The 143640-nt window shown below is 45.6% G+C and overlaps 4 protein-coding genes across 9 annotated transcripts in view; all 4 read right to left on the bottom strand.

Annotated features, from left to right (window-relative positions):
* Positions 1-20805, bottom strand: part of zgc:114119 (Mediator of RNA polymerase II transcription subunit 30-like) — a 27863-nt gene extending 7058 nt beyond the window's left edge. The window contains exons 1-2 of the mRNA XM_068011473.1: positions 20673-20805; positions 9283-9512 (exon numbers count right to left, since the gene is read on the bottom strand). Of these exons, the coding sequence (XP_067867574.1) occupies positions 9283-9495 (213 nt within the window). The 5' untranslated portion in view covers positions 9496-9512; positions 20673-20805. The remainder of the gene's footprint in view (positions 1-9282; positions 9513-20672) is intronic.
* Positions 20806-24043: 3238 nt separating this feature from the next.
* On the bottom strand, positions 24044-49298 carry LOC137347223 (proton-coupled zinc antiporter SLC30A2-like). The gene is made up of 8 exons (XM_068011465.1): positions 48855-49298; positions 42934-43142; positions 42198-42344; positions 37321-37474; positions 34084-34291; positions 31503-31608; positions 30483-30617; positions 24044-24748 (listed from the first exon to the last, which is right to left on the bottom strand). The coding sequence occupies exons 1-8, from the start codon at positions 48923-48925 to the stop codon at positions 24603-24605; spliced, it is 1176 nt and encodes a 391-aa protein (XP_067867566.1). The 5' UTR covers positions 48926-49298; the 3' UTR covers positions 24044-24602.
* Positions 49299-57239: 7941 nt separating this feature from the next.
* Positions 57240-74354, bottom strand: LOC137347224 (E3 ubiquitin-protein ligase TRIM63-like). Of its 2 annotated transcripts, none has more exons than XM_068011466.1 (9): positions 74141-74354; positions 72854-73020; positions 68469-68637; positions 66654-66749; positions 65399-65632; positions 63830-63852; positions 61213-61337; positions 60084-60143; positions 57240-58592 (listed from the first exon to the last, which is right to left on the bottom strand). In XM_068011466.1, exons 1-9 carry the CDS (start codon positions 74297-74299, stop codon positions 58582-58584), a joined length of 1044 nt encoding a protein of 347 aa, XP_067867567.1. In that variant the 5' UTR covers positions 74300-74354; the 3' UTR covers positions 57240-58581. The 2 variants fall into 2 exon arrangements, with proteins under 2 accessions (XP_067867567.1, XP_067867568.1); XM_068011467.1 differs by having other exon boundaries at positions 68469-68634.
* Positions 74355-74521: 167 nt separating this feature from the next.
* LOC137347225 (dnaJ homolog subfamily C member 5-like) lies at positions 74522-131682 on the bottom strand. Of its 5 annotated transcripts, XR_010968909.1 has the most exons (7): positions 131547-131682; positions 122140-122255; positions 120706-120919; positions 118485-118614; positions 116894-116997; positions 82416-82503; positions 74522-74627 (listed from the first exon to the last, which is right to left on the bottom strand). XR_010968909.1 is itself a non-coding variant. In XM_068011469.1 (6 exons), exons 2-5 carry the CDS (start codon positions 122244-122246, stop codon positions 116900-116902), a joined length of 549 nt encoding a protein of 182 aa, XP_067867570.1. In that variant the 5' UTR covers positions 122247-122255; positions 131547-131682; the 3' UTR covers positions 82381-82503; positions 116894-116899. The 5 variants fall into 5 exon arrangements, 4 of the variants coding, with proteins under 4 accessions (XP_067867570.1, XP_067867572.1, XP_067867573.1 ...); XM_068011469.1 differs by lacking the exon at positions 74522-74627 and having other exon boundaries at positions 82381-82503; XM_068011471.1 differs by lacking the exons at positions 74522-74627; positions 82416-82503 and adding an exon at positions 103380-104202.
* Positions 131683-143640: the final 11958 nt, after the last annotated feature.

Genomic DNA, 143640 nt, shown 5'->3' with positions numbered 1-143640 from the left:
TCTCTTTACTCCTCCAAGTTTCTCCATAAAACCTACATCTTTGTCCAAGAGTTCGATCACCTGTCTTAATATCGCCTTGTGACTTTGTACCAAATTTGCTTGGTAACACTCCTGTGAAGCACCTTTGGAATGTTTTACTAAGTTAAAGGGACTGTATCAATGTAAATTGTACTATATAGCCATCCTGCTCACTTAATTCAGCTCCCAAGAGTTAGAGGTAAAGATAGATTTTACAATAAAAAAAGCAAACACTGTAGATGCTGGAAATCTAAAATAAAAACAAAAATGCTGCAGACTCACCAGAGGGAGGGAGAGAAATGAAAGGTCATAGACCTGAAACATTAACTGTGTTTCTCTCTCCACAGATGCTGCCCGACCTACTGAGCGTTTCCAGCATTTTCTCTTTATATTTTAAGCTAAATCTTCACATGGCCACACGAGGAAGTAAGGGTGCTGTCACAGCTGAGTGGCAACATTCGGTGCCAATCCAAAAAGATCCACATTACTGAGCTCCTCCCGCTCAGGGAATTTCCGTCCCTTTATCTTAAAGGCGGAATTAAACATCTTTTCCTGAACAATATTGGGATGAGGGACTTCAGTTACATGGAGAGACTGGAGAAACTGGGATAGTTAAATTTTTCTGCTCTAAGGAGAAGAGATTTGATAGAGATGTTCAAAATTAAGACGGGTTTTGATAGAGTAAGTAAAGGGAAACAGCTGAATGGTCGGGAACCAGAGGCCACAAGTTTGAGCTGATTTGCAAAGGAGCCAGATGCAAGATGAGAAGAAATTTTTTTATGCAGCAATTTTGATGCTCTGGAATGTACTACCTAAAAGGGAGATGGAAGCAGATTCAATTACTTTCAAAAAGGGAATTGGATATGTACTTGAAGGGGAAAGAGCAGGTGATAGTACATTCAAAAAGCTGGCACAGGCACAATGGGCCAAATGGCCTCCTGTGCTGTATCATTCTTTGATTTGAGTGACAATAAAATATACGAAACTCACGTGCTGCTCTTCAGTACAACTTTTCAAAACCTTTGTCTTACTTCCATTAACAAAGAAGCTCAAATTCAGAGTATGTGCTCATTACTCCTGCTGCCAACTAACAGATGATAAAACATTGTAACCCGAACAGCACAGTGGCGCAGTGGTTAGCACCGCAGCCTCACAGCGCCAGCGGACCCGGGTTCAATTCTGGGTACTGCCTGTGTGGAGTTTGCAAGTTCTCCCTGTGTCTACGTGGGTTTCCTCCGGGTGCTCCGGTTTCCTCCCACAGCCAAAGACTTGCAGGTTGATAGGTAAATTGGCCATTATAAATTGTCCCTAGTATAGGTAGGTGGTAGGGGAATATAGGGACAGGTGGGGATGTGGTAGGAATATGGGATTAGTGTAGGATTAGTATAAATGGGTGGTTGATGGTCGGCACAGACTCGGTGGGCCGAAGGGCCTGTTTCAGTGCTGTATCTCTAAATAAATAAATAACTGCACCCAACAGGTGGCTGCGATTGTTCAAAGAGCAACTGCATCCTCTGGTGGTTATGATCCTGTACTGCAACTCTTGAAAAAAAAAACACAATGACGTTTGGTCGATTGGAACATTCAGAAGCTTCTGCTGACGTCCTGTGGGGACACATCCCTTTATACCCCATTTCCCTTCTAATGGAGAATGCATGTTGCCTCTTCTCAGCAGCTCTTATTCTGTGTCTGCCTCGCATACCATGTTATCATGATTATCAATCCATCATGTGTGTACCCACACCCTACACTAAGACAGGTAATGTGGGGTAGTAGGGTTGCCAGGATTATCCTGGAGTCAGCAGGCAATAAAGATTAATCTCCTGGACAATTCCACGAGCAGCCCCGGAGAAAAATCATAGTGGCACTAAAGAGATTTTATTCATTTTCTTTGAATCTTCTTTGGCCTCCTTATCTCGAGAGACAATGGGTAAGCGCCTGGAGGTGGTCAGTGGTGTGTGGAGCAGCGCCTGGAGTGGCTATAAAGGCCAATTCTAGAGTGACAGGCTCTTCCACAGGTGCTGCAGAGAAATTTGTTTGTCGGGGCTGTTGCACAGTTGGCTCTCCCCTTGCGCTTCTGTCTTTTTTCCTGCCAACTGCTAAGTCTCTTCGACTCGCCACACTTTAGCCCCGCCTTTATGGCTGCCCGCCAGCTCTGGCGAACACTTGCAACTGACTCCCACGACTTGTGATCAATGTCACAGGACTTCATGTCATGTTTGCAGATGTCTTTAAAGCGGAGACATGGACGGCCGGTGGGTCTGATACCAATGGCGAGCTCGCTGTACAATGTGTCTTTGGGGATCCTGTCATCTTCCATGCGGTTCACATGGCCAAGCCATCTCAAGCGCCGCTGACTCAGTAGTGTGTATAAGCTGGGGATGTTGGCCGCCTCGAGGACTACTGTGTTGGAGATACGGTCCTGCCACCTGATGCCAAGTATTCTCCGGAGGCAGTGAAGATGGAATGAATTGAGAAGTCGCTCTTGGCTGACATACGTTGTCCAGGCCTCGCTGCCATAGAGCAAGGTACTGAGGACACAGGCTTGATACACTCGGACTTTTGTGTTCCGTGTCAGTGCGCCATTTTCCCACACTCTCTTGGCCAGTCTGGACATAGCAGTGGAAGCCTTTCCCATGCGCTTGTTGATTTCTGCATCTAGAGACAGGTTACTGGTGATAGTTGAGCCTAGGTAGGTGAACTCTTGAACCACTTCCAGAGCGTGGTCGCCAATATTGATGGATGGAGCATTTCTGACGTCCTGTCCCATGATGTTCGTTTTCTTGAGGCTGATGGTTAGGCCAAATTCATTGCAGGCAGCCGCAAACCTGTCGATGAGACTCTGCAGGCACTCTTCAGTGTGAGATGTTAAAGCAGCATCGTCAGCAAAGAGGAGTTCCCTGATGAGGACTTTCCATACTTTGGACTTCGCTCTTAGACGGGCAAAGTTGAACAACCTGCCCCCTGATCTTGTGTGGAGGAAAATTCCTTCTTCTGAAGACTTGAACGCATGTGAGAGCAGCAGGGAGAAGAAAATCCCAAAAAGTGTGGGTGCGAGAACACAGCCCTGTTTCACGCCACTCAGGATAGGAAAGGGGTCTGATGAGGTGCCGCTATGTTGAATTGTGCCTTCATTTTATTTGTACTTTCATTTATTAATTATAAACATAACTAAGATGGAAATAAAGGCTGTTTGACTGGGTGGGGCAGTTAATGGTAGGTGGTCATGTAATTAACCCTCCAGAAATACATCCAGAGTTGGCAGCCCGATCGTGTAGTGGATATATTATGGGACAAGTAATACAGAGAAGGCAAGTTAAAAGCCCACCATGACAATGTCAGAATTTGAATTCAGTTTTAAAAATCTATAAATAATAAGCTGGTACCAGTAAAAATCACCATGAAGCTTTCAAGTTGTTGTAAAAACCCACCTGGTTCACTAATGCCCTTTCGGGAAGGAAATCTGCTGTCCTTACCCAGTCTGGTCTGTGACCCCAGTCCTATACCAATATGTTTGATTCTTAACTATTCTCTGAAGTGGTGTAGCAAGCCTTTCAAGTTGTATCCAGGACAATTAGGATTGGGCAATATACACCAGCCTTGCCAGCTACACCCACATCTTGAGAATGAACATGAAAGAGTGTCAACAAGTGAAGCATCATCAATCTTTGATAGTTTTGGAATTTTTCTGGCAAACACAGAGATTAGATAAGGACATCAGCTTACCAATGCACCGAGAAACATCAGTAAAGGGTACGAGGGTGGTTGAATTCACTGGATCTTGATCATGGCTTCACAGATTAGAACATAAACCTTGGATTTAAATTTAAGTTAGGCATGTCTGCCTTGGTTCAGTGGTAGCATTTCACCTTGGAGTCAGAAAGCCATGGTTCAAGTCCCAATCCTGCTCCAGAGACTTTGAGGACAAAGTCTAGGCTGACACTCCAGTGCAGTCCTGAAGGAGTGCTGCACTGTCGGAGGAGCCATCTTTCAAATGAGACATTGAAGAGTTGCCCCCATCTTATCTCTCAATTGGACATAAAAGATCCCAGGGCACTATTTTGAAGAAAAACAGGGGGAGTTCAACCCATCTCCCGGCCAATATTTATCTCTCAACCAACATCACTGAAACATTATCTGGGCATTATCACATTGCTGTTTGTGTGATCTTGCTGTGCACAAATTGGCTGCCACATTTCCTACAACAGTGAGTGCTCTTGAAGTGTACTTCATTGGCTGTAAAGTGCTTTGAACAGCCCGAGTCATGAAAGGTGCTATATAAATGCAAGCTCTTTCCTTCCTGCAACCAAGTTGTTAAGGTGTCAGTCAGCATTGAGTCATTGGAGTCACAATAAAGAGAAACAGGATCAAAAATATCAAACCTTGGGCAGTGTTATTTACTGCCCCCTCCAGGAGGTTGAACACCACAAAAAAATGTCAGGGACCACAACATGAATGAGAAAGAAAAAACTTATTGCAACCTCGCCATCCTATTTGACTCCAAACTGAGACCCCGCTCCACATCCTTTCCATCACAAAGACCCCCTACTTTCACCTTCATAACATCACCCACCTCCACCCCCTGTCTCAGCCCAACTAGCACTGAAAACCCCTTTCATTCTTTTATTACCTTCATCCTCTACTACTCCAATGGATGGCCTCCCATCTTCCACCTTCCATAAACTTCAGCTCTGCTGCCCTGTATCCCTCTTGCTAACCTGCAATGGCTCTTGGATCCCCAGTGTCCTCAATTTATAATTCTCATCCTCAGATTCAAACAGACCCAGACAGGAGGAGAGGGAAAGCCCAGTGGTGGAGAGCTTTGGGAACTATAGGCTCAAAGTCTCCTCTTCCTCCCAAGCATGCTACACTTATCACGTCTCCAATTATTCATATACTACATCCTAAAATGTTACTTTCTGAAAGAAATCTAAATTTGAATGAATATTAACAGCTTTCATCATCTCCTTCGGGAGCCTGTTCCAAAGATTGACCACTTGCTCACTTAAATCTCAGATCCACACATTAGTTTTAAAATTTACCCCTTCAAGCACAGACCATGTCCTCTGGTTCTACTGTTCTGGACAAGGGGCTCGTCACGGTTGACACTATCTAGGACCTTTGTGGTTTGTATGGCCCAGTCGCGACACCATTATGAGAGCACGAATCTGCCCAAGTCATGTCAGGTGTTGACAGACTGGCTACATATTTCCTGTTTTTAAAAAAATCACAGGCAGGCACTCAGAAATCACGCTTGTGACTTTCAACAGGAAACACTGATGCAGCTCAAATCTCATATTGCAATAATAATGACACAGGTGTGTTAGCTGTGTCTCAGTGAGTAGCATTCTCGCCTCAGTCAGAAGGTTTGCAGTACAAGTCCTACTCCAAAGCTTTGAGCACATAATCTAGACTGACACTCCAAAACCAAGGGAGGGCTCCACTGTCAGAGGTGCTGTCTTTTGGAAAAGACATTAAACCAAGGTGCTTTTTAAAAAAAAATTATTTCATGTTATATGGGCATCACTAGCAAGGCAAGCATTTTCTGCCCATGCCTAATTGCCTCTAAGAAGGGGTGAGCCACCTTCTTGAATCACTGCAGTCTGTATGGCGTTGGTACTCAGGCGCTGTTAGGTAGGGAATTCTAGGATTTTGACCCAGTGACAATGAAGGAACAGCAATATATTTCCAAGTCAGGATGGTGTGCAATTTGGAGGTTAACCTTCCAGTGATGGTGCTCCCATGCACCTGCGGCCCCTGTCCTTCGAGGTGATAAAGGTCACAGGTTTGGGAGGTGCTGTGTGGAAGCCTTGGTGAGCAACTGTAGTGCATCTTGTAGATAGTACACACTGCAGCCACTGTGCGCCAGTGGTGGAGGGAGTGAATGTTTAAGGTGATGGATAGGGTGCCAGTCAAGCAGGCTGCTTTGTCCTGAATGGGGTCAAGCTTGTGTGTTGGAGCTGCACTCATCCAGGCAAATGGAGAGTATTTGGTCACAGTGGACAGACTTTGGGAGTCAGGAAGTAAGTTACTCGCTGCAGAATACCCAAACTCTGACCTGCCCTTGTAGCCACAGTATTTGTGTGGCTGAGCCAGTTAAGTTTCTTGTCAATGGTGACCACCAGGATGTTGCTGGTGGAAAGTTTGGCAATGGTTGAATGTCAATGGGATATCATTAGATCTCTGTTGTTGGAAATGGTCATTGCTTGGCAGTTAAGTGGTAAGTAGCACTCACATCTTCATTATCAGAGATGTGAATGGAACTGAACACTGTGACCATCCCCACTTCTAACCCTATGAAGCAGCTGATGATGGTTTGGGCCTGGGTCACTGCCCTGAGGTACTCCTGCAGTGACGTCCTGGGACTGAGTTAATTGGCCTTCAACAATCACAACCATCTTCCCTTGTTCAAGGTATGTCTCCAGCTAGTGGAGAGCTTTCCCCCTACCCCCTCTCTATTCCCATTGACTTCAATTTTTCTAGGGGTCCTTGTTGTCAAGGGAAGTCACTCTCACATCACCTCTGGTATTAACTCTTGTCCATCTTTGGACCAAGAATGTAATGAAGTATAGAGCGATGGCTCCTGGCGGAACACAAACTGAGCATTAGTGATCAGGTTTTTGCTGCAATGACAACTTTCTTCACTTTGCTGATGATTGAGAGTAGACGGATGGGGTAGTAGTTGGCCAGATCATATCGGTCTAACTTTTTGTGGACAGGACATACTTGGGCAGCTTTCCACATTGTCTGGTAGATGCCAACGTTGTAGCTGTACTGGAACAGTTTGGGAAGAGGCACGGCTAGTTCTGGAGCATAGGTCTTCAGCATGCAGCCGGAATATTGTCAGGGCCCATAGTCTTTGCTGTATTTAATGCACTCAGCCATTTCCTGATGTCACGTGGAGTTATTCGAATTGGCTGAAGGCTGGCTTCTATGATGGTGGGGTCCTCAGGAGGAGGCTGAAATGGATCATCCACTTGGCATTTTTGACTGAAGGTTGCGAACATTTCAGCTTCGTCTTTTGTACTCGTACTGGGCTCCCTCATCATTGAGGATGGTGATGTTCATGGAGCCTCCTTCTCCCATTAGTCATTTAATTGTCCACCACCATTCACAACTGGATGTTTAGTTTAGAGATACAGCACTGAAATGTGGATGGACTGCAGAGCTACGATCTGATCCATTGGTTGTGGGATTGCTTAAGCTCTGTCTATAGCATGCTGCTTCTGCTTTTTAGCATGCATGCAGTCCTGTGCTGCAGCTCCACCAAGTTGGCACTTGATTTTTAGGTACGCCTCATGCTAAAGGCCTGCTCAGGTCGGGAAAAAGAACCCAACTGAACCACAGCGGACCCGAGCCCGACCCGGCCAGAGTCCCTCCAATTTCACCCCCAGCCCGACCCGACCCAACCATCCCTTTACTTACCTTCCGACTGGGAAGTCACTCATTCACTGCGCAGACTCAGTTTCGTCCTGGACTCAGGTAAGTTTTTTATTTTTAATACTTACCGGCAGAGCACTTACCATGTGCGTCCAGCCTGAACTCAGCCCAAAAGTCGGACCCGGAAGAGGGGCCCGACCCGACCCAAACCCGGTACATGTCGTCAGGTCCCGTCGGGTTCAGGCCTTTACCTCATTCTGCACCGATCAAGCTGTTCTACACTCCTCATTGAGCCAGGTAATGGTAGAGTGAGGGATCTGCTGGGCCTTGAGGTTACAGATTGTGACTGAATACAATTCTGCTGCTGATGGTCCACTGCGCCTCATGGATGCCCAATTTGCACTGCTAAATCTGTTCTGATTCTATCCCATTTAGCATTGTGGTAGTGCCACTGGTGTTGGAGGCTGTTCTCAGGATTTCACTGCACAGTTCTTGTGAAGGGGTTCATTCCTACCAATACTGTCATAGACAGATGCATCTGTAACAGGGTAGATTGGAGAGGACGAGGTCAAGTAGGTTTTCCCATGTTGGTTCTCTCACCATCTGCCACAAGTGTAGTCTGGCAGCTATGTCCTTCAGGACTAAGTGAGCTCGGTCAGTAGTGGTGCTATCGAGCCACTCTTAGTGATGACATTGAAGTCCCCCACCGAGAGTACATTCTGTGCTCTTACTACCTTCAGTGCTTCATTCAATTGGTATTCAACATGGAGGATTACTGATTCATCAGCTAAGAGAGGCCAACAGGTGGTAATCAGCAGGAGGTTTCCTTGTCCATGTTTGACCTGATGCCATGAGACTTCATAGGGTCCTGAGTCAATGGTGAGAATTCCAGAGCAACTCCCTCCCAACTGTGCCACCACATCTGCTGGGTCTGTACTGCCAGTGGGACAGGATGTACCCAGGGAGGGTGATGGAGGAATCTGGAAGTTGGCTTAAAGGTATGATTCTTTGAGTATGACTGTGTCAAGCTGTTGCTTGACTAGTCTATGGGACAGCCCTCCTAACTTTGACACAAGTCCCCAGATATTAGCGAGAAGGACATTGCAAGGTTGTCTGGGTTGGGAGGTGCAATTGCTGTGTCAGGTCCCTAGCTCAATACCATGTGGTCCATCTGGTTTTATTCTTATTGTATGAAATGGCTGCACAAAACTACAACTGAGTGACTTGCTAAACCATTTCAGAGGGCAGTTATGGGCACCTGTCCTCTCAGGTGAATGTAAAAGAGCCCATGGCATTATTCAAAGAACATGGGAGTTTTCTCTGGTGTCTTTGCCAGTATTTATCGCTTAATCAACATCACTAATCAGATTATTTGGTCATTTATCTTGTAGCTTTTTATGGAAGGTTGCTGTGTGATTCTTACATTACAACAGTGACTACACTTCAAATGTACTTCATTGGCTGTAAAACACTTTGGGACGTCCTGAGGTTGTGAAAGGTGCTACACAAATGCAAGTCTTTTGAGCCCGAAACGTTAACTCTGCTTCTCTTTCCACAGATGCTGCCAGACCTGCTGAGTGATTCCAGCAATTCTTGTTTTTGTTTCAGATTTCCAGCATCCGCAGTATTTTGCTTTTATTATTATGCAAGTCTTTTGACCCTGGATCAGGTGGAAGTCTCATTAAAGTGTGCAAATCAGGCTCCCGTGACATCAATGGGGTCCTTTCCTGTACCCTGTATGGCTAACCCATTCTGTAACTTAGCTGGAAATTCTTGATGCAAATGCCTTATGCCTGAAATGGAAAAATTGTCCTATTGCTCACCACAACACGTCTCGTTTTAATGTGAATTAAATTGAGGAGGAGAGAGGGAGAAACCAGTCACCTGTGTCGCCCGGAGCATGTGGAAGATGTCCATCGTACGCGCCACAATGTCCTGAACAGTTTCCTGGCCGACCTTGCAGAGGGTGACGCATGTGATCTCGCGCAGGGCACTCTGTGGCTGCTGCGGGTTGACTGGCGCAGCAGGGTGGACGGGTGTGGCAGGTTGTGAGTGCAGGCCAGGGATCCTTGGCCCAGCCCCTGGAAGTGCCGTCATGACCTGTCGAGGCAAACCTGCAAATAACAAGGAGAGACAAATAAGCAAATGGGTACTTGGAGTTTAGAAGGTTAAGGGATGATCTGATCAGGATATTTAAAATGATTCAATTGGTTGATTCCATCTGATCATGGAATTCTAGAAACAAGGGGCATGATGTTAAAATTTGAGCTAGGCCATTCAACAATAACATTCATTTATACACCACTTCAAGCATGGTTATCAAACAAGGTTTGACCCTGAGCCATATATGGAGATAACAGGACAGGTGACCTAAAGCTTGATCAAGGAGGTAGAAGGAGCATCTAAAGAGCGAGAGAGAGAGAGAGAGGGAGGGAGGTTTCGGGAGGGAATTCCAGACCTTAGGGCTTAGACAGCTGAAGCCAATGACGGAACAATGAAACTTGGGAATGCACAAAAGGTCAGAACTGAAGAAGCATAGACACTGCAGTGAGTTTTAGGGCTGGAGGTGGTTATGGAGTGAAATTGGAAGTGATACCAATATTTTTTCTCACAACAAGTAGTAGAATTCTGAAATTTTGTCCCTCATAAAGCTGTGGATCAATTGGAACTTGCATGAAGTCTGTAGATACTTGTTGGGTAGAGGTGTCAAGAGATATGGAGTGAAGGAGGATAAATAAAGTTGAGACACAGATCAGCTTTGATCTATCTCAATGATGGAACTCCTACCCCTATGCAATATCTGGTACCTTGTGCCAGCAGTCTGTGAGAAGACTGCACCCATCCAAACAGAGAAGTCAATCATGGTGGATAAAGAAATGGGGATTAAATTGCAGGCCGGGAGAGAATAAGAGGGTAAAAAGAAATTTGAACTCAAAAGTGTCATAAAGAGTCTGTAATAATAATATAATAATTTAAAAAACAGATCCCATTTTACAGACAGCCAAGGCTCAGTTGGTAGTACCCGAATCAAAAGGTTCAAAATCCATTACAAAGACTGGAGCACAGAAACCTAGGCTGGCAATCCAATGCATTAGTAGGGAATACTTCCCTGTCGGAGGTGCTATTCAGTCAAGACGTTAAACCAATGTCCCATCTGCCATCTCAGGTGGACATAGAAGATCCCCTGGCACTACTACAAAGAGGAGTGGGGGGGGGGGGGGGGGGGGGGTTATCCCTAGTGTCCTGGCCAATATTTATCCCTGAGCTAACTGCATTAAATAAGAGATTATCTGGTCATTATCGCATTGCTGTCTTGGATTTTGCTGTGCACAAAATGGCTTCCGTGTTTCCTACATTACAGCAGTGACTACACGTCAAAACTACTTCATTGGCTGTAAAGTGCTTTGGGGTGTCCTGGAGTCATGAAAGGTGCTGTATAAATGTAATTTTTTTTGGATTCAGAATTAACATTTTAGTTAAATCAGCAAAAGCCTGCCCGCACACACATCAAACCTTTAGACCTTTGTGGTTTGTACAGCGCTATTGACTATTTTGTTTCCACAATTGAAACTTCAGCTCACCCAAAATTCTACTGCCCATATCCTAACTTGCACCAAGTCCTCTTCATGCATCACTCATGCTCACTTACGCGGGATCCCAGTCCAGCAACACCTCGATTTTAAAAATTCTCATCCTTGTATTCAAAACCCTCCATGGCTTCAGCCCTCAATTATCTCTGGAGCCTCCAGCCCTACAACCCTCCGAGTTCTCTATGCTCCTCCAATTTTGGCATCTCGTGCATCCCCCGCTTCCTTCATGCCACCATTGGCACCTTCAGTCACATTGGCCACAAGCTCTAGAATTTCCTCCATAAACCTCTTCATCTCTCTACCCTCCTTAAAACCTCTTAAAGCCTCTTTGTCCAAGCTTTTAGTCACCCCTATCTCTATCTTTGGCCCAGTATCTATTTCTCTCTAATTAATGGTGCTGTGTTCCTTGGGATGTCTTGCTATGCCAAAGATCCTAAATGTAAAGTGCGGTTGTTAAATTACAAGTCATGGAATCAGCAAATGGTGTATCAGAATGGGAATATGCTGTTTATAGTGGCATGGAGCCAATAAAATCTTAAACTGTTAACATACACAAGACAATAATCTGTAGAGTCCTTTTTCCTTTATGGGTTACTCAGATGGAGTTTCTGCTTTTTTCCCCTTTATTCTGCTGAATAAAGATGACTTCTTTACTGATTTTACTTATTTTCTTTAGAAAAAATCATTTTTGGGATGTGAGTGTCACTGGCAAGGCCAGAATTTACTAAGCATCCCTAGTTGCCTTATTAACCTGCGTTGCTACTTTTAGTGATGTGAATCTGTAAGCCCAGATCCTTCTGTTCCTCTACCCCATGTATACACTTAATTTCCAAGGAGCATGGGACTCATTATTCGTATATATTACCTCACACTTATCTATATAGAAGTTAAATTGCCATTTACACACCCAAGCTGCAATTTATTAATGTCTTTTTGTATTTTGTCACAGTCCTCCTCTGTATTTATTACACCCTCCAATTTGATGTCATCCGCAAATTTTGGGATGCCCAATAAAAGTCAGCTCATCTCAGTCTTTAAACTTTCAAACAACTCCCAAGCACCCACAGCTACAGGAATTGAGTTCCAAATTTCACTATAGCTTGTGTGAAGAGGTCCTTCCTGATTTCACTGCTAAATGGCCTGGCTCTAATTTTAAAGTGATGCCTCCTTGTTCTGGATTCCCCCTCAATCTTCTAAACTCAAGAGAACACAAGCCATGACAGCAACCTGTCCTCACATTTTAACCCTTTCAAACCAGAGCTCAAGATGATCAGCTTCAACAACTCCAGCTTGAGGGCAGAATACATAGCAGGTAACTTTTGCTAGAAACTGATGACAGGCAAGGAAGGGATCCGGCTGTCCGGAAAAGGGAGGAGGGGGAAGAAAGGAAAACAGGAAGGAAGGAAAAGGAGGAAGGTAGAATGGAAGAAGCCTTATATATCTTTTAAAGCCACAAAAAATGTATTTAGTGTTCAAAAGCATCAGTAAAATAATTCAATTTTTCTGCCTTCTCGCTCAAGGTTTGATACAGCTTTTGAAAAGGTCCCGTATAGCAGGCTGGTCAAAAAACTAAAAGCCCTTGGTATCCAAGGAAAAGTGGCAAATTGGATCCAAAATTGGCTTAGTGGCAGGAAGCAAAGGGTTGTTGGGGGTTTTTGCAACTGGAAGGCTGTTACCAGTGGAGTTCCGCAGGTCTCAGTACTTGATCCCTTGCTTTTTGTAGTTTATATTAATAATTTAGACTCAAATGTAGGGGGTGTAAAAAAAAGTTTGCAGATGATACAAAAATTGGTCATGTGGTTATTAGTGAGGAGGAAACCTTTAGACTGCAGGAAGATATAGATGGTCTGGCCAGTTGGGCGGAAAATGGAATTCAATCTGGAGAGGTGTGAGGTAATGCATTTTGGAAGGTCCTACAAGGCAAGGGAATATACAATAAATGGGAGGATACAGAGTAGTGTGAAGGAACAGAGGGACATTGGATTGTATGTCCATAGATCCTTAAAGGTAGGACAGCTCAATAAGGTGGTTAAGAAGGCATATGGCATGCTTTCCTTTCTTAGCCGAGACACAGACTACAAGATCAGGGAGGTTATGCTTGAACTGTATACAAAACTAGTTAGACCACAGCTCGAGTACTGCATACAATTTTGGGCACATTACAGGAAAAATGTGATTGCACTGGAGACTATGCAGAGGATGTTACAAGGATGTTGCCAGGACAGGAAAATTTTAGCTAAGAGAAATGATTGGATAGGCTAGGGTTGTTTTCTTTGGAACAGGAGGCTTAATTGAGGTGTATGACATTTTGAGGGGCCTATTTACCTTTTCAGGGGGGGTCATAGATTTAAAATAATGGGTAGATAGATTTAAAATAAATGGGATTAGAGGGGAGATGAGGAAACATGCTTGCACCCAGAGGGGAGTAGGGACCTGGAACTCTGCCTGAAAGGATGATAGAGACAGAAACTCTTACCACATTTAAAATGTACTTGGATGCCTATTCAAGAGCCATGACCTGTAGGGCTACAGACCTAGTGAAGATGAGTCTCGGCTGGGTAACTATTGGTCAACTGAAACGAATTCGATGGTCCGAATGGCCTCCTTCTGTGTCATAAATTTTCTATGGTACCACTGACCGAAGTCAGGTCAGCAGGTGTTATCACAACACACTTGTGTATTTAAAAGCAAAATACTGCAGGTGCTGGAAATCTGAAATAAAAACAGAAAGGGCTGGAAATACTCTGCAGGTCTGGCAGCATCTATGAGGAGAGAAGCAGTTAATGTTTCAGGTCAGTGCCCTTTCATCAGAACTGACCTGAAACGTTAACTCTGCTTCTCTCACTACAGATGCTGTCATACTTGAGTATTTACCCTCATACTGGGGGGGGGGCATTTTTTAAAAAATCTTTCCTTGTTGGGGTCCTTTTTAAATTGCAAACACTCAATAGGAGACCGTGCAGCCTCACCTTCCCCCAGGCAACGGCCCCCGCCATACAGCCAGCTATGGAGAGGAAACAATTCAGAATAGGATTTAAAGTGAATCATGGATTTGCGTTAAGAGAAACCCAACCCGACTTTTAAATTAATCCAAATTAAATATTTTATATGAACATGTATTGATAGATATATAGGGAGGAAAGGATGGAATCTTCTCAAGACATGGAGAATTGGAAAAGGCAGCGGGCTGCCTCTTTTTAACAGGAGGGAGACTATGTGTCGAGGGAGAACAGGAAGGTGGCTGTGGAAGGAAGGGGGGGGACACGACGTGGGGGAAGGAAGGGGGACAGGGGAGAAGGGGGGACAGGGGAGGTGGGGGGGGGGGGGAAGGAGGTGGGGGGGGGGGAAGGAGGTGGGGGGGGGGGAAGGAGGTGGGGGGGGGGGAAGGAGGTGGGGGGGGGGGAAGGAGGTGGGGGGGGGGGAAGGAGGTGGGGGGGGGGAAGGAGGTGGGGGGGGGGGGAAGGAGGGGAGGAGACGGGGGGGAGGAGACGGGGGGAGGAGACGGGGGGGAGGAGAGGGGGGGAGGAGAGGGGGGTGGAGGTGGGGAGGAGAGGGGGGTGGAGGTGGGGAGGAGAGGGGGGTGGAGGTGGAGAGGAGAGGGGGGTGGAGGTGGAGAGGAGAGGGGGGTGGAGGTGGAGAGGAGAGGGGGGTGGAGGTGGAGAGGAGAGGGGGGTGGAGGTGGAGAGGAGAGGGGGGTGGAGGTGGAGAGGAGAGGGGGGTGGAGGTGGAGAGGAGAGGGGGGTGGAGGTGGAGAGGAGAGGGGGGTGGAGGTGGAGAGGAGAGGGGGGTGGAGGTGGAGAGGAGAGGGGGGTGGAGGTGGAGAGGAGAGGGGGGTGGAGGTGGAGAGGAGAGGGGGGTGGAGGTGGAGAGGAGAGGGGGGTGGAGGTGGAGAGGAGAGGGGGGTGGAGGTGGAGAGGAGAGGGGGGTGGAGGTGGAGAGGAGAGGGGGGTGGAGGTGGAGAGGAGAGGGGGGTGGAGGTGGAGAGGAGAGGGAGGTGGAGGTGGAGAGGAGAGGGAGGTGGAGGTGGAGAGGAGAGGGAGGTGGAGGTGGAGAGGAGAGGGAGGTGGAGGTGGAGAGGAGAGGGAGGTGGAGAGGAGAGGGAGGTGGAGGTGGAGAGGAGAGGGAGGTGGAGGTGGAGAGGAGAGGGAGGTGGAGGTGGAGAGGAGAGGGAGGTGGAGGTGGAGAGGAGAGGGAGGTGGAGGTGGAGGTGGAGGTGGAGAGGAGAGTGGAGGTGGAGGTGGAGAGAGAGGGAGGTGGAGGTGGAGAGGAGAGGGGAGGTGGAGGTGGAGAGGAGAGGGAGGTGGAGGTGGAGAGGAGAGGGAGGTGGAGGTGGAGAGGAGAGGGAGGTGGAGGTGGAGAGGAGAGGGAGGTGGAGGTGGAGAGGAGAGGGAGGTGGAGGTGGAGAGGAGAGGGAGGTGGAGGTGGAGAGGAGAGGGAGGTGGAGGTGGAGAGGAGAGGGAGGTGGAGGTGGAGAGGAGAGGGAGGTGGAGGTGGAGAGGAGAGGGAGGTGGAGGTGGAGAGGAGAGGGAGGTGGAGGTGGAGAGGAGAGGGAGGTGGAGGTGGAGAGGAGAGGGAGGTGGAGGTGGAGAGGAGAGGGAGGTGGAGGTGGAGAGGAGAGGGAGGTGGAGGTGGAGAGGAGAGGGAGGTGGAGGTGGAGAGGAGAGGGAGGTGGAGGTGGAGAGGAGAGGGAGGTGGAGGTGGAGAGGAGAGGGAGGTGGAGGTGGAGAGGAGAGGGAGGTGGAGGTGGAGAGGAGAGGGAGGTGGAGGTGGAGAGGAGAGGGAGGTGGAGGTGGAGAGGAGAGGGAGGTGGAGGTGGAGAGGAGAGGGAGGTGGAGGTGGAGAGGAGAGGGAGGTGGAGGTGGAGAGGAGAGGGAGGTGGAGGTGGAGAGGAGAGGGAGGTGGAGGTGGAGAGGAGAGGGAGGTGGAGGTGGAGAGGAGAGGGAGGTGGAGGTGGAGAGGAGAGGGAGGTGGAGGTGGAGAGGAGAGGGAGGTGGAGGTGGAGAGGAGAGGGAGGTGGAGGTGGAGAGGAGAGGGAGGTGGAGGTGGAGGTGGAGGTGGAGAGGGAGGTGGAGGTGGAGGTGGAGAGGAGAGGGAGGTGGAGGTGGAGAGGAGAGGGAGGTGGAGGTGGAGAGGAGAGGGAGGTGGAGGTGGAGAGGAGAGGGAGGTGGAGGTGGAGAGGAGAGGGAGGTGGAGGTGGAGAGGAGAGGGAGGTGGAGGTGGAGAGGAGAGGGAGGTGGAGGTGGAGAGGAGAGGGAGGTGGAGGTGGAGAGGAGAGGGAGGTGGAGGTGGAGAGGAGAGGGAGGTGGAGGTGGAGAGGAGAGGGAGGTGGAGGTGGAGAGGAGAGGGAGGTGGAGGTGGAGAGGAGAGGGAGGTGGAGGTGGAGAGGAGAGGGAGGTGGAGGTGGAGAGGAGAGGGAGGTGGAGGTGGAGAGGAGAGGGAGGTGGAGGTGGAGAGGAGAGGGAGGTGGAGGTGGAGAGGAGAGGGAGGTGGAGGTGGAGAGGAGAGGGAGGTGGAGGTGGAGAGGAGAGGGAGGTGGAGGTGGAGAGGAGAGGGAGGTGGAGGTGGAGAGGAGAGGGAGGTGGAGGTGGAGAGGAGAGGGAGGTGGAGGTGGAGAGGAGAGGGAGGTGGAGGTGGAGAGGAGAGGGAGGTGGAGGTGGAGAGGAGAGGGAGGTGGAGGTGGAGAGGAGAGGGAGGTGGAGGTGGAGAGGAGAGGGAGGTGGAGGTGGAGAGGAGAGGGAGGTGGAGGTGGAGAGGAGAGGGAGGTGGAGGTGGAGAGGAGAGGGAGGTGGAGGTGGAGAGGAGAGGGAGGTGGAGGTGGAGAGGAGAGGGAGGTGGAGGTGGAGAGGAGAGGGAGGTGGAGGTGGAGAGGAGAGGGAGGTGGAGGTGGAGAGGAGAGGGAGGTGGAGGTGGAGAGGAGAGGGAGGTGGAGGTGGAGAGGAGAGGGAGGTGGAGGTGGAGAGGAGAGGGAGGTGGAGGTGGAGAGGAGAGGGAGGTGGAGGTGGAGAGGAGAGGGAGGTGGAGGTGGAGAGGAGAGGGAGGTGGAGGTGGAGAGGAGAGGGAGGTGGAGGTGGAGAGGAGAGGGAGGTGGAGGTGGAGAGGAGAGGGAGGTGGAGGTGGAGAGGAGAGGGAGGTGGAGGTGGAGGTGGAGAGGGAGGTGGAGGTGGAGAGGAGAGGGAGGTGGAGGTGGAGAGGAGAGGGAGGTGGAGGTGGAGAGAAGAGGGAGGTGGAGGTGGAGAGAAGAGGGAGGTGGAGGTGGAGAGAAGAGGGAGGTGGAGGTGGAGAGAAGAGGGAGGTGGAGGTGGAGAGAAGAGGGAGGTGGAGGTGGAGAGAAGAGGGAGGTGGAGGTGGAGAGAAGAGGGAGGTGGAGGTGGAGAGAAGAGGGAGGTGGAGGTGGAGAGAAGAGGGAGGTGGAGGTGGAGAGAAGAGGGAGGTGGAGGTGGAGAGAAGAGGGAGGTGGAGGTGGAGAGAAGAGGGAGGTGGAGGTGGAGAGAAGAGGGAGGTGGAGGTGGAGAGAAGAGGGAGGTGGAGGTGGAGAGAAGAGGGAGGTGGAGGTGGAGAGAAGAGGGAGGTGGAGGTGGAGAGAGAGGGAGGTGGAGGTGGAGAGAAGAGGGAGGTGGAGGTGGAGAGAAGAGGGAGGTGGAGGTGGAGAGAAGAGGGAGGTGGAGGTGGAGAGAAGAGGGAGGTGGAGGTGGAGAGAAGAGGGAGGTGGAGGTGGAGAGAAGAGGGAGGTGGAGGTGGAGAGAAGAGGGAGGTGGAGGTGGAGAGAAGAGGGAGGTGGAGGTGGAGAGAAGAGGGAGGTGGAGGTGGAGAGAAGAGGGAGGTGGAGGTGGAGAGAAGAGGGAGGTGGAGGTGGAGAGAAGAGGGAGGTGGAGGTGGAGAGAAGAGGGAGGTGGAGGTGGAGAGAAGAGGGAGGTGGAGGTGGAGAGAAGAGGGAGGTGGAGGTGGAGAGAAGAGGGAGGTGGAGGTGGAGAGAAGAGGGAGGTGGAGGTGGAGAGAAGAGGGAGGTGGAGGTGGAGAGAAGAGGGAGGTGGAGGTGGAGAGAAGAGGGAGGTGGAGGTGGAGAGAAGAGGGAGGTGGAGGTGGAGAGAAGAGGGAGGTGGAGGTGGAGAGAAGAGGGAGGTGGAGGTGGAGAGAAGAGGGAGGTGGAGGTGGAGAGAAGAGGGAGGTGGAGGTGGAGAGAAGAGGGAGGTGGAGGTGGAGAGAAGAGGGAGGTGGAGGTGGAGAGAAGAGGGAGGTGGAGGTGGAGAGAAGAGGGAGGTGGAGGTGGAGAGAAGAGGGAGGTGGAGGTGGAGGGAAGAGGGAGGTGGAGGTGGAGGGAAGAGGGAGGTGGAGGTGGAGGGAAGAGGGAGGTGGAGGTGGAGGGAAGAGGGAGGTGGAGGTGGAGGGAAGAGGGAGGTGGAGGTGGAGGGAAGAGGGAGGTGGAGGTGGAGGGAAGAGGGAGGTGGAGGTGGAGGGAAGAGGGAGGTGGAGGTGGAGGGAAGAGGGAGGTGGAGGTGGAGGGAAGAGGGAGGTGGAGGTGGAGGGAAGAGGGAGGTGGAGGTGGAGGGAGGTGGAGGTGGAGGGAGGTGGAGGTGGAGGTGGAGGGAGGTGGAGGTGGAGGGAGGTGGAGGTGGAGGGAGGTGGAGGTGGAGGTGGAGGGAAGAGGGAGGTAAAGGTGGAGGTGGAGGAAGAGGGAGGTGGAGGTGGAGGGAAGAGGGAGGTGGAGGTGGAGGGAAGAGGGAGGTGGAGGTGGAGGGAAGAGGGAGGTGGAGGTGGAGGGAAGAGGGAGGTGGAGGTGGAGGGAAGAGGGAGGTGGAGGTGGAGGGAAGAGGGAGGTGGAGGTGGAGGGAAGAGGGAGGTGGAGGTGGAGGGAAGAGGGAGGTGGAGGTGGAGGGAAGAGGGAGGTGGAGGTGGAGGGAAGAGGGAGGTGGAGGTGGAGGGAAGAGGGAGGTGGAGGTGGAGGGAAGAGGGAGGTGGAGGTGGAGGGAAGAGGGAGGTGGAGGTGGAGGGAAGAGGGAGGTGGAGGTGGAGGGAAGAGGGAGGTGGAGGTGGAGGGAAGAGGGAGGTGGAGGTGGAGGGAAGAGGGAAGAGGGGAAGAGGGAAGAGGGAGGTGGAGGGAAGAGGGGAGGTGGAGGTGGAGAGAAGAGGGAGGTGGAGGTGGAGAGAAGAGGGAGGTGGAGGTGGAGAGAAGAGGGAGGTGGAGGTGGAGAGAAGAGGGAGGTGGAGGTGGAGAGAAGAGGGAGGTGGAGGTGGAGAGAAGAGGGAGGTGGAGGTGGAGAGAAGAGGGAGGTGGAGGTGGAGAGAAGAGGGAGGTGGAGGTGGAGAGAAGAGGGAGGTGGAGGTGGAGAGAAGAGGGAGGTGGAGGTGGAGAGAAGAGGGAGGTGGAGGTGGAGAGAAGAGGGAGGTGGAGGTGGAGAGAAGAGGGAGGTGGAGGTGGAGAGAAGAGGGAGGTGGAGGTGGAGAGAAGAGGGAGGTGGAGGTGGAGAGAAGAGGGAGGTGGAGGTGGAGAGAAGAGGGAGGTGGAGGTGGAGAGAAGAGGGAGGTGGAGGTGGAGAGAAGAGGGAGGTGGAGGTGGAGAGAAGAGGGAGGTGGAGGTGGAGAGAAGAGGGAGGTGGAGGTGGAGAGAAGAGGGAGGTGGAGGTGGAGAGAAGAGGGAGGTGGAGGTGGAGGTGAAGAGGGAGGTGGAGGTGGAGGTGAAGAGGGAGGTGGAGGTGGAGGTGGAGGTGGAGAGAGAGGTGGAGGTGGAGGTGGAGAGAAGAGGGAGGTGGAGGTGGAGAGAAGAGGGAGGTGGAGGTGGAGAGAAGAGGGAGGTGGAGGTGGAGAGAAGAGGGAGGTGGAGGTGGAGAGAAGAGGGACGCCGTGGAGGTGGAGAGAAGAGGGAGGTGGAGGTGGAGAGAAGAGGGAGGTGGAGGTGGAGAGAAGAGGGAGGTGGAGGTGGAGAGAAGAGGGAGGTGGAGGTGGAGAGAAGAGGGAGGTGGAGGTGGAGAGAAGAGGGAGGTGGAGGTGGAGAGAAGAGGGAGGTGGAGGTGGAGAGAAGAGGGAGGTGGAGGTGGAGAGAAGAGGGAGGTGGAGGTGGAGAGAAGAGGGAGGTGGAGGTGGAGAGAAGAGGGAGGTGGAGGTGGAGAGAAGAGGGAGGTGGAGGTGGAGAGAAGAGGGAGGTGGAGGTGGAGAGAAGAGGGAGGTGGAGGAGGTGGAGAGAAGAGGGAGGTGGAGGTGGAGAGAAGAGGGAGGTGGAGGTGGAGAGAAGAGGGAGGTGGAGGTGGAGAGAAGAGGGAGGTGGAGGTGGAGAGAAGACCAGGTCAATTTCACGGCAGCTTGGGTGTCTCACTTGTCAGTTTCAGCCGCCTGGAGACATTGTAACAAACATTCTGAACACCAGTGAAATCAACATTCCGGGACAATGTTGCAACGTTCTAAACGCGCTGCTACAATGTATCGCAGCACGTCCGACATTCCAAAAACATCTCTCACCCTCCCCTTCTCAAACAATAACACTCACAATGTGTGTACCTTCCATCTTTTTAATTCTGAATTAAAATTAGATTCAAGAAACGATCGACTGCACGACTCGATAATGTTACCACAAACAAAACAGAACTGAATCTTTCGTCCGCAAAAAGATAACGTTTGTTAATATAAAATCCGTACACGGATTAGGAAAGAATTGTGCTGCCTTTCCAAAACCCGAAACAAAAAACCTTTTACCTCTTTAAACTTCAAATCCAAATCCGCCAGGTTTTGCCCTCCGAGTTCGCCCTCGAACCTTTCTTATGTAAAATAGAAACTTTCAATATTATAACAGGAAGCGGTCTTGTTTTTCCAGGAGCAAATCAGAGATGGAGGGTAAATGACTTCACTTCCGTACTGCTTACCGTACTTAGTGATTGAGTTTTTGGTTTTGCGGGGGTCGTTGCGAATTCATTTGAAAGAATTACGGTCTGCCTCTTAATGAGACACCAGGTTACCCCGTGTCACTCAAACAAAAAGTAACCCCTATTCAAAAGGGGCAGAACTAATAGAAACCTAAACCATAAACAAAGAAAACTTATGAAATGAAACAATATTGTCACCCGTGTCCAAAATGCCCTCGGGGCCTACCAGTCAAGAAAAGCTTCAAAGCACCATATACAGATGTCAGATACCAGGCACCCGAAGCAGGTCTTCTTCTCCCAGCTCTGTCAGGGCAGATGCACCAGAGGAGGCCAAAAGTAGTACTTCAAGGATGTGCTGAAGGCCAACATGAAGAAATGCAATAAAAGCAAAATACTGAGGATGCTGGAAATCTGAAATAAAAACTGGAAGTGCTGGAAATACTCAGCAGGTCTGGCAGCATTTGTGGGGAGAGAAGCAAAGTTAATGGAAACGTTAATTCTGCTTCTCTCTCCACAGATGCTGCCAAACCTGCTGAGTTAAAGTTTAGCTCGGGTATAAAATTAAAACCCGACCTGAGCCCTTAAATTTTTTTCGCACCTTCATCCGTTCCGGCAGCAGGCTATTCCTGCAGCTGGAGTTGTGGGGAAGCCTGATCCCGTGACTTCCCGGAAGCAGCGTCCAGCCCGACCAGACCCGAGCCCAAATGCTAGACTCAGAATTTCGACCCAACCCGACCCTGACACATATAGTCAGGTTCAGGTCAGGTAGCTATGCCTTATGCTGAGTATTTCCAGCACTTCCTGTTTATATTATACAAGAAATGCAACATCAACTCCTGGGAGACCATCGCCCTGGATTGAACCAGATGGAGGTAGAGTCTGTGGGAAGAATCCCAGCATTTTGAGACCAAATGACACCAAAGTCAAGAGGAAAAGCAAGAATGGCGGAAAGAACAAGTTATGGCCCAAATTAATAACTATAAAGTCTCATGGAAGACAATCATCCTCGCCTGCGAGGGATAGCTAATGGCCAATACACATCATATTCTCCTCCACCCAGGCACAGATAAGTCTGGAGAAGTGAGGCAAGCAGAGTGACCACCCCCTCCCCATGGGCCATGTCCAACCTGCACGGGAACAGTGTCATGAGGAAATCTGCTGACACACCCTCTGCACAGAGTGGCCAACAATCAGGAACGTGGACTGAAATGGAGCCAAAAATTGAGGAGCAGCCCCTTTAAATAACAGAAGAGCTGCAACCTCTCACATGCCATGCAGATGTGAAACAGACTCCTACATGCCACACAAGTTACAGGCAGCCTGGGAGTCCATGAAGTGACTTTAAAACCTCTTGGGTGGGACCATTTCATGCAACACTCCCCACTCCAGATCCCCAAAGGTGCAGGGCAAGACTCCTGCATAGAGAGTCACCAATCATTCCCCACCAGATGGCGTGATGGTCCAGGTGGAAGACAAAGCAAGGGAATGTACTTGTCGTGTATTTAAGAGCAGCCTGTACAGGAAACTCCTTTGTAGAGTGAAATAGCATGGAGGCAATTTCTGAGACATGGCTCAAGGTAGAGTGGTTACTGGAAAACATTACTCTATAACTTGCTCAGATTATGTCAACAGTAGCATTCCTACTGCAGGTCAAATCACCACTGCACGGACGGTAGAACATTTAAGGAAACTGACAAAAAAAAAAGGGAAAACAAGATGAAAAAAAAGTTCTGAAATGCATTGTCTGAAAGAGCAGTGGAAGCAAATACAATGATAACTTTCCCTGGAGAATTGGATATACACTCAGAAGGGAAAATAATTTCAGGGAGCATGGGTAAAGGCATAGAAGTGGGATTAATTGGATAGCTCTGTCAAAGAGCCAGGACAGGCATGATGAGTTGAATGGCCTCCTTCTGCACTGTATGATTCTATAATTCTAGCCTGGGATCTGCATATTCTGTATGGCTCAGTACAATACTGAGTAAGACATTTACCAGAGTCCACTGGGGCAATGTTGATACTTTCGAAACATTTACTTTTGGAAAAGGTTTGCAGTAACCATCATATAATTTAAGTGAAAATATTTTCCTTACACTACAACTAAAGAATTACGATAAAATGTTAAGACCTGTATGGATTTAGCTTCTCCCCATATCAAAATGTCTCAGAAGAAACTTGACATTGTGGATTACTTTTTACAGGCAAGTGCAGCAGCCATTTTGTTCCAGCAAGGTCTGACAAACCGCAATGGGACATGACTAGACAGTAACAAGTCACCTGATTCCACACCTGCCTCAGCTCAACTGCTGCTGAAACCCTCATCCCTGCCTTTATTACCTCCAGAATAGACTATCCCAATGCACTCTTGGCCAGCATCCCACTCTGCACCCTCTGCAAACTTCAGCTTTTCTGAAACTGCTGCTCATATTCTAGCTCAAACCAAGTCATGTTCACCCATCACCTGTGCTCCCTGACCTACATTGCCTCATTCCGGCAACACCTTGGTTTTAAAATGCTTATCCTTGTGTTCATATCCTTCCAATGCCTTACCTGTCTCTGTCTCTAACCCTACAGCCCTGTAATCCTCAGATGTCTGCATTCCAATTCTGGCTCTTGAGCATTCCCAAATTTTTTAAAACTCAGTCCACCATTGGCCTCTCTCCCCTCTTTGAAGCTGCTCCTCAAAACCTACTCTTGGGCCACAACTTTTGGTCACCTGTCTCAATGTTAAACGTTGTTATAGAAAAATCACTCCTCAGACCAGAAAAGTAACTGTTCAACATCTCGCCTGCAGATTGTGTCAAAGTACAAGAGATTTGAAAGTTGTCTTCAGCTCTTGGAGCAGGATTCAAGGTCTGTCTCCTAATTGTGAAGCAACAATAGTCATTAACCAGATTTATAGAATGATGCAGCACAGAAGGTGGCTATTCCACCCATCATGCCTGTGCTGGCTCTTTGAAAGAGCTACCCAATTAGTCCCATTCTCCTGCTCTTTCTAGATAGCCCTGCAAAGTTTTCCCTTTCAAAGTATTTATCTGCTTCTTTTTGAAACAAGTCATTGAATCTACTTCCACCACCCTTTTAGGTGGCACATTGCAGTCCATATCTCACTGTAAACAAATTTCATGTTGCCTCAGGCTCAATTTAAGTTAAAAGAACCAATCTGACACACTTTTGAGATTACAAATTTCAAGAAGTGTTTATTTTGATTCAGCAAAAATTTACATTAAGAACCCTTGCATTAATATGCAAGGCCTGGACACAGGCCATCAATTCCAATAACACTGAATGATAAGTATATTAAAAAAAGTAAGTCTCCCATCACCAGGGTTTAGTTACATTGATGGAAAACACAAGAGGACAGATGTCAAGTCTAAAACACACATTACATCCACGAACATGGGTCTTAACAAAAAAGCTTTATTCTCTCTCCATCCCTCTCCCTAAAGACACAGACATATCAGTTGAATGCCCAAATGATAGTTATGTTCAAACATCATTTTGAAGTCTCATTTATGACTGTGCTCAATGTGGATGCATAAAAGGGCCTGACCTTTGATCTTCCAATGTACAAAAAAAAAGGTCACTGCAATTCACGCTCACCTATAATGCTTGGGCTATGGGTCAGTCAGCCAGCAGTAAGATCACTCCGCACATCATCTTGCCCCTCGCACTCATCTCATTCAGATGTGATTCCCTGAGTCATGGTCATAAGTGATGTCTCTCTGACACACACTATAGAAACTCAATGCATTGGTGAGAACTAGTCTCTGGGCTCCTGGCATTCCCTGCAATTGACCATATCATCAGAGTAATTTTCTATTTGGATAGTGATGGAGTAGAAGTCAAACTTGTTCTGGAGCATCTGGTTAGCTTCAGCCAATATAATGTGTGCATCTGCACCTTCATCTGCAAGAAACACAGCCATTAGATTACACAAATCACAAAAGCGAGCAGCCAGGTACAAGAAAACATTCAAAAGGTTAATGGAATGTTGCCCTTTATCTCAAGTGGGTGCTAAAATACAAAGAGGTGACAGTTTTTTAAAAAGCTCTGGTTAGAACACATCAAGTGTACTGCGTTTAGTTCTGAGCACCAGACCTCAGGATGGATATACTGGCCTTGGGAGGGGGTGCAATACAGATTCACCAGAATGATAGCAGGGATAAAAGGTTAAATTATGAGGCCACATTGCATAGACTAGGTTTGTATTCCCTCAAGTATAAAAGATTAAGAGATGATCTAAAAGAGGTGTTTAAGGCAGTGAAAAAGGAACTGATAGGGTAGATAGAGAGAAACTATTTCCTCTGGTGGGGGGCTGGGAGGAAGGACAAAACAAGGGGCCATAAGCTTAAAGTTAGAACTAGGCTGCTCAGGGCGATGTTAGGAAGCACTTCACACAAAAGGTAGCAGAAATCTGGAACTCCCCCAAAAAGCAGCCAAGGCTGGGATCAAGTGAAAATTTCAAAACTGAGATTAGGCAAGGGTATTAAAGTGTTACGGAATCAAGGCAGAATGGGATTAAGATACAGATCAGCCATGATCTAACTGAATGGCAAAACAGGCGAGAGAGGGGCTGAAAGTTCTCCTCCTGTTCCCATGTTCCTACATCACAACCCCATATTAGGAATAAACAATCAGTATAAACTGACTCAGAGTTGGGGGTCTCAATCATCTCATTGTGTTGCTTCATTAGGACCACTCATAGTACACAGCTCAAGATGACTTTTGTCAAGATTCTTCAGCATGTAGCCATGTTTCACAATTTTAGTCCCCTTCCTCCTCAGGTCAGTAGGTGCTGGGATATGGTTTGAAGATGCGAGGCATGTGCCAAATATTGGCATATAGCCAAGGTAAAACAGAAACTGGGCAAATGAGAGCAACACTCCCTCTCCATGGCAGGTAAAACCTGGTCATCAGATGTTTTGTGCATGCTGCAGGTCTGGCCCACACCCTGCTCTAGTCACCCAAACCATCTTCCACTTCATCTGGAGATCGAAGATGAACCATGTCCACAGGAACACAATGTACAAATCTCTAGATAAGGGTGGGGAATGGGGAAGGAAAGTGCATAACAAACCTCAGCTACATCCTGATGGCCACATCAGACTGTGCATAGACCCTCAATATGCAAACACCAAGTGCCACTAAGTGCTGAGGTTCTATCTTTCCCCAGTATTGCAAAGGATGGCTCTGGCCATGTTGCTGTGGAACACTCCATTCAGTTGGGAGAATTTGTGCAGAAAAAGCCTTCGGTCGCAAGTCCATCAGGCAGCGGTCTGCACGCAATGTCCTCAAGACCCTGCGGGAAAGGTAGATGGTGGATCCTGCCGGATGATTCCCTGAGCAGACTGTCAAAATCATTTGGCAGAATGCCTCAGTTCCAGAACTTTCAAGCAAGCACCACGATGTAGTTTGGCTGGTGGTGAGGAGGGCCCTCTCCGACAGATCCTTCATGTGCACCTGGAGTCTCAGCACCACCGCACACTGTCCTAGAGGCAGCTGCAGTGGGGAACAGACCATCACACAACTCCTTCTGGAGCTTATCTTACAAAAAAAGTCTGGAAAGAGATGCAATGGTTTTTGGTCAAGGTTCAGCCTGAGCAGCTCTGTACTGCAGGACTCCGGGCTCTAGATAGGCTAGCAAAATGGGCAGAGGTGGCAGATGGAATTTAATACAGACAAGTGTGAGGTGATGCATTTTGGCAGAAGGAATAGGGAGCAGCAATATAGACTTAATGGCACAGTTCTAAACAGTATGCAGTAACACAGAGGGACCTGGGGGTGCATGTGCACCAATCTTTGAAGGTGGTAGGATATAGAGAGTGGTTAGTAAAGCATATGGGATCTTGGACTTCATAAAGAGGCATTGAGTACAAAAGCAGAGAAGTTATGCTGAACCTTTATAAAGCTTTGGTTAGGTCCCAACTGGAGAATTGCATCCAGTTCTGGTCACTGCACTTTAGGAAGGATGTGAGGGTCCTTGAGAGGTGCAGAGGAGATTTACCAGTATGATTCCAGGGATAGGTTCTTTTAGTTATAAGATTAAGTTGCAAAAACTGGCATTGTTCTCCTTAGAACATAGGAGATTGAGGGGAGATTTAATAAAAATGTACAAAACTATGACAGGCTTAGATAAGTTAGACAAGGAAAATCTATTCATTAATGGTACAAGGACTAGGGGACACAGATTGAAGGTTTTGGACAAGCGATGCAGGGCAAATAAGAGGAAGAACTTTTTGTTTTCCGCAACAAGTGATAATGACCTGAAACTTGCTGCCCACGAGTGGTGGAAGACAATTAATGACTTCAAAAGGAAATTGGATGGTCACTTGAAGGGATTAGACTTGCAGTGCTACAGGGATAGAGCAGGGGAGTGGAACCAACTGCATAGCTCCACAGAGAGGCGGCATGGACTCGATGGGCTAAACGGCCTCCTTCTGTGCCATAAATGACAGACTCTACAGGCTGTTCTCAGGGATGCACATTGGGACATCAACTTCTGCTGGAAGACCATCAATTCAGTGAAAGATGCTCTTTGGTTTGCCCAAAACATGTTGGGCTCCAGCACAAAGTTGTCCACGAATGAATGAGTATTAGACTGACACATTCCAAAGTCCAGGATCACGTGCTGAGGGCCGCACTAAAGCTTAGGGCTATCGCCACAAAGGCTCAATAGGGAAAGGCCACAGTCCAAGGTCCTCCTGCCATAATACACTGAGGGCTGGAACCCATGTAAAACCCCTTGGGCTGTATGTACCAGAGAATGTTTGACATAAAATGTAAATGTATATTGTAAATATGACCCATAATTGCAAGTGTAGTCGAGGCACCTTGTACTGTATTGGAAGAAACTGATCTGACATTTATGTAATGTCAAATTTAACACATTTTATGGATAAAGTATATTGTTTGAAAAAAAACAAACGTCTCCTTACTAAAAGGCAGGTCTGAGAGATACTCTCCCTGCAACAGCCTATTAAAATATTGGTGTCTTATTGACTCTAGCAATGATATACCCGTGGTTGAATTATTGTAAGATAACACCTTTAATCAGTAAGGCTCAATTCAACAAATAGACCACCTAACTGCCCTACCTAAGACTCTGTATGTGTCTCCTTCCATTTATAAAATGACAGGCCCACAATTTAAACAGAGATGATTTTTTCTAACCAAGACTAGAGCATCATGGTGGTGCTGGGGAGGAGAAAGCCTGCTTTAGATGCTCAGCAGCCCCATCAGCTGGTGCTATGCTGTTCAGCGGTTGTTTGTGGCCTGTGCACAACCAAAGTTGTCACATTCGAATCATAGTAAACCATCAGCTTCATTAACACTGCCCTGACCACGGTCATATAAAACTGAAAGGAATGAGAGAGAGAAAAATCAGTACACTTTCCCCTGCATACTAATGTACAGGACAGGAAGGAAAAACTGGCTTATTGATATCTAGATACTGGACCTCACTACTACAGGGGCAGGGGTAAGATTACCAACCCTCCAGGATTGCTCTGGAGACTCCGGGAATTTAAAGGATTAATCTCCAGGACAATATTGCGAGCAACTTTGGAGAAAAATCATCGGGGCAGTAAAAAGTGTTTTTTTTTAAAAAAGAAAAAGTAGGGATCAAAGAACTTATTAAAATATCAGGCATGGGGAAAAAGGCTGTTTGATTACCTGATTGACAGTCAAGAATCGTCCAATGAAGAGTCTGTTCACTTTCTAATTGGTCGTGGGAAGGCAGGGTGCTAGAAGGCTGGGCATCAGGTGACCAATGGCGAGGGTGTGGGGGCAGGGTGGTTGAAGACAGGAGGTTATGTGAGAAAACTTCCAGGAATATATCCAGAGTTGAGTAATATGAACATATGAATTAAGAACAGGAATAGGCCATTCGGCCCCTCGAGCCTGCTCTACCATAAGATCATAGCTGATCTGATTGTGGCCTCAACTCTACTTTCTTGACTACCTGCTATAACCTTTAACTCCCTTGTCAATCAAGACTCTATCTAATCCAGCCATCTGGTCTTAAACCAGTGAGGGAGGCTGCTGATAAATGCACTTTTAAAACCATCTGGTAAACAAATTTGCATTTATATAGCACCTTGCGCAATTTCAGGGCATCCCAAAGTGCTTTATAGCAAGTGAAGTATAATTACAGTTATGTAGGCAAATATGATGGTCATTAGGGACATCCTGAAGACCAGACATGGAGTTCTTCACATTACTTTTTTAAAAAATGGTCAGAGCTGGAAATTTCCTCTGATTTAAATGGTATTGTGACTTTACCGCAAGTATGAAAGAAACTATGTGCGTGGTGCATAAATAGGGTTTCTGCCAAAGTTATGCCAGTAGAACCGCTGAAAGGAAATTCCCAGCCCTGGAGTATTTTATAATATGGACTGGATTGAACAGATACTGTTGTTGATGGGAGTATGATGTGGTCAAAGTTTCACTTTGGGCTTTCCTTTCCCCTTTTAATAGAGGTACAAAAAGAAAAAAAAAAAGTACATTTATATAGCACTTTTCACAATCTCAGGATGTCCCAGAGTGCTTTACATTTTTTTTTTTTTTTGAGTTGTAGTCACTTTTGTAATGCAGGAAATGCGGCAACCAGTTTGCACAAAGCAAGCTGCCACAAACAGCAATTTGACAATGACCAGATAATCTGTTTTAGTGACATCGGTTGAGGGATAAATATTGGCCGAGGGCACCAGGGAAAATTCCCCTGCTCTTCTGATAGCACTATGGAATCTTTTACATCCACCTGATGGCATCTCAGTTTATCATATCCAACAGTACAGCACTCACGCAGGTGGATAAGGTAGTCAAGAAGGCATACGGCATGCTTGCCTTCATCGGTCGGGGCATAGAGTATAAAAATTGGCAAGTCATGTTGCAGCTGTACAGAACCTTAGTTAGGCCACACTTAGAATATTGTGTGCAATTCTAGTCGCCACACTACCAGAAGGACGTGGAGGCTTTGGAGAGGGTACAGAGGAGGTTTACCAGGACGTTGCCTGGTCTGGAGGGCATTAGCTATGAGGAGAGGTTGGAAAAACTCGCATTTTTTTCACTGGAACGACGGAGGTGGAGGGGCGACATGATAGAGGTTTACAAAGTTATGAGCGGCGTGGACAGAGTGGATGGTCAGAAGCTTTTTCCCAGGGTGGAAGAGTCAGTTACTAGGGGACATAGGTTTAAGGTGCGAGGGGCAAAGTTTAGAGGGGATGTGCGAGGCAAGGTTTTTACACAGAGGATGGTGAGTGCCTGGAACTTGCTGCCAGGGGCGGTGGTGGAAGCAGATACGATCGCGACGTTTAAGAGACATCTTGACAAATGTATGAATAAGAAGGGAATAGAGGGATATGGGCCCCAGAAGTGCAGAAGGTGTTAGTTTCGGCAGGCATCAAGATCGGCGCAGGCTTGGAGGGCCGAATGGCCTGTTCCTGTGCTGTACTGTTCTTTCTTCTTTTTCTTCTTCTTCACAGAGTACTGCATTGGGACCGTCAGCTTGAATGATCAATTCCCTGGAGTTGAACCCACAACCTTCTGATTCAGAGGAGAATGGGATACCACTGAAACATGGCCGACAGCTGAACAAACTTACAGCAATCTCTGCCAACGAGAGAAATACACTAATACTTACTGATGGCGATGTGGACAGACAACACTGGCTGGTTCACGGTCAGTGCCCAAATGTGGAGGCTGTGCATTGCTTTCACCCCATCAATTGACAGGAGCATCTCTTTAACCTGATTAAAATCCATTCCTTTTGGAGTTCCTGGGTCAAAATACAGAGCTGAGCTTCAGTGGGAATAATGTGTGTAAGTGAACATGCATCATAGTTCCTTCAGTGCCTCACTGTTTACCCTGATCTCAAAATAAAAAACGTCCACATCTCCTGATTTCTTGTAGCTGTCTTGGTTCCTTTAGTCATGTTAAAAAGTTCTTAGAATATTTTCATTCACTGCATGGCCCAAATTCTGCCAAGACTCAAACCCTGATCTCTTATCTGAAGAGGCTGTAAAACTTCTCCCACACTCCTGGGCAGGATACAAGAAAAAAATCTTCCCACAGGAGATCCTTGGACTCCAGCATCCCTCTCACTTACCCCCACCCTCTTCAAAATCAAATGCTCCGATTGTCCAATGTTCTCTCTAACTTCTGTTTGCAGGGCATGGCCAGCTTGTTTCACTGCGCTGTCCCTTTAAGGTTGATGGACAACTGCACGTGCATGCATCTCAACAGGAATATTGCTTGGGCGTGACCTGTTCCCGATTGCTGCATGGCCACGCATTCGTGCAGCTTAGAGGGAACAATGCTATGATCCTGCCACTGCTATAAATAACTCCTTGTTGCTTTTCCACCTGCCTGCAACTTTATTGTGTTGAACTCAGACACTTACAATGTCACAAGGAGGCCATTTGTCCCACTGAATCGATGCTGTGACTCATCTACAAGAACAAGATTTCCTCTTCGCCATCACCTCAAACTTGTAAGCCCACTTACCCCTCAGCCTTCATAATCCATAGGCTTTAAAAAGCCAAGGATGGTTGGTCCCAATTTACCTCATCTTCTCCACTACTCTCTTCACCCTTTGTGGTACCCTACACCTTGATTTAAGATTTCCCTACAGCAGATAAAAATGTCAAATCTCTGCACTTGCCTTCCATTAGTACGCAGAGAACGTCTCTTAGGATGGCAATGGTGGTCCCCAGAACCAGCATAGAGAAGAGGAAGGTGCAGATTGGATCCACAAATTTATATTCAGGCTAAACACAAATCAAAAGAAAATGATTCAAATGCAGTGAGCAAGTATTCAAATCCCCCCCCCCCCCCCCCAACACAGTAGGAGATTAAAAAGGAAAGAAAAATTAAAAAGAAAAGAAAGGCCAGTTGTATGTTCAGTTGCCTCTAACCCCTTGGCTCCTGGGAATATTCAGTCCAGGCAGACAGTTGGAAATTTAAGCATGAAAAAATAACTTTTGAATGCAATAATATCAAAGCAAAATACAGCGGATGCTGGAAATCTGAAGTAAAAACAAGAAATGCTGGAAATACTCAGCAGGTCTGGCAGCATCTGTGGAGAGAGAAGCAGAGTTAACGTTTCAGGTCAGTGACCAGTGACCCTTCTTCAGAATTGGCAAATATTCGAAATGTAAAAGGTTATAAGCAAGTAAAGCGGGGGTGGGGCAAGAGATAACAAAGGAGAAGGTGTAGATAGGACAAGGTCACAGAATAGCTGACCAGAAGGTCATCGAGCAAAGGCAAACAAAATGTTAATGGTGCGTTGAAAGACAAAGCATTAGTACAGATATAGAGTGTTAACAGATGGAAAATTGAACAGCCGCAAGTACAAACATGAAAAAAAAAAACTATGGGTAAGCAAATTGAACAAACTATGAAATAAAACAAAACAAAAAGTATATAAAAAGAAAAAATAACGAAAAATAAAAAGTAAAATGGGGGGCCCGTCACGCTCTGAAATTATTGAACTTAATGTCCAGTCCGGCAGGCTGTAGTGTGCCTAATCAGTAAATGAGATGCTGTTCCTTGAGCTTGGGTTGATGTTCACGGGAACACTGCAGCAATCCCAGGACAGAGATGACAGCAGGGGGGAAGCGTTGAAATGGCAAGCAACTGGAAGCTCGGGGTCATGCTTTCAGACTGAGCGGAGGTGTTCCGCAAAGCGGTCACGCGGTCTGTTTTTGGTCTCCCCAATGTCGAGGAGACCACATTGTGAGCAGCGAATACAGTATACTACATTGAAAGAAGTACAAGTAAATCACTGCTTCACCTGAAAGGAGTGTTTGGGGCCTTGGATATTGAGGAGCGAGAGGAGGTAAATGGGCAGGTTTACACCTCCTGCGATTGCAGAGGAAGGTGCCAAGGTGGTGGGGGTAATGGAGGAGTGGACCAGAGGGTGTCACGGAGGGAACGATCCCTTCGGGACGCTGACAGGGGAAGAGAGGGGAAGATGCATTTGGTAGTGGCATCACACTGGATGTGGCGGAAATGGCGGAGGATGATCCTTTGGATGTGGAGGCTGATGGGGTGGAAAGTGAGGACAAGGGGAACCTTGTTGCAGTTCTGGGAGGGCGGGGAAGGGGCGAGGGTAAAGGTGCAGGAAATGGGCCGGACACGGTTGAGGTCCCCGTCAACCACAGTGGGGGAGAATCCTCAGTTGAGGAAAAAGGAAGACATATCAAAAGCGCTGTCATGGTAGGTTGCATCGTCAGAGCAGAGACAGAGACACTGGGAGAATGGAATGGAGTCCTTACAGTAGGCAGGGTGTGAAGAAGTGTAGTCCAGGTAGCTGTGGAAGTCGGTGGGCTTATAAATGGATATTAGTAGACAGCCTATCCCCAGAGATGGAGACAGAGAAGTCGAGAAAGGGAAGGAAAGTGTCGGAGATGGACCATGTAAAGGTGAGAGAAGGGCAGAAATTAGAAGCAAAGTTGATAAAGTTTTCCAGTTTGAATGCAAATTCATTTTAATGCAGTACACACCAAATACTTTTGCCATAACATTGGTCTAAGCACCAAGCCTTGGAATTCTCAACAACCTGGGGTTACCATTGATCTGAAACATAACTGGACCAGCTATATAAATACTATGGCTACAAGAGCAGGTCAGAGGCTGGGAATTCTTTGGCAACTCATCTCCTAACCACCCCCCCCCCAAAGCCTCACGATCATCTACAAGGCACAAGTCAGGAGCGTGATGGAATACTAACCACTTGCCTGGATGAGTGTAGAGTCATACCACTCAGGAAGCTCCACACCATCCAGGGCAAAGAAACCCACTTGATTGGTACCCCATCCACCTTAAAACATTTACTCCCTCCACCACAGGGGCACAGTGGCAGCAGTGTGTACTATATACAAGATGCACCATAGCAACTCACCAAGTCTTCTTCGACAGCACCTTCCAAACTCTACCACCGAGAAGGACAAGACAGCAAATGCATGGGAACATGACCACCTGCCCCACCCACCACCACCACCCACCACCCCCAACACCCCATTTTCTTTGAACACATTTGTTTTTGTTATAAAAATATTGAAGATGGATGGAAAGAAAAGTGTTTTTGTCTAGGCTGAGCAATTGAGGGGGCAGGAAGTGTTACAAAACCTCCAGGAATACATCCAACCAAAGTTGGCAGCCCTACCCCAAACTCACCCTCCCCTTTGCAAAGTTACCAGTAGTCCCTTTAAGAGCACATCACTGAAGTGCTGTCCCCATACCTTAAAATAGATGATATAAGCAGCAATTAGGACGCCAAAGCTTTGCAACAGGTCTCCTATGACATGGATGAAGGCGACTCGTACGCTTGGGTTCACATAGCCATCAGACCTTGACCCGTGGAGGTTGGACTCAATGTCATGTGATCTGACCTTTTCTGTACTGCCATGGCTATGGCTGTGGCCAGGCTGATGAAGAATGATGCCCATCCTGTGGGGCAGGTGGTGAATAAGAACAGGTAGAGAAAGAAATTAGAATGGATTGTATGGCAAAGTCTTAAGCTTTCAATATGCACATTAAAAATGTCAGCTATTAGGGTTCATTTCTGGCCAAGTCTATGTCTGCACTGCCAATGTTTCACTGAACTCCACAGACAGGGAGGGCTCAGGGTATGTTTATGTTCTAACTTTACTGATCTCTAACTGGGAGTGTAACAAAGGTACTATAGTTGGCCTCAGTGCCACTGGAATATGGAAGAGAAGAATTTTTTTTTAAAAATCAGGTGGAGTTTCCAATCCTGACCGTCATCCAGTGATCCTAGTGACAGCAGCTACAAAGCAGGTATACAATTTTTAAAAAAAAAATTCAATCAGATGTGGGTGTTGCCAGCAAGACCAGAATTTATTACCTTTCCGTAATTCCCCTAAGGAAGTTGGCGGCGAGCTGCCTTCTTGAACCATTGCAGTCTATCTGGTGAAGGTAGTCCCACATCCGCAGTCCTGTTAGAGAGTTCCCAGGGTTCTGACCCAGTGACAAGGAGGAAACAAAACGGAGATAGATTTCCAAGTCAGGATGGTGTGACTTGGAGGGGAACTTGTAGGTGGTGCTGTTCCCATGCACCTGCTGTCCTTGTCCTTTTGGGCAGTAGAGATCACAGGTTTGGGACATTCTGTTGAACAAGCCTTGTCGAGTTGCTGCAGTGCATTTGTAGATGGTACACACTGCATCCATGGTGTGCCAGTGGTGGAAGGAGTGAATGGTTAAAAAGTGGTGGATTGGGCAAGACCAGGCTTAGCTGTGATGCCCCACCCTCATCAAGTAACAGTCCCCCACTACACTGCCAATGCCTTGTACATGAAGGATAGCCACTTTGGAGAAGTGGTAGAGGGCTGGCAGTATTCACAGAAATGTTCACTAGCAACAGCCAGCATATTGAGGGGAATGGACAGGAGCAAACTGGAGGGGGAGAATGGATTGATGACAGTCATTCCTTACAACACCAAATCTGTTAAATGTGCTCTCATTTCACAATTTTACTTATGGCCAACAGAAGAGTTGGGATAAATGGGTCATTTTCAGGTTGTCAAACTAACTTAGTGGGGTGCCACAGGGATCAGTGCTGGGGCCACAACTATTTACAATCTATATTAATTACTTAGATGAAGGGGGCAAGTTTACTGTAGCCAAATTTGTTTACGATACAAAGATAGGTGGGAAAGCAAGTTATGAGGGCACAAAGTTTGGAAAGGGATATAGATATTAACTAAGTGGACAAAAATATGGTGGATGGAGTATAAAGTGGGAAAATGTGAGGTTATCCACTTTGGCAGGAAGAATAGAAAAGCAGCACATTATTTAAATGGAAAGACTGCAGAATGCTGCAGTACGGAGGGATCTGGCTGTCCTCAGACATGAAACACAAAAAGTTAGTATGCAGGTACAGCAAATAATTAGGAAGGCAAATGGAATGTTGACTTGCAATAAGGGGGATGGTGTAGAAAAGTAGGGAAGTCTTGCTACAATTGTACAGGGCATTGGTGAGACCACACCTAGGAATACTGCGTACAGTTTTGGTCTCCTTACTTAAAAGGAGGGATATACTTGCATTGGAGGCACTTTAGAGAAGGTTCATTAGGTTGATTCCTGGGATGAAGGGTTCGTCCAATGAGGAAAGGTTGAGCCTATACTTAGAAGCCTGTACTTCTATGAGTTTAGAAGAATGAAGGGTGATCTTATTGAAACATAAGATTCTGAGGCGGCTTGGCAGGGTTGAGAGGATGTTTTCTCTCTTGGGAGAAATCTAGAATTAGGGGGCATACTTTCAGAATAAGGGATGAGAAGGTATTTCTTCTGAGGGTCATGAATCTTTGGAATTATCTACCCCAGAGAGCTGTAGAGACAGGATCGTTGAATATATTAAAGACTGAGACAGATTCTTGAACTATAGGGGAGTCAAGGGTTGTGGAGAACAGGCAGGAAAGTGAAGTTGAGGCCAAGATCAGATCGGCCATGATATTGAATGGTGGAGCAGACTCGAGGTGCTGTATGGCCTACCCCTGCTCCTATTTCTATGTTACTCCCCCATTCCCTTCCTTCATCCCTCAGGTCAAGGATTTTCTTTAAATGGAGAAGACAAGACCACAGGTCTGTTAAAAGGTCTCTGTGATTTGACCAGTTACCAAGAAGCATGTTAATAGTTTCCCTATCTGCCCCTTTTCCCCTCCCTCCTTTTGATTGGAGCTGCCACATAACAATGCAATGGAGATCAGGAACTCAATGGGATAGTGGAGGGTGGGAGAGGGTGAAATAAAACCCAAATCATATGGTGCTCCCAATATTAAGCAGCCATTCATGTCAGTAGCTTTAAAAAGGATGTTTGGCTGGGGAGTTAGGGTACTGAAGAACTTTAGAGTACAGCCCGTCATGTCTGGGTTTGTGTCAACTTATTGAGAGAGATTGATCGCTACGATTAGTCAACAACTCTATTTACATTTTGTCACGTGACTCCCAGAATGGTAGGTGAATTCAAAGGAACTGGGAATTGCTAGACATAAAAGATTCAATGTTCCCATGGCTATTAATTCACATCACTGAGATTACTGCTAATAAGATGGTCATATGGTCACAAATGCTGGTCTGTGCCTATAGCTGATCTCAACTTCAGTGACAATAGGGTTGAAGAAATTGCTCAACACCCCTAGACTCAGACAGGAGGCAAAATTAACAGCCAGGATTCTTGCTCCTAATCCCTATCCAGTAACTCCTAGTGGAAAGCACAAATCTGGTTTGGCAGATAAAGACCAGATTGGGCTAGGCAATGATGCCTCCATGAAGAAGGAGCAGCCAGAGAATATTGACTAGGTTGACAGGAAGAATGGTCACTTGAGCAAGTTACTAAATGGTGCCTGGTGTTCAGTGAAACCGTACGGCAGCAAGGGTTAGCACCCTCATGACAAGACCAGGAAAATCCTCAAATTAAAAAGTAACAAAATGCTACTTACACACAAGCGGATACTCACACGATATTGACAGCAACAGCACATCCAGAGGTGATCAGCATGATACCACCATTAATTTCATACTGTCTAGAAACGAGTCGCTCAGCTGCCAGATACACAAGCACACCAGTCATCACCCAGATGGACAGCACAGAGATCAGGGTTCCTAGAATCTCTTCAGGACAACAGAGGAAGAGGAGGAGTTCATTTGTATAAAATAATTGGGGAGAATTTAAAAAAAACTACACAGGTAAATCTCAAATTTACAATACCATTAAATAGCTATTCCTCTCCCTGCTTACATGAATCCAAGATGCGGATATCTCCAATTTGACTAAATCTATGCTGTAATTATTGTTACAATGAAACAGTTCTGATAATAGGTCACAGACCTGAAACGTTAACTGTTTCTGTCTCCACAGATGCTGCCTGACTGGAGTATTTTAATTCTTATTTCACATTTACAGCATCCACAGTATTTTGCTTTTGTATTTCAATGCTGTAACTTGACTGAATTCAACATACCAGCATGCCTCGAGAAGCTGAGGATCGTGTTGCTGGACAAACCTCTGCAAAATGAGATTGCTGCAGTTTGAATCTATTCTTACGGATCTAAACACAATTGAGCGATCTAGATTTGCTAGCTGTGGCAAGCTATAAAGTCAAGCTTATGAGAACTACACAATGGTTTCAGACTAGAAAACCACGAGGCTACAGTTGGGACATTTGCATCTCAGATAAGGGACTATACTTGGAGAAATTCTGCAAGACAAACCTTTAAGCCTTTACAAAATTAGGAACTTCTGCAACCCCTGCAGAGATGGCATCGAGGCCCACTGGCTACAAATAAGGAGAAGAAATACCAATGAAGAACAATCGTTAAGGAAGTCTGAGACATGTATTGGGAGGCCAGCCAAGTTTTCATGTATAAAATTAGCAGTCAGAGGGCACTCGTGGCTGCTGCAGTGAGTCTGACAACTTGATCAGTTGCACAGAAAGAAGGACCTACTAGTCACCGCCACACTGATCACTTGCTGGTGCTGATAAGTATGTACGCTGATGTTTGTTTGCAATAGTTACTGATTTTAAGTAAAGAAACAAACAGTTACCCTGAAATTTTTGTCCGGAGTTGTTTGTTCCACCATGGGTCTGAACTCTTAAGTACTTGTTAGACAGAGGTAAAAGTAGTTATGAGTCTTACAATAAAAAAAAAGAGAAGCTGGAGGGTAACCAGGTAGAAATCTTTGAGATATTGAAAGGGTTTGATAGAAAAGATATTTCCACTTTTGGGGGAGACCAAAACTAAATCAGCTAGAAATACAAGATTGTCACATTGAATCCAATAGGAAATTCAGGAGAAATATCTTTACCCCAAAAGAGTTATTATAATGTGGAGCTTACTACCACAAGGAGTAACTGAGGCAAGTAGCACATATGTATTTAAGGGGAAGCTAGTTAAGTACATGAGAGAAAAAAAAATAGAAAGTTATGCTAAGAGAGGTGGGAGGAGGCTCATGTGGAGCATAAACATGGACCAATTGGCCTCTCTGTGCTGTACATTCTATGTAGGCCCTCCTGTACCTCATTAAGTGTCCATTCCTCAGATGTGAGCCTGGAGAGTAGGCTTTTAAATAGCGGAGTGTCTCCTGACAAGGCACAGCGATTGCTGACATTAGGGCATCTGAATATTTGGCATCTTGCCAGTATGAATCCGTGCACGTGCACGGCGACGTCAAATATAACGACGTCAGAGTGCTGCCTCGCCTCTCAATGGCCTCTGCATGCCGCCCACCCGCAACCCTCCCCCCCACCACCCCACCACCCCAAAATAGTACCCCACTCCCTCCCGCAATTGCCGCTTCTCTTCCCTGCTCCAGTCTGCTCACTGCTTGCTTCTTGCCTCAACTTCCCCCTCCACCCCACCACTCTCACCCTGCTCAGCACCCTGAATGTGGCAGCGATCATGGGATGAAGCTGGGTACTGTGGGGGGCGGGGAGAGGGAAATGGAGGCTGTGATGGCAGCCATTGAGGGGCAAGAATTGGGGGGGGGGGGGGGGGGGGGGTTCAATTCGTTAGCCATTCTTGTGTGTCAAATTGAGCAGCACCATTTTAATTTCTGGCAGTTGCCTGAGCCGTTGCAGACAGTGAAGTTTCAGTTGATGAGGCTGCATTTGTGCAGGCGCCAGTACTGCACCACTTAGTGGTTGTGTGTCAAATGTAACCTTTAAACAATGGAATAGTAACACAAGGAGCAGGAGGAGGCCATTCAACCTATTATGCCAGCTACAACATTCAATTAAATCAAAAGGAGTTTGCGGTGCAGATCGACCATTTTCCCCACTTTGCACCATATCCCTCGACACCCAACATAAATCCATCTTCCCCAAACATCCACGTCCTTTCCAACAGAAACCATTAGATAGCGATTAGAAGAAAATCTGACCATCTTCACCATGCCCCACTCTTGAGGGTGTCCCAATCCAAACACTGAAGCAAGTCACAGGCTAACTGCTGACAGATGGAAAAGCTTAGCGCATTTAATAACCAAGGCATCAGCTAAGCTGAAGGTCTTGGATATTCCTGCGAGAGATAACAATCCTGAATGTAACTGTACTTGGGACACAATAGCTAGTCACCATCCCCTCAGCATTTCCAAATGCAGGTTGGGTAAACATGCAATTTGGATTCAGTCCCTTCTCCCATTAAGCAACTACTTATTTCTAGGAAAAAAGTGTCAGTGCATACAAGAAGTGCAAAATGATCAATTATGGACAAAGATTGAAGACTTATATAAAACGATTATCTTGTTTTTAAAAACAAAAACAGGTCCATTTTTAAAAAGTGAACAATGTGCCAAAATGGTCACTGAAGGAAAAGGACTTGGCCTTTGTATATGCAAACTGTGACGGGGACAAAAGGAAAATCTTCAAAGCCAAGAAGTATCAATTGCACCCATCCTACATCCCTCCTGAAATATTCCCAATGTGAAGCAGCCACATCCTATTCCATTGACTATCACAACAGGGAAGAAAATGCCTGTTTTTCCAGCAGAGGTATGATGTAACACATCTTTACCTTAAAAAGCAGCTGAGAGAGAAACACTCAAAGCAGCACCCAAGAAGCTTGTTCCCAGCAAAGCAGACAGGGCATGCTCTGCTGTAGAATTCTACACCTACACTTTATAAAAGTAGTGAACTCGAAGTGATCCATTGTCTTCAACTGAACTTTCAACCAAGAGAGAAATCTACAAACACCTCAGGCCTGCAACTAATGAGAGAGAATGAATGAGTGGATGTGGTTGCAACAATTTCAGGTTAAGGCATATTGATCACTAAATTATTGATTTTCTGTTTTAAACCTAAAAAAAAAAAATCTAAAATCACTGTCAGTTTACGTGACAAATAAAACTCGAATAACGAAACACTTGCTGCGGTCAGGTGGGAGTTGAACAGTGGGAACCATCCAAACCTCATGAACTGCTGTAACAAAGGGGAAATATCAAAACAGCGTGGAGCGCCAAACCACAGCGCTATAGGGAGCTGGGATGCAAGTCCATAACAAGGCTATGGTGGGGTTATTTTGGGGAGAGGACAAATGGAATCCACGGTCCTCCCCACAAGAGAGAGGCAAAAGGATCTGTAACAACATAGGCAAAGTGAGCTCTGCTCCCAGACTGCAAACTAAAAAACAGACACGTGCAACTGTGCTGTATAACTCTATGACTCTAACGGGACTTATCTGGAGGCACTAAAACCATAATAGTGTCCCCTGCCTATACAAGTAGGACTTAATACACTCAGGAGCAAAATTGGTCTTTAAAACAAAAAGTGACTTCTGACAATGCAGCGACCCGCCAACATCAGAGTGCTCCAAGATGCGCACATGTGCAAATGGTCTCCTGCTCTCAGTGAGATACTGCGCATGTGCAACCTATGTCCTGCCAGGACTAATTGGTGCATGCATGGAAAAACATCATTGCGCAACACCATAGTCATCAAGCAGCTGAATGAGGCACTTTGAGGCTGGAGCTCGATCCCCACCAGCTACTCTCTCCCGCCTCACTGCTGCTCTCGGCCACTCGCTTCAGGCCTTGACATTTACGCCCCCTCCTTCTCCTCCTCTCACTCCAGACCTCGCCCCTGCTCCCCCACTCCCCTCGGCCAATTGTTCCCCACTCCTGGCACCACCCCCGCTGCTTTCCTCCTCTCAGCCACTCGCTCCTACATCACTCTGTCATGCCTCACGGCCAGTGACATTTCAATGGAAGAGGCTGCATTTGCATATGCGCTAGTACTATGCCACCTAGTGGTTGCGTTGTCAACAAATGCAGCCCTTAGGATTCACAAACACTTCCCCACCATTCATTCATGCTAAGGTCAAGCTGTTAACCATTAACAGCTTCTCTAGATTCATCTCATTTCTTTACTAGTCCCATCATCATCCCTTTGGTCATTTAATCTGTCCTGCCTTCCATCCTATAGCTGACATTTCTTTTTGTTCTTTCCTGTTCTCTTACCTGCCACCCTTTCCCCACCTTCGTACTTATTTCAGGCTTGTTACATCTCTAACAACCTCCAGTTCTGACAGAAGGTCATCAACCTGAAACATTAACCGTTTCTCCCTTTCTTTCCACAGATGCCATCTGATCTGTTGAGTTTCGAGCATTTTCTGCTTTTATTTCAAACTTCCAACATACAAAATATTTTGCCTTTGAATTAATAACCACAGGCCATATTGTCCCAGAGTAATCACAACCATTTTTGAAAGAAAAAGCAGAGGTTGGAATGCGTTACAAGTTGATTGACTCAGATGAACTCAAACAAAAGGAATATACAACCAGTCACATTGATGACATGGCTCTCACCACACCTAGATACAATGCCAGATCTGGTCTCACCTGAACGATACCAGCCAAAGTTCATGGTTTTAGTTGCAGGCCGAGAAGAAATCCACAGCGAGAACAAGCTGACGAGCATGGTGGCAAAATCCGTTAAGAGGTGAGCAGCATCAGTCATGATAGCCAGACTCTGAGCCAAATATCCCCCTGAATGAGGAAGATGAACGGTTGGCAAGGATCAGAACATGGGATTTCAATATTTAGAGTCATAGAGAGATACAGCACTGAAATAGGCCCTTCGGCCCACCGAGTCTCACAGTTCTAGTGACCCAGGTTCGGTTCTGGGTAGTGCCTGTGCAGAGTTTGCAAGTTCTCCCTGTGACCGCGTGGGTTGATAGGTAAATTGGCCATTGTAAAAAATTGCCCCTAGTGTAGGTAGGTGGTAGGAGAATTGAGGGAAGGTGGGGATGTGAGAGGGAAAAATGGGATTAATGTAGGATTAGTATAAATGGGTGGTTGATGGTCAGCACAGACTCGGTGGGCTGAAGGTCCTGTTTCGGTGTTGTATCTCTCTATGACTATTTGTGCTATTTATTAATTTCTCAACCAACAGCACTATAATAGATCTGGTCATTATTGCGTTGCTGTTTGAGAGCTTGCTATGCACAAATTGTCTGCCACATTTTCTGCAACAGTGACTATACATCAAAATAGTATTTAATTAGCTATTAAGTACTTTGGCACATCCAGAGGTTGCAAATTGTGCTATATAATCACAAGTCATTTCCTTCCTTACCTATCACTTCCCCAATTATAAAGACCAAGCAGACAGCAGAAGCGAGATACAGCCGCCGACGGGCATTCTTTTTATCCACTTCCTTATGGTCTCCAGATGATTGGCTGGAATGACAGTGATGAGGCTCCAGCTGACCCGGGACAGGGTCCACACGGTTCTGACTGCCATACAACTCATTTGAAAAGGTTTCAATGTGCTCCAGGGAAGAGCTATAAAGAAAAAAAAAAAAGATTTTTTAAAGTATAATTAGACACAGAAACAGGCAGCAGGTCATCCAACCCATCAAATCCATCCAGCCATTATGCTGTACTTTTTAAACCCAATTCCCTGCTCTTTCTCCATATCCTGCAACACCCTTACTTCCAAATAAGGGTCCATCTCTCAAATACTCCAATTGATCTTGCAAATATGGTCCTCTGGACCAACGTGTTCCAGATTTTTCAAATTCACTCTTCCTTTTGAAAGGGGTCCATTAGTGTCCAGAAGCCTCAGGCTATAGGTCACTTTAAGGGTGGAAATCAGGCTCCAATGCCAAATGAGCCCGATTGCCATTATAGGACAGAATTGGTTGCATTAGTTTAGAGCTTGTGCATTACTCACCCTGGCCAGTTCTAAGGGCAATGAGAAGGCAAATGTCCAAATTATTTTTTGCAGCAACCTGCCTTGCTGATTCTGCCCCCCCCCCCACTCCCTACCCCAATCTCCCATTAGCCCAATCACAAGGCCTTGATCTTATGAGCTGCATTGGGAACGTCCCACAGTTTCCCAGCCAGATGTAAATTATCAGGACCTCTGGCTGCCCGTTCTCGCCATACAATCAGCACGCTCTGCGGGTTGATTGGAAGACGGTCATAATTTACCCCATTGGTTCACTTCAGGGTGTTGAGATCATATCTAACTCATTCGAGACCACAACACTCTTGAGCTGTGGCTGAATGTGTAGCACTCTCACCAGAGTCAGAAGGTTGTAGGTCAAACCTCACTCAAGACTCGAGCACTCAATCCAGTACATTGTCAGAGGTGTCGTCCTTCAGATGAGAGGTTAAACCAAGGTCCAGCCTGCCCTCTTGGACGGACTTCAAAAGATCCCATTGCACTAATTTGAAGCACAGCAGAGAAGTTCACCCTGTTGTCCGAGGCAATGTTGATCTTACAATCAATGCCACTAAAACAGATTATCTCTTCATTATCGCATTGCTGTTGGTGGGATCTTGCTGAGTGTAGATTGTTGTGATGCAAGAAACATGACAGCCAGTAACCACACTTCAAAATTACTTCATTGGCTGTAAATCACTTTGGGATGCCAGGATGTCATGCAAGGTGCGAAATAAATATGCAGATCTTTTCATTCTTTTACCTCCCGCCTATCCAGCTACAAGTTTTTTAAATTAATTATCGCCTGAACTCTGCTTCCTGATTTAGTTTGCTTCCTCTCCCATGGAGGGGAATGGCAGGGTTGCTTCAACCTTGAGAGTGCACCTACTGTGCTATGTGGGAGCTCTAGGATGCTTCCTGTATCCTGGAGAACCACTTATGCAGGAAGTGTTATCAATTGAAGCAGCTTGAGTTCTGTGTTTTGGAACATGAGTGGCAGCTGGCAGCACTGAAGTGCATTGATGATGAGAGCTACACGGATAGCACATTTACAGATGTGGTCACCCCACAGCTTAAGAGTATGCAGGGAGAGAGGGAATGGGTGACCACCAGACAGTCAAAAAGAATCAGGCAGGTAGCACAGGAGACCCCAAGTGCATCTCACTCTCCAACAGGTATTCGGTTCTGAATACTGAGGAACGTGATGCTTCATCTGGGGAGCACAGCCAGAGCCAAGTCCATGGCACCGTGGGTGGCTCAGCTGCACGGTGTTGGGTTTTTTTTTTTATAAATGGGGAAGACTGGAAGAGCCATAGTGATAGGGGATTCGATAGTCGGGGGAACAGACAGGCTTTTCTGTGGCCGCAGACGTGAATCCATGGTGCATTGTCTCCCTGGTGTCAGGGTCAAGGATGTCACTGAGCGGCTGCAAAGCATCCTGAAGGGGGAGGGTGAACAGCCAGCAGTTGTGGTCCACATCGGAACCAACGATATAGGTAAAAAGAGGGATGTGGTCTTGCAGTGAGAATTTAGGGACCTAGGTAAGAAATTAGCAAGCAGGACCTCAAAAGTAGTAATCTCCAGATTACTCCCAGTGCCACGCGCAAGTGAGTATAGAAATAGAAGGATAAGACAGATGAATGCGTGGCTGGAAAGATGGTGCAGGAGGGAGGGCTTCAGATTCCTGGGACATTGGGACCAGCTCTGGGGGAGATGGGACCTGTACAGGCCAGACGGGTTGCGCCAGAACAGAGCCGGGACTGAGTTCCATGTGGGAAATTTTGCTTGCGCTGTTGGGGAGGGTTTAAAATTAGTTTGGCAGGGGGATGGGGACCTGAGGGTAGACTCAGCTGGGACAAAAATCAGAAGTTAAAATAGAAGGCAGAAAATTAATGGACGAGTCTGGAAGACAGAGGAAATGAGGGTTAGAAAAAAAAAAGTTTGGCAGTGCTCAAGGGTATTCATTTCAATGAAAGGAGTATAGCAAATAAAGCAGATGAGCTGAGGGCACAGATAGACACATGGCAGTATGATATAGCTATTACAGAAACATGGCTTAAGGAGGGACAGGAATGGTAGCTCAACGTTCCTGGTTACAGGGTTTTCAGACACGATAGGGAGGGGGATAAGAAAGGAGGGGGAATGGCAATTTTGGTCAAGGAAACTATTACAGCTGTGAGGACGGATGATATGTTGGAAGGTTCATCAAATGAAGCCATATGGATTGAGCTAAGGAACAAAAGGAGCAATCACATTACTGGGAGTGTACTATAGACCCCCAAACAAACAGTCAGAGGGAGATAGAAGAGCAGGTATGTGGGAAAATCTGAGAAGTGCAAGAAAAGGGCAGTAATAGCAGGGGATTTTAATTACCCCAATATTAACTGGGATAGTTCTAGTGTGAAAGGAATTGAGGGAGCAGAATTCGAGGTGTATTCAGGGGAACTTTTATCCCGTGTGTAGCAAGTCCAACAAGACAGGGTGCAGTTTTAGACTTAGTTTTAGGAAATGAAGATGGGCAGGTGGAAGGAGTGGCAGTAAGAGCGCATTTTGCTGGTAGTGATCATAATTCAGTCAGTTTTAACATAATTATGGAAAAGGACAGAGATAGGAGTTAGAGTTCTCAATTGGGGCAAGGCCAATTTTACTAAACTGAGGAGTGATTTAGCGAAAGCAGACTGGAAACAGCTACTTGAAGGTAAATCAGTGTCAGAACAGTGGGAGGCAAAGGGGAGATTCAAGGGGTTCAGGGTAAACAAGTTCCCACAAAGAAAAAGGGCGAGGCAGCCAAATCTAGAGCCCCATGGATGTCAAGGAGCCTACAGGGTAAGATAAGACAGAAAATAAAAGCTTATGTTCGACACTGAGAACTCAATACTACAGAAAGCCGAGAGGAGTATAGAAAGTGGAGGGGTGAAATCAAAAAGGAAATTAGGAAAGCAAAGAGGGGCATGAAAGAATATTGGCAAGCAAAATCAAGGTGAACCCAAAGATGTTTATCAATACACTAAGAGTAAGAGGATAACTAAGGAGAGAGTAGGGCCCATAAAAGATCAAAAAGGTAATCTGTGCAGGAGCTGAAGATATTGGTATGGTTCTTAATGAATACTTCGCGTCTGTCTTCACAAAAAAAGAGGGGGGTGATGCAGATATTGTAGTTAAGGAGGAGGAGTGTGAAGTATTGATGTGATAAACATAGGGAGAGAGAGGAAGTACTAATGGGATTAGCATCCTGGAAAGTTGATAAATCACCAGGGCCAAATGAAATGTATCCTTGGCTGTTAAAAGCAGCAAGAAAGGAAATAGCAGAGGGTCTGACCATCATTTTCCAGTCCTCACTGGATACATGTGTGGTGCCGGAGGATTAGAGAATTGGTAATGTTGTACCTCTGTTTAAAAAGGGAGCGATGGATTGACCAAATAATTACGGGCGAGTCAGTCTAACCACAGTAGTGAGCAAATTATTGGAATCTATTCTGAGAGACAGGATAAACTGTCACTTAGAAAGGCACAGGTTAATCAAGGATAGTCAGCATGGATTTGTTAAGGGAAGATCTTGTTTGACCAACTTGTTCAAATTTTTTGAAGTAGAAACAAGGTAGATAGATGAGGGCAGTGCAGTTGATGTGGTCTACATGGATTTCAGCAAGGCCTTTGACAAGGTCGCACATGGCAGACAGGTTAAAAAATAAAATCCCATGGGATCCAGGGAAATGCTACAAGGTGGATACAAAACTGGCTCAGTGGCAGGAAACAAAGGGTAATTATTGATGGCTGTTTTAGTAACTGGAGGGCTGTTTCTAGTGGCATTCCATAGGGTTCAGTACTGAGTCCCCTGCTTCTTGTGGTGTACATTAAAAATTTGAACGTAAACTTAGGGGGCATGATCAAGAAGTTTGCGGACGACACAAAGATTGGCTGTGTGGTAGATAGCAAGGAGGATAGCTGCAGGAAGATATTGATGGTCTGGTCAGATGGGCAAAAAAGTGGCAAATGGAATTCAACTTGGAGAAGTGTGAGGTGATGCATTTGGGGACGTCAAACAAGGCAAAGGAATACACAATTAATGGGAAAATACTGAGAAGTGTAGAGGAAGTAAGGGACCTTGGAGTGAACGTCCACAGATCCCTGAAGGTAGCAGGGCAGGTTGATAAAGGTGGTTAAGAAGGCATATGGAATCCTTTCCTTTATTAGCCGAGGTATAGAATACAAGAGCCGGGAGGTTATGCTGGAACGGTATAACTTATTGGTTAGGCCACAATTTGAGTACTGTGTGCAGTTCTGGTCACCTCATTACAGAAAGGATGTAATTGCATGAGAGAGGGTACTGAGGAGATTTACGAGGATGCTAACAGGACTGGAAAAATGCAGTTAAGAGGAAAGATTGGATAGGCTGGGGTTGTTCTCCTTGGAACAGAGAAGGCTGAGGGTAGATCTGATTGAAATGTACAAAATTTTGAGGTGCCTGGATAGAGTGGAGGTGAAGGGCCTATTCACGCTAGCAGAGAGCTCAGTGACAGGGGGGCATAGATTTAAAGTGATTGGTAGAAAAGTTAGAGGGGAGATGAGGAAAACCTTTTCACCCAGAGGGAGGTGATGGTCTGGAACTCACTGCCTGAAAGGATAGTTGAGACAGAGACCCTCAACTTATTCAAAAGGAGTCTGGATATGCACTTCAAGTGCTGTAAGCTGCAAGGCTATGAACCAAATGCTGGAAAGTGGAATTAAAATAGGCAGATCTTTTTTCAGCCGGCACAGACATGATGGGCCAAGTGGTCTCTTTCTATGCCTTAAATTTATGATTTTTTTTTTTGCTGATTTCTTCCTTTCCCCTCAAACCACCCCTACAAGGCACCCATTTTTCTTGGGTTTGGTTCTTCAAGTGTCACTATGTTCTTCAAGTGTCACTATATGTGCTTCACCCAAACCACCATTCTTCAGTGATATGAAACTATATGACTGCAAGAGGCATCACATATGATTTTGTACCTGCCCAACAGCTGTTTACAGATACACACACTTTCAATATGGATATCTCGAGATCAATCTTCTCTAACTTAACAACGCCAAGATCAATTGTAACGTCCCTACACAGCCCTGGACCATTACTGAGCAGACCAGGGTTTGAATCTCGGGCAATCCGGGTTAGATTCGATCACGCACCAAGCAGTGAAAAAGGGTCAGAGTAAACTTTTCAGAAAGACATTAAAGGGATGTTGTGGAAAGTCATTTTGAAGGGTTGCCGGAGGGGAGGGCTCGGTTGTTGCAGTTTGGGAAAGGAAGGGGGAAAAGGTGCTTCAGAATACCTCCCGTCCATCAGCACTCACCTGGCGGAGGGGCACCTTCCGGGGTGTATCGACTCCTTCACAATGGGCAAAGTCTCTTCCTTTTCACCCATTTTTCAATTTAAAATTCTTCAGTAGGAGACGTCTTGAGGGTGGGGAAATCCTGAATCCAACTCGCAACAGCTCCCAAAACCAGAAATCTTCTCTTGAAGGAGTTACAAAGTTCGCACGGAGAAGAAAAAATAATCAGGAGACAAGGACGCGTGATCTGGGTTGTTTAGGAGCGTGTGGAAGAGTTAAACTCAATTTTCTTCACTTCGCGTGCAATAGAAACCCATTCGCAGACTATTTTGAAACAATTTAAACCGAAAGTAGGGGGCGGGGTGTTTAAATACCACAATTAGTCTGGAGACTGAGATCATGCGAATAGTCGGGTTCCAACATAGTAGGTGTGAAATTTGCATTGAAACTAACACGCCTGCTCTGAACTCTGTCAGATTGGGGAGTGCTGGGAAAAGGGCAGGAAATTAATTAATGCTGCTTCTTTTGCATTGAATCACCAAGTGTTTGTGTGGATGCAGGAGACAGAGTTTTGGATGAGCTTATATTTGTTAAGGGTGGAAGGCACGCCAAGAGAGCATTGTATTCGTCTTATATTAGTCAAGTGTAGTGGAGAGAGAAGCAGAGTTAACGTTTCAGGTCTGTGACCTTTCATCAGAACGGGTTAACTCTACTTCTGTCTCCACAGATGCTGCCAGACCTGCTGAGTACGAAGAACAATACTGCACAGGAACAGGCCATTCGGCCCTCCAAGCCTGCGCCGATCTTGATGCCTGTCTAAACTAAAACCTTCTGCACTTCCGGGGACCGTATCCCTCTATTCCCATCCTATTCATGTATTTGTCAAGATGCCTCTTAAACGTCGCTATCGTACCTGCTTCCACCACCTCCCCCGGCAGCAAGTTCCAGGCACACACCACCCTCTGTGTAAAGAACTTGCCTCGCACATCCCCTCTAAACTTTGCCCCTCTCACCTTAAACCTATGTCCCCTAGTAACTGACTCTTCCACCCTGGGAAAAAGCTTCTGACTATCCACTCTCTCCATGCCACTCATAACTTTGTAAACCTCCACCTCTGTCGTTCCAGTGAAAACAATCCGAATTTATCCAACCTCTCCTCATAGCTAATGCCCTCCAGAGCAGTCAACATCCTGGTAAACCTCTTCTGTACCCTCTCCAAAGCCTCCACGTCCTTCTGGTAGTGTGGCGACCAGAATTGCACGCAATATTCTAAGTGTGGCCTAACTAAAGTTCTGTACAGCTACAGCATGACTTGCCAATTTTTATACTCTATGCCCCGACTGATGAAGGCAAGCATGCCGTATGCCTTCTTGACTACCTTATCCACCTGCGTTGCCACTTTCAGTGACCTGTGGATCTGTACGCCCAGATCTCTCTGCTTGTCAATACTCCTAAGGGTTCTGCCATTTACTGTATACTTCCCACCTGTATTAGGTCATCCAAAATGCATTACCTCACATTTGTCCGGATTAAACTCCATCTGCCATCTCTCCGCCCAAGTCTCCAACTGATCTATATCCTGCTGTATCCTCTGACAACCCTCATCACTATCCACAACTCCACCAACCTTTGTGTCGTCCGCAAACTTACTAATCAGACCAACTACATTTTCCTCCAAATCATTTATATATACTACAAAGAGCAAAGGTCACAGCACTGATCCCTGCGGAACACCACTAGTCACATCCCTCCATTCAGAAAAGCACCCTTCCACTGCTACCCTCTGTCTTCTATGACCGAGCCAGTTCTGTATCAATCTTGCCAGCTTGCCTCTGATCCCGTGTGACTTCACCTTTTGTATCAGTCTGCCATGAGGGACCTTGTCAAAGGCTTTACTGAAGTCCATATAGACAACATCCACTGCCCTTCCTTCATCAATCATCTTCGTCACTTCCTCAAAAAACTTAATCAAGTTAGTGAGACACGACCTTCCCTTCACAAAACCATGCTGCCTCTCGCTAATAAGTTCATTTGTTTCCAAATGGGAGTAAATCCTGTCCAGAAGAATCCTCTCTAATAATTTCCCGACCACTGACGTAAGGCTTATCCTTGCTACCCTTCTTAAACAAAGGAACAACATTGGCTATTCTCCAGTCCTCTGGGACCTCACCTGTAGCCAATGAGGATACAAAGATTTCTGTCAAGGCCCCAGCAATTTCTTCCCTTGCCTCCCTCAGTATTCTGGGGTAGATCCCATCAGGCCCTGGGGACTTATCTACCTTAATGCTTTGCAAGACGCCCAACACCTCCTCCTTTTTGATAACGACATGACCCAGACTATCTACACTCCCTTCCCTAGACTCATCATCCATCAAGTCCTTCTCTTTGGTGAATACTGATGCAAAGTACTCATTTAGTACCTCGCCCATTTCCTCTGGCTCCACGCATAGATTCCCTCCTCTGTCCTTGAGTGGGCCAACCCTTTCCCTGGTTACCCTCTTGCTCTTTATATACGTATAAAAAGCCTTGGGATTCTCCTTAATCCTGTTTGCCAATGACTTTTCATGAACCCTTTTAGCCCTCCTGACTCCTTGCTTAAGTTCCTTCCTACTGTCTTTATATTCCTCAAGGGCTTCGTCTGTTCCCAGCCTTCCAGCCCTGACGAATGCTTCCTTTTTCTTTTTGACTAGGCTCACAATATCCCTCGTTATCCAAGGTTCCCGAAACTTGCCAAACTTATCCTTCTTCCTCACAGGAACATGCTGGTCCTGGATTCGAATCAATTGATGTTTGAAAGACTCCCACATGTCAGATGTTGATTTACCCCCAATCTAAATTCTTCAGTTCCTGCCTAGTATTGTTATAATTAGCCTTCCCCCAATTTAGCACCTTCACCCGAGGACTACTCTTTTCCTTATCCACAAGTACCTTAAAACTTATGGAATTATGGTCACTGTTCCCGAAATGCTCCCCCACTGAAACCTCGACCACCTGGCCGGGCTCATTCCCCAATACCAGGTCCAGTATGGCCCCATCCCTAGTTGGACTATCTACATATTGTTTCAAGAAGCCTTCCTGGATGCTCCTTACAAATTCTGCCCCATCCAAGCCCCTAGCACTAAGTGAGTCCCAGTCAATACAGGGGAAGTTAAAATCACCCACCACTACAACCCTGTTACCTTTACATCTTTCCATAATCTGTCTACATATCTGCTTCTCTACCTCCCGCTGGCTGTTGGGAGGCCTGTAGTAAACCCCCAACATCGTGACTGCACCCTTCCTATTCCTGAGCTCCACCCACATTGCCTCGCTTCCGAGGTGTCCTCCCGCAGTACAGCTGTGATATTCTCCTTCACTAGTAATGCAACTCCCCCTTTACATCCCCCTCTATCCTGAAGCTTCTAAATCCCGGAACATTTAGCTGCCAATCCTGTCCTTCCCTCAACCAAGTCTCTGTAATCGCAACAACATCATAGTTCCAAGTACTAATCCAAGCTCTAAGTTCGTCTGCCTTACCTGTTTCTCGCATTGAAACAAATGCACTTCAGACCACCAGTCCAGCTGTGCTCAGCAACATCTCCCTGCCTGCTCTTCCTCTTAGTCTTACTGGCCTTATTTACTATCTCCCCCTCAGTTATTTCACCTGCTGTCCTACTGCTCTGGTTCCCACCCCCCTGCCACACTAGTTTAAACCCTCCCGAGTGACGCTAGCAAACCTTGCAGCCAGGGTATTTGTGCCCCTCCAGTTTAGATGCAATCCCGTCCTTCTTGTACAGGTCCCACCTGTCCCTGAAGAGATCCCAATGATCCAGATATCTGAAACCCTCCCTCCTACACCAGCTGTTCAGCTACGTGTTTAGCTGCACTATCTTCCTATTTCTAGCCTCACTGGCACGTGGCACAGGGAGTAATCCTGAGATTACAACCCTAGAGGTCCTGTCTTTTAACTTTCTACCTAACTCCCTAAACTCCCCCTGCAGCACCTCGTCACTCTTCCTGCCTATGTCGTTGGTACCGATGTGTAGCACCCTCTGACTGTTCACCTTCCCCCTTCAGAATGCCCCCTGTCCGTTCAGAGGCATCCTTGGCCCTGGCACCAGGGAGGCAACATACCATCCTGGAGTCTCTTTCACGTCCACAGAAGCGCCTATCTGTGCCCCTGACTATAGAGTCCCCTATAACTATTGCTCTTCCGCTGCTTTGTCCCTCCCTGCTGAACAACAGTGTCAGCCGTGGTGCCACTGCTGTGGCTGCTGCTGTTGTTTTCCCCTGATAGGCCATCCCCGCCAACAGTATCCAAAACGGTATACTTGTTAGAGAGGGGGATAGCCACAGGGGATTCCTGCACTGACTGCCTGCCCCTTCTAGCGGTCACCCATCTATCTGCCTGCACCATGGGTGTAACTACATCTCTAAAACTCCTGTCTATGACGCTTTCTGCCACCTGCATGCTCCTAAGTGCATCCAGTTGCTGCTCCAACTGATCCATGCGGTCTGTGAGGAGCTGCAACTGGGTACACTTCCTGCAGATGTAGTCGTCCGGAACGCTGGAAGCGTCACGGACCTCCCACATCTCACAGGTGAAGCACTTTACCCCTCCAACTGACATTTCTAGTACTAATTAATAAATTAATTTAAAATAAATAAATACTTATTAAATCCTTACTAAATTATGTTACAATTAACTATATGGTCCCTAGTGCTAGATTTCTACTATAAATATTAAATGTTAACTAAATACAGTAATCTCCTCACTCTGGTTTAGTTACTCTACTTATTAATTAATTAGGGTGTTAATCAATTTTTATCAATGTTTTATTTTCAAATTCAGTCCAGATTCCCTACCAGCCAATCAGGTCACAGCTTTCCTGTGACGTCACTTTTTCAGTCTTTTTTTAGTTTTTTTACCAGAGGTAAGTTTTTTATACTTACGGAACTCTGCTCTCCGAGTCTTCTCCCTGGATGTAGGCCGCGAATCCCCGAGGTAAGTTTTTTATACTTACCGGTCCAGAACTCCGCCCGCCGAGTCTTCTCCCTGGATGAAGTATTTCCAGCACTTTCTGTTTTTATTTCAGATTTCCAGCATCCGCAGTATTTAGCTTTTATTTCAACGAAAGACATGTTTGCTGGTTTCAGTAGTGAACTGAGGCAGGAATGCGTAGAATTTGCAGCACAGTAACAAGACATTTGGCCCAACTGGTTTTGCCAGTATTTATATCTACATGCGCCTCTTCCAACCTACCTCACCCAACCCTATCAGCATATTGTTCTATTTCTTTCTCCCTCATGTACTCATCTAGTTTCCCCTTAAATGTGTCTATGCTGTTCGTCTCAACAATCAGCTGGATTTTATCTGGGCAACAGGAGTCTTGACCTCCAGCAAAAGCGCCAGCAAGTGTTGCCCGCTGGATCAAGTGCCAATTCGGCACTTTACTGGACAGCAGCGGGCCTTCCACAGGCTCAAGGACCCTGGTGATGGAAGTCCCACCCTCTGAGAGCTGCTGGCCAATTAGAGGTTGGCAGCTTTTTAACTGAGCAACGCCACTGCTGCTGATGGAGGGCCTAGGTGCAGCACTGGACCCAGGCCACAGGTAGGTCAGGGTGGGAGAAGTCTTGGGGGGTCAGGGTCACAGGGGAGGGTGGTGTAGGGAGGTTGGCAGCAAGGGCAGGGGGTGGCTGTCAGTGGGTCCGCCCCCCTTCCCAATGCCAGGTCCCTCATTCAGGCATTAAGTGCCTTTTAACCAACTACTTGCTCACTTAAGGGCCTCAATTGGCAGCAGTATGGAAAGGCCGTTCAAAGGCCTTCCCATCCTGGACTTAATTTCGGCAGAGGCGGGAAGGTGGCAGGGTCTGACAAAATAATTTTTTTCTTTCCATTTGCTTTATTTGAATTGTTAAGTTAATGAAGTAATAAAGGAATACTGGTGAAATTTGAATTCAATTAATAAATCTGGGATTAAAAACTAGTCTAATGGTGACCATGAAACCATTGTCGATTGTTGTAAAAATCCATCTAGTTCACTAATGTCCTTCAGGGAAGGAAATCTGCTGTTCTTTACCTGGTCTATGTGTGACTCCAGACCCACAGCAATGTGGTTGATTCTTAAATGCCCTCTGAAATGGCCTAGCAAGCCACTCAGTTGCATCAAACCGCTACAGAGTCTAAGAAAAGGAATAAAACTAGATGGACCACGTGGCATCGTCCTAGGCACTGGAAACGACAACAGCAAACACAGCCCTGTCGACCCTGCAAAGTCCACCTTACTATCATCTGGGGGCTTGTGTCAAAGTTGGGAGAGCTGTCCCACAGACTAGTTAAGCAACAGCCTGACATAGTCATACTCACAAAATCATACCATGCAGAAAATGTTCCAGACACCACCATCACCATCCCTGGGTATGTCCTGTCCCAAAGGCAGGACAGACCCACCAAAGGTGGCAGCACAGTGGTATACAGTCGGGAGGGAGTTGCCTTGGGAATCCTCAACATTGACTCCGGACTCCATAAAGTCTCATGGTGTCAGGTCAAACATGGGCAAGAAAACCTCCTGCTGCTTATCACCTACTGGCCACCACCACCCCCCCACACCCCCCCCCCCCCCCACCCCCTCTGCTGATGAATCAGTGCTTTGCCATGTTGAACATCAATTGGAAGAAGCACTGAAGGTATCAAAGACACAAAATGCACTCTAGGTGGGGGACTTCAATGTCCATCACCAAGAGTGGCTTGGTAGCACCACTACTGATCAAGCTGGCCGAGTCCTAAAGGATATAGCTGCTAGACTGGGTCTGCAGCAGGTGGTGAGGGATCCAACAAGAGGACAAAACCTACTTGACCTCATCCTCACCAATCTACCTGTCGCAAATGCATCTGTCCATAACAGTATTGGTAGGTGTGATCATTCCACAGGCCTTGTGGAAATCTTCACATTGAGGATACCCTCCATCATGTTGTGTTGCACCATTACGATGCTAAATGGGATAGATTTCAAACAGATCTAGCAACTCAAAACTGAGCATCCATGAGGCGCTGTAGGCCATCAGCAGCAGCAGAAATGTATTCAAGCACAATCTGTAATCTCATAGCCCAGTATATCCCCTACTCTACCATCAAAATCAAGCTGGGGGACCAACCCTGGTTCAATGAAGAGTGCAGGAGGGTATGCCAGGAGCAGCACCAGGCATACCTAAAAATGAGGTGAAGCTACAACACAGGACTACTTGTATGCCAAACAACATAAGCAGCATGCTATAGACAGGGCTAAGTGATTCCACAACCAATGGATCAGATCTAAGCTCTGCACCTCTGCCACATCCAGTCATGAATGGTGGTGGACAATTAAACAACTAACAGGAGGAGGGGGCTCCACAAGTATCCCCATCCTCAATGATGGGGGTGCCCAGCACATCAGTGCAAAAGACAAGGCTGAAGCATTTGCATCCATCTTCAGCCAGATGTGCCGAGTGGATGATCTATCTCAGCCTCCTCCTGAGGTCTCCAGCATCACAGGTGCCAGTCTTCAGCCAATCCGATTCACTCCATGTGATATCAAGAAATGGCTGAAGGCACTGGATACTGCAAAGGCCTGACAACATTGTGGCAATAATGCTGAAGACTTGTGCTCCAGAACTAGCCATGCCCCTAATCAAGCTGTTCCAGTACAGCTACAACACTGGCATCTACCCGTCAATGTGGAAAATTGCAAAGGTATGTCCTGTGTACAAAAAACAGGGCAAATTCAACCCAGCCAATTACCACCATATTTGTCTACTCTCAATCATCAGCAAAGTGATGGAAGGGATCATTGGCAGTGCTATCAAGCAGCACTTGCTCAGCAATAACCTGCTCACTGATGCTCAGTTTGGGTTTCGCCTGGACCACTCAGCTCCAGACCTCATTACAGCCTTGGTTCAAACATAGACAAAAGAGCTGAACTCCAGAGGTGAGGTGAGAGTGACTGCCCTTGACATCAAGGCAGCATTTGACCGAGTGTGGCATCAAGGAGCCCTAGCAAAACTGGAGAGATTGAGTGGCATTGCAGGAACATAAATCTCATAATTAAAAAGGATATCTACACTAAGAACCATCCCCATATCGTCAGGAAAGTAGGTGTTGATGTGAGGACAGGGTGGACTGCAATAAACCTCTTCACCCAGCAACATCACCACAGTCTGATAGTCTGACTTCACTCATGAAGAATGACTATTTGGATTGTGGCCGGTGTCTGCGGATTTCTACCTCATCACAAGTCATCTTTGTTAGAAGAGGGGAGAGGATTGGATAAGGAAAATAACTCTTGCTTACAAAGAAACCCCCAACCCCAAGAAATTCAAGTAAACTGGAGAAGGTCATATATAGATAAGTTTATTTATGCTTAATAATTTCAAACAACATACAGGCATGAAAATGAAGTAACTATCATAATGAAGCTTAGTGAGTCATTTAAAATTGAAGTCTCAGGATTCATCTACAACTAAAAACCTCCTCTTTTTTCAGATCCTGACTGACCTGTTTTGTACTTGCAGCATTTTCTGTTTTTATTTCAGGTTTTGAGTGTTCTGTCATTTTACTTTGAGAATGATCTTCCAATAATTTAAAATGTCCTTGTTTTCTCATGCTACACCTGCCACCTATAATGCATTAAGCTTCCACTAAATGTTATTTAGGTCAGTGGTTCTCAAACTGGAGTTCATGGACCCCAGGGAATCGGTAGAGACTTTCCAGGGGGTCCTTATTCGGGGGCCTGGAATGATGGTCATTCTGAGCTTTATTAACGATGTATGGCAGCTCGGCCTTTAAACAAATGTGGACTAAAGCCACGGTCCCGGTTACTGGTTGTGTTCCACTGACACAAATGCTGCACATCAGGCAACATGTCAGCGATAGTTCAGCACAGACAGGCCAATAAACAGCAGAGCGGGAAGAACAAAGTCCAGAAACACTCAGCGGTTGTGCAGTGAGAAAGCAGGCGGTGGAGGGTAACACTTGAAACGGTGCCAGTGTTCTCAACAACAGCCAGGGAACCGAATCAATCTCGGCAGAGCAATGACATGTTGTGCGGTGAATTATTCGCCACGCATGTTTCTGAACCTGTAGGGTTACCTTCCAGTTGAATGGAAGATAAACATTTTCACATTAGTGTTCACTATATCAGACAGACCTGGCAAAATTTCAGGATACTGATGAACTTTATTTTCAGAAAATTAAATGCTTAAGGAGTTTATAGTGTTATAATTTAGATGGGGGGGGGCAGTCTGTGATTACTAAACCATTTGAAAAGGGGTCCTTCAACCATAAAAGATTGAGAACGAATGACTTAGGGAAGCTTTTGGTATAAGCACTGTACCCATTGCTGTCTGGGGTCCATCACAATGTAGCAATGCTCAAACTAAAAAGCTAATGGAATAGCAGACATACTGCAAAATGTGGACTTAGGCTGCATTGGCTGCTAAATCTCAAATTGTTTTAAAAAAATACAATGAATTATTGTTCCATTGTATTATATACAAAAATAATATATAAAATGTACAAATCCATTCATTTTGCACCATATAAAAACATTTTTTTGTTTTTTTCCAACCATTTTATGAACAAAAAGAAATTTGTTGAACAACTTTTCCTTCCTCCTCAGTTGTCTGTGATATGGCGGCAGGACACTCCCAAGTGTTCACAAGAGGTGTTCCACATTGGAGGCCACTGAAGTCTTCAAACAAGATATCGAAGGTTTGTCACATCCTGATGGCAACATCACTGCTGGCCTGTTGTGGGGGGTGGGGGTGGGGGGGGGGGGGGGGGAACATGAAACAAACACCATTAGTTTGCTGATCCCTTGCTTGCATTTCCACAGCCCCTCTAGTGTTCCTCACTCCTGTCCTGAATGGCCCAACCCTTGCTGGGGTTAGGGTTGCTAACCCAGGCTGGACGTATTCCTGGAGGTTTCGTCAGATGCTCGCTTGCTCGTTCACTACCACACACTCACTCGCTATCACTTGCTTGCGCGGGGTGGGGGGGCACTGACAAACCCACCCACCTTCCCGCCCCTACCCAACCCAAACCACCATATTTTTCCAATCTCTGTGGATCGATGGCCAGCTGAGATGCACCCCTAGTGCCATGGCTGATAAAAGCAAAGCAAAAAAAGAATCTTCTCCTGAAACTGTAAAGCCCACTGTGTTCAGTGATGGAGGTTCTCACTGGTTTGTGCCAGTACTTAAGCCAGTGTGCACCCTGCAGATTTTCCCAGCCGGTAGTTTATAATGTGACCAGCTAAACTGGCGTTACTACCAAAACGAATGTTCCAATGTGATCTGGGCGTCTGTCACACCCCGTTATCAGTGTCATAGAGCTGTTATTTTTGTACAAGAGAGCTGCAAAATTCTTTGACAGGGCCATTTGTCAATTGAGACATAAAACATATCTGCAGCTTTCAGATGCATAACCACAGCCAATAATGGATGGACTATAAAATATGGGGCCAGGGCAAAGTCAACCAGTCAATAATTTTAGCTAAAGGATTTGCAAATCAAAATGGGATTTTGACGAGAGTTAGCAAAGTGAACATAGACCAGCTTGTATCATGGAAAAATAACAAGAACTCCTCTGTTAACCCAACATTGTCAGATATGCAATTGAGCCACATATACCAGGGAGGTCCCTCTGCTCTGTCCTGAGATAGCTGATGTCAGGCTGAGCAACAGCAGGGAGCCTTCTTTTGCACTCAACAGGCCTGTACTAAGGAGGAGGGGATGGGGGGGTGGTCAGGGTTGCCATCAAGGCTCACCCGCGAAGAATAGCCGCTGTCTCCATCACTCGTGCTGGGCACTGCCTGCGACTGAACCAGACTGTTTGCAACCTCAGAGGGTTGTAGGGCTGGAGGTGGTTACAGAGATAGAGAGGGTGTGAGGTCATGGAGGGATCTGAACACAAGTTTGAGAATTTTAAAATCGAGGTGTTTCCGGACCGGGAGTTCGTAAAGGTTAGTGAGCACATGGGTGATGGGTCAACAGCATTTGGTGTGCGAGTTAGGATGGAGGCAGTGGAGGTTTGGATGAGTTCCAGTTTATGGCGGTACAAGGCAGTACAACTAAACAGCCACCTATTGTATATCGTTGTACTAATGATCTCATTTAATCCCACTAGATTCAATACCTCTAACCTTTTTGTAAGCTGCCTGTCAGATGTGTTAAGGTGCATTTAAGTGAGAGGCAGCCTAACTCTGATCTGAGTAGAACGTTCTGTTTTTTTCTCACCGTAAGCTTGATCTTCCTCATCCTCTTCTTCAGTCTCCACATCTTCTATCTCTTCTTCATCTGGAGAGAGAACATGTAGATCTGTCATTTAACTTTCCAACTGCAGTAATTTCCAGACTGGTGTTTTGCACTATTTATTTTGAACTATTATTGCTGTAAGATGAACACTATTAAACTCTGATAGTTGATGGGCAGTTTCTGGTAGATTTGGCGCAATTCTAGAATAGGAGGTTTGCGCAGTATCCGCCAACTCCACCCACCCCCCCACAGCATTTCCTAACTTATATCTTGATTGAAAATAAAACCAGGTAGATACTGAAATAGTTGTTGGCAAGTACCCCTGATCTCAGTTGGTAAATGCACATGGAAAGTGGGAGCGATTCTAATTGGATAGCTCTTTCAAAGAGAAGGCACAGGCATGATGGGATGAATAGCCTCCTTTTGTGTTGTATCACCATGATTCTAAGGAAAATACTTTAACTTATCTAGCATCATATCACATCTCTCAAATGTCTGAATCAATTATTTTCTTACTTGTACCTTACGCAGATAAAGTAGGCACGGAACAATGGGCCAAATGGCCTCTTCTTTACTGTATCATTCTATGAGGTCCCAGCTCAATCTCAGGTCTGTGCTGAGTTAGCTGATCTCAGCCAAGGACAGCAGTAGAAGTGCAATGATTAATCTCAGTACCCCTGGGCTATTGAGGGGGGAAATCAGACTGGATTCCCAACCGCCAGTTGCTATTCAGTGACAACTGGTGAAAAGTTCTGTCCCAAAGACATATCAGAAGATGACCTAATTGGCCTTAGCTGTCAGGACCTGCCCACATTCAAATAACCTGCCAACATTCACTGTCTAGTTGTATTAAGGGCTACGGAACCAAGGCAAGTTCAGATACAGATCAGCCATGATCAAATTGAATGGCAGAACAGGCTAGAGGGGCTGAATGGCCTCCCACTGTTCTGTGTTCCTTCCTATGGAATTTTATTGAAACTCCATCCTTGGGCCCACTCTGAATAGCATTGAATTATGGGATGCCTTGGGTCCCCAGGTGAAAGGTCAATGTGCTGACCCACTCTTCTAAGTCAAAATAGTTTCTTTTTGCCAAACAGCAATATCCTCGTACCTATTCCAAATGTGATGTTTTTCAGGGTTTCCTCTGCCAGTTCCAGATTCACTGAAAACTGATCCATATTCTCAAACCCATCTTCGTATTTCGGTATGTGAGAAGTTCTAGAGGCGTCAATGATTCTGAAATTTGAATTAAAGAACATAATTTAGGTATGCTTGGACATAAAGGGAATCAAGGGATAGGGAAAATGGAGTTCAGATCGAGGATCAGCCATGATCTTATTGAATGATGGAGCAGGCTCATGGGGCCGTATGGCCTACCCCTGATCCTCTTTCTTATATTCTTAAATGTTGAGCTATAATCAAACTGAACAATTCCTTTATCATTCCTGCATTTCATTTACATGAAATAACTAATTGGTAATTGGAAAAAGAGCCAGGGAGAGGAAATAAGGAGACTTTTTTTATTAGCTGTGAGTTGTTGTGATCAGGGATGCCTGGAAGGATGGTAGAAGCGGATTCAATAGTAACTTTTGGATAAACATTTTGAAAAGGAAAAAAAATGCACTGTTATGGGAAAAGAGTGGTAAAAGTGGGACTAATTGGATAGCTCTTTCAAAGAGACAGCCACAGCCACAATGGGGCAGCTTTTCTGTACTGTATCATTCTATGAAGTTGCATTTATACAGAGCCTTGTCATATACACAGGATGTCCCAAAGGTAAATGACCAGATACTCTGTTTTTGGTGGTGTTGGTTGAGAGAGGAATGTTGACCAGGACTCCAGGAGAGCCAACCTTGCACTTAGTTATTTAGGTATTCAATTAATTTTTATTGTTTATATATTGTATGAGGTTAGAGGTTAAGTATTGACAGTTCAGCTATTGAAGCAGTGCAGATCTCTCTTCATACTGTTCCAATTGTGAAGAGCACCCCTTAGTACACAGTGGTGGTATTTTCATTTCTTACATCCTCTACCTGAATAGCTAGCTGTGCTGAATGAAACTGCTTGGGGCCGTTTGGAATCATGCAGAACAGTACTATTCCAGGTTCAATACCTGAACTGACCTCAGCCAGGGCAGTGGGTAAGAATGTGATGCTGGGTCTCACCACCCTGGACCAGGGAGAGGAAAAGAGGCACCAGGATGCCAAGTTTTAATCTCTTGTTAGCTTGAACTAGTGATAGCGCACTTGCACCCCCTACCCCAAGTCATAAGGTTGTGAGTTCAAATCCCACTCCAGGATTTGAGCATGTAATCTAGGAAGAGACATTGCCGGAGGTACCATCCATTGAATGAGATGTGGAATCAATGACCCATCTATTTGTTCAGTAAGTAATAAAAGATCCCAGGGCACTGATTGAAGAAGAGTTCTTCCCGTGCCTCGCAATCAAAACCAACAAAAGCAGATTATCTGGTCATTTATTTAATTGTTGTTTGTGGGATCTTGCTGTGCACACATTGGCTGCCACGTTTCCTTACAAAATATCAATGAACACACTTCAAAAAAAAGCTAATTGGTTGTGAAGCACTTTGGGACACACTGAAAGTGTGAAAGATATCAATATAAGGGGCTGGATTTTGAGCCCCCACCAGGGTCGTGATTAGAGGCGGGCAGCAGCTAGACATAGCCCCACCATCCAGCATGCCAGTTCTCTGGCTCCATCCCACCTCTGGGCCACTTTTGCGGACGCAGGATGGGGTGGGGGAGGGGCGGCAGGGCTATCCACCTGCGCGCGGCTGGGATTTGCTAGTCGGCCTCCAGCTTCCCGCAGGTGGCAGGGGCCAGGTTAAGTATCTGAAGACAGCACCCCCAACAGCAGGCCAGAGACTACCGCTCCAGGCAAGCCTAAAGGCCCACGCCCCTGCCTGCCTGGATGCAGGAGCAGCCACAGGCCGCCCAGTGGAGGGGATCCACCCACCAAAACCCAGCACCCACAGAGGTAGCTTGGCTTCAAGATCCATTTTTTTTAAATTTAAGGTTAAAAAAGTTGGAGAGAGGGTGCCTCCATCTTGAAGCATCCTTACTCACCGTCTATTGCAGCCTGCTTCTGCTTTCAAGCTGGAAGGCCTCTGATTGGCCCTCCAGCTTAGAGAGCCTGCCCGCTGTCATTAATTAGACAGCAAGCCTATCTCCTGACCGATTAACGGGACACCTCCTGTGAAAATCATAACAAATGACTGTTTCCCCCTGGGGACAGGTTCAGGACCTGGAAAAAGTCCCGACCTCTGTTTCCCGCACCCGTAGGGAAAATCCTGGCCACTATCTTTCTTTTCATTGCTCATTGACTCCTGTTGGAAAGCAAATGCTGGTGAGGACAGGATTGGTTTCAGTTGTGATGCCCTCCATGGTCAATCAGCTGTCTGATGTTCACTGATTTGACTCATCAAAGAATGGACATTTGGACGTGGTATCAGAGAGCAACCAGCACCCTTAAACCATGCCCCAGAAAAAGTCTTGAGGAAAGGAGGGAGGGAAGCATGGCAATGCCCAGTTGATCTACTTATTGATTAAGTTCGATGCTTTCACTTAGAAAATGTACAACTTAAACAAAGCTGTTACTGGTGTGAACAAGGCAATTCAGGATTGAGTTAAATGCACAGGATAATTGACATTTTTAAAAAAATAGGCCATAATGAGATACAAGCTCATTCACACTCAAATAACACTTACTTTTGCAGAAGTTTCTTTGCATTCTGTGGAAAGGAATAGAATATTGATTACATATTTGAATATTTTATCATTTAATGTATTGAAAATCTTTTTCAATAAGCAATTAATATAACAGTGCATTTACAACAAAGTGCGGGAGAATATTATCTGGTATGCGGTGAGTTGTGTTCGCTCTCTCTGTCCTGTTGTATGGAAGATAGGATGACATTTATATGTTTAACTAAAGTTTCTTGAAGAGACAATTAGCAGCATCAGGAGGAGTGAGAAGATATTAAGCACAACAAGCTCGCCGAGAGCTTTAGTGGGTGAATCTGCATCGAGTTGGTTGCTCTTGGTCTGGACGGCAGTTGTGAACTAGAATTAGCCTCAGCTCTCCAGGGTTAAGGAATGGGATGTTTTGCTCATCTCTCTGGAGTGGGATTCGGAGGCGAGAGTGCTACCCCCCTGAACCACGCTAAAAGCATGTAATGAACTGCATGGACTGTTGGCAGAGAATCCATTTCTATATTAGCTGGCGCAAGACAATCTGACATAGAAGTGGAAGGCATTTACTGACTGTCCAGGCTGTTCAAGGCGGGGTCATGGGCTATATAGATAGAAGTTGGGTGTGTGGGCTGCAAGGCTGGCACCTCCTTCTGGAATGTGCCTTTGCAAAGCAGGTGTGGAAAGAGACGCAGTGGTTTTTGTCGAGGTTCATCCCGAGCATTTCTTGTGCTCCATGGTCTGTTCCCAGGGACATATACCGCGATAAACATCAACTGCTGCTGGAGGACCATCAACTCGGTGAAAGATGCTCTTTGGTCTGCCCGAAACTTGCTGGTCTTCCAGTGCAAAGAATTTTCCACGACCGAGTGTTGCAGACTGGCACATTCGTGAGATAAGCAGGGTGCCAGTACTAAATCTGTTACTGTTTATCCAGAGTGTGTTAGTGGGGTACAACACAAGGACCACGTGCTGAGGGACTAAAGCTTGGGCCAGATGCCGCAAAGGCTCAATGGGGAAAGGCCACGGTGTAAGGTCCTCCCGCCATAGTGAATCGAGGGGCTGGAACCAGTGTTAAACCCCTGGGGCTGTATGCACCAAAATATGGTTTTGCTGTGTAATGCAAATGTACATTGCGTGTAAAATGGAATGGAAGGGTTGTGAGGAAATTCACGTTCTGTAATGAAGGAAACTGATTTCTTTTGCACATTCTGGAATGTGAACTTGGAACTGTTTTGAACTGTTTTGTAATGTATTTTTTTACAGATTTTTATGAATAAAGTATATTTTTGGGAAAAAAAGCAAGGCTGGCATTGGGTGCAATGCTGTGCAGTTGGGTAGATGCTCCAGTGCAGCTGAGAGATGCTGCAGCTCTGGGTGACATCTGAGGCACAGCGTGATCCAGAAGAGGAGGACTGTTCGTGAGATAAGCAGGGTGCCAGTACTAAATCTGTTACTGTTTATCCAGAGTGTGTTAGTGGGGTACAACACAAGTATATCCATATATGGCACTGTGTGTTACTGGGTATAAGATTATGTTAATAGGTCTGTTCAGGGAAGGGAATACACAGTACAAGTGTCTCTTACAACGAGGAAGGCAGCAATTCCAGGTTCCTCCAAGAATTGAATGGCATTTTCCACCAGCTTAGAAGACACCTCTGTATATTCTCTGTGTTGCCTGATCAGATCCTTGATGAATGCCACTTTCCCTTCCTGTTCTGTTGTAATTGATTGCAGCATATCATCTTTTCTCTGTTCCAGAATGGTGTATAACCTGTCAAACTGTTCCATGAGCAAGTGTTTCTGGTGTCTGCTGTTCTCCTGAGGAAATAGAAAACTTCGTCACACAGTAGAAAGAAGATGCTGTCCAACAGAGCACACCAGTTTCCCTTAGATGTTAACATTAACCTTATCTTTCACCCAATGGACAGCCAGCTCTGGTTAGATTGTGTATAGATTGGGTATGCCTTGTTGAATCCACTGATTGGTCAGTTGCTAATGAGGAAGCAGAGACTCTGGATTTTCACCAGAAGTGAGAAGTTAAAAGAAACCTTTTCATGCAGATGATTGCTTCATCACAAGTGTCGCTCTCAATGACAAAGACAAAGAATCGATTCACGAAGAGCCTGTAACCGCCACCTTCCTCATTGGGAGAGACACTTGTGAAATGCTTCACCATTACCAAGTGTCAAACAACTTGTTATTGTCTGTACTTTTAACTTTTAGTCGTGTACCTAACCAAGTCTTATCCAGATTTTTTTCTTTTTGAATGAACGAATGTCTCAGCATTGGTTGCTTTGGCTGGGATTCAGTTCCTGATATTCACTCTCCTTTGTCTCCTTTTGAGGCATGTTCATTTTATACTCACAGTCAACAACATCATTTATATAATGCCTTTAACAAAGTAAACCATTGCAAGGTGCTTCACAGCAGCATTATTTGACAAAAGTTGACACCGTTCCACAAAATCTAAGGAGATATTAGGACAGGTGACCAAATGCTTGGTTTTGAGGGCAGGTTTTAAGAAGCGTCTTAAAGGCGGAGAGATTTATGGAGGGAATTTCACAGTTTAGAGTCCTAGCCTGTTTAACTCTGTTATTGAGTCAGCATTCTAAAAGAGTTCTGAAAGAAAATTGGATTACACACTGAATGCACATTCCTGATCCCTGGGACTTTTTTAAACTGGGTTATTTTACATGAGCTATTTTAGAACAGATGTAAGGAATTCCACTGAATGTCACTGGTGTTGATGAGATTAGCTGTTGCCACGGAAGTGAGGAAAGAATGCAGGTGTCTATTTAAGGGACCCACTGCTCAGAATTCTTTGTCGGTTATACCATACCTCGATGCTTTTGCATGTCTCTTCCAACTGGTCCACAATGACCTGGGCCCTGTCATTGCCAGCCACAAGCATGGCAATCCCATCAGTCAGTTCTGTCTGTGGAAACAGAGCAAAAAGCATATGTGTTAGAAAGACTGACTTTAAAAAAGCATCACACCCTCATTCTGCAACAGGATGCGTAAGGTTTGATTCAAAAAATCACAATTCTATTCTGCGATCTTTTCTGCAATTGTTAAAAGTTGGTTATAAGATCAGGCTATGCTGCATTTTAATACCACAGCTAGGCCAGTCACACCACATGTGAATTGGTTTCAGCTCCGCATTGAAACAAATTGTATAGTGTAACACAGATTTGAAACCATCTCAGTTGGCTTTAAGCATCCAAAAGTGGTACATTATATAATCTTAGAAGTTCCTTTTTGAAAATGTTGCCATCATCAGAGAGCTGGCTCTTTAAAATATATTACATTGATATTAAAAATTTAGTGTACTGTATTGATCTGGAACAGAGTGTCGCAATGTGCAGCATCACATCAATCTACTTTCCAAACTGCATCTGACAATAAAACAGTTCTGATGCTCCCACAGTGCCTGGGTGGGAACATGCATGGGAACACCACCACCTGCCAGTTCCCCGCCAAGGCACACACCATCCTGACTTGGAGCTATGTTGCTGTTTCTTCACTGTCGCTGGGTCAAAATCCTGGAGCTCCCTTTCTAAAAGCACTGAGGGTGTACCTACCCCACATGGACTGCAGCGGTTCAAGAAGGCAGCTCACCACCGCCTTCTCAAAGGCAATTAGGGATGGGCAATAAATGCTGGCCTAGCCAGTGATGCCCACATCCCATGAATGAATTTTTAAAAAGTGCACTGCTTGGTGCACACAGGCCAGGATGTCCCCAAGTTCCACCGGTGGCCTATGTTGAATTCGCTCAGCCACTTGGAGGTGGTACATTTGGTTTCACTGTCCCTGGGTTGAGGAGAAGGAAAATCAGACAGCGTCCCTGCTCCTAGACATTATCCATTGAGCCTAGCTGGAAACTGGGTATGTATGGACTAGTTCAGGTGCTGCAGTAATGACGCTCAAGGTCAAAAAACCTACCATTTGGTGCCAATCTGACATGGGAAGCATACTAATTTGGATGAGCTATTAGATGGTATCATGCATCCATACCCCAGCTAGGGATACCACCTTCCAGAGGGGAATGAGTTACACAACTCAAGGAGACCTGAGCACATTTTAAAAAGCACAATGCAACTTCAATTTCTCCGAGTAAGCAGGCAGACAAGCTGAAATAATGGACACCACAGTTCAGAAGAATTCCCTCCTCCTTCCCACTGCCCCCAGGCCAGCTGTCACACTGCAACACTCCTGCACTAAAATTAGCCAGAACCTCAAGAGGGTTGATGCACAAGGTTATTTAAACCTGCGTTGCCCAGGCATTTTTGAACTGCTTTACTCTTGTTGATCACATCGAATTTATGGCACAGAAACAGGCCATTTGACTCAAATGCTCCACGCAAGCCTACTCCCACTCTTTACTTCATCTCCCCCTAACAATATATCCTCTATTCCTTTCTCTCTCATGTAATTCTATATCCTTTGTGTTATATGGGGACCAGAACTGTGCACAGTACTCTTAAATGTGGTCTAACCAAAGTTCTATGCAAGTTTAAAGTAATTTCTCTGCTTTCGAACTCTGTTCCTTTAGAAATGAACCCCAGTGCTTTGCTTGTACTGTTTAATGGCTTTGTTAACCTGCATTGCTACTTCCAATGATTTTAAATAAACAATTTTGCCCACCCAATCCTACCTTTTGCTGTTGAAATACATTCTGTAGAGGGGCCACCTCGCAGTCCTTGTGAGCTCCAAACACCTTGCACATTGAGCAGGTGGGAACTTGGCAAGAGATGCAGTAAATGTTGATTTTTTCATCCTCATGCTCATCACACATGGGCTGGTTACCTTTCTTCAAAGGTCTGCTGAATATCAATGGAGTATATGTATTTTCATCAGTATGTCATCGATTGTAAAGAAGCAATACTTGAACAGCATGAATTACATCGAATTTTCACCACAGAAACAGGCTATTTGACCATCTGGTCTATGCCGCTGTTTATGCTCCACACGAGCCTCCACTCACCCTTCTCCGGCTCTCCCTATCACCATAACCTTCTATTCCTTTCTCCCTCATGGGCTTATCTAGCTTCCCTTAAATGCATCTAAACAGGAAATGGTGGTAACACACAGTGGAACTGTAGGCACTACTCAAAAGAGAAAAGACAAGCGTCTAAACCCAAAAATGTCCTTTTTCTTTCAGATGCTGATGAACCAGTTGTGCATTTCCAGAATTTTACATTTGGATTTCAGATTTCTAGCACTCGGTTATTTGCTTTCAATCTCTCCAGAGTGATTGTGCCTGTTTCTTTGTCCATGTGAACTGCAGCGAAACAGGTCACTGACAGCACCCCAAACACTGAAGCCTGCATCTGCATTGTGACTTTGGTGTATTAAAACATCACAGGGGAACAGATTGAGCGATGCCAGGAGAACTGGAAACGTGGTTCAAAAGGATATGTTTTTGAGGAGGTGAGGGTGCAAGTGGTGAGGGGAAGTGCAGTAGGGTGGGAGCTCCAAGAGGGTAGGATCCAGATGGCTGAAAGCTTGTGCAGCAAGTGAGAAGTACAGGATGAGGAAGAGTGGGAGTGGGAGTGTGATGGGGAGGGGGCAGTGGAGAGAATGAATGGCAGGCCAAGGTTGGTGGGCAGCAGGCTTGGACATAAGACTGGAAGGGGTTGCAGAGATTTTTTTATTTGTTCCCAGGATGTGGGCGTCGCTGGCAAGATCACCATTTATTGTCCATCCCCTTTTGGCCGTGAGAAGGTGGTAGTGACCCTTCATCTTTAACCTCTGTAAGTCTGTGTGGTGAAGGCGCTCTCAGAGTGCTGTTAGATAGGGAGTTCCAGGAATTTGACCCACCAACGATGAAGGAATGGTGATACATGTCCAAGTCTGGATGGCATGTGGCTCAGAGGGGAACTCGCAGGTGATGGTGTTCCTGCATGGCTGTTGCCCTTGTCCTTCTAGGTGATGGAGTTGTTGGGATGGAAAATCCACCCTCATAGTGCCAGTTCATCCTTATCACTGGTGATGAGGGCGGCACAGTGGCGCAGTGGTTAGCATCACAGCTCCAGGGACCCGGGTTCAATTCTGGGTACTGCCTGTGTGGAGTTTGCAAGTTCTCCCTGTGTCTGCGTGGGTTTCCACCGGGTGCTCCGGTTTCCTCCCACATGCCAAAGACTTGCAGGTTAATAGGTAAATTGGCCATTATATAAATTGCCCCTAGTATAGGTAGGTGGTAGGGAAATGTGGGGATGTGGTAGGAATATGGAATTAGTGTAGGATTAGTATAAATGGGTGGTTGATTGTCGGCACAGACTCGGTGGGCCGAAGGGCCTGTTTCAGTGCTGTATCTCTAACTAACTAACTAAGACCATCCCCATTGAATGGCATTTTGGAAACTGACATGGTTCTTTGAGATGATTTATTCCTTCTGCAACTGCATCTCAGATACAATCATTGTTGATAAAGTTTAATGTCCCTCAATATAACAATTTTTATAATGCTGTTTTATATTAACATATTATGGCCTTTGTATGTGGATAAATAATTAATTTCTTATCTAATGTCTGGCAGTAATAAATGTGGTCAGCATTTCTTAAAGGCACAGCTCAGCAACCTTCATTGGACTTGGTTAGCTACTGGCTGACTATTTTTAAACATTTAGAAACAGTTGGGCTAAATAAAGTTTGGGTTGTCGTTGCCGCTTGAAACCCTGACCAGATGACCTTGTGGACATAAATGCAGTGGGCAATGATAATAACTTAGCATGTTACCAGTGAGTGAAAAACAATCCCGAAGATGATATTTAATCTGATTTTAATCTAAAATATGCACCATGTGGGTCAAGGTACTGCTTTGTGTGGCATTATACCAGACTGATCTAGATTTGATCCCGGGTTGGTGCTGAATCTGCTGATCACAGTTAGGGGTACTACATTTGGTTTTGGTACCTGTACTTAGTGAGGGCGATAACTGTTAGGTTTCCTGCTTTTGACTGCAGTTCAGTGAGTCTTGCTTGAAATTGGACTTTGGGTGGAGGCCAAAAGAAAGAACTTGCATTTATATAGCTCCTTTCATGACATCAAGACATCCCAAAGCACTTTAGTCAATCAAGTATTTTCAAAGTACAGTCACTGTTGTAGGAAAGACAGCCGACAATTTACACACAGCAAAGTCCCACAAACAGTTTTTGAGATAATCGGATTTTGATGATGTTATTTAAGGGGCACAAATTGACCAGCACACCTACAAGAACTCCCCTGCTCTTCTTTGAAATAGTGCCATGGGATCTTTTATATTCAGCTGAGAGGGTGGACACGGAACCAGTTTAACATTTCATCTGAAAGCAGCATCTACTCACTGGGAGTATAAGCCAAGATCATGTGCTCAAGTCTCTGGAACAGGACTTAAACCCACAGCTTTCTGACTCAGAGGTGGGAAAGTTACAAGCTGAGCCAAGCAAGAACTAGAAGTATTTATATCTTTTGTCAAGTTCATGCTCAAATGCTTCTCCTTATTTTCTGTACTATGGAGAAATATATTTCCTTCTTTCCTCCAGTCGAATATGAGATTGAAAGAAAGAAACTAATTTTATTTATATAGCATCTTATCCCACCTTCAGGCATTGCCCCTAGTTACTTTTGAAGAGTAGCCAATCTCGTTCCAGGGACCAATTAATGTATCAAATCCTTTCTGCACCCAAGAAATATTTCATCTTTGAAGATAACATATGTTAGCTGCAAAATTATTTTATACTAATCTGTACTCAAAAATATTATAAAATGAAGAAAGGCTTAAAGGTTCTTTAATTGATATCAGTATCTATAACATATCGAATCTTACATCTGCTACACTTCCTGTGAACATTTTACAATTTTATATTCACATTTATAATACCTAGTATGATTTATAATACCTATTTCAACTTGTCATACTGTAATTACACTATCCTACCAGTGAAGACATTATTGCATCACCACAAATGGGAGGGTATTGTTACATAGAATTACATAGAATTAACAGCATAGAAACAGGCCATTTGGTCCAGTGGGTTTACAGTATTTACTCCCACCCTACTTTATCCTTACCAGAGCAACAGATCCTTCTATTCCTTTCTCCCTCATGTTTAAACCTCAGTCTTTGGCCTCCTTATCTCGAGAGACAATGGGTAAGCGCCTGGAGGTGGTCAGTGGTGTGTGGAGCAGCGCCTGGAGTGGCTATAAAGGCCAATTCTAGAGTGACAGGCTCTTCCACAGGTGCTGCAGAAAAATTTGATTGTCGGGGCTGTTACATAGTTGGCTCTCCCCTTGCGCCTCTGTCTTTTTTCCTGCCAACTGCTAAGTCTCTTCGACTCGCCACACTTTAGCCCCGCCTTTATGGCTGTCTGCCAGCTCTGGCGAACGCTGGCAACTGACTCCCACGACTTGTGATCAATGTCACAGGATTTCATGTTTAAACCTAGCTTCCTCTTAAAAACACCTATGCTAGTCACCTCAACCATTCCATGTGCTATCAAATCTCACATTCTAACACTGAGTCGGCATATCTCCTGAATTCCTGACTGGATTTATTAGTGACTATCTTATATTTATAGCCCCTAGTTTTGGATTCCCCCCACAAGTGGAAACATCTTCTCTACATCTGCCCGATCAAACTTCTTCATAATTTTTAGTGTGAGGTCCTAACATGGGCAATTTCCATTATAAATATGGATGTACAAGTTTACAACAGAAATGCAAAAATAAAGACAGAATATATAACTTTAAAATGGCGACTAAATTACATCTGTGTCCCCTGGTCCAATTGCCCCTGCCTCATCCCTGCTTCACCTAAAGGTGACATGAGGTTCTGACTCCCCATGTGTAACATGACAGAATGCAGTGAATCCCAGCAAACACCTCCAGGAGGCACCATTGCAACCACTGCATCTCTTGTGACAAGCACTTGGCCCTTCACCCTCCCCAACAAAGGTGGTTCTACCCTCTCTCCCCCACCAGTCACCATCCATCTCTTCCCAGCCCCGGTCCCTCAAAACACAAGCTTGATGCAGAAGGGGAAGGGGTTATCCATGCTAACCTGATGCCCTCCTCCTTGTAGATATCAATGATGTTTTCTACCAGTAGGTTCCTCTGCAGCCCATATACCCCATGACGATCCAGGATAACTTCGTGTCGGCAAGATGGGCACCTGAATCTGCCTCCAGAAATCATGGTACCTCGACCCTGCCAATATGGATTAGCAGCCTAAAAAAACCACACACACACATATGTAGATATGTCTACAAAATATTCAGAACAAGCATGCACACCAGCACGGCACCAAAACAGTAATTAAACCATATTCATCATTTTTAAAAAAATAAAAAACTTTCAAATATGTCACTTTTTAAAATTATGTTTTCAAAAGTTTTCAACAAATTATCTAGTTAAAAGTTTATTACATTTTACACTAAAAAGGTCTCTCCATGTCTTAATGGGCTTTCCTACATGACAACAGTGACTACACTTCAAAAATGTATTTCATTGGCAATAAAGCTCTTTGGGACATTCTGAGGTCGTGAAAGGTGTTATAGAAATACAAGTCTGTCTTTATTCCAATCTTGCTATCTGTCAGTCTTAAACTGGTATGGCGTTGAGGCCACAAGATCCAGGTCAATCTCAAGTTTATGTTAAATTTAGCTGGTCTCAATTGAGGCTTCACTTGAAGTGCGACAACTGGTTTCAGTGGCCTTGGGCTAAAGAAGGTGGAGAGAAAAAATAGCCATGGCTCCTGTTGGAAATTGCACGTGTGGGGGCATCAGCTCACAGCAGGACCAGGCTCGGCTACCAGACTGTCAAGTGTTGAACGGTCTGCTGACATTCACCGTCAAGGCTGACATATGAGTGAGGTATTGGGGAGGGCCAGAATGACAAAAGTGACATCAACTTGCATTTATATAGCACCCTTAGCATGGTAAAAATGTCCCAAGGCAAACAAGATTTGACACCAAAATAAAAGCAAAATACTGCGGATGTTGGAAATCTGAAATAAAAACAAGAAATGCTGGAACCACTCAGCAGGTCTGGCAGCATCTGTGAAAAGAGAAGCAGAGTTAACGTTTCTCTGCTTCTCTTTTCACAGATGCTGCAAGATTTGACACCAAGCCATGTATGGAGATATTAGGACCGATGACCAAAAGTCGACATCTGTGGGCCACCAAAACCCAGCAAGGGGGTCTGGGTTTTCCAAAGAAAATTTGAAAGGAAGATTAGTTTTGCTTTTCAGCAGTTACTGTCTCAGGAAGTTTTGAACACTGAAAAGACCAGAATTAAAATGAACCCCAGTTTGCTGAATTTTGAATTGACCTAGCTTACAAACACTGACCTGGAACACATCATTGGCACATTTTCTGCACAGATTGTGTTGGCAAGGCAGGATCACAACTGGCTTTTCAAACATTTCAAGACAGATTGGGCAGATTAGTTGCTTCTCCAGAGTCTCCATCGTGCTGGATTCTCGAATTATACTCGGCTGGAAATCCATCTCCACATATAGCGTACGCCACCTAAAACCTGCTGAGTTGCTTTGTCTTTTTCTTCTCCCTGTCACTCTTGTCCTTTCGGTCAAATGCCTTGTTAGTATCCAATGCTCCTTTTCAGAAGAGATTCAGTAAAGTAGGGCTCAGGCGTTGTGATAAGATTACTCCTCGTTCCTTTTCTGTCTGAGCTGGGACAGCTCATGTCCTTTTTATAAAGAGTTCCAGCGTCACATGATAGCTGGGGTAGGGGCAGTGGGGGATGGGGAACATAGTCCTCAACATAACTTTTCCCATATTAGAAACTTGCAATGTGAGACTGAGAACAAGCAGGACCTGGAGATGCAATCACATGTGACACTCAGCAAAACAACTTTCAAAGAAAGAATAAATCAAAATAAAGTTGCTAAACATTTTACATAACTACAAACAGACTAAGGTGAGTTGAGAACAGGTTGTCCAAGACATCCATCAAAAATAATGTTGTTTTCATAGAGAACCGAGGGGATTTTGAGAGCACTTTTTACAGGGGCTGAGGTTAATCATGAACACTGAGCATGAGGGAGAAGAACCTCAAGTTAGGATAGGAGTTAGTTTTCAGGAGACTTTTGAAAACAGGAAGGGAAGTGGTGAAAAAACACAGTTTTTTTTGTGGGGGGGGGGTGAAATCCCAGAACTTGGGAATGTGGTGGTGAAAGAGTGGATTGAAGGGATCAGGAGCAATGAGTGAAATGAAGGAGCAGACGGTCTGCAGGGCTGGGTGCTTTGTTATTTTAAAGCTCCTGATTGGCGTGTCCAGGACTATTTAAGTGCGGTTGACATTAAAGAAAACATAAATCCCGTCCCCTTACCCATTGCAAAGAATCTGCAGCTGTTGCACGTGAAATAGTCAATTAATGCTGGCCTTGCCAGCGACACTCACATTCCAAGATCAAATAAAAATAATTGTAAACGTAAGCCCTGGAATTTTCTCCACATTTTCACCCAGAGACACCCAAAATCTGGGGCAAGCCAATCATGTGGCTTAAAAGTTGGGTGTAAGTGAGTTACGAGCATAATCACAATACGCCCCAATTCTCCTCAATCTTTACATCCGTCTATCAAACCATCTGTCCAAATAAATTTCCGCCACAACACAGGCCACACCCCTGACTCTCAGTCGTGAGTATTCTTCAATTGAGCTTGTTCAGGGGTCTCACCACCTCATATCCAGATTTTCAGGTGCAGAAGGAGAGAGAGATTTTTTTTCTGGTCTTTTAATTGCAATTTTCTGAGCAGTTTTAAAAATGTATCCTCACTGGGACCTGCTCTGAATTAACTGTTTTGTTGAATGGATTTTTATGGTAAGTCACATTAAAAATGAAAAAGCTTCCCAACTGCAGGGTCATAAACATATTAGGCCTTGTGTGCATGAATGGCAGTTAAAAGAGATCAAACTTGTAATTGTAAGACTCAAAGAAGCAATATAAGGTGTGAGTTTGGCTTTTTTCTTGGCCCACTGATTTTCACCTATTTTAAGTTCGGGCCGATTCTAATGAGATTGGGTGGATCGTTAGGCGTAACTTGACATTTGGCAAAATGGGCATAACTTCAGATGCAACTTCTGGGTTGGTCCCAAGGTAAAACTCGAGGGCGTAATATTTAAGCTGTCATTGTGAACTAATGAGCCTCAACGTTACTTACAAACAGCGAGCCAATAGTGTTGGGGGTCATGTGAAGTTATAGAATATGCTGTTTTATAATGGCAGAATGGACAGTGTATTATTCTCATGCAAATGTGGATCTGCATGTTATCTGTCCCTTTAAGGTTACACAGTCTAATTGATCACGTTTTGAGGTCAATTTGATGTCCCATCTGCTCAGGCATATGCTGAGGTAAATTGTAGAATAATGATTGTTGCTTGGCAGTGAGTGGATCAATTTTCCATCTTATATTTTATTCTCATTTTTAAGAATGTTCAGTCTCTACTAACAAAGTTTCATAAGGTCATGTTAGGCCCCCACCTATCAAAAATGAGGCACATTAACGTTTGTCATGAACATTGATGTTAAACTGTTACTGGAGTGAAGAAAGGACTTGTTAAACATATCAGGTATGGCTGGAAAAAACATTTGCCTATTAACAGATCGTGTTTTGAAGGACAAAGCAAGCATTCCCTGACAGATTTAACCCACAATGGACTTTTGATCGAAAATATAAGCAAAATATTGCAGACGCTGGAAATCTGAAATAAAAACAAAAAATGCTGGAAAGACTCAGCAGGTCTGGCAGCATCTGTGGAGAGAGAAGCAGAGTTAACGGTTCAGGTCAGTGACCTTTCATCAGAACTGGCAAAGGTTAGAAATGCAATAGGTTTTAAGCAAATAAAACAGGGGTGGGGCAAAAGATAACAAAAGAGGTGTTGATAGGACAGAGGGTCACAGAGAATAACTGACCAGAAGGTCATGGAGCAAAGGCAAAGGGTGTGTTAATGGTGTGGTGAAAGACAAAGCGTTAGTGCAGAGAGGGTGTTAAATGACCAAATAATGAACAGCCCTGGCCAAAAGCAGAAACATGAAAAAAACAGTGGGCAGGCACATGGTAAAAAAATGAATGATGAAACAAACTAAAATAAAATAAGAAATAAAAAAAAAACTAAAAATAAAAAAGGGAGGGGGGGTCAGTCATGCTCTGAAATGATTGAACTCAATGTTCAGTCCGGTAGGCTGTAGTGTGCCTAATCAGTAAATGAGATGCTGTTCCTCGAGCTTGCGTTGATGTTCACTGGAACATTGCAGCAATCCCAGGACTGAGATGTGAGCACGAGAGCTGGGGGGGTGAGTTGAAATGGCAAGCAACCGGAAGCTCGGAGTCATGTTTTCGGACTGAATGAAGGTGTTCCGCAAAGCGGTCACCCAATCTGCGTTTGGTCTCCCCGATGTAGAGGAGACCGCATTGTGAGCAGTGAATACAGTATACTAAATTGAAAGAAGTACAAGTAAATCGCTGCTACACCTGAAAGCAGTGTTTGGGCCTTGGATAGTGAGGAGAGAGGAGGTAAAAGGGCAGGTATTACACCTCCTGCGATTGCATGGGAAGGTGCCGTGGGAAGGGGACGAGGTGTTGGGGTAATGGAGGAGTGGACCAGGATGTCATGGAGGGAATGATGCCTTTGGAATGCTGACAGGGAAGGGGAGGGGAAGATGCGTTTGGTGGTGGCATCACGCTGGACGTGGCGGAAATGGCAGAGGATGATCCTTTGAATGTGGAGACTGGTGGGGTGGAAAGTGATCTCCTTCCTCAGCAACTGTCCCTGGCTCTGACTTATTCCACATGGATTCCAACTGAAGTTTCATCCTTCATGTTTTGAATTCACCCAGGATTACAGGTATCTCCAAAAAATACAACGTTCCTCAAACTGCTGTTCTTCGCCGGATCCTGAGATTCACACTCAGTGCCATGTGCCGCCACATGTACACACTGGACCTCTCTCTCCAGAAGCACCACCTCACCTTGTCTCTAAGTGATCTACTCCGCAGTTTCATTTCATCCTTCGTCTTATCCGACGCATTAACAAAACCTTTTTTCTTCCTTTCAGGTGTTATGGAATGCAAGCTCCAGCAGCTGATGTGGACTAATGCCCCTCCAGATCCTTCTTCCCCTTCACTTCCCTCCTACCCCTTCCCTTCTGATCTGACCCCTTGCCGTGTATTCACTATACCCTCTGACCTTCCCCTCTCTGATGCTGAACGTTCTGTACTCAGCAAAGATTCAGTTTTATCCCCTTACGCCCCCACCTCAATGAACTTCGCGCTCGGCATGACATTGAGCTCTTCTTCTATCGCCTTCGCCTCCCGGCTCACTTCTTTGACCAGGGGTCATCCTGCCGACCAGCCAACCCATTCACCTGCCTCCAACATTCTCCCTCCACCTGGACCCCTCCCTCTGGCCTCTTGCTCTTTTCATTGAAAACTGTCGGCGAGACATTGGCTATGTCAATTTCTCTGCTCCCCTCACTCACTCTAACCTGTCTCCCTCTGAACTTGCTGCACTCCATTCTCTCAGGTCTAACCCCGACATTGTGATCAAACCTGCAGACAAGGGTGATGCTGTTGTTGTCTGGCGTACCGACCTCTACCTTGCAGAAGCTGAGCACCAACTCTCAGACACTTCTTCCTACCTCCCCCTGGACCATGACCCCACCACCGAACATCAATCTACTGTCCACAGAACTGTCACTGACCTCATCTCCTCCAGAGATCTTCCCTGTACAGCTTCCAATCTCATAGTCCCGCAACCTGTTCCTGCCCCACTGAACTTATTTCTTCCTGCCTCGACGCTATCTTTTCTCCCCTGGTCCAGTCTCTTTCCACCTACATCCATGACTGTTCTGACAATCTACGTCATTTTGACAATTTCCAGTTTCCTGGCTCTAACCACCTCCTCTTCACTATGGGCGTCCAAACTCTCTACATCTCCATCCCCCACCAGGATGGTTTGAGGGCTCTCCGCTTCTTCCTTGAACAGAGGCCCAACCAGTCCCCATCCACCACCACCTTCCTCCTCCTGGCTGAACTTGTTCTCACATTGAACAACGTCTCTTTCAACTCCACTCACTTCCTTCAAGTAAAAGGTGTTGCTATGGGTACCCTCATGGGTCCTCGTTATGCCTGTCTTTTTGTGGGATATGTCAAACATTCCTGGTTCCAGTCCTACGCAGGCCCCCTCCCAAACTCTTTCTCCAGTACATTGATGACTGTATCAGTGCTGTTTCCTGCTCCCGCCCGAACTGGAAAACTTAGCAACTTTGCTTCCAATTTCCACCCTTCTCTCACCTTTATATGGTCCATCTCTGACACTTCCCTTCCTTTCCTCAACTTCTCTGTCTCCATCTCTGGGGATAAGCTGCCTACTAATATTCATTATAAGCCCACCGACTCCCACAGCTACCTCGACTACATGTCTTCACACCCTGCCTCATGTAAGGACTCCATTCCATTCTCCAAGTTCCTCCGTCTCCGACGCATCTGCTCTGATGATGCAACCTTCCACAACAGCACTTCTGATATATCTTCCTTTTTCCTCAACCAAGGATTCCCCCTACTGTGGTTGACAGGGCCCTCAACCGTGTCCAGCCTATCTCCCGCACCCCAACCCTCACCCCTTCCTCTCCCTCCCAGAACCGTGACAGGGTTCCCCTTGTCCTCACTTTCCACCCCAACAGCCTCCACATCCAAAGGATCATCCTCCGCCATTTCCGCCACGTCCAGCGTGATGCCACCACCAAATGCATCTTCCCCTCCCCTCCCCTGTCAGCATTCCAAAGGGATCATTCCCTCCACGACACCCTGGTCCACTCCTCCATTACCCCCGACACCTCGGCCCTTTCCCATGGCACCTTCCCATGCAATTGCAGGAGGTGTAATACCTGCCCTTTTACCTCCTGTCTCCTCACTATCCAAGGCCCAAACACTCCTTTCAGGTGAAGCAGTGATTTACTTGTACTTCTTTCAATTTAGTATACAGTATTCGCTGCTCACAATGCGGTCTCCTGTACACTGGGGAGACCAAATGCAGATTGGGTGACCGCTTTGCGGAACACCTTCACTCAGTCCAAAAACATGACCCCGCGCTTCCGGTTGCTCATCATTTCAACACCCCCCCCCCCCCCCCCCGCTCTCATGCCCACAGCTCTGTCCTGGGATTGCTGCAATGTTTCAGTAAACATCAACGCAAACTTGAGGAACAGCATCTCATTTACCAATTAGGCACACTACAGCCGACCGAACTGAACATTGAGTTCAATCATTTCAGAGCATGACTGACCCCCCGCCCCCCTTTTTTAGTTTTATTTTTTATTTTTATTTCATTTTAGTTTGTTTCTTCATTCAATTTTTTTAACCATGTGCCTGCCCACTGTTTTTTTTCATGTTTCTGCTTTTGGCCAGGGCTGTTCATTATTCTGTCATTTAACACACTCTCTGCACTAACGCTTTGTCTTTCACCACACCATTAACACACCCTTTGCGTTTGCTCCATGACCTTCTGGTCAGTTATTCTCTGTGACCCTCTGTCCTATCAACACCTTCTCTTTTGTTATCTTTTGCCCCACCCAGCTTTACTTGCTTAAAACTTATGACATTTCTAACCTTTGCCAGTTCTGATGAAAGATCACTGACCTGAAACGTTAACTCTGCTTCTCTCTCCACAGATGCTGCCTGGCCTGCGGAGTATTTCCAGCACTTTTTGTAGTTATGGACATTTGATCACCAGACGTTGAAGGTGGGGGAGCTCACATTCCAGATTGACTACTAAGCTGGCCGAATACACAAACGGACATGGTCAAACCAGCTAGTCACATGACTAACCTGATGGGCAACCTGAGTTTTTTGAATCTGTACAAACAGTTTGGGCAGGAGGTCTGTTTGCTCCTGGACAGAGAAGATCTCTCCTGTCTGCTCCCATCTCTTTCTCACAAGCCTCTGAATCCACTGAAGACACACGAACCCCAAGAGAGAAAAGTCTCCTACAGCAAACAAGGTTTAAGAAGAATACTGGGCCCCAATGAAAAGCAAGATTTACCTACAAACAAGGACTCTAGTGAGCTCGAAGACCTGTAACTAAAATTCTTGAGATATTGCATCAAACTTTTTCCACTTTATTTCTTCTACTCTTTTCTGTCTCTATTTGCATGTGTGTATCACGTATGCATGCTACCGTAGGCATGTCCTGTATCAGTAGGCGTCAAATGAATTAGCGTTTAAGTTTAAGAAATTTCAACTTTTCTTCTTTAAACCTGAGAAAGCCTGTTTGTGCTGGTTTCTTTGCCTTATAATTGGAAAGTGGTGAACAAGTATTCACCAAGGTGAAGCTAAAAACACAGTGTGTTTAAAATTAAACCCTGTTACAGTAAGACCAGGTGAAGGCTGAAAGGGTACCCTTGACCTCTTTCTCACCTGGTTGTAACAACACTTTAAGTGTAACTTCTGATGCTTGATGTATGACCAGCTCAAGACTTATGTCTGTGGATTAGTCAGTCTCTATATAGTAGAGTTGTTAGCCATAACTCAGTGGGTAGCATTCTTGCCTTTGAGTAAGAAGGTTATGGGATCATAGTCCCATTCTAGAGACTTGAGCACATGATCCAGGCTGACATTTCAGTCCAGTACTGGGGGAGTGCTGCACTGTCAGTGGTGCTGTCTTCAGATGAGACAATAAACTAAGGTTCAGTGTGCCCTGTCAGATGGACTTAAAAGATCCCATGACACTATTCGAAGAAAAGAAGGGGTGTATTCTTATTTCCTTATTTATGTATTCATCCCTTAAACAATGTCACTAAAAACAGGTTATTTTTTAAAAATCTCATTAACCTCTGCAAAGGCATGCTGTGAGCAAACTGGCTGTTGCAATACCTACATCATAACAGTGACTACACTTCAGAAGTGCTTAATTGGCTGTAAAGCACTTTGAGATGCCCTGAGATTGTGAAAGGTGCTATAGAAATGCAAGTTCTTTCTTTTTCTTTCCCATGCTTAGTCAGAGGAAATAGTGGCCTGGATACTCCAAAATCAGGCAGTATAGCGACAAAAGAGGAGGGACAATAGGGCGTGGAGACTGACTGTCAGACTCCCTGCTCTCGAAGTAGGCACTCAAAATATTACAGCCTCCACCAGCAGGGAATTTGTCTGTCCAACCTTAAGCCAAGTTTAAATGATGGTGGGGGTGTGGGAGCAGAAACCTACCAATTTCCTTGTCTATTCACTAAAGTACCTCTGTTCCCAGGCAACATCATTGGAGGGGTGTTGGTGGTATGTAACGGGGCAGCGGCTGGAGTGAGAGTTTCTAGTAGTTGCTACCACCCCCTCTCTGCCTCCCATACCTGGAATGATGGCACGTTGTTGTTATTTTATTGATGTTGCTAGAAATGGAAACACAGGAAGTCTTCTTGCAGCATTGAGAGGTGCAGTAGCCTGGTGGTTCTGGTACTGGCTCTAACAAAGCAGAGGTCCTGAGTTCAAAAGTCCACCATAGCATGTTGTGAAATTTATTTTAATAAATCCAGTCATTTGTGGGTTAGCATCAGAAACAATTTTGTTAAAAATCCAACTGGTTCACTAATGTTCTTCAGGGAAAGGAACTCCTACCTCATCAGGTCTACTTGTAATTCCAATCCCACACTATGTAGTTGATTCTTAGTGCTCATTAGGTAAACTTGCTGGCGTCATTCATTTCCTGAGGATAAATCAAAAATAAGGTCATTAACACATGGGAAGCAGAGGAAATCTTTGTCCAATGTTGAGGGATCTTGGTAGCAAATGGAGGGCAGTTGTTTGGTGCCCTATCAGCAACAGTAAAGAGAAATCTGACAGCACCAAAAATGCAAAATAGACATCATGCAAATTCCAACAGATCTGCGTCACTCTGTTGAAGCAGTAATGCAGTCTGCCACAAGGTGGCAAAACACTGTTGTTCCACTTCCTTGCTGATGTCGGCTGTTTGCTTTTGTTAATGTTGGCATAGCTACCGTATATTTTTATTGTTTTCAAATCCTGCCATGGTCTTGCCTTTTCCTATCTCCATAACCTCCTCCAGCCCTACAACCCTTCAAGATCTCAGCGCTCCTCCAATTCTTCCCTCTTGTGCATCCTTGATTTCCATCGCCCCACCATTGGTGGACTTGCCTTCACTTGCCAAGGCACTAAGCTCTGGTGGTCCCTCTCTAAACTTCTCTGCCTCTCTACCTGTCTCTCCTCATTAAGACACTTCTTAAAAGCAACCTCCTCACTTGTCCTAATATTTCCTTATCAGAGTTGGTGTCAAATTTTGTGTGATAATGCTCCTGTGAAGCACCTTAGGATATTTTACACTAATGGGGCTATATAAATCTGAGTTGTTATTATTAAATATGTTTTGTCATTTATACCCTAAGCCATGGATGTCTACCTTCTAAAGTCAAGGAGATTACATGTGGGCATGTGATATATCCAATAAAATCATGTACAATGACAAGAGTTTCTGTCTGGCCCCAGGCTCACTATAGTTTTGAAAATATTGGGCATGTAAAGGAAAACTCAGCTTCATAGGGTGTTCTTTGGCACTATCTGCCAGGAAAGTATCCCAGCTTTAATTACAAAAATATGACCATCAATCAATCCAGGTACAATGGGGCAATGCAAATGAGTAAATTCCTCTAGAAATTTTCAGATGCTGACTCTAAAATAGTATCAAAGATTGAGAAGGTCACGAATCTGACAAAATGCTGTCAATCCTTAAGCTTTTGTCATTTGACTGGCTGGTATTTTTGGAACACTCTTTGTACATTTGTCATTCTCCACATAGTAAAATACAGAAAAACTTGCATTCATACACCTACATTGCAGTTGACATCAATTCATTGAGCACAGATGATCCCAATCAACACAATTCAGTTCCACACAGGGTGGTGCAAATATCAATTGATCCATGTGGGGATCTCACTTAATGACCACTGTGTCAGTGATGAAAGCTGCCTCAGACTTTCCGTCTACTTGTTTCTGGACTCTGAGCTTGTGCAGGACCAGCTGTGACTTTGCTATAGTAATATTTCCTGGAAGGAACAACAACACAGTGTAAGAATATGGGCTCTTGAGCATATTTTGAGGAATTAGGCATTGCAAGAGTTCAGTGATCCTAAACTTTTATCTAAAAAGCTTCTTTCTGCAAAAAGCACATTGCCTTGGATTTTTTGCAGAGGCAAGGTTCTGGGTGCGTCAGAGGTGGCATTGGCATAGTAAAAACACTAGAAAAGAGAAAAGGGAACTCAGAGTTGTCTTAAATTTATTTCTTATCACTTCTGTTTGAAGAAGGCACCAAGAATTTTTAATATTTCCTGAAATATAATCAAGCATAAATCCTTTTAACTAATTTGCAGCATTAGGCTTTGCTACAGTTAGAACTCTTGTTATCATCAAGGTCCCTGACTGCGTCATCACCATGGAAGCAGAAACAAAAAACAGGAACACTTGTGCTAAGGTTGAAAAGTTAATAAGGGAGTCTCAAGACCTCTGCCTGGAGGCAGAAATTACATGTTGCTGAACTCTGAGCTTGTCCAGGACGAGCTGTGACTTTGCTCTTGCAATATTTCCAGGAAGGAATAACGATGGCAGTCAACAAGTGATCACATGACTTTGCATGTGCAACAATGGCAACCGTTTATGTAACTGTTGATGAAAAACGACACCTTCAGTGTGCTGGCAGATCTTATCAGATGACATCCACATGAGGAATAGTAGATGAAAAGGGGATGCTAAGGGCTATGCTTGTCAACTAAGAGCTGTTGAAATGTCAGTGCTGACAAATCTTTGATTCACAGTATGCTCCTCCTCACCAAACACAATGGCCAGAGCTTACTGGGGCAGGGTATCACATAGCATGTCCAATAGCTTTTCCCTCCCCATTCAGCATGAACGTTTTTGCATCATAACTTGCTGGAAGTGTGAGTTGACAGTGTAGTGAGGACAATGGAGTATCTGGGACCTCAGTGAATTATGGGACCAACATTAAACAATGAGATTTAAGGATTATGAAGAAACAGAGGGAAAAAGCACTAGGGTGAATTAGAGTCAAATCAGGTATAGAAAGAGTAATAAAGAGAAAAAAGAAAGATTGGATTAAGACAGAGAAAGAAAGAAAAGAAATAGAAAGGAAAGGTAAGAAAAAATATAAACATTGAAAATGTAACCTATTTTAAATCTCTAAGAAGGATTTGCTACTTGTAGGAATTAAACTCCACAGTTCAAATTGTTCCCTTTCTGGGCAGAAAGGTTGATTGGCATTGCAGGAACAGAAGACTCATCATTAACAAGGTGCTTAAGCTGTGAAGTGTTAGACCTAACTCTCTGTGGCAAGTTTAATGGTTAATCAATGTGAAAATTTCCTGACACTCAGAAAGGTTAAGGACGAGCTCCCATTTTTGCAAGGCTAAAGGCAGAGTGGTACAAATCGTCCAGCAACTTGTGGCAATTCACAACTCATGGCCTATCCCTTCTTTGCCTGAATTCACTAGCTGACTTGTGCATTAATAACAGTGAGCATTCTGAACTCACTGTTACTTTGGCTACACACTTTTCTACAATTGGAGGTACAATGGTTAGGATTTATACAAGATTCCACGTTCGCAGCAGGGTGCTCCATTTACAAGGCATGTAGGTTGGAGATAAAGCAACAATACTGTAACCCCAATTGTTCAATCCATGCTGTCTGTGATACAGCTGAAAGTGTGGGGTGTGGAATTATCCAGTGGCGGTAGGAAGTGTCAATTCATCACGCTCCAAGTATCATGAGTGTGGAGCAGGCTTGATAGACCAGTTTTCATCATGCTAACCTGCCCTGTTCCCATATCCCTGCAAACTCCTTTTCATTCATCTGCCTGTCCAATTGAACTCCCTCTCACCTTACTATCAGTGGAAGCCCAAGGATCAGGGGCGGCACAGTGGCGCAGTGGTTAGCACCGCAGCCTCACAGCTCCAGCGACCTGGGTTCAATTCTGGGTACTGCCTGTGTGGAGTTTGCAAGTTCTCCCTGTGTCTGCGTGGGTTTTCTCCGGGTGCTCCGGTTTCCTCCCACAGCCAAAAGACTTGCAGGTTGGTAGGTAAATTGGCCATTATAAATTGCTCCTAGTATAGGTAGCTGGTAGGGAACTTTAGGGACATGTGGGGATGTGGTAGGAATATGGGATTAGTGTATTATTAGTATAAATGGGTGGTTGATGGTCGGCACAGACTTGGTGGGCCGAAGGGCCTGTTTCAGTGCTGTATCTCTAAACTAAACTAAACATCAAGAGTCATTGATCCTGGCATAAGGAACAGCATCCTTGGGAGTGAGGTACACACAAAAGTCTGGAGATGGCATGACAAGTTGACAAGGCTGTTTTAAAAAAAATGGGATCTTTGGCTTTATTAATAGAGATATAGAGTGCAAAAGCAAGGAAGTTATGTTAAATCTTTATGAATCACTGCTTAGGCCTCAGCTGAAGTATTACATCCAATTCTGAGCATCATACTTTAGCAAGGATGTCAAGGCCTTGGAGAGGGTGCAGAAATTTACTGGGATGATTCCAGGGATGAGGGTAGTGGAAGCAGATTCAATAGTAACTTTCTAAAGAGAATTGGATGAATACTTGAAAAATAAAAAAATTTAGGGTTGTGGGGAAAGAGAAGGGGAGTGAGACAAATAGGATAGCTTTTTCAAAGAGCTGGTACTGGCCCAATGGGCTGTGTGTCCTCTTTCTGTGCTATGTCATTCTATGATTCCTCTGCCCAGAACCGTATCAGGGAGCTGTTCCTGATTATAAGCATTCCTGCAAATGCCTGCAATGCTGAAGGTGCATCTCGGGTGTCGCCATAGGTTGGCGGTGGTGGATGAGTGTGGGGGCTGCATTCAGGCAGGGGGTATGATGGAGAGCAGACACCAGCAGCGGCACAGAATGAAAGCCTCAAGGCCCCAGGAGTCAAAGTTTCTTCGAGGATCCAAGCCAAGACCTGGGCTGGTTCTGGCCGTTACACGACTCCATGCCCAATATACCAACCACCTGGCAGATCCCAGACTGGGGCCAATTCCTTTCTAGCCACTCTTCCTCTGGCGTGAGGTTCTGGGCAGGGGAATTTTGGCCCTTAAGCTGGGATCAAATGACCCATAGATGTTTGAGCTTGTACAATCTTCCTGTGTGGTACCAGAACATTAGAACATCAGTAACAGGAGAAGGCCATTCAGTCCCTCGAACCTACTTTGCATTTAACTAGATCATGGCTAATCTGCACCTCAGCTCCATTTATTCACCTTTGCTCCAGACTCTTTGATACCTTGCCAAATAAAAATCTATCAATTTGAGTCTTGAAAGCTCCGATTGTCCCCAAGAATCCACAGCCTTTTGGGAGAGAGAGTTTCCATGACTCTGCCCCTGCCTCAGTTCATCTGCTGCTGAAACCCTCATCCATGCCTTTTATAATCTCTAGACTTGACTATTTGAACACACTTCTGGACGGCCTGCCAGGTTCTACCATCCATAAACTTAAGGTCATCCAAAACTCTACTGCCTGTGTCCTTACTCACACCAGGTATTGTTCACCCAGCATTAATATCCTTCAGCAAATACCCAAATTTCACCCTGCCCCCCGCCCCACTATCCCTCCCCACACCCCCCCCCCCACACAAAAAAGGAGGAAAAGATATTCATGGGTTGAACAAGGTGCCCTTGCATTATGTTTGATTGTCAGGGATCTAATTTTAATCCCATTACCTCACTTAGAGTGTATGGGAAACAAAATTTAAACCTGTGTTGTGACTTACTGTGAATCACTGAAGGGAGGCACGTTGCTCATTGAGGTTAATGTCAGATGGTTAAAGAGCAGAGATAACAGGGCAATGGTTATTATTAGACATTCCGAAGGGTACTCAGCTTGATTCAGAGTCTGGAGCGGCAGTTAATTTTACAGCAACTTGTCAAGTGTGTCAGTTTGTCAATCGAGACATCAGACAAAGTGAATTCTGGTTGTTCGGGGTGGGGGGGGGGGGTGGCGTTGAGGGGAAACATTGGCAGATTACCATCCTTTGAGGCACCCCCCACCCCCCCCCCAACCTTGCCTTGTGGGGCCATTTATTTTCTGAGCACTGCGTGACTATATTTCTCTCTCTTTTCCCCTACCTTCTGAAGGCTCCAACACTCATTGAGATACCATCTTGTGTTGTCATCCCTCCTCTGGTGTCTCAGCCATCATGGCATTTCATTAAGGGCAAGCCTAGAGGGTGAATGTTAGCAGGCTATTCGACATGGAGTGGTGGAAGGGAGGCTTCACAACTGAACTGAATCCTGTTCTCAATCAAATCCAGAAGTTGCACTTTGAGTGGGGCATCACTGGATAATTGTCAGAGACCAGGTACTACCCCTCACTTTATAGTCCTGGTGCACTGAGCCCAATTGTAGCATCCCAACTTTGGCAGTGTACAAATTATATATTTACAAATCTGGACATGGGAATTTTTGATGGGAATATGAATGAGAGTAATGTGAACAATGGGCAAAAGTGGTAAATGGGCGATATCGATTCAGCTGCCCATTATACATCTCTTAATCATTTCCATTGACTTCAATGGTAATCAATATCCAGAGAGAGGTAGCAAATTCCTTTTTACCTCCAGTCTCTAAGAAGTCTCTGCCTCATGAGTGACTTTCTGTTGTCTTTTGTGTTTCTGGGAGTTCTGGAAACTCAGTAAAGTTTCCACTGATCGACTGCGAATTCAAAATCTAAACAGACCTGTTGTTAAACTCCTTGTTGAAAGATCTGTGTGACGCCTACTGCAGCTGAAGTACCATGAACGTCTATCCATTACAGACTGTTCATCAAACTCGCCTGGAGACTTTGAGTGACATCTGGCTATTCGACTCTGGGACACCTCACCAAATTGGGAACGTAACCCACCAAGACTTACAACCCAGTTGTTTTTTTATTCCTAAGAAACAGTTCTAATTTAAAACATCATTTTAGAACTGGTTAACCATTGGTTTCTGCTTGTACGTGTGTGTGCATGAGGGTTAGGAGGAATAAGAAGTTATAACATATTTTCAGACATAGATTTATCTCAGTATTGTTTAAGATTTAGTTTATTAATAAATAATTAATTTGTTGTTGTTTAAAGATACCTACTTTGGTGTGTTTTATTCTGCGGGGTTAATAAAGTGTTTAATTTGACTAATTTCCAGTAGGTGGGAAACTTTAATAATATGCTGTAACCTGTGGAGTAATGGGACTGAATTGACAGTGCATTACTCCCACCTCAGTCATAACATGTTCTTTCTGTCTGCAAAGAACAGGGCCCTGTGTATTAATATATGTAGCTTCCAGTATGCGCAAATGCGCCACACTGCGAGCCCAACTGACAATCTTAAATTGGTTGTCAGCATAATTCTTAGCACACTGAGGATTATTTAGTAAATGTTGTCCAATCGCAGAATCACATCTAATGTTGGACACTGTGTTTTGAGTTTTGCATGCACAGGCTGGTTGGGTACGGCCTGTGTCTTGCCCGTTGTGAACAGTGCAAGGGACATGTTGTTTGATACGATCCACTGGGGGGGCGGGGGTGGGGTCCCTTGGTCAAAGGTACTCAGTACCTGGTCGAGGGACCCAGCATCAGGAAGGGGGTGGGGCCGCTGTGAGCCAACCCTTGCCCTTGCTGCCGACCTCTCTACCGGCACCTCCCCCGTGACCCCCCCACGCCACAAAACCCCACTGCCATCACTTACCTCTGGCGTGTGTCGCTCTGTGATCCTGGGCCTCCGGTGGGTGCCGTTCCGGCAGCAGCCACTGCCTTCCTGGCCTCAGATTAGCTGGTAACTCTCGGCAGTCAGGACCTCCTGCTACAGGGTCCTGATGCCAGGAAAGGCTTGCCGGTGGACTCTCAAGTGCCTGATTGGCTCATCATACGGCATGCCTTCATAGGAGGCAACGTGGGTCTCTCGCGGTTCTCCAGCCAGCAGCTGAGACCCCCATCACTTCCATAAAATTCCCCCCATGATGTCAGCTGTGGCCCAGTAGGTAGCACTCTTGCCTCTGAGTCTGAAGTTGTGGGTTCAAGTCCCACTCCAGAGACTTGAGCATCTAATGTAGACTGACACTCCAGTGCAGTACTGAGGGAGTACTATAATGTCAGAGATACTATCTTTCAGAGGAGACATTAAATTGAGGCTCCTTCTGCCCTCTATTTATCACTCAATCAATGTCACTAAAATAGATTATCTGGTCATTTATCTCCTTGCCGTTTGTGGGAGCTTGCTGCGCGCAAATTGGCTGCCAAATTTCCTACATTACAACAGTGATTACTGTTTGAATGTACTTCATTGGCTGTAAAGCACTTTGGGGTGTCCTGAATGGTGTCATATAAATGGGAGTCTTTCTTTTATTGAAGGTTATGATAAGGTAAAGAATAATGGATTGTTTCCACTGTTGGGGTGCAAGACAAGATGCATTAATTTAAAATAATTATGAAAAAATTAATTCGGCAGACAGAAAAATATTCCTTTACACAGCGACCAGTAAGAATGTGAAATTCTGTGCCACAGACTGTTGTTGAGTCAGAGTCTTAAATTTTTTTAAAAGTTGTATTAAATAATTGCTTGAAAGAAGCTATGGGAAGTGAGCAGGAGCATGTGATTAGACAGGGTGTGATTTAAAGATATTAAAGATAAAGATATCAGAGGCTGGGAATTCTGCAGCGAGTAATTCACCTCCTAACTCCCCAAAGCCCGTCCACGATCTACAAGGCACGTCAGGAGTGTGACGAAATACTCTCCACTTGCCTGGATGAGTGCAGCACCAACAACACTCAAGAAGCTCGACGCCATCCAGGACAAAGCAGCCCACTTGATTGGCACCCCATCTACAAACATTCACTCCCTCCACCACCGACGCACAGTGGCAGCAGTGTGTACCGTCTACAAGATGCACTGCAGCAACTCACAAAGCCTCCTTCAACAGCACCTTCCAAACCACAACCTCTACTACCTAGAAGGACAAGGGCAGCAAACACATGGGAAGACCATCACCTGCAAGTTCCCTCCAAGTCACACGCCATCCTGAGTTGGAACTATATCGCCGTTCCTTCCTTCCTAACAGCACTGTGGGTGTACCTGCACCCCATGGACTGCTGTAGTTCAAAAAAGTGGCTCACCACCACCTTCTCAAGGGCAATTAGAGATGGGCAACAAATGCTGGCCTTGCCAGTGATGCTCACATCTCATGAATGAATAAGAAAAAAGGATATGCAAATGAGCAGCAGAGTGAACAAAGAACAAAGAAAATTACAGCACAGGAACAGGCCCTTCGGCCCTCCAAGCCTGCGCCGATCCAGATCCTCTACCTAAACATGTCGCCTATTTTCTAAGGGTCTGTATCTCTTTGCTTCCTGCCCATTCATGTATCCGTCTAGATACATCTTAAAAGACGCTATCGTGTTCGCATCTACCACCTCCGCTGGCAACGCGTTCCAGGCACCCACCACCCTCTGCGTAAAGAACTTTCCACGCATATCCCCCCTAAACTTTTCCCCTCTCACTTTGAACTCGTGAACTAGTGGGATTAGACTGGAAGGTATATTAAAGATGCTAGTGACCTCCTCAAAATATTCAACTAAATTCATCCAATATGACCTACCCTTCACAAATCCATGCTGACTCTCTTTGATCAGCTCATACTTGTCCAATGCTCAGTCACTCTTGGCAGGATTTTCCTGCAGGCTGCAGTACCCTGACGTTGGGACCAAATAGGAGTCCACACTTGCTGACAGCGAGACCAGTTCAGCAATCCTTCAGGAGCCGCATCCTAATTGGCCACCTCTGTACTTGCTGACCTGTTAAGGACAGCGGGCGGGTTCCTGAAAATGCCGGCCGAATCACAGGGCCAGCAGCTTTGGTGCCAAGGCAGCCCCATCGGGAGAGGTGGGCGCTGCTGAGGCAGGTTGTGAACCGTGAGGGCGCCTCAACATGGAGGTATCCTGACTGGCCTGCACAGCAGTGCAGAAATGAAAAAGATCGAGGCCGGCAGATTCATCAGGATGGAGGGGTATCTCCTCTACTGCATTGGGATCAGCTGCAGTTGCGGCCTTTCGTGCTGGAGGCCCCATCGATGGGGCATGAAGCCTCTGGCTCTGATGGCGCCCCCCCACAGCCTGCCGCAGGGAGGCTGCCACCATTCAGCTGGTGGCCTCTGCAGGCAACGGGGAGCTGCTCCGCCAGCAACAAAATGCTGGGGAGGCTGCAAAAATCGCCCCTAATTGGGGTCTCAGTCACCTTAATTGCCTGCCCGCCTCTGTGGTGCAGACAACCAATCCTCTTCCTAGCACACCCCGTGAATCATTGGCAGGAATACGTGAGGGAGCTGTTCTAATGCAGCGCCCCACTATTTTCCCAGATCCCCGCCTCCAATCGGTCTCCACGGGGCTGGGAAAATCAGGTCCTCTGTCTCTGAACCACATTCCAGTCTCCACAATGAACTGTTACGACGATTTTTTTTTTGTATAAAAACTTAGGATTCTGTATTTTTAAAAACTGAAAAAGGATTTCAGTGGACGTTGAGAAATCTGGAAATAGCTGAGCTTTTTGGATGTTTTGAAAGGAAGTTCAACAAAAGCTGAACTGATAAGCAAGGACTAGAATGCTGGTAATTTCAAGGAAACCAGCAGGGGGTTGACCTCAGAGCTACCCTATGTTATGACAAGAGAGAATTTATGACTGGGCATGTGACCTGTTTCAGGAAGGTTTTGGTTTCAGTTTTGAACTTTAAAAAAGCCAGTGAGTTTGGACAAAAAGCAAGCATTTGAAATTTGATTTTGACCTGTCTGGAGATTAGAAGAAGACCCAGAAAAAGTATTACCTCTCTGTAAAGGAATTTTGCATCAAACCCTGTATTTTAGATGTGGCAGATTCCTATTACCTCCTGTTTCTAAAGAATCCCTGCATCAAGTGTGGTTCCTAATGCCTCCTGGGTTTACAAAATCTTGAATATTGAAAGAAAACCTTTACTGCAATCCTGCTGCTGTAAGACCTAAGAAGATCCTTGTTGCTGCACACTTAATGGCTTCACATAAGGTCTTACTTCTACTGTTGAAGTTCTTGGAGCACCTATCCATCACAGACTGTTCATCAACCTCACCTGGAAAGACTTGGAGTGGCATCCAACTATTCAACTTTGGGACACCTCACCAAACCAAAGAACTTCCTTCCAGATCATGACAGACTAAGTTCTTTATTATTCCTTCATTCCTATGAAACAGCTGTAATTAAAATCCCTTTTCTTCCCAGTTAACCGGTTTTTGGATGTATGTGCGTGTGCATGAGGGCTCGGGAAAATAAGGGGCTTTAATATCTCAATTCGTATATAGATTTACATCATTATTGGCTACGTCTTGGTTTTATAATAAACAGTTATTTTTTGTTGTTGATTAAAGAAAGCTGGTTGTTGTGCTTTATTCAGGGACAATCAAGTATCTAATTGGCTGTTTTGATAAGTGGGAAAAATTTATTGATATGGTGTGACCTGTGGAGAAGTGGGACTGAATTAACAGTGCACTCCTCCCACCTTGGTCTTAACAGAACATGAAACTAATAGGCCTGTGGTTACCTGGTTTTTCTCTCCCGTCCATCTTAAAGAATACAGTCACATCTGCAATTTTCTAATCCAAAGGCACAATTCCTGAATCTAGAGAGTTTTTGAAAATTATACCTAATGCATCTACAAGCCTTACTCTTTTTTGTAACCCATGCTGTATCTGTTCTGGGAATGTTTGATGGGACAGTGTAGAGGAAGCTTTACTCTGTATCTAACTGGTGTTGTTCCATGACTCAGCATTGACATTCTTGACATAACCTCAAAGATGTGAAACAAAATTAAATCAAAAAAGTTCCATGAATACAAAGCATGGTCTCATGTGGAATTGATATGGGGAAGTCTCTCAATGGTCTCAATGTCCCTGAGTAACAAGGGAAAAAGTAAGCCAATGCTCTTGCTGCTTTCCAGTGACCCTTGTTGGGATGTGCATGCAGACAGGATAAGGCTGGGCTATGATGTCCCCCCTGGTGGAACAGTCAGAAATAAAGAATGGCCAAATAGATTAGATAGGTGCCCTGGCACGGAGTCCTAGCAAGTCAGTGCCTCCAGATGAGGGGAGAAAATATACCCATGTAAGTTTGACAGACGCTAAGAATACAAGGTAACAGGTAAGTCTGCAAAGAGTGAATGCTGCATTACCAGTGAGAGTACATCATAGCCCAGCCTGATGTCTGTGTGTGTGCAAAGAGGTGGGGGAGGGGGGGTATTTCAGGGTTGTGTGAGAGAAGGATATGTGTGTGATGTGGGTTTGTTTATCTGTATATTGGTGGGTGGATGTGTGAGAAAGGATGTGCCTGAGTTAAATTTACATTTTGGTTGTCTGTGTGTGTATGAGGATGTGGGCAGTGGTATGACAGGTGGTACGTGTGAGGGTGTTTATGTCTGTCTGTGTAGGAGGGATAAGCTAGTTTGTAATGGTTTCTGTTCGTGTGTTTGTGTCTGTGTGTATGTGTGGTGTATATATGTATGTGGGTAGTACAGTGTGTGAGACGGTTGAGTGATAAGTATGTGTCTGTATTTGGGATAAGGCTGTGGGCTGGATTTTATTCTGGCGACAGTGGTCCTAGTGACAGGCCAGAAAGGGGTGGGTGGGGAGGAAGACCCCGCCTTGTTCCTCCGTTGGAGCCCCGTTGTAATTTAATGGTGGGCAGCCAATTAATTGCCCGCCGTCAGAGACACCATCCCTTTAAGGGATGAGCTCCCGCCTCCGGCACTGCTGGCCAATCAGAGGTCCAGCAGCGTCACTGGGAGATGTGGCCACTGCTGGTACTGCAGGAGGCCTTGACGTGCAAAGATGTCGGAGACCCCAGGACAGACAGGTAAGTGGGGTTGGGGTCAGTCAGGCAGGCCCCAGCAATGGAATACGAGGGTGGCATTGGTGACTCGGGGGGTGGGGTGGTGCTTGTCAGGATGGGTAGCCATCACTGCCGGGTGGGCCATCTGAGGCCCATGGATTGCCTCCAAAGGAGGAACACCCCCCAAACTCGCTATGGTTTTACCTGGCGGCATCTCTACACGGCAACAGGCCCTTCCACATTCAATAAAACTGGAGAGGAGGTGGGAAGAGGCCCCCACCTAAGGGCCTCAATTTTCCTGAGGGCGCAAAGGCTACGTTTGGCCTTGCCCCGCCCCAGACAAAATGACAGGGAGCCCGGATAACATTGGGTACAGCACCTCTTACCATTTTGTGAGCACCCCAGCCTCTGTTCTCATCTCCAAGGGCAGGATAAAATCCTGCCCTGTGTGTGGTGTACGTGTATGTGTTTGCGTGGATAGTCATGTATGGAGTGGTGATGTATGGGTGCTGCAAGTTTGTACTTGGGGTGTGTGGGCAATTGTGTACCTGGGGTGTGTGTAGGAATGTGTGTATCGGTGTGACCGTCTGTAGAGAGTGACATAAGGGTGGTGAGTGGGTGAGTGTGTATCAATGGTGTGTGTGGTGGTTGAATTTTATCAGTGGCCGCGCTCCATGGCAGCGCGCAGTGAAGTCAGCAGCCTTCCGACACGGAAGTGCCGCAGCTGAGCCCCGGCAATATTACACACGGGGGCTCATTTAAATGGAGAGGGCAGAGCGGCCGCCCCTGACGAGGTAGAGGAGGCGGCTGCATCGTCCACAGCAATGGCGTCCGGCGCCACCGCACTAGCGCCGGCACCACTTTTAAAGGGCTTCAAGCCCTCCGTGAGAGATTGGCACCTTTAAAGGGAAATGACATTTTAAATTTCTTAATTAAAAAGCACAAGCAGGAGGCCCTCACCCAACTGCACCCCCCACCCCATGGTTGTTTTACAATGTGACAGACATTAATTTTATTCCCACCCTGAACTTGCCCCCACAACCTCGTCACTTTTGCCCTTCAACCCCTTCCCACCATCCCCACAGCCAATAAAAAACATTTCCCCTGCTCCCTCGCCTCCCCCACTGCCCTGATAATTTTAGTCCTACCCCCTCCCCACCAGTTTCTCGCCTCGGAACTCAGTACGGAGTTCCAAAGGCACACGAGTTGCGATTGGCGGCGGTAAAATCAGCGTGGGATTGCTGGCGGCGGCAGGTAAGTTCATTTACATGTTAATGCTTCTAATTTCCATATTTTGGCCGCACCGAGATCCCGCCATCGCCGGAAAAGTGCGGTGGGGCCTTCTCGACGTCGGGGGTCAAGGCAGGCCTCTCCCGGCAGAATTTTATGGGCCGCCCCGTCACGACCCCTGACACGAGGGGCTTGTAAAATTCAGCCTTGTGTGTGTGTGAGAGAGGCTGGATTGGGAGTGTGGGGGGTGGGGGAGAGGGGCATGTTATTTACAGTACATGTTCAATATGTTCAATTACATCAGCTGTTCATGACTGTGTGAGGCAGTTTACTTGCTGAGGTAATGGGAACCTCAGCTAATTTAAGATGTGTAGTTGAGGTCAGAGACCGACTGTAAAATAATAATACTTTAAATCATTCTGCCTTGGTTAGCGCAGGCTCTGGGAGTCATTCACCACCTTAGCACAGAAATTGAGCATATTTGTAAACAACATTTTGCTCCTTGCACTAAGATTAAAGACTAATAAACCTGACTGGATATGCAGAAGATCATTACACCTTAGGTCAGAGAGGGTTAAGGGGAAATTTAATAGAGGTGTTCAAAACTATAAACGGTTTAGATTGAGTAAATAAAGAGAAACTGTTTCTTGTCTCAGGAGGATCATTAACCAAATTTAATGTATTTGGCAAAAGAACCAGTGGGGAATTGAGGAAAATTTGTTTTACACAACGAGTTGTTATGAGCTGGAATGCACTGCCTGCAAGGGCGGTGGAAGCAGTTTCTATCGTAACTTTCAAGAAGGGAATTGGATAAATACTTGAAAAGGAAAAATATGCAGGGCTATGGGGAAAGAGCAGGGAATTGGGACTAATTGGATAGTTCTTTCAAAGAGTAGGCACAGACACGATGGGCCAAATGGCCTCCTATTGTGAGTTATAATTATAGGATGTTGTATCACTGTTAAAACCTGTGGAGACCCACTCACCAGTATCTGATGTTGATTCCATTAACCTACTAGTAAGATCCTTTCTGGAAAAAGTCCACCCTCTTCTCTCCTGTGTGTTTGACTCACTGTGCAACTGGTGAGTCAGCAGCACGTTTTACATCTCTTCCCATTTTTATTTCTATTGAAGTCAGTGGAAATAAAAGTGGGGAGAGATGTAAAATGATCTGCTGATTCGCTGTCACTCTGTTTACACTATGGCATGAAATTTACCCCACTGGGCATCATGAGTGTGGGGTAGGCTGGATGGACCAGTTGCTATTTTCACATGTTCTTATGTTGACCAGGCAAAGCAGATCTCGGTTAAACGTCTCATCTGAAGGACAGCACCATCAACATTGTTGCATTCCTTCAGTACTCCACTGGAGTGGGGCTCAAACCCACAATCTTCTCATTGGAACAAAGTAAACCATTCAGCCCCTCCAACCTGTTCTGCCATTCAATTAGATCATTACTGATCTGTATCTTAACTACATTTACTTGCCTTGATTCAGTAACCCTGAGTAAACATGCCGAAAGAAAACTTAATCTCAGTTTTGACATTTTCAATTGACCCCAGCCTCAACAGCTTTCCTGGGGAGACAGTTGCAGATTTCCACTACTCTTTGTGTGAAGAAGTGTTTCCTTACACCACATAAAATAAAAGCAAAATACTGCAGATGCTGGAAATCTGAAATAAAAACAAGAAATGCTGGAAATACACAGCGGGTCTGGCAGCATCTATGGAAAGAGAAGCAGAGTTAGCGTTTCAGGTCAGTGACCTTTCATCAGAACTGGCAAAGGTTAGAAATGCAATAGGTTTTAAGCAAATAAAACAGGGGTGGGGCAAAAGATAACAAAAGAGAAGGTGTTGATAGGACAGAGGGTCACAGAGAATAACTGACCAGAAGGTCATGGAGCAAACGCAAAGGGTGTGTTAATGGGGTGGTGAAAGACAAAGTGCTAGTACACAGAGCCACCACCACACTCATCCACCTGGCTGAACTTGTTCTCACATTGAACAACTTCTCCTTCAACTCCGCTCACTTCCTTCAAGTAAAAGGTGTTGCTATGGGTACTCGCATGGGTTCTAGTTATGCCTGTCTTTTTGTGTGATATGTTGAACATTCCTTGTTCCAGTCCGAATCAGGCCCTCTTCCCCAACTCTTTTTCCGGTACATTGACGACTGTATTGATGCCGTTTCCTGCTCCCGCCCCGAACTGGAAAACTTTATCAACTTTGCTTCTAATTTCCACCCTTCTGTCACTTTTACATGGTCCATCTCCGACACTTCCCTTCCCTGCCTGACTTCTCTGTCTCCATCTCTAGGGATAGGCTGTCTACTAATATCCATTATAAGCCCACCGACTCCCACAGCTACCTCGACTACATTTCTACACACCCTGCCTCCTGTAAGGACTCCATTCCATTCTCCCAGTTTCTCTGTCTCTGATGCATCTGCTCTGATGATGCAACATTCCACGACAGCGCTTCTGATATGTCTTCCTTTTTGCTCAACCGAGGATTCTCCCCCACTGTGGTTGACAGGGCCCTCAACCGTGTCCGGCCCATTTCCCGCACCACTACCCTCACCCCTTCCTTTCCCTCACAGAACTGTTACAGGGTTCCCCTTCTCCTCACTTTCCACCCCACCAGCCTCCACATCCAAAGGATCATCTTCCGCCATTTCTGCCACCTCTAGAGTGATGCCACTACCAAATGCATCTTTCCCTCCCTTCCCCTGTCAGCATTCCGAAGGGATCGTTCCCTCCGCGACACCCTGGTCTACTCCTCCATTACCCTCACCACTTCATCCCTTTCCCATGGCACCTTCCCCTGCAATCGCAGCAGTTGTAATACCTGCCCATTTACCTCCTCTCTCCTCACTATCCAAAGCCCCAAACACTCCTTTCAGGTGAAGCAGCGATTTACTTGTACTTCTTTCAATTTAGTATACTGTATTCGCTGCTCACAATGTGGACTCCTCTACATTGGGGAGACCAAACGCAGACTGGGTGACCGCTTTGCGGAACACCTCCGCTCAGTCTGACAGCATGACTCCGAGCTTCCGGTTGCTGGTCATTTCAACACACCCCCCGCTCTCATGCTCACATCTCTGTCCTGGGATTGCTGCAGTGTTCCAGTGAACATCAACGCAAGCTCAAGGAACAGCACCTTATTCACCAATTCGGCACGCCACAGCCTGCCAGACTGAACATAGAGTTCAATAATTTCAGAGCATGACGGGGGCCCCCCATTTTTCTTTTTAGTTATTTGTTTCTTTTTTCTTTTTCATGTGTTTATTTTATTTTATTTTAGTTTGTTTCTACTGTGCCTACTCATTTTTTCATGATTATTCTTGCGGCCAAGCTGTTCAGTTTTCTGTCAATTAACTCCCTCTCTGTACTAACACTTTGTCTTTCACCACACCATTAACATACCATTTGCCTTTGCTACATGACCTTCTGGTCAGTTATTCTCTATGACCTTGTCCTATCAACACCTTCTCTTTTGTTATCTCTTGCCCCACCCCTGCTTTACTTGCTGAAAACCTTTTACATTTCTAATATCTGCCAGTTCTGATGAAGGGTCACTGACCTGAAACATTAACTCTGCTTCTCTCTCCACAGATGCTGCCAGACCTGCTGAGTATTTCCAGCATTTCTTGTTTTCCTTACATCATCCCTGAATGGCTTTGCTCTAATTTTAAGGTTATGCCGCTGCGTTCTGGACTTCACCCACCAGACGAACTAATTTCTCACTACCCGATCAAACCCTTTAATCATCTTAAACACCTCAATTAGACCAACTGTTATGGACAGAATTGAGAGTGAACTGAAACCCCAGTTCTTTTCCCTTTACTGTCTGTAATCAATGTGTTTTTGACAAGGAAGATGTGTGTGTTTCTTCACCCCTGAGTGTATCGTCAATTTGAATAACCAGCAGCACGCTTTTTGTGGGTTTAAATAAAATGTATTACTTTTATTCATATGTTCACAAGTTTAATGCTATGTCACTCACTCACCACACTCTCCACGAATACTCAAGAAAGAACACCATTAAAGAGGGTAGTGCACTTTTACCAATTGCAAACAAAGGAATAGTTCGTAAGTCTCATAATTTGGCTTGGAGAAAAGGCATGCATTGCAGACCTGGTGAAGAAGGTGTTTTCATTCCTGAAGTGTAGTTGGGTGGATTCAATAGCCAGAGTCCTATATCAAAGTCATTGCAGGCTTTTCTCAAAGAGGTGGATTTTTAGCAGGTCACAAAGATGGCTGCTTGTCGTCTCATTACTAGGAAGTCAGTTTTCTGTAGTGGTGGACTCGAAAAGGAACAGGCTTGGAGACCTTAAGATGTTACAGCCTCCTGTTCTTTTAAGGCACGATGGTACAGACTTGTCTGCAGTTAGCTGACTGCCCAGTTACTCCCTCGTGCTTGGAATAATAAAATCTGTTATCTGTGATTATCTTCAGTCATGTGACTACCTGATCAATACTTCTATTGTCCACCCAGAATGATTTGAAGTTCGAAGACATGGCTACACAATTGGGGATGGATGGTGGCCATTCACAACTACTTATGATTCAACTGGTTTCTTACATTTCTCATTGTCAAGTTGTGAGCTCAGAGACAGTGGTGGGAATTTTATGCTAGTGACGGGAGTCTCAACATCGGGGGAAACTGACACCATGATCCCCATGTTCCCTCTTCTATGAAGGCCTGCTGAATTTAGTGCCAATCAGGCACTTAACTGGACAGCAGCAGGCCTTCCATAGGATTTAGGACCCTGTCATCGGAAGTCCTGGTCCTGCAGAGCTGCTGGCCAAACAGACGTTGGCAGTTGCAGCTCCACCATGGAGCTAGTGGCTGCTGCTGTAGCTGCAGCGACCAGACACCAAGGGACAGTGCTGGAATCAGGCTTAAGGTAGGTCAAGGCGGGAGGGGTTTTGCGGAGTGGGGATTGCTGGGGGTGGGAGAGGAGGGTCAGCAGCAAAAGCAAGATGGGTCAGTGGGTCCCCACTTTTCCAATGTTGGATCCCTTATTCAGGCACTGTGCCTTTGAACGAGCACCCCCCCCCTCCCCCCCGGAGCTGGGAAGCAGCCCATCACAGTTATTTGTGCCGTGCTTCCCATGTGGTGACAGGGCCACCTGCCGAATGGCTAATTGCAGCTGCAACAGGAAGAGCCCTTAATTGGGGCTTAATTACCCAGTTAAGGGCCTCAATTGGCATTGGGACGGGTAGGCCTTTCATAGGCCTTCCCACCCCGCACTAAATTTCAGCAGAGATGGGATGGTGATGGGGTCTTCCCCCACCCCTGCCACCATCCCACCTGATTTTATGCTCTCCCCACCTCCAGACCCACCATGGCAGTGAGTCTAGGAGTCAAGAGATAGTGAGTTTTGGGTAGGACCACAAACAATGGAAGGTGTGATTTCCATAAATGGTTTTGTCTTGGTATGCCCATTCTAGGGAGGCATTCCACCCATGGTCATCCAATTGCAAAAGTCATCTGGCCCTCAGCAACCATCTTATGCAGCCCTTTTAATGTCCATTGTGCTTTATTTAAAAAAAAAAGGAAAATTCAGTTCCAGAAGATTCTATGCTGGATACAGTCCATGTGTAAAGCTAGGAATAGGACACGCCTTTACTGGGCATGACACCAACACTTTACTCTTCTACATTTAAGGGAGTACAAGCCTCATTTATACAACCTAGCCTCCTTATCTAATCCTTTCAACTTCTGTATTCCCATCTGACAGCAAGAGTGCCACCAGTGAAAGTTCACAACAACACCACCACTATTAGTGTTATAAAAAATGAACTTTAAATAGGCACTGTCTTCATAACTGTGGTTATTTATAAATAGATAATGTAATAACGTAAACTGCATGAAAGTACATCACTCAATCATTTCTTGTCAGCTCTCTTGGATAAGGATAGCTTTTGGGTCTTCTCCCTCCCCAAATGAAACACAATTTGATGAACACTTTGTCAGAAAATCACTTGACCTTTAATTTTGCTATGATTTCCCCACTCCCACCATCCCATGCGTTTTATTGAGTTTCAGAAATATCCTTGTTTACACAGATGATGACCCTGTCAGGAGATCAAGAGTACAGGTTGGGTCAAGTTGTTAAATCCAACAGTACAAGGGAACTGAATTAGAATCAAGCTGCCTACAGGAGCTGTGTCCAGATAGAATTTTTACAGCACAGAAACAGCTCCATTCAGCCCAACACGTCTATGCTAGTGTTTGTGTTCCACATGAGCCTTCACCCACTTTACTACAACCAACCCAGGGTTGTCCAACATATGGCCCGCGGGCCTGGATCCAACCCGCCAAAGGTTTCCATCCAGCCCCCGGATGTAAACTGTACCCAGGGCCGTTCCTCATTCTTGCCAGGGGTCCGTGACTGGAGATTGGGCATTTCCCTTTGTCTTCTTCTTGCAGACTGACCTTTTTAAAAGCATCGCATTGGCAGTTTCACAGCTGACAGCTGCTTTAGCAGGAATGCACTTCCCAACTTTGACAGATTCAGGGTTTTCCAACTTTTTTAAAAAGCCCGCCAGAAAACCCCGCGTCTGTCCCAAGTTGGGAAGCGCATTCCTGCTTTAGCAGCTGTCAGCTGTGAAACTGACAGTGCGATGTTTTTAAACAAACTGACCAACCACAAAGCTGCTGTGCTGAGCACGCCTGCTCCCTGCAACTGTCAGAGAGAGAGACAGAGAGAGCGGAACAGAGAGAGAGAGAGGCGGGGGAACAATGAGAGAGAGAGAGGAAAACAGAAAGGGGGAATCAAAGAGAGAGAGAGGGGGACAGAGAGAGAGAGAGAGGGAAAACTGAGGGGGTGGGGAACAGAGAGAGAGGGGCAGACAGAGAGAAAGAAAGGGACAGAGGGGGCAGACAGAGAGATGGGGAGGCAGAGATAGAGAGAGGGGGACAGAGTGGGGGGATAGAGAGAGAGGGGGACAGAGAGAGAGAGGGGCAGACAGACAGAGAGAGATAGATAGAGGGGGGAAAGAGAGAGAAAGGGGGGACAGAGGGGAGGGGGACACAGAGAGCAAGGACGACACAGAGAGGGGGGAATAACAGAGGAGGGAACACAGGGAGAGAGAGACAGACAGACAGAGCAACAGAGAGAGAGATCAAAATCACTCCTGACAGATGGATATCTATCCGGAATACTCCACATTGCTACAAGAAGTGTGTGGGCAAACATTGAATACGTGTGCAAGCAAATAAATGCCAGGTGTCACACAAAATCAATGCCCGACATAGTGATGGGAAAGTAAGTCAATAAATTAATTTTCTCATTTAAAGCTTCTTCACAAAAATTCTCATTTGTTGTTGTTTTGATTAATAGTAAGATAACTTTTTAATGCCTTTATTTTTCCGAAACTGTCTCACTGGCCCCCCACCCACCCACCCATGTAAGATAAAAATTGTAATGTGGCTCCCCCACGCAAAAATGTTGAACAACCCTGATCTAACCCCATTAAAACATCCTACTATTGATTTCTCCCTTATATGCTTTTCCAGCTTCCCCTTAAATGCAACGATGCCACTTGCCTCAACTACTCCATGTGGTAGCAAGTTTCACATTCTTACCACTTCATGTGCCAAATATTGGACTAAGACATGTATTAATTGAATCAGCGAACAACATGCAGCTCTCTCGGGTAGCTGAAAGGAAGCATTCTGGGATTCACAGAAGACTGCAGTCTGCACACACTGGGAGCTGACGCAACTTTGTGCTGGTTGTTTTATCAAAGGGGCCCTGATGGTGACACCTGCGGCACCCTCTACTTATCAAAGTTTAAACTAGCTCCAACTCTCTCTTTACAAACTGCCTCAGATTAGGGTTGCCAATGCTGTTTCATCACAAAACCATCCTCCCTCAAACTGCCAGCCCCCACACTCCCGTCATTGGTCCATCCACAGTGTGCACTACCTTCCCACGACCAATTGGAAAGTGAACAGACACATTGCTATCCAATTGGATGATTCTTGGCTGTCAGTCATACAGCCCTTTTTCTTCATCACTATTTTTTTATAACTAATAAATGGAAATGTTCAAAACAAATTTTAAAAATTCTATTTTGTTTAATACCCCAATAATTTTCCCTTTGGGTGTTGTTGCTCGTGCAGCAGTGGCCTGGAGATTAATCTTCAATTCCTGGGGATCCAGGACAATCCTGAAGGGCTGGCAACCTTACTTCAGGTGCTTACTGTTGCCTCATCCATTTGGACTTTTGTTCATATCTTTGACACTCCACAGACTGATGAATAAACAAGATCCAGTCGGGGGAGTTAGTGCTCATTCAGTCGCAGGGTCCCAGGGGATGTTAATCGCAATGTCTCTTTACCTTCTAGATTCCCTACCACTCTCCCCACCCCCACTCAGTACCATAGGGGAAACACAGCCATGTGATGTTTACAGCTCTTGGATGACTAACGCAGAAAGACAGCCTTCACCTCAGGGACTCCCAGCAGCCTGCCTTGTCCATGCTATTTCAAGCTGTAGCAAGTAGGATATGCTGCTCTAGCTAGACATGGATAGTCCCACACAACAAGCTGTGAAATCATTGTCGTTCTGAATTTACCCAGTCTTCAGATCCTTCTCACTAATGTATAGTAATTAATCCTTTTAATTAACAATGGGTCAGAGGTCAGCCACAATTCATGTAAGTGATACTTTGAGAGATGTGGACATATTCCTGGAGGTTTCATCACATGACTTCCAGCACCACACACTTCCACCATTGGTCACCCAACATGTCCATCCTTGTGGTACCCTGCCTTCCCACAGCCAATCAGAAAACAAAGAAACTCTTCATTAATTGGTTGAATGATTCTTGACTGTCAATCAAATTACATTTTTTTCCATGTCCAATATATTTTAACTAATAGACAAAAGTGTTCAAATAAAATAATTTAGAAACACGATTTTTTAACACCCAACAATGTTTCTCCAGGATTTTGCTCGCAGCAAATCAAGATTAGTCTTTAATTCCTGGAGTTTCCAAGGCAACCTTTGAGGGTTGGCAACTCTAACATATACTCAGAACATTTTTTTAAAGTTTGTGCTATTTAAATATATCAGCTTGCCTCAGTAGGTAGCACACTTACCTCTTTTCATTCACTCTTGGATGTTGGCATGGCTGACAAGGCAGGTATTTAGTGTCCATCCCGAGTTGCCCTGAGAAGCTTGTGGTGGGTCTTTTTCTAGAACTTCTGTGAGTAGTTGGTTGATAGAACTGAGTGACTTGCTGGACCAATTCAAGGGGGCATTTAAGAGTCAACCATGTTGGTATGGTATTGGAGTCAAATATAGGCGAGACCAGTTAAGGATGGCAGGTTTTCTTCCCTAAAGGACATTGCTAACCAGCTGGCTTTTTACAAAAATCCGACATCTTCACGGTCACTTTTACTGATACCATGTTTTTATTTCCAGATTTTTTTTAGCAGAATTTTTATTTACAAATTGTCATGATGGGATATGATTATTAGTCCAGACCTCTGGATCATTAGTCTAGTAGCATAATCACGACTCTAGTCAGGAGGTTTGACTTCAAGCCCCACTCCAGGATTTGAAACCCAATATGCATTAGATAAACACCCCATTACTGAGGGAGTGGTACATTTTTGAACTGCAACCTTTCAGATGGGATGTTAAGGAATAAATGGCTCTAGGGATTCAGGTAGATGTTGACGATCCAATGGCACTTTTTGAAGAGTATGTCCTGGCCAACATTCTTCCTTCAATCTCAAAAACATATTTATTGGTCATTTATCTTATTGCTTTATATGGGATCTTGCTGTATGCAAAATATCGCTATTTCCCCACATAAGCGTTGAAGTATTAATTATATTCCAAACACTTTGAGATGTCTCTGAGAGATATAAGACACTATATAAATATAAGTCTCTTTTTTAAAACAAGCTGAGAGATACCAATATCAATGAATTGAACATTTTTCTACTTTTTGCAACTGGTGTCAGCATTAAGTACTCCCTGGTCAGGTAAAGCACAGCTACAGATGTAGCATACAATTCTGTCTGCATTGCCCAATGAGTTACCTAAACCCAAACTCATTAGAGTGCCCTTGACTCTATCAGTGTGGTAGTCTCATTTCCTACACCTGTAATTCTGTGGCTTCTCAAACTGATATTGCCAGTTCAATGTGATTATTACAAAATTGCCCCCTAATTTTGTGTTGTAGGCTCATATAAGTTAGGCATTGGATTGAAAATGGATTGAAAATGCCCAATGACCTTTATAGCTAGCAGAGAAGGGAAGCTCCTCTCTCCTAAGTCTTGATTTTAAAATTCTCATCCTGTTTTTAAATCCCTCCATGCATTGTCCTTCCCCCTCTCTGTAACCTCCTCCGGACTGACAACCCACTGAGATCTCTGCGCTCCTCCAATTCTGGCTTGTTGTGCATCCTCAGTTTTCATTGCTTTACTCTAGCCTTCAGCTGTCTAAGCCTTATGCTCTGAAATTCCCTCCCTAAACCTCTCTGCTTCTCTACCTCTCTCTTTCCCTTTAAGGTGCTCCTTAAAACCTACCTCTTTGGCCAAGCTTTTGGTCACATGTGCTAATATTTCCTCATGTGACTCAGTGTCAAATTTTGTTTGGGAACACTCCTGGAACTAAATTAAAGGTGTTATATAAATACAACTTGTTATTGCCAGTGTAAACTAGGGTAGAAAGCATTGCAAGCTAGTCCCTTTAATGCAACTCCCATTCCGTGTGTCAGTAGAAGGTCTCCAGAAACTGCAACAGCGGAACTAGCATGAAGTGATGTTGACCTCACTCTGTGTCACAGCCTGTTGTTTCACTGTTTGCGCCCGGTTGCTATCAGAGCACCTGTTGTTTTGTACTGTCTCTATGTTTGTGTTCACGCTATTTAAAACATCTAAAGACCCTGGTTCGAAGAGGAAGTTAGCGAAGAGAGAGCAGATTGAAACAGGACACCAAATATGCCGTGTCACTGTCTTACCTCGTTGCAACCCCAGACACTAATAAGAACAATGATATTTTTTTGTATTCAGTCCTGTGAAACTGGATCCATTTATTTCGGCTTTTTTTTAGGGCAGTCCCAAGGAACACGCTTCACTAAATGCGGCAATTTGTGCTGTCTTATTTTGCCCTGCTCCCATTTTCCCTCTTACTTACTCCCTCTTCAGCTCCTTGAAAGTGCTGACTTGTACTGAGGATGTATTTCTTCAGCCTCTGACAACAACAACAACTTTCATTTATATAGCACCTTCAACACAGGAAAAACACAGGGTGCTTTGCAGGAGCCACATTAGCAGATATTGGGACAGGTGATCAGATGCTTGGCCAAAGAGGTAGGTTTTTTAAGGAGAAGCCTGTTCTGATGATAGGTCATCTGCACAGATGCTGCCTGATCTGCTGAGTATTTCCAGGATTTTCCGTTTTTATTTTAAGTTTTAAAGAGCATTTTAAAGAGGAAGAAATAAGTAGAGAGGTAGAGATGGAATTCCAGGCCTTCCTGCTCTGGACTAAATTCTGGCAGAGGTGGGATGGTGATGGGAACCCCTCCCCCACACCACCCCCCCTCCCCACCACAATTACCATACCACCTGATTTTCTGCTTTCCCCACCTCCAAACTTGTCACGGTGGACAGCATAAACTTCCCCCCAGTTGTGTTTGAATTGCTTTGGGACATTTCTGATTCAAGTGCTAAAGTGCTATTTGGATCTTTTACTAACAGATATTCTTCTCCTATTGCGAAATGTCATGTGTAATGAAGAAGCACAACTTTTAACGGTAAAAGAAAAAAATTCTGTAGCGTGTTTCATGACCTCAGAATGTCCCAAAGCACTTTACAGCCAATGAAGTACTTTTGAAATGTGGTCACCGTTGTAAAGTAGGAAACATGGCAGCCAATTTGCACACAGCAATCTCCTACAAACAGAAATGTGACAATAACTAGATAATCTGTTTTAAATAATAATTGAGGGATTAATATTGGCCAGGACACTTGGGAGAACTCCACTGTTCTTCTTCGAAAGAGTGCTGTGGGATTTTTTAAAATCCATCTGAGAGGGCAGGCAGGGCCTCAGTTTGCCATCTCAATTGAAAGATGGCATCTCTGACAGTGCAGCACTCCCTCAATACTGCACTGGGAGTGTCAGCCTAGATTATGTGCTTCAGTCTTTGTAGTGGGAGTTGACCCCATAACATTCTGACTCATAAGTTAGAGGGCTGCCCACTGATCAAGGCTGACATCTTGAAGGTTTTTTTTATTAAGAGTGATCAATATTTGACAGTGTTTCTATTTTGAAGCCAAACCAATCTGGCTGATGTTACAGGTAAAATTTTCAGAGACTCCACACCACATTCAACGGGTGGCTTATCTGAAAACCATAAGTACACAGCTCCCCAATTTTCTAATCAATGGTTTTATTAAATGAGACAACTGCTATTTGGGAGGTCCTGCCAGGCACATGAGGTCTTGGACTCACAGTGTGTGACAACAAGGCACAATGTTTGCCCCTGCTGTGCCCACACTCAGAGTTCCTGATTTCCAGCAGTGCCAATCTTGAATTGGGATGTGGAAGGTGGCAACTGGGAGGCTGCTAATCTAGTTGTGACAAATTCCACCATCAAATATCCTTCTGATGCTCACGACAGAAGTAGGAACACATGATGAGTTATCTGGAGGAACAGGACCCCAGCATCAAGAGAGATGGGGAGAGAGATAAAACATCCCTGCAAAGGCTAAAAGGAATCCTTTGAGCAGCAGGGGAATTGCAGTAAACAGCTAGCAGACAGTCTATTTTATTTGGACTGTCCTTTACTTTCGTTGTCCAACTGCTCACACAGGCACTTTTTAAACAGGCTGTATAATCATGAGAAACATAAATGGGAATAATGTGATCTTGTCTACTGCTGGTCATGTGTTTACTGTCAGTCTAACAGGGGGGAACAGGAAGCTTGCAAAAGCTTGTTGAGTTTTTTAAAGCATGTCTCAAAGAGCCATCTGCTCTGCTCATATACCCCCTTGGCTAAATGCCGATTAGGTAGGAGACTTTGCACTCTCAAAGACTGTTGCTATATGCAGGCAACTCCATTTAAAGGGCTGAACCTTGATTAGCTCTTGGATGCCCTCATATGTTTCAAAAGCCAGTTTGACAGCTCCACTGTTACTGTAACAGCTGTTGCACTTTTATTGAAAAGATAAAGCCACAAATGCAGGAGCTCTATGCCTACGTTAGGCTATACTGCATTTTGAGTGTCACAGCAAGTGCATGACAATATGTCACAGTGAGCTAGCAGAGGGAAATTTGCTCGATTCCAACCGAGAGCTCTGTCACTGCTGCTCTGGTGCTCCTTAGGTGTTACCTGTGGCTTAGTCCATAACACTGTCACCTCTAAGTCAGAAAGTTGTGGGTTCAAGTCTTACTCCAGACTCTTGAGCATGCAATCTAGGCTGACAGCTCAGCGCAGAAGTGCAGGGGTGCGGCACTATTAGAGGAGCTGTTCCTCAGATAAAATGTTTAACTGAGGCTCCAACTGCCCTCTCAGATGGACATAAAAGATTCCATCGCACTATTCTGAAGAAGAGCAGAGGAGTTCTGGCCAATATTTATCCCTCAACCAACATCACGAAAACAGATGATGTGGTCATTATCACATTACTGTTGTGGGAGCTTGCTGTGTGAAAATCATCTGTAACATTTCCTACATTACAACAGGGCTACACTTTTTTTAAAAAAAGTACTTAATTGACTGTAAACACTTCGGGGGCATTATGAAAGGTGGTATAGTAATGCAAGTCTTTCTGATTTAGAATGGAGAAAAAAAAAAGTCTGGGTTTCAGGGACTCTCAGTGGGGAATGATTCCACAGTCACCAGCTGCCCCCATACGACTGGCCATTCTGCATGAGCCAGACAGTGAGTGCTGGCACAGTATTCATGCATGATGGCATCATAGATGAGCCTCCAAGAAAAGTTGCCCTGCGCGTTACAGTTCAGTGAGGGGCTTTCAATTATTTATTGTTATAATTGTCTCAATAACAGTTTCTATAATCCGACTACACCTCTTATAAACTAAAAAGCTGTGTCTTTTACACTCTGTTCTACTCAGTTCGTGTAGCCTAAGTCTAACAATTTACGCAAATTATACTGGTGTCAGTTGTGCCTAAGTGAGTAGCACAATTGTCTCCAATTCAGAGGTTGTGGGTTCAAGTTACAACTCAGAGATTCAAGCACAAAATCTCAGCTGATGTTCCCAGTGCAGTACTGAGAGAGTGCTGCAGTGTCAGAGGTGCCATCTTTCAGGTGAGACATTAAACAGAAGCCCTGTCTGCCCTCTCAGGTGGACATTGCACTATTTAATTAGATTATGGCTGATATATAACCTTGATACCCTTACCTAGCAAACATCAATTGATCTCAGTCGATAGACAGATACATCAGTATACCCAGAATACATTAATGCAATTACCTCAACATATAAAAAGGAGATAGGCTAAATGCTATAGGTGTTTAAAATGAGATGATACATAGACATGGAACAGAAGTTTGCTGCTAAAGAAAGATTAGCGTTTATACAGTGCCGCTCATGTCCTTAGGATGTCCCAAATCACTTTACAACCAATGTTGCACTTTTGAAGTGTCATCACTGTTGTATTGTAGGAAACGCAGCAGCCAATTTGCACACAGCAAGGTCCCATAAACAGTAATGTGATTATGACCAAATAATCTTTTTCTTATGAGTGAAGTATAAATATTACTCAGGACACTAAGGAGAATTCCCCTGCTTAGCTTTGAATAACAGCATAGAATTTTTTACATCCACCTGGAGGGCAGACAGGGCCTTAGTTTAACATCTCATCTGAAAGACAGCATCTTCTGCAGTGCGGTGCTCCCTCAGCCCTCCACTGGGTGTGTTGGCCTAGATTTTAGTTTTAGTTTTAGTTTTAGAGATACAGCACTGAAACAGGCCCTTCAGCCCACCGAGTCCGTGCCGACCATTAACCACCCATCTATACTAATCCTACACTAATCCCATATTCCTACCACATCCCCACCTGTCCCTATATATCCCTACCACCTACCTATACTAGGGGCAATTTATAATGGCCAATTGACCTACCAAACTGCAAGTCTTTTGGCTTGTGGGGGGAAACCGGAGCACCCGGAGAAAACCCACGCAGACACAGGGAGAACTTGCAAACTCCGCACAGGCAGTACCCAGAATCGAACCCAGGTCCCTGGAGCTGTGAGGCTGCGGTGCTAACCACTGCGCCACTGTGCCGCCCTTGCGGTCATTGTTTCTGGGGTGGGGCTTGAACTCACTGACTCAGAGCCAAGAGTGTTACACTGAACCATAGCTATTTCATATTTTTTTTAAAATACAGTTATTACCTTGTACAGTTAACAGAAAAAGGCAATAGCAATTATAACATAAATGGGACTATTTTAATGAATTAGCATGCACAATGCAGCACAGCTTTCGTATAGGTACAGAAAGGAAATGAGGATGTGGAGGAAGGATAAATTAGCTCATTCTCTACAGAAGATCCTGTGCTCCCATCACGCTGGAGACACAGAACTGTAACATTTACCCCATGGTGTTGAAGTAAAGGGACCCACAGCTGCCCACAGATGACCAAAGGAGCTAAATAATTTATGTGATTTAATCAGCCAAGAACATTAGGTTAAAGTAGATGCTGCAACGCAGATGGTGGATCTATCAACTCTAATGTCACGACTGATGCAGATAGTTCAAATGTCTCTTACACTTGTCATTAGACTAAAATGCACCAAGCTGTGAGGAATTGATTTACAAGTTTAAAAGGTTGAAAGGAGGGGTCAGAGTTTTTAAACCTAATCCCCAAACCCTTTCCCCCATCCATCCCCATGGTCATGGGATGATGGGGAGCTGGCTGTGTCACGCTGTTTCCAGTTCCCTTTCCTTATTAACTTGAGGAGGTTTAACTTCCTCTCTACAATAGTTCTGTCAAAATCATCAGTCTTTTTCTGAAGTACCAACTTCGCAGTCTCGACATAGCATCCACAGAGAGGGAACTGCCTGTCTGATCACCAGATAAGACTGCTCCTTTAAGTACTCTTCAAGAACATAATAAGCGTATAAATATTCTCCTGGGCAGGTGTATCAGGGCCGAGCTCATTATTCTGTGGGTCAGGTTTGCAATCACAAATGGAAGCCCCTTCCCATTCAAGCTCACTAATCCCAATTATAACACCCCGTGAGATCTGCTAATTAAGTACAAAACAGTGAAGGAACTTGGGCCTTTCCTGTGGCTCAGTGCATAGCACTCTCACCTCTCAGAAAATTGTGTGTTCAAGCCCCACTCCAAAATTGGAGGACACAATCCAGCCTGACACTCCCAGTGCAGTACTGAGAAAGTGCTGCACTGTTGGAGGTGCTGCCTTTCATATGAGAAGTTAAATTCAGGCCCCGTCTGACCTCTCAGGTAGATGCAAAAGATCATATGGCACCTTTTGAGGAACAGCAGGGGAGTTCTCCCTAATATCCTTGCTGATATTTATCCCATCAAAAAACAGACTAAGTGGCCATTTATCACATTTGCTGTTTGTGCAACCTTGCTGGTCACTAGTTGGCTGCTACATTTGTCAGTATAATAAGGATTAATGCAAGTGCTTTGTGTCACCCAGCGGATGTGAAAGGTGAAGTATAAATGCGTGATTTTTGAAAAACTTCTTTTCTGTTTGCAGATGTGCAAATGACTCAGTTTAAAGCCAAAATCCACAGTAGGCTGTGCCCTTAGCCACTGAGACACTTCAAAGTTACATAAAATACCCATTCTGTCAAGTTGTCATTTTCACAATTTTAGACGGCACTTTTTATTCATTGGATCCTGTTCAGGGTGACATCGCTGTATAAAGACCCCAGTCACCAGAATTAGCGCCAAATGTCTCCATGGTTACAAATTGTACAAAAAGATTTGATTATTTAAAGATTCCTTTTCCCCACATATTTAATCTGTTTTAAATTTTAAAATGTCCACAGTTCCACAATGCAAAGGAAGCCCCACTTATTCCAGGTGTTACACCCCAATAGCTAGACGCAGAGCAGACCAAACTCAGGGTAGGGTGCGGAGGGGTTGGGCTGGGGGGGGTGGTGGATAGGCAGTGCAAACGGGAATGTTACAAATTTCAAAGGGCCACACAAAGCCATTGAAGGGTAGGAGAGATAAAGTGTGATAGGAGGGGTGTGACCTTTGGGGATGTTCCGATGGATGGACATGGCCTTCTCCAATCTTGTACCTTCCTGTTTCTTTGTGACCTCCACTCATGAGGACATGATGGAGTGGGGGTTTGATTGACTAATGGGAAGGTAGTGAGGGTCATGACCCTACATTGGCTCTTCAACTAATTGTGTTTTGTGTACTGTACATTATTTTTTAAAAATCCCTTAAAGTTTCAGTGGACACCTGCCCAACGATTTTATATTTTCACCCTTCTTTATGCAGAGAGTGGTGAGAATGTGCAATTCGCTGCCACATGACGTGGTTGAAGCAGAGATCATTGACGCATTTAAGGGGAAGCTTGATGTATACATGAGGGAAAAGGGAATAGATTGCCAGGGGGTAGGGCAGGAAGGGACTATTAGAGTGGCAGGAGGTTCACGTGGAGTATAAACAATGGCATAGACCAGTTGGACCAAAATGGCCTGTTTCTGCGCTCTAGATTCTACGTAATTCTATGTACTATTTTGGGAGGGTTAAGGAGGAAGGGTGTGTCTGCTGGTGCATCATGTTCAAGCACAGAACCTGAACTTTGCTTGATTACCTTAGGGAATTGGGGAGGAACTTTTCTATTTCTCCAGGTTTGTTTCTCCAGGGGTCGGTGAGGTACAAGGTCTACTGGGTAGGGGGAGCCTTTTTTCTCCTTTTCATATGCAATTCCGTAAAAAATAAGGAGATAAAGCAAAATATGCTGCAAATTAAACCGTGATGCATGGACAAGGTCACACAGGTTTGAACTGGGAAAAGGGACATTTAGGATAGAGGTCAGAAGATCTTCAAACCAAGAAACATCGGTGCTTGGAATGGACTCTGGGTAGGATAGCGGAGGAAAATCTCTCAGAATAATTTTAAATTGTTGCAAGTCATCACAGTAGGGTGGGCGGCACAGGACTGTGGGCCTTCTTGGAATGGGTGAGCTAGAATGGGCTGAAAATTACCTGATCCATACTTCTCATGTGAGCCTGCGCATGTTCAAGCAACAGAGACTCAAAACCTCGATTTCCATCTTTAAAAGAGGTACAAGAAATGGCTGTCGGCTGTTAAACTACTTTTAAATGGCAAAATGGCACAGGGTTGGATGATGAATTATACAGCTTTAAAAGGGAATGGGTAGGTGGGACCAGCCTGGTTTGATTACCTCTTGAATGGGCAACAGTGCCATGGTACTATGCAGCTTTAAAACCAGCAGCTAGGCAGAGCTGATTTGCATTTATACAGTGCTGTTAAAGTTGTAAAAAGGACCCAAGGCACTTCATAGGAGAGATTATCAGTCAAAATTTGATACCGAGCCACGTATTAGGGCAGTGACCAAAGAGTTGGTCAAAGAGGTAGGCTTTAAGGAGCGTCTTAAACAAGGAGAGAGAGGTAGCAAGGTAGAGAGAATTAGGGAAGGAATTTCAGACCTTAAGGCCTAGGCATGACTGCCAACGATAGAACAATAGAAATCTGGGAAACGCATGAGGCCAGAATTGGAGGACCTTGGAGATCGCAGAGGACTGTAGGAGGTTACAATGACAGGGGAGGGTGAGACTATGGAGGTATTTGAACATAAGGAGGAGAATTTTAAAATTGAAGCTTTGCCAAAGTAGGTCGGCAAGCACAGTGGGTGCTGAGTGAGCGGGACTTGCTGCAGGTTTTGGATGAGCTCATGTTTAATTTAATGGAAAAACATCTCAAAGTGCTTTTTTATGAATAGTGAATCCTGATCATGCCATTTGGTCTGTAAGCTTGAATGAGATCCTGACGCCCACAGTGTAATCAAACTGAATTTCCTTGGGTTCCTCCCCTCCATTCATATGTTCCAGTTGGACCTCTCGACAGTGAACAGAAGCTGGGCCCCAGCTGATCCTTCCAGCCCAGGGATACCCCATCTACTGCATTCCCGGAGATCAGCGAACTCTGCAACAGGTTGGTAATTGAATGTGGGAGCTGCTAGGCTCAGTGTCTCACAGGGCAAGGCATTCACCAAGTGAACCATCAGAGAAATAGATCCTGCATTAGGATGATGGCTGCCTACCATTTCCCAATGCCCATGGCCAATAATTGAGGCTCCCTACCAGTCGCACACCTTCATATCAGCACTGCAGTGTTTCATTTTATAAACCAGGCTATTTCTTTTAAAAGAATATTCATGGTAAGACACTTCATTTAATATAAGAACAGCAATTGAAGTTCACTGTGAGAGGCATCAATATCACCTCAGGACCTTGTGCTGTGTTTCAATCTATTTTTGTTGTTTTTTTTTGGATTAATTGCATTGAGCTGACAAAGTGCCAGGGTGGGGGCGTGGGGGGAAGTGGGGGGGATGCAACGCTCAAATAGAAACAGAAACCCACCCCTAGAGTATCTAGGGCACAGGGGACACAAAGTCATCATGGCCCCTACATCTTTAGGGTGACACCAGAGATCAAAGGGTTAAATTTTGAGGGCAGGCTGCATAACTAGGCTTGTATTCTTTTGAGCTTAGAAGGTTGAGGGTTGATCTAATCATGGTCTTTAAAATGATTTAGGGATTCCATAGGGCAGATACAGAGAAACTGTTTCCTCTGGTGTGCAGAATCCAGAGAAAATTGGTGAAGAAATGAAATGGTACCTGTGGGTCCAAATCTTCATTTTATTTTCTGATGATGAAGAACCAGGCGATGGTGGTTAGCCATGGGACTGTTTGCAACACAAAGCGTACAGAGCAGTTAGGCCTGGAGGTACAGGTAAAGCATTAGATGGATGTTAACTGTACCTCCAGCAGGCAAGTTGTGGCAGTAGTAAAATCACTATTTAAGGTAGGGGACTAGAAACTAGACGTCATGAGTTCAAAACCCACCATGGCAAACTGAAAATGAATTCAATAAATGTGGCAGAGACATTGCAAAAATCCAGCTGATATCATTCAGGGAAGGGAACCTATTGCTCCTACTTGGTCAGGCCTATACATGATTCCAGTCCCACAATAGGTGGTTGACTGTTCGTGCCCACTTTTTCAGGACAACTCAGGTTGGGCAGTAAAGGTGGTCTTGCCAATAGAGAGCAACAACAATCACAGACCTGTGAATGGCCCAATTTAATGCAGGCAAGATGCTGTACCCATTGCGTTGGCTTGTAACACCTCATCTCTACATCTAATTTCAATTAGCCTTCACGGACAGGGAGAATTGTATGAGTACTTAGTCAGGAATGGAAACAAACATTACAAGGACAAGACAAATAGACATAGTCAAGTGCCATATGGAAGATGATGGTTCCTGAGCTGCTAGGACAATGAAAGATCATGGCTAAGGATATATAATGCGCAATGTAAAGCTTTGGATTATCTGCAGAGGAAAGATGATTTTTCACTATGAGGTAAAATGGGTTGAGCACAGAGGTAGAACCAGAGAGCTGGAGGAGGGAACATCAGGGTGGATTTAGAGAGTGGCCACCCCATGGAAAAATTCATGCCAAAAAAAAAACTTGGGATGGACATATCTCTCATCCGTACAGTAGTTGCATCTTTGGTTGATCGTAGTCCATGATAGAATGGGTTAAGCATGGTCTGTAGAAGGAATGAGCTTCATGGATTAAATGGCCTTCTGTGTTTTATGCCCTTAAGATTAACTTATCGAACGCTAGATGATGGAAAATATTAACATATTTCAAAAGTTCTACCAAGTCGTCAAAGGGTTGAATTGGGCTGTAATTTCCACTGAAAGAAAATGTCTTACTTCTTCTTATTTAACTGTGTTGTATCTGGAATCAGACTCCTGGTTTAATGGACTGGTTTCACTGTGCACAGTATATGGTTGATCCAGGATAGGGTTTGAATCATCTGAAACAGCAAATAAATGTAACATTCAATGTAAAAGCATTAAAACAATAAGTATTATGCTCTGTGGGAACTCAGCCATTGTTCAGTGGATAGTACTTTGGTCTCTGATGCATAAGGTTTGTGGGTTTAACTCCCACTCCAAAAGGCTTGAGCACATAATCAAGGCTGACACTCCCAGTGCAGCACTAAGGGAGTGCTGCACTATCAGAGGTGTCATCTTTCGGATGAGACATTAAACCAAGGCCCCCTCATCATCATCACATTGCTATGCAAAATGGCTGGCCCCTTTTCCTGTGTTACAACAGTGAATACACTTCAAAGTATTTCATTGGCTGTAAAGTTCTTTGGGCCATTCTGAGGTTGTGAAAGGGGCTATATAAATGCAAGTCTTTCTTTTGTTCTCTTTGGAATTAATATTCTATGGCTGCTCCAATGGTCTATTGGGTAAAGGAAATATCAGTGTGGCACTAAGCCACACAGACTAGAAGGTTGCTTCTAATTTAGCGTCTGTTCTATGCTAAGTTGGCTCATCTCAACTGGGAAACTGGTTGAAACACAATGACAGAAACGTTATAGAGGGAAAAGACCATTTGTCTCATTGAAGCCCATCCGTCTTGTGCCCGAACTCTCCCAACAATCCATGTCCCTTCAGTACCCTAACTCTCCCATTGAAACCATCCTCTAGTACCCTAACTCTTCCAACAAAACTCATCACTCCAATGCCTAAACTATTTCATTGAATGTCCTACCTCTACTGCTCATCAAAGCCAGTCTCTCTGGTACCCTAACCCTCCTATTGAAGCCTGTCCCACCAATACCCTAACTCTCTCATCAAAACCCATCTACCAGTACCCTAACTCTCCCAGCAAAACCCATTCCTCTGGTACCCTAACTCTCCCATCGAAATTTGTCTGTCAAATACCCTAACCTGAAGCCTATCAGCTGGGAATGGGTAGCCTGCAATTCACCTCAGGAGCAAGCTGTGGACTAGGGAAGTCTAAGATTAGCCAGGTTTCCCACGTTTAATCACTGCCTGGTCACTTGCTGGTAAGGGCAGATGTTTGGAGAACGCATAAGAACCAGGTAAAGTGCGGCTATAATAGGCCATTCAGAGGTGATGTCAGGAAGTAATTCAGGACACAAAGGGTAATGGAAATCTGGCAATCTCTCCCCAAAAGGCTGTGAATGCTGGGGGGACAATTGGAGCTCTAAAGATGATGATCAATAGATTTTTGTTGGGTAAGGGATATAGGGCAAAGGCGGGTAAACAGAGTTATGATATAGATCAGCTGTGATCTAATGGAATGTGGAACAGGTTCAAGGGGCTGAATACCCCTGGCCCACTGTTTCTATGCTTCATACCCCAGTGATAGTCAGCACCTTTAGGAGGGTAGGGTGAAAATGGGAAGGACAAACACTGGATTTAGGCTTTTCAAACACTTTTGAAGGATGGTTAGTGTGCATCTCTGTTACCGTGTGTTCCTCACCTGCGAACATGGGAGTATCCTCTGAGCTCTTGTTGGTTTCATCAACCTTTGACAAACACGTGCCACAGCAGAAGCAACAACACAAACAGCAGCAACAGCAAGTGGTGATCATACAGAAATAGGTCAAAAACTGCAAGATAAGCAAACAAGTCAGTGCACAATTACAGAAACCAATCTATACAGGAACTGAAACCAGACCTTCTCCTTCCTAAACCCAAGATCCTGAGTCCCAGTAGTAAGGACACCAACCACTGTCCCGGTTTTGGACCAGATGTATTCAATTTTTGAGTGGACCAATTTGTTAGGAAACAGTCAACTGGATGGAACTACTAATAAGTTTTCTTTATATTAATTTCTTTACTTTAACTGTGTCGAGTAACTTTTCAACTGTAGCTGAACTCATTGCAGTTTGATCATCCCTTTGATATAAACAGGTCCTGTAAGTAACTTGTAACAAGTCCTCGAGAGTTTAGAGGCCCGAGTGGACGTGTGAACTACATGGTATTGTGTAGGCTATTCGTCTTTCGATTTCACAAGGGCGCAGGAGAGGTTTCCATGCGAAGGGACATGGGTGATGGAAAAGTAAATGATGGCTCAAAGGCCTTTGATAGTTCACGAATTTGTGTAACTAACCTCTGCCTATAGGTTTGATTGACAGATCAAGCAGGATGTGTAAACCTGAAGTTATTGAGAAGGGAATGAAAGAAAGATTAAGGAATGCTAAAACATAATGAGTTTGAAATAAGGATATAAAAGAGTGGATGCTAGGGAAGAGCAAACAGAATTAATTTAAGGTTCGCTCAACCGCGAAATCAGAACTGTTAACGTGTGTGGATTCTCCAGTGAACTTGCAAGCTTTTGCTGCTGTGTGTTTAATTATTGTCGATAATAGTTATAACCACACACTTGATAAGTTCATCAATATCTACCTGTAATGCCATAAATACTATTATTTTGATGAGTAATTTAAGAAAATCCATCCTCCAACACAGAATAATAGAATGATACAGCATGGGAGGCCATTTGGCCCATCATGGCTGTGCCTGCTGTTTGAAAGAGCTATCCAATTAGTCCCACACTCCTGCTGTTTCTGCATAGCCCTGCAAATTTTTCCTTTTCAAGTTTTTATCCAATTCCCTTTTGAAACCTATAACTGAATCTGCTTCCACCACAGTTTGACTATGTTAATATGAATGAAAAGCACATCAAAAGCTGGGATTTTTTGAAAGTCTTTTCTTTCTTCTTAATACTCAGGATATGAAGTTGTCAGTTACTAAAAAGTTTTCAATTAACTTTCATTTGCTGCAAAGGAAACATATGGGGATTCTCCCACACACTCCGCTATAGCTTTGGTGGGACCAGAAGGGCCAGAAATTAGGCCAGGATCGTGAAACATCTCCCCTCAGCATGGCACCAAGGAATCAGCCTGGATTCTCTAGTCTCTAAAGGCGGGCACACTACCACAGAGCCAAGGCTGATATCTAAGCAAGGGAGGAAGAATATGTAGGACAGAGTAGTTGAAGTTGAAAATGAACAGAAGAAAGCATGAGGGTTTGACCAGCCAATGTTGAGGTGAGGACAGGATTGGGTTAGGCTGTGAGGCCACTACTCTTGAATAGCTTAACAGTCCCCACCATCTTACCCTTGCACATGGAGAATGGCTGCTTGGCCAAGGCACTGGAGGGCACCCAACGCCCATGGAATGTCAACTGCTCCAGGGGAGAGGCGGGAAGAAAGGAGATGAAATTTGGAATGAGTATGTCCCACCTTGCCATAGCATAGTGCATTGGCATTGCAGCCGAAACAAATGTGGGCATGGACAAGGGTTTCCAACTCTCCAGGATTGTCCTGGAATTTCCAGGAATTAAAGATGAATCTCCCAGACACTGTTGGAAGCAAAACCTGGGAGAAAAAAATATAGGGGCACTAAAATAAAATGGTGCATTATTTTCATTTTCTTTGAACACTTTTATACATTACTTATAAAAAATATTCCAGATTGGGGATAAAAGAGACTCTTTGTCTAACTGTCAAGATCATCCAATGGGATAATCAAGACTGTATGGGAAAGCGGGGCACTGCTAGGACTGATGTGTTGGGTGACCAATGGCGGGAGTGTGGGGGGTGGAGTGAGCAGAGGTGAGAGGTTGCCTGACGAACTTTCCAGGAATGCGTTCAATCAGTGTTAGCTGAGGCGCAACAGACCAGAGGCGCAGCTCACCTTCATGCAGCAGTTATTCTGTGAGGCAATGATGTTTTCCCCCTCCTCCCCCAACATGGAGGCCAAGCGCAGCCCAGCCGAGCCATATGAGTCGTAGATGTGCTTCTTCTTTTCATCAGAGAGTATGGCATTGGCTCTGTTTATTTCCTTGAATATCTCGGCTGCTGCGGGATTCTCTGGATTTTTATCTGGGTGGTATCTCAGTGCCAGCTTTCTGCATTTTAATCAGACACAGAATCACTAGCAACCAAAATAATGCCTTGACATGGGCACCAACTATCCTTCTGAAACTATTCCAGTGCTCTTGTAGCTGGCCTCCTATCTTCCACCCTCCATAAACTTGAGCTTATACAAAACTCTGTTGCTCAAATCCTAATTCACACCAGGTTCCATTCACTCAGCACCCCTGTGCTCACTGATTGATATTGTTTCCTAGTCCAGTGATGCTTCAATTTACATAGTCTACATCTTAAATCCCTCTATGGCTTCACCCCCTTCCTATCTCACTAACCTCCTCCAGCCTTACAATCCTTCGAGATCTCTGCACTCCTCCAATTTTGGCCTCTTGCGCTTCCCCAATTTTCATCACTCCACCATTGCAAGTCATGCCTTCAGCTACCTAGGCCCTAATCTCTGGAAATCCCTCCATAAATCTTTTTGCCTCTCTGTCCTTCTTTAAGATGCTCCTTAAAACCTACCTCTTTGACCAAGTTTTGGGCCACCTGTCCTAGTATCTCTTTATATGGCTTGGTGTCAAATTTTGTTTGATAATCGGTCCTGTGAAGCACCTTGTGACATTTTACTACATTAAAGATGTTATATAAATGCAAGTTGTTGTTGGCAATGTTAATATCAATTAGCTGGTGGCGGTGGCTCAGTTGTTGGATATGCCGCACAGTCTTGTACTGAATCATACAGATCACGGCAGGTCCCAGGTTTGATACTCAGTCTGCATTGAATTAGTGCTTTAACAACTGACCCACAGGAGAGCTATCAATATCCTAATTTAATATGATTAATCTCAGGTAAATTAGAAGATTATTAATGGGAAGATCTGAACCAGGTGTTCAAGGTGATCAAAGGAGATGATAAAGTAAATGGAGAGAACTATTTCCTCAGTGGGTTTGGGGTGGGAGTAGGCGGTGAGAGTAAAGAACAAAAGGGCACAAACAAAATTAGAGCTAGACCCTTGAGGGGTGGTATCAGGAAGTACTTCTTCACATAAAGGGTAGTGGAAATCTCGGACTATGTCCCCCAAAAAACTGTTGAAGCTGGGGGGGTGGTCAATTGAAAAATTTAAAACTGAGATTGGTAGGTTTTGTTGGCTAAGGGTATCGAAGGAGATGGGGCAAAGATGCAGATCAATTATGATATAATTTAATGGCAGAATAGGATTGAGTGTCTAAATGGCCTCCCCCGTCACTATGCTCCTACCTATATGCTCCTTTGACCTCTTCTGGCGTAGATTTCTTTGGCAAATGTAGAATCCTATAAAGAGTTTCGCCACTTGTTGAATTTGATCGCTCACGTCGGTTGGCCATTGTAGCTTCCTTTGGAAAATGAAGACAAGGTGACAGATTACCTGGTGGTTACCAAAGTCCCTTCGGTCTGATGGACTTCAGTGAAGAGCTAAAGTACAGTGCATTACTGGGGCTGAACAGAATGGAGGGAGGACATAGAATCATAGAACACAGAGAAAGGCCACTGGCCTTAGAAAGATTTACCTAATCATCCCAAGGCAACTAGGAATGGGCAGTAATTGCTGCCATATGGTATTGCCTGCAAACCAAGAGTAAATGTACGTAAATCCTTTGATGCACCTAATACAGCCATCACCTCAGCCTCACCTTCTGCTGCAGTGCTTTAATGCAGGTCTGGCAGCCCATAAAGGGCCTGAATTTCCTCAGGCTTTCTGCCACTGTAATTCTGCTGGAAGTGCATCAGAAGGGGGTGGGTGTTGAGACCAACCTAGAGGCAGCAGCCCCCAACGTAGCAGCAAATACAAACATAGCCACCAAAGGGTAGGTCACTGCTCTTGTGGGTCAAGCGCTTGATCCTGTCCATTTGAGCTTTGTTGCTGCTTTTTTTTATTATTATTCGTTCATGGGATGTAAGCGTCATTGGCTAGGCCAGCATTTATTGCCTATCCCTAATTGACCTTGAGAAGGTGGTGGTGAGCTGCCTTCTTGAACTGCTGCAGTATTGGGGTGCAGGTATGGGATGCAACAGGACCAACATCCTTGCTGGGAGGTTTGCTGCTGCTGTTGGGGGGTTGGAGGGGGGGACGTTAAACTAATTTGGCAGGGGGATGGGATACGGAGTGGAAGCACTGTAGGGGGTGATGTATAATAAAACATAAATGAGAAGCTAAGTCAATCTGGAGGGCAGAGTAAATGTAGACCTGTTAAGGCTCAAGCAAATAATGCAAGGCTGGATTGCATCTATTTTAATGCAAGGAGTCTTACTAGTAAGGCAGATGAATGGAGGGCGTTGATTAACACATGGAAATATGCTATTATTGCTATCACTGAGACATGGTTGAGAGAAGGGCAGGACTGGTAGCTCAATATCCCAGGGTATAGAATCTTCAGACGTGATAGGGGAGGGGGTAAAAGAGGAGGTGGCATTGCACTGTTGATTAAAGAGTCAATTACTCCAGTAAAGGGGGATGATATCTCAGAAGGTTTCTCTAATGAGGCCATATGGGTAGAACTTAAAAACGAAAAGGCGGCAATCACTTGGCTGGGAGTGTACTACAGGCCTCCAAACAGTCAGGGAGTGATAGAGGAGCAAATCTCAGAGAGGTGCAAAAATAATAGGGTAATAATAGGATGGGATTTCAACTTCCCCTATATTAGAGGGGATAATATTAGTGCAAAAGGCTTAAAGGGGGCGGAATTCTTCAAGTTCATTCAGGAGAGCCTTTTGAGCCAGCATGTAGAGAGTCCTACAAGAGGAGGAGTGGTACTGGACTTAATCCTAGGGAATGAAGCTGGACAAGTGATAGAAGTGGCAGTGGGGGAGCATTTCGGGGATAGTGACCATAACTCTGTAAGATTTAAGGTTGTTATGAAAAAGGACATAGAGGGACCGGAAATAAAAGTACTGAATTGGGGGAAGGCAGATTTCAATATGATTAAACAGGATCTGGCCAAAGTGGACTGGGAGCAGCTTCTTATAAGAAAGCCTACATCAAACCAGTGGGAGTCATTCAGAAAGAAAATTGTGAGGGTTCAGGTCCAACATGTTCCCGTAAAGGGAAGAGTAGGACCAACAGGTCAAGGGAATCATGGATGTCAAGGGATATAGAGGATTGGATAAGGAAAAAAAAGGAGACTTACGGCAGATTCGGAGCTCTGAAAACAGCGGAGGTCCTAGAGGAGTATAGAAAGTGTAGGGGAGTACTTAAAAAAGTAATTAGGAGAGCGAAGGGGGGGCATGAAAAATCACTGGCAGACAAGATAAAGGAAAATCCCAAGGCATTTTATAAGTATGTTAAGGGCAGGAGGATAACCAGGGAAAAAGTGGGGCCCATTAGGGATCAAAGAGGCAATCTGTGTGTGGGGCCGGAGGACATAGGTGAGGTTTTGAATGATTACTTTTCATCTGTGTTCACTATGGAGAGGGACGATGTGGGTGTAGTGATCAGGGAACGGGATTGTGACATACTTGATCAAATTAGAATTGAAAAGGAGGAAATATTAGCTGTTTTAGTGGACTTAAAGGTGGATAAATCCCCAGGTCCAGATGAGATGTATCCCCGGCTGCTATATGAGGCAAGGGAGGAGATTGCAGGGGCTCTGATACAAATTTTCAAATCCTCTCTGGCCACAGGAGAGGTACCAGAGGATTGGAGGACAGCGAATGTGGTACCATTATTCAAGAAGGGTAGCTGGGATAAACCAGGTAATTATAGGCCTGTGAGTCTAACATCAGTGGTAGGGAAATTATTGGAAAAAGTTCTGAGAGACAGGATTAATCTTCACTTGGAGAGGCAAGAATTAATCAGGGATAGTCAGCATGGCTTTGTCAGGGGGAGATCGTGTCTAAAGAATTTGATTGAATTTTTCGAGGAGGTGACTAGATGTGTAGATGAGGACAAAGCAATTGATGTAGTCTACAAGGACTTCAGTAAGGCTTTTGATAAGGTCCCGCATGGGAGATTGGTTAAGAAGGTAAGAGCCCATGGGATCCAGGGTAATTTGGCAAATTGGATCCAAAATTGGCTTAGTGGAAGGAGGTAGAGGGTGATGGTTGAGGGTTGTTTTTACGAATGGAGGCCTGTGACCAGTGGGGTACCGCAGGGATCGGTGCTGGGATCTTACTGATTGTATTGTACATTAATGATTTAGACGTGAATATAGGAGGTATGATCAGTAAGTTCGCAGACGACACGAAAATTAGTGGTGTCGTAAATAGTGTGGAGGAAAGCCTTAGATTACAGGACGATATAGATGGGCTGGTAAGATGGGCGGAGCTGTGGCAGATGGTGTGAGTTGATGCACTTTGGGAGGACTAACAAGGAAATGGATTATATAATGGATGGTAGGATCCTAGGGAGTACAGAGGGTCAGAGGGACCTTGGGGTGCTTGTCCATAGATCACTGAAGGCAGCAGCAGAGATAGATAAGGTGGTTAGGAAGGCATATGGGATACTTGCATTTATTAGCCGAGGCATAGAATATAAGAGCAGGGAGGTTATGATGGAGCTGTATAGAACACTAGTTAGGCCACAGCTGGAGTACAGTGTACAGTTCTGGTCACCACACTATAGGAAGGATGTGATTGCACTGGAGAGGGTGCAGAGGAGATTCACCAGGATGTTGCCTGGGCTGGAGCATTTCAGTTATGGAGAGAGACTAGATAGGCTGGGGTTGTTTTCCTTGGAGCAGCGAAGGCTGAGGGGGAACCTGACTGAGGTATACAAAATTATAAGGGGCATTGATAGGATAGATAGGAAGAAACTTTCTCCCTTAGCGGAGGGGTCAATAACCAGGGGCCATAGATTTAAGGTAAGGGGCAGGAGGTTTAGAGGGGAGTTGAGGAAAAAAATTTTCATCCGGAGGGTGGTTGGAATCTGGAACACACTGCCTGAAGGGTGGTAGAGGCAGGATCACTCACAACATTTATGAAGTATTTAGATGAGCACTTGAAATGCCATCGCATACAAGGCTACGGACCAAGTGTGCGAAAATGGGATTATTTTGGACGGGTGCTTGATGGTCGGCGCAGGCACGTGGGCCGAAGGACCTGTTTCTGTGCTGTAAAACTCTATGACTCTAGGTACACCAGACTTGCTAGGCCATTTCAGAGGGCATTTAAGAGTCAATCACATTGCTGTGGGTCTGGAATCACATATAGACCAGACCAGGTAAGGATGGCAGATTTCCTTCACGTTCGTGAACCAGATGGGTTTTTACAAAAATTGACAATGGTTTCATGGTCACCCTTAGACTAGGTTTTTTCAAATTCTAGATTTATTAATTGAATTCAAATTTCACCTCCTGCCATGGTGGGATTTGAACCCATATCCCCAGAGCATTAGCTTGGGCCTCTGGATTACCAGTCCAGTGACATTACCACGACGCCACTGCCTCTCCTGTAAATGCATTCTTGGAGAGTATGGACCATCCACTGCACACTTTGAGGACTGTATGTCCGCCAGGAAACGTAGGGTGCAAGGCGTGGCTTTCCTTTTAAAAAAAAATAGATTCCCAATGTGATTGTTTCTTCCTAGCCAAATTACTCTGGTCATTTTTGCCCCTCTTCCAATGCCACATCCCACTTTTTGGAGGATAGTTCCACAGGTGCTGTTCACCCTCCTGTACCTCGAAAATTCCTAATCCATGTGCACAAGGCTAGTCAGTGAGTATTCAGCAGGCAATTCCACTGTGGGGGGACTCACCAAGCCCAGTGGCCCTCTGATGCTGAGACAAGTGGAAGTCCAGCTGGAGACACCAAATAGCATTTAGGGGCAGGAACCATAGCTGAATTTCACCCTCTGTACTCCAGGATCACTGAGACCAATCAGAGAAGCACCCTCATCTCCATCCCCACCCCCATCCTACCTGCAATCAGCTAACTCAGCACAAGAGCTGGGTTTGGGCTTGAGACTCCCATTGATCTGGAAGGCTCAGTTACCCATTGGGTAAGCTTGCCAAGGCACCTGGGAGGCCTTTGAGCAGGCATCCGTCCACAAGCTTTTATGTGCACAGCTGTTTGTTGCTATTGAAACATCAGCCCTCCACCATGCGCCCTCCACCGCGCACCCCCCCACCCACCCCTCGCCCCCCAAAGATTCTATTGGTCCTATAGAGATGCATCGTTTGCAGCAGAAAGTGGAATTTACCCTCCTCCCCCACCATGTGCTGAGAATGAGCTGAACAGTGGCATGGACTATCATTGTTTTTGTATCGTCGTGTTCTTCCCTTGGAGAACAGGGTGAAGGATTGGGAGGATTCCCAGGCTGATTAGCAGTCTGCGACATGAGCTAGGCCCGCTGACCCCCTGGCTTTAGGCTGGAGTCTCCCAAAGTTGGTGATTCCCCCCCTCCCCAGCACTGCCTTGAGCAGCAAAACTATGAGCAAAGACACTTCAATACAGGGGCCCCACCTGAACGCTCCTTCCATTGGCTGTAAATTCTTTATACCATCAGATTGGGAGGGATGGGGGAGGGAGCGAGGGAGGGGTGGGAGGGAATGATGGGGTGGATGGGGGCTTGTGGAGGAGATGTGGGGATGGGAGTGATGTGGGTTGGGGAGATGGGGGGGAGATGTGGGGGATGGGGGGGATGGGTGAGATGTTGGGGAGGTTTGAGTTCTCTATGGGGGGAAGGGTTTTATGGGCTCCCACAATCTATACAGTGAGAGGGAGGCAACCACACAGGACGTGAGTATTCCACTGGATGTCAACCTGGAATTCCAAGCTGGAGCTCAGGTCTCTACTCGCCGAGAATGTCTGGAGCGGGGGTCGAACCTGGAACATTCTGACTCTGAGGTGGGAATGCTACACCACTGAAGCCTAACGCTGGCTTTCCGGACTGAATTGTTTACTGTTTACTGTTACTCCAGCAGCTGCCGGATGTCGAGCCTTTAACAAAAGCAAAGTCACATGCAGTTAGTAATAAAAACAGAAAGTACTGGATATACTCAGCAAGTCTGGCAGCATCTGTGGAGAGAGAAACAGAGTTAACGTTTCAGGTCGATGACCTTTCTTCAGAACATCAAATGCTGTTAGCTTCCTCTAAGTCATGGCTTAGGGTGTCAGAAGTCCACTAAAACTGAGCAGTTTATCAAAAGAATGTAGTTTTCTCATCTGATCTAAGTTAACCTCATCAGAAAGTTTTAAAGTTCAGCCAGCCCTAAAGAACAAGAATAAATAGCACCTTTCACGATGTCAGGACATCCCAAAGTGCTTCACAGCCAATGAAGAACTTGTTGAAATCTAGTCACTTGTTCTAACGTTAGGGTTGGAGGCATTCCTGGAGGCTTGATCATGTAATGTTCTGACCATGGGACATCTGGCATATGCTGCCTGATCACATGATATCTGATCACATGATGTTTGATCATCTTACATCTCCAAATGTTGTTAGGTTTACTGTATAAAGCTGGGTCCTCTCTACTCGATTATATTTTTGTCATGGTTTTGCACCAGAAGCTGTTGTGCAAGAAGTTCTGAAAACCTGGAGGCGAAGAGGGGAAACCAAGGGCAGGATAGGATTTGCAGGAGGGAACCCAGAGTTGGGAAGAACTTTAATTTCACCAGTAACTAATAGTAACTCACCCAAATTGCACTGATAACTTATAGTAATACTGGTAATGCTCAAATTTCCCTCATAAGCAACAGTAATATGATAACTCATTGATAGTCTATATGTTACTGTAATTAATAGGTGTATTGCCCTGATATCCTACTTGTAACTAGTAGTAATCCCAGAACCCATTGATATTCACCCTGAAACCGTAGCCAGCATCCCTCTCCACTTTTAACAGGCACCACCTCTCTCCCGATCTCCTTGGGCTCTGGTTTGAACTACGTTTCTGTGTGAAGGTCATGACTCTGAACTGAGAACCTCAGTAAGAGCCAATGTGTCCTTGGCCTTCACACCGGCCACTAGAGACAGACCTGAACCAAACCGAGAGATCACAAGGACAATGGGCTTGGTATTTGGGCCACTTCTCACAGTGCACATCATTCTAACCTCAGATTAGCATCAACATTTCTAAATAAAGAGTTTTCATAGAATAATAGAAATTTCAGCACAGGAAGTGGTGACTAGCCCCTGGTGCCTGTGTCACTGCTGCCATTCACTGCAGTAAACTGCATTTTCCCCTTGCTTGTGATGAAGCCTCTCCTGGGCTAAGTTCAAGAACCTTCCTTCTTGGTCTTTCCAGTGGGAATGCTCGATTGCCTTGTTCCCCATTCGCCCACCAATGGAAATAATTTTTCCTGTTTACCGACAGCAAGGTCTCCAGATTTTACTCCACGTTTGTTGGCTGTTCCTCCTTCAGTGATGCTTCCACTCATAATCTGGTTGCTGCAGCTGCTGCTCCCATCTCTTCAAAATTATTGGCACCCACTCTCACCCCATCCCCCAGTCTCCCTCTCTTCCCCATCCCCTTTCCTCAATTCCCATTCATCAGTCTCCCTCTCACCCCATCCCCCAGTCTCCCTCAACCCAATCTCCCTCCCTCCCTCATTCCCCAGTCTCCAACTCTCCTGCGTCTCTTTCCTCAATCCCTATTCTTCAGTTTCCAGCACCCACCCCCCCCCACTCCCCCTCCGCCAACTATATGAAAATATAAGTCTGGAGAGATATACAATGAGCATCCAAATCTCTATTGCCTGTTTCACAATTTTGAAAAAACTCAAAATTACTCCTGGGCTATCTAAAATTGTTTTTGAAAACTGATATGAAAACTTTAAAAAAATGCCTTCAATACTGTTCACAGTAAGTAATCTTTGTGCACACCTTCAAAGTGCTTAAGCATTTTAATATATAGTATTTCAAAAAAATCTATTTATGTTGTTTGTAATATTTACATCCTTCCACTTAAATGTTGTGAAAATTAAAATAATTGTCAGGGACTTGAGAACATAATCTAGGCTGACATTCCAGCACCAGTGCTGAGGGAGTCTGCACTGTCAGAGACGCCGTCCTTCAGATGAGATGTTAAACTAAGGCCCCTAATTTGAAAAAGAACAAGGGTGTTCGCCCCTATTTCCTGGCCACTAGTTTTCCCTCAACTAACACCACCTAAGAGCAAGTTTATCTGGTCATTTTCACATTGCAGTTTTTGTGAGCTTGCTGTGCACAAATTGACTGCTGCGTTTCCTATATTTTGACAATGACTGCACTTCAAAAGGAATTCATTGGGTGTAAAGCGCTTTGGGACGGCCGGAGGTTGTGAAAGGCGCTATATAAATGTAAGTGTTTCTTTCTGTTTATACCACTATCGGGCCAGATTGTCCAAGCCAGCACAGTGCTAGTGATCGAAGCGGAGGGGTCCAGGAGTACCCCGAGAGGGGCATTTCTGGGTGTTGAATATAGTTGAAGTTGGCCCTATGCCCATGGGTTGGACAGTGGAATACATCAATCAGGGTTCGTGTACCTGATTGCTCTCCAGTGATCTCTGCTGGAAAGTGTGTGCATCTGCATCAACACCCAGTGCCAATATAGTCCCCTACTCTGGACACTCACCATCCGAGGCTCACACTTGAAAGACAGCCACAAGAGTGTGGGACACCTGTGGAACTATGGCCCCAAAAGAGAGGCAAGGGGGGGGGGGGGGGGGGGCAGCACCAAGAAAAGGAATCAGTCCCTAAGCCAGTGGGAGATGGGGATGACTGGTGTTGGAATAGATAGAACAACAGGCAAAATGGCCATTCTCAGTCACAGCACACCTAATGCATTATTTTGTCTGATCCTTACAAATCTCACCCAAAAGATTGTTGCCATTTATCATGGTCAGTTCTTTGACTGGCCAATCCAGTTTTGAAGTCCAGATGACCATAAATTTCCAAAATGTAAACTCTGTTGTTAAAAATCAATTTTGACTAAAAAGAAGCCCATTTTTCCCTTGCAGGTTTTATGATGTGGAAACATTAGTTGTTAAGATTAGATTAGATTAGAGATACAGCACTGAAAACAGGCCCTTCGGCCCACCGAGTCTGTGCCGAACATCAACCACCCATTTATACTAATCCTACACTAATCCCATATTCCTACCAAACATCCCCACCTGTCCCTATATTTCCCTACCACCTACCTATACTAAGGTTTTCGTCCCACTCCCCCACTCCCCTTTCCTTCTTAACCTCTCTCCCTTTTCGCCTCTCCACATTCCCACTCTACATTTGCCCCTCCGCTCTCCTGCTCTTCCCCTATCTCACCCTCCCTCCACACTCCCCTTCTCCTCTGCTCTCCCCCTCTCCCTTCTCCCCATTCCCCAGCTCTCCCACTCTCCTTTCCCACTCCTCTGGTCTCCCATTCCCAGTCTCCTCCATTCCCCCTCTCTTCCTGCTCCCTTGCACTCTCTCTCTCTCTCTCTCCCCACTCTCCTTTTGCTCCACTCTTCCTCTCCCCCTGCTCCCTTGCCTTCCCATTCCCCCACTCCCCCTCTCCTCCTGCTCCCTTGCTCTCTCTCTCTCCCCACTCCCCAAGCTTGCCTCCCGGCAGCTTTTTGGACTTGTCAAGTTTAGACCTCGCCCACTGATATTCCAGCAGCCACAGTCTGATAACAGCACACAAAGCAGCTCCCACCTGATGCACCTGTACAACAGGAGTAGCTGAAAGCTCTCAATGGGGCTGTGCTGTAATTTCAATGTCGTTTCCTTACCTTCAGTTTCTGCTTGGATCCAACGGATGCAGACAATATCGCCGCTAACCAGATTATGACTTGGTAGGAAATCTTGCCCAGGGACTTCCTGAATTCAGCTGTTGAAGGCCTGCTCCGAGCATATAGCAAGTCTTGTGATCAGTACCAAATAGAAAGAGAAACTGCCTTTCACATTAGGGAACATGATACACACCCTCCTGGCTGGTGTATAATATAGCAAGCGATATACTCTTGACTTCATTGAGAAAATCCATTTCAACTACCTACAGTGGCTTTGTTCGTACATGCACCACCCAGTGTGGAACTGAGCTATGCCCAGGATAGTACCAGCCTCAGTTCCTGACCTGCGTCCAGTTAGCTCACCTGAATCCATAGGGGTGCTAGATGTGAACAATTGATCTCGATTGGCCTTGGGCTCAGGTAACTAGACAATCAGCCAGGGCTCCCCTCACCTGATCAGTATCAGTGACCCCCATGTGGTAAGTGTGTGGTTGTGAAGTGCCTTGGGCTGTGATGCTCTTCATGGTCGAATAGCCAGTGACGACTCACCATATGGGCTCTCAAAGGACTAAGGTCATCGGGCAAGTTATCAGAGGGCGACTAAAACTTTATGTCAGCAAATGTTGAGTTGGAAAATATATATACACACACATATAAATCACTCTAGTCTAGGTAGAAACAACATACAATTACTCTACTCAGTAACTTAATCATAGAATTAAACTGTCTAAAATGAACAGGTTAAAATAGCAGGCAAAGGAATTTCACATGAAACCCAGAGTTGCATTTCAACTTACAAATCTTTACAGTTTAAAGATTACTTCAAAGCAAATAAAATCGGAACATTCTATCGCTATGGCCTCACCGAGCCTGTAATTATGATGTCAGCATATTCTATCGCTATGGGTTCAGTAATGAGTTCAAATGGGCTTCATAAGGTCTAATGGGAAGATGATGTGGTTTATTATTATAGAAGGATGAGATTAAATGGATTGTAGGGCTTTCTGCATATGCCAAATTAATATTAAAAACCTACAGCAAAAATTATTAAGTGCCAGAGGGTAGGTTAGCATCTGTGGAAATGTTCTACAACATCAGTTAACAGCTTTCGGAAGGGATGTGAGGAGAGTTTTGTGATAAAGGGTGGTTATTGGGTCCAAAAGTGGCAGAAATGCAGTAGCTTCCTTGGGCAAAGGGGAATAGGCAGCTGCTGACAGTTTCTAATTGTGTATCAGAGTGTCCCAATGATGCTTGCATGCCACGGTGCGAGGTTCTAGCCTGTGCCGCTGTTCAGTCTTCTGTGGGATAACCTTTGCTGGTATTTCCCGCAGTGCTGTTGTGGGGAAGGGTGCTGGTTCTGGACAGAACAGCTGGAATCAAGAGACTTCCGCAAGAGGCATTGCAGAAAGGGGTTTCCAACCCTCCTATCTTATCCTGGAGTCTCCAGGAATTAAAGGGTAGTCTCCTGGACATTACTACAAGTCCCATTCACCTATCACCTCTGTGCTCACTCACCTACATTGGCTCACATCCATCAATGTCTCGATTTTAAAATTCTCATCCTTGTTTCCAAATCTCTCCATGCTCTCCCCACTACCCCACCCCTAACTATGTACCCTACCTCCAGACCTACAACCCTTCGAGACCTCCGCACTTCTCCAATTCTGGCCTTTTGCACATCCATGATTTTAATCACTCCACCATTGACTGCCATACTTACAGTTGCCTAGGACCTAAGCTCTGGAATTCCCTCCCTAAACCTCTCTGCCTCTCTATAGCTTGCTCCTCCTTTAAGATGCTTTTTAAAATCTACCTCTTTGACTAAGCTTTTGGTCACCTGTCCTAATATCTCCTTATATGCCTCAGTGTTAAATTTTCTTTGGTGATCGCTCCTTGGCACATTTACTACATAAAAGGTTCTATATAAATGCAAGTTGTTGTTACAGCTGATGCAGACCAGATAGTCCTGGGCAAGCCCATAGAAATGAGAACAGGGATCTTGTGATAAATCCTCAAAAGATCATGCATTTAGACAACACCTTATCACATCCATAGGACATCCCAAAGTGCTTCATGGTCAAAGGAATACTTCTGAAGTGTTTTAAAGTAGGAAACACAGCAGCGATTTGCTGACAGCAAGGTCCCACAAACGAGCAGATAATCTGTTTTCAGTGATATTTGTTGAGGGATAAATATTGAATAGAACACTGGGGAGAACTCCTCTGCGCTTCTTCAAAATAATGCCATGGAATCCTTTACATCCACCTGAGAAAGCAGACAAGGACTCAGTTTAATATTTCGTCTGAAAGAGGGTATCTCCGACAGTGCAGCTCGCCCTCAGCACTTCACTGGTAGGGTCAGCCTAGATTTTGTGCTTAAGTCTCTGGAGTGGAAAAAACTCACAACCTTCTGACTCAGAGACAAGATTGCAGCCACTGAGTAACAGCTGACACTTTTGAAGTATGATGCAAAGGGTTCCATAGTTCATTCTAAAATTGCAATGCAGTAAAATACATAAATTGTCTAAAAAAGGGACTGGATTAGGGCTACACAGATTGGTGATTTTTATTGACATTTTGTGTATTGGATGATAATAAGCTATGTGTGCGTGAGAGAGATTCCTTGTACTGGATTCAGTTTGCTTGTAGAATAGTGACCCCTGTTGCACACCAGTGTTATGTGATGAAGAACAAGGACTTTACACATCTGCACCATTTAGACCTGCCACATGAGCTAAATGATTTTCCGAAATGGACAGAAGCAAATTGATGGTGAGCAGGGGTTGGCATTATGACTTGAGTTCTTGCTAAAAATTCCTAAGATTTATGGAATTTTTCACGATTCCTGATTCATGTGGGAAACCTGAGCATATGAATTTTCTTTCCGTGCTGGAAGCGCAAGAATTAAACTGAAGTAACAAGTGTGGGAGTTGCGAATGAACCGCAGGTGGAATTTTGACCCTTTTTTGATGGTGATGAATTAACTAGAAACCTTCATAATCAATGCCTTCATATCACTAAGGATCAAAATAGAAATAAATTGGCTTCTGTTTTAAAAACCAGACTTCTGGTGTCTGGACTCTATTTTAGAAATTCGAGACAAAAGCCCATTTTTCCAGTTCAACAATAAGCCTAACATATTGAAACATATACATATTAATTTAACAAGTCAAATATAATTTCCTTTAATGCAGCTAAAATATGAAAGATATAGATGAAAAATGTTTAGAAACCCTTGCTCCTTGTGCAGCCACCCAAGGGGGAATCAGTTAAGTGCAGATGTTCCTACAATAGAACAAGGCTTGTGAAGTATTTTTTGGAAAATACAATCCTCATTACACAAATATAAATGAATCCTAAAGTAAACTTCATTGATGCACCAATTTGTGTAGGACTGCACCTATCCCTGTGTTTCTTAAACACTTTACACAGTTTTTCCTACATTGCAACTTTAGATGAATGAAGGAAACGAGAACTGTATGTCAAAAAGAAATGCCAAAACTAAAAATACTGAAAAAATCCTTCCTTTGAAATTATAAAGCCACATTCTTAAAATATTTTCCAAATACATTTCAAAAAAAAAAATATTGACCTTAAAGGACTAGAATAATCAAATAGTCGCTTGGTTAGTACAGAACTTGAGTATTGCTGAAAAAGGAAAGATGCTATCGAAGCTTTTTGTTTTGCGCTCATCAGGACAGATGCAAGAATGCCAAATTTCAAAGGGAGCAATAAATTATACTGCATGAGAAAGGGTGCTGATTGGTTGGCAAGTCAATTCTGACTGGTCATGGTGTTACCATGGAGATTGCACCAGGGAACTACTGACCCACGCTTTTGTTAAATTCAAAAGAGGCACAATGCCTGCAGAGGACAGGTCCCTGCATATGAATAAAAGCAAAATACTGCGGATGCTGGAAATCTGAAATAAAAACAGAAAGTGCTGGAACAACTCAGCAGGTCTGGCAGCATCTGTGGAGAGAGAAGCACAGTTAATGTTTCAGGTCAGTGACCCTTCTTCAGAACTGGCAGATATAGGAAATGTAAAAGATTTTAGGCTGCATTTTCTGACAACACTACCACTAGGTGGCGCTGCAGTGGCACATGTGCAAATTTTAGCCTGTGCCACTAAAACGTCACAGTCTGCAACGTCAGCAGCTGCCAGGACTAAAGATGGCGCTGCTCAAATAATTGCACGAAGGCAACCTAAGCACATGGGAGCACACAATGGCCAGATGGAGAGAGCGAACGGGCGGGCCTGGGGGAACAGAATGAGCAGGTGGGTGGGCTGGGGGGTGAGAGAGCAAGCGGGTGAACGGGCGGGCCGGCGGGGGGTGGGGGGGGGGGGAGAGAGCAAGTGGGTGAACGGGCGGGCCGGCGGGGGCGGGAGAGAGCAAGCGGGCCAGGGGGGGTGGTGGTGGGGAAGAGAGCGGGTGGGCCGGGGGGATGGAGAGCGCGAGCGGGCAGGTCAGGGGGAAGTGAGCGAGCGGGCGGGCGGGCCGGGGGTTGGGGGGTAAGAGAGTGGGCGGGTCGGGGGGGGGTGGTGGTGGGGGAAGAGAGCAGGTGGGCCGGGGAGGTGGGGGGGAGGGGGGAGGAGAGAGCGGACGGGCTGGTGGGGGGGGGTGGGGAGGAGAGCGCACCCGCCACCACCAAGGTCTTTGGTCGCGCTCTCCCCGCTTCCCCCACCTCCACTCTTTGCACGCGTTACTCGGTGACATAATCTACACATGTGCCAACCAGTCCTGGTAATGCGGAACACAGCACATGCACAGAGTAGGAGCCAATCTGTGGCGCAGTCTGATGACGTCAGCTGCCGGCTGCATTGTAGATAATCACTTTGAAGACTTTAAGCAAGTAAAGCGGGGGTGGGGCAAGAGATAACAAACTAGAAGGAATTGATAGGACAAGGTCACAGTGGCGCAGTGGTTAGCACTGCAGCCTCACAGCTCCAGGGACCCGGGTTCGATTCTGGGGACTGCCTGTGTGGAGTTTGCAAGTTCTCCCTGTGTCTGCGTGGGTTTTCTCCGGGTGCTCCGGTTTCCTCCCACAAGCCAAAAGACTTGCAGGTTGATAGGTAAATTGGCCATTATAAATTGTCACTAGTATAGGTAGGTGGTAGGGAAATATAGGGACAGGTGGGGATGTTTGGTAGGAATATGGGATTAATGTAGGGGTAGATAGATTCTTGTTAGGCAAGGGAATCAAAGGTTATCGTGGGTAGATGGGAGTGTGGAATTCCAGACACACACACATCAGCCATGATCTTCTTGAAAGGCGGAGCAGGCTAGAGGGGTCGAATGGCCTACTTCTCATAATTCGTGTTCGTATGTTTGTATCATGGGATATCTCTCCCTGCTGCACAAACTCCTTAGCATTAAATGTGGCCATTTCTTTTGTTCCTAGCACTGTAGAGGAAAACAGAAGAGTACAAGAAAACCTGTTTGCTTACCCATTGTCTCTCGAGACAAGGAGGCCAAAGAAAGAAAGTATAAATGGGTGGTTGATGGTCGGCACAGACTCGGTGGGCCGAAGGGCCTGTTTCAGTGCTGTATCTCTAATCTAATCTAATCTAATCTAATAGCTGACCAGAAGGTCATGGAGCAAAGGCAAACAATATGTTAATGGTGTGCTGAAAGACAACGCATTAATACACAGAGGGTGTTAATGGACTGAAAACTGAACAGCCACAAGCACAAACATGAAAAAAACCAGTGGGTAGGCACAGTAGAAGCAAACTGAAACAAAATAAACACAAAAAAGAAAAGAAAAAAGAAAAAATAACTATCTTCTTTGGCCTCCTTATCTCGAGAGACAATGGGTAAGTGCCTGGAGGTGGTCAGTGGTTTGTGAAGCAGCGCCTGGAGTGGCTATAAAGGCCAATTCTAGAGTGACAGGCTCTTCCACAGGTGCTGCAGAGAAATTTGTTTGTCGGGGCTGTTGCACAGTTGGCTCTCCCCTTGCGCCTCTGTCTTTTTTCCTGCCAACTACTAAGTCTCTTTGACTCGCCACATTTTAGCCCCGTCTTTATGGCTGCCCGCCAGCTCTGGCGAACGCTGGCAACTGACTCCCACGACTTGTGATCAATGTCACAGGATTTCATGTTGCGTTTGCAGACGTCTTTAAAGCGGAGACATGGACGGCCAGTGGGTCTGATACCAGTGGTGAGCTCGCTGTACAATGTGTCTTTGGGGATCCTGCCATCTTCCATGCGGCTCACATGGCCAAGCCATCTCAAGCGCCGCTGACTCAGTAGTGTGTACAAGCTGGGGATGTTGGCCGCCTCGAGGACTTCTGTGTTGGAGATACGGTCCTGCCACCTGATGCCAAGTATTGTCTGGAGGCAGCAAAGATGGAATGAATTGAGACGTCGCTCTTGGCTGACATACGTTGTCCAGGCCTCACTGCCATAGAGCAAGGTACTGAGGACACAGGCCTGATACACTCGGACTTTTGTGTTCCGTGTCAGTGCACCATTTTCCCACACTCTCTTGGCCAGTCTGGACATAGCAGCGGAAGCCTTTCCCATGCGCTTGTTGATTTCTGCATCTAGAGACAGGTTACTGGTGATAGTTGAGCCTAGGTAGGTGAACTCTTGAACCACTTCCAGAGCGTGGTCGCCAATATTGATGGATGGAGCATTTCTGACGTCCTGCCCCATGATGTTCGTTTTCTTGAGGCTGATGGTTAGGCCAAATTCATTGCAGGCAGCCGCAAACCTGTCGATGAGACTCTGCAGGAACTCTTCAGTGTGAGATGTTAAAGCAGCATCGTCAGCAAAGAGCAGTTCCCTGATGAGGACTTTCCGTACTTTGGATTTCGCTCTTAGACGGGCAAGGTTGAACAACCTGCCCCCTGATCTTGTGTGGAGGAAAATTCCTTCTTCAAAGGACTTGAACGCATGTGAAAGCAGCAGGGAGAAGAAAATCCCAAAAAGTGTGGGTGTGAGAACACAGCCCTGTTTCACGCCACTCAGGATAGGAAAGGGCTCTGATGAGGAGCCACCATGTTGAATTGTGCCTTTCATGTTGTCATGGAATGAGGTGATGATACTTAGTAGCTTTGGTGGGCATCCAATCTTTTCTAGTAGTCTGAAGAGACCACGTCTGCTGACGAGGTCAAAGGCTTTGGTGAGATCAATGAAAGCAATGTAGAGGGGCATCTGTTGTTCACGGCATTTCTCCTGTATCTGACGAAGGGAGAACAGCATGTCAACGGTCGATCTCTCTGCACGAAAGCCACACTGTGCCTCAGGGTAGACGCGCTCGGCCAGCTTCTGGAGCCTGTTCAGAGCGACTCGAGCAAAGACTTTCCCCACTATGCTGAGCAGGGAGATTCCACGGTAGTTGTTGCAGTCACCGCGGTCACCTTTGTTTTTACAGAGGGTGATGATATTGGCATCGCGCATGTCCTGGGGTACTGCTCCCTTGTCCCAGCACAGGCATAGCAGTTCATGTAGTGCTGAGAGTATAGCAGGCTTGGCACTCTTGATTATTTCAGGGGTAATGCTGTCCTTCCCAGGGGCTTTTCCGCTGGCTAGAGAATCAATGGCATCACTGAGTTCCGATTTGGTTGGCTGTATGTCCAGCTCATCCATGACTGGTAGAGGCTGGGCTGCATTGAGGGCAGTCTCAGTGACAGCATTCTCCCTGGAGTACAGTTCTAAGTAGTGCTCAACCCAGCGGTCCATTTGTTTGTGTTGGTCAGTGATTATGTCCCCTGATTTAGATTTGAGGGGGGGCGATCTTCTTGATGGTTGGCCCAAGAGCTCTCTTCATGCCATCATACATTCCTGTGTCTGCCTGCAATGAATTTGGCCTAACCATCAGCCTCAAGAAAACGAACATCATGGGGCAGGATGTCAGAAATGCTCCATCCATCAATATTGGCGACCACGCTCTGGAAGTGGTTCAAGAGTTCACCTACCTAGGCTCAACTATCACCAGTAACCTGTCTCTAGATGCAGAAATCAACAAGCGCATGGGTAAGGCTTCCACTGCTATGTTCAGACTGGCCAAGAGAGTGTGGGAAAATGGCGCACTGACACGGAACACAAAAGTCCGAGTGTATCAGGCCTGTGTCCTCAGTACCTTGCTCTACGGCAGCGAGGCCTGGACAACGTATGCCAGCCAAGAGCGACGTCTCAATTCATTCCATCTTCGCTGCCTTCGGAGAATACTTGGCATCAGGTGGCAGGACTATATCTCCGACACAGAAGTCCTTGAAGCGGCCAACATCCCCAGCTTATACACACTACTGAGTCAGCAGCGCTTGAGATGGCTTGGCCATGTGAGCCGCATGGAAGATGGCAGGATCCCCAAAGACACATTGTACAGCGAGCTCGCCACTGGTATCAGACCCACCGGCCGTCCATGTCTCCGTTATAAAGACGTCTGCAAACGCGACATGAAATCGTGTGACATTGATCACAAGTCGTGGGAGTCAGTTGCCAGCATTCGCCAGAGCTGGCGGGCAGCCATAAAGACAGGGCTAAATTGTGGCGAGTCGAAGAGACTTAGTAGTTGGCAGGAAAAAAGACAGAGGCGCAAGGGGAGAGCCAACTGTGCAACAGCCCCAACAAACAAATTTCTCTGCAGCACCTGTGGAAGAGCCTGTCACTCCAGAATTGGCCTTTATAGCCACTCCAGGCGCTGCTTCACAAACCACTGACCACCTCCAGGCGCGTATCCATTGTCTCTCGAGATAAGGAGGCCCAAAAGAACATTCCTCTGATGTTTCCGGTGTCTGAGGCCAGCTGAATATGACTGCATAGGTGTTGCCAGTAGTCGTTTACGCAGCGCCTGGCTGCTCTTTGTGCAGTGCTTTTGGCTGCTTTAAGTGCTGCGGATGTTAAATCGCTGGGGGCTTTCTTGTAGTTCAACAGTGCAATGCGCTTAGCGGCTATGGCAGGTTCCAGCTCTTCATTATGAGATTGAAACCAGTCTGCATTTCTCTTCGCACTTTTGCCGTAGGTGGTCAAAGCTGACTCATAGATGGCGTCTCTGATGTGGACCCACTTGGTCTCAGCATCCCCTGTGGGAGTGTTTTGAAAGGCTGTTACAAGCGAATTTAGAAATTTTTGTAACAGCTGTGGGTGAGAAATTCTGCTCGTGTTGATGCGCGGGTGACCCTTCTGCTTGGAATGATGCAACTTCTTTGGTCTGAGTCGAACCTTGCTGCACACCAGGGAGTGGTCAGTGTCGCAGTCCGCACTGTGGAAGCTGCGTGTGATTTGAACACTGTTTAAGGCGGCTCGCCTTGTGACAATGAGGTCTAACTATAGATAAAAGTAAAATGGGGGGCCCGTCATGCTCTGAAATTATTGAACTCAATGTTCAGTCCGGCAGGCTGTAGTGTGCCTAATCAGTAAATGAGATGCTGTTCCTCAAGCTTGCGTTGATGTTTACTGGAACACTGCAGCAATCCCAGGACAGAGATGTGAGCATGAGAGCAGGGTGGTGTGTTGAAATAGCCAGCAACCGGAAGCTCGGGGTCATGCTTACGGACTGAGCGGAGGTGTTCCGCAAAGCAGTCACCCAGTCTCCGTTTGGTCTCCCCAATATAGAGGAGACCACATTGTGAGCAGCGAATACAGTATACTACATTGAAAGAAGTACAAGTAAATCGCTGCTTCACCTGAAAGGAATGTTTGGGGCCTTGGATAGTGAGGAGAGAGGAGGTAAATGGGCAGTTATTACACCTCATGCACTTGCAGGGGAAGGTGCCGTGGGAAGGGGACGAGGTGATGGGGATAATGGAGGAGTGGACCAGGGTGTCGCAAAGGGAACGACCCTTTTGGAATGCTGACAGGGGAAGGGAGGGGAAGATGCGTTTGGTAGTGGCATCATGCTGGAGGTGGCGGAAATGGCGGAGGATGATCCTTTGGATATGGAGGCTGATGGGGTGGAAAGTGAGGACAAGGGGATATGAATATAGAAACATAGAAAATAGGAGCAGGAGTAGGCCATTTGGCCCGTCGAGCCTGCTCCCTCATTCATTATGATCATGGCTGATCATCCAACTCAGTGACCTGTTCCCGCTTTTGCCCCATATCCTTTGATCCCTTTAAACCCAAGAGCTATAGCTAACTCCTTCTTGAAAACATACAATGTTTTGGCCTCAACTGCTTTCTGTGGTAGTGAATTCCACAGGTTCACCACTCTCTGGGTGAAGAAATTTCTCATCATCTCAGTCCTGAACGGTTTACCTCGTATCCTTAGACTATGACCCCTGGTTCTGGACTCCCCCACCATCGGGAACATCCTTCCTGCATCTACCCTGTCAAGTCCTGTTAAAAATTTATAGGTTTCTATGAGATCCCCCCTCACTCTTCTGAACTCCAACGAATATGATCCTAACCTACTCAATCTCTCCTCATACGTCAGTGCCACCATCCCAGGAATCAGTCTGGTAAACCTTTGCTGCACTCCCTCTATTGCAAGAACATCCTTCCTCAGATAAGGAGACCAAAACTGCACACAATATTCCAGGTGTGGCCTCACCAAGACTCTGTATAATTGCAGCAAGACATCCCTGCTCCTGTACTCGAATCCTCTCGCTATGAAGGCCAACATACCATTTGCCTTTTTTACCGCCTGTTGGACCTGCATGCTTACCTTCAGCAACTGGTGTACAAGAACACCCAGGTCTCATTGCATATTCCCCTCTCTCAGTTTATAGCCGTTCAGATAATAATCTGCCTTCCTGTTTTTGCTACCAAAGTGGATAACCTCACATTTATCCACATTATACTGCATCTGCCATGCATTAGCCCACTCACTCAACTTGTTCAAATCACCCTGAAGCCTCTCTGCATCCTCACAAATCACCCTCCCCCCCCCCCCAGTTTTGTGTCATCTGCAAATTTGGAGATATTACATTTAGTTCCCTCATCTATATCATTAATATATATTGTGAATAGCTGGGGTCCTAGCACTGATCCCTGCAGTATCCCACTAGTCACTATCTGCCATTCGGAAAAGACCCATTTATCCCTACTCTTTGTTTCCTGTCTGCCAACCAATTTTCTATCCATCGCAATACACCACCCCCAATCCCATGCGCTTTAATTTTTCATGCTAATCTCTTATGTGGGACTTTGTCGAAAGCCTTCTGAAAGTCCAAATAAACCACATCCACTGGCGCCCCCTCATCAACTCTACTAGTTACATCCTTGAAGAATTCGAGTAGATTTGTCAAGCATGATTTCCCTTTCGTAAATCCACGCTGACTCTGTCTGATTTGACCACTGTTCTCCAAGTGCTCTGCTATAAAGTCTTTGATAATGGACTCTAGAATTTTCCCCACCAGTGACATCCGGCTGACTGGTCTATAATTCCCTGCTTTTGCTCTACCTCCCTTTTTAAATAATGGGGTTACATTAGCTACCCTCCAATCTGTAGGAACTGTTCCAGAGTCTATAGAATCTTGGAAGATGACCACCAATGCATCCACTATTTCTAGGGCCACTTCCTTAAGTACTCTGGGATGTAGATTATCAGGCCCTGGGGATTTATCGGCCTTCAATCCCATCAATTTCCCCAACACCATTTTTCTACGACTACTGATTTCCTTCAGTTCCTCTCTCTCACGAAACCCTGTGTTCCCCAACATTTCTGGTATGATATTTGTGTCCTCCTTTGTGAAGATAGAACCTAAGTATGCATTTAGTTGGTCAGCCATTTCTTTGTTCCCCATAATAAATTCCCGTTTCTGACTGTAAGGGACCTACATTTGTCTTCACTAATTCTTTTCTCTTCACATACCTATAGAAACTTTTACAGTCAGTTTTTATGTTCCCCGCAAGCTTGCTCTCGTACTCTATTTTCCCCTTCTTAATCAATCCCTTGGTCCTCCTTTGCTGAATTCTAAACTGCTCCCAATCCTCAGGTCTGTTTTTTTTTCTGGCGAATTTATATGCCTCTTCTTTGGATCTAATGCTATCTCTAATTTCCCTTGTAAGCCATGATTTGGTTACCTTTCCCATTTTACCTTTGCGCCAGACAGGAATAAACAATTGTTGCAGTTCATCCATGCGCTCTTTGAATGTTTGCCATTGCCTTTCCACCGTTGTCCCTTTAAGTAACGTTTCCCAATCC

This window comes from Heterodontus francisci, chromosome 31 (genome assembly GCF_036365525.1).
Source record: "Heterodontus francisci isolate sHetFra1 chromosome 31, sHetFra1.hap1, whole genome shotgun sequence".
Classification (NCBI taxonomy): Eukaryota; Metazoa; Chordata; class Chondrichthyes; order Heterodontiformes; family Heterodontidae; genus Heterodontus; species Heterodontus francisci.
This window is presented reverse-complemented; position numbering and strand designations above follow the sequence as displayed.

Coding starts and splice junctions, on each gene's coding strand:
- LOC137347223 (XM_068011465.1), bottom strand. CDS start 48,925: ATGGGTGAAAAGGAAGAGACTTTGCCCATTGTGAAGGAGTCGATACAC. Junction 42,345..42,933: donor TATAATTGGGGAAGTGATAG/GTAAGGAAGGAA, acceptor TTCCTCATTCAG/GGGGATATTTGGCTCAGAGT. Junction 24,749..30,482: donor GTCTGTCCACATCGCCATCA/GTAAGTATTAGT, acceptor TGTTTCTTGCAG/ATGAAGGTGCAGATGCACAC.
- LOC137347224 (XM_068011466.1), bottom strand. CDS start 74,299: ATGGATTTCCAGCCGAGTATAATTCGAGAATCCAGCACGATGGAGACT. Junction 73,021..74,140: donor GTGCCAATGATGTGTTCCAG/GTCAGTGTTTGT, acceptor TGGTTTTTTTAG/GCTGCTAATCCATATTGGCA. Junction 66,750..68,468: donor ATGTATTTCAACAGCAAAAG/GTAGGATTGGGT, acceptor CTGTTTCCACAG/ACAGAACTGACTGATGGGAT.
- LOC137347225 (XM_068011469.1), bottom strand. CDS start 122,246: ATGGCCAACCGACGTGAGCGATCAAATTCAACAAGTGGCGAAACTCTT. Junction 120,920..122,139: donor GAGGTCAAAGGAGCATATAG/GTAGGAGCATAG, acceptor ATTAAAATGCAG/AAAGCTGGCACTGAGATACC. Junction 118,615..120,705: donor AGAATAACTGCTGCATGAAG/GTGAGCTGCGCC, acceptor CTTATCTTGCAG/TTTTTGACCTATTTCTGTAT.